Source organism: Symsagittifera roscoffensis, chromosome 8 (assembly GCF_963678635.1).
Source record: "Symsagittifera roscoffensis chromosome 8, txSymRosc1.1, whole genome shotgun sequence".
Classification (NCBI taxonomy): domain Eukaryota; kingdom Metazoa; phylum Xenacoelomorpha; order Acoela; family Convolutidae; genus Symsagittifera; species Symsagittifera roscoffensis.
Window position 1 is genome coordinate 5,024,152 of NC_087069.1, and position 144,179 is coordinate 5,168,330.

General features: G+C 33.6%; 2 protein-coding genes across 2 annotated transcripts; both read left to right on the forward strand.

Annotated features, from left to right (window-relative positions):
- The first annotated feature begins 33,358 nt into the window (after positions 1 to 33,358).
- Positions 33,359 to 100,637, forward strand: LOC134853432 (polycystin-1-like protein 2). Its single transcript, XM_063869430.1, has 34 exons — positions 33,359 to 33,565; positions 33,772 to 34,227; positions 34,276 to 34,511; positions 34,988 to 35,079; positions 57,437 to 57,609; positions 57,824 to 57,997; positions 60,684 to 60,801; positions 61,285 to 61,383; positions 61,711 to 61,957; positions 62,494 to 62,643; positions 63,703 to 63,808; positions 64,153 to 64,220; positions 64,694 to 64,936; positions 67,991 to 68,099; positions 68,970 to 69,208; positions 69,789 to 69,942; positions 70,446 to 70,546; positions 73,823 to 74,050; positions 74,533 to 74,709; positions 80,099 to 80,259; positions 81,344 to 81,464; positions 81,684 to 81,820; positions 82,366 to 82,571; positions 85,801 to 85,985; positions 86,438 to 86,576; positions 86,978 to 87,198; positions 87,783 to 87,933; positions 90,210 to 90,428; positions 90,750 to 90,961; positions 91,240 to 91,347; positions 91,736 to 91,889; positions 92,472 to 92,552; positions 100,152 to 100,364; positions 100,612 to 100,637. Exons 1-34 carry the CDS (start codon positions 33,520 to 33,522, stop codon positions 100,635 to 100,637), a joined length of 5,550 nt encoding a protein of 1,849 aa, XP_063725500.1. The 5' UTR covers positions 33,359 to 33,519.
- Positions 100,638 to 101,111: 474 nt separating this feature from the next.
- On the forward strand, positions 101,112 to 109,337 carry LOC134853163 (uncharacterized). Its single transcript, XM_063869121.1, has 4 exons — positions 101,112 to 101,257; positions 103,582 to 103,699; positions 108,720 to 108,786; positions 108,996 to 109,337. The coding sequence occupies exons 1-4, from the start codon at positions 101,126 to 101,128 to the stop codon at positions 109,198 to 109,200; spliced, it is 522 nt and encodes a 173-aa protein (XP_063725191.1). The 5' UTR covers positions 101,112 to 101,125; the 3' UTR covers positions 109,201 to 109,337.
- Positions 109,338 to 144,179: the final 34,842 nt, after the last annotated feature.

Below are 144,179 nucleotides of genomic sequence, written 5' to 3' on the forward strand. Positions count from 1 at the left end.
TGGGGTGTTGTTTTGATTGCGTCATAAGGGTGTTGAAATAAAAAAAGTAACATTAAACTATTTCTTGAACAATTTGGCGTATAGGCATTTTTTGAACAATGTAGCTTTCTTAAACAATAATGACCGCGACATCATGAAAAAATTTTATTGTTGAAAATTTTGTTTGAAATTATAAACCTCGAGGTATTGAGCTGAAATTTCATTTCATTTGTGTATGACATATCAAAAGAATTGCTTGCGGCTTACAGTTTTCAAATTGATATAAAAAGCCTTCCTACTTTTTACTGTTTTGAAGGACAGGATAGTCAAAACTTTCACCGAACACAAAAAATTGTTCAGGAAACCACCACTTACAAACATCAAATTGCACCCTAAAAACTCCACAAGTTTTTTTGAAGAAAGGCCTGTATTATAGCGAATTCGTTTAGTAACGAAGTGGTTGTCTGATTTGTTCAGACGGAGGATAAAAACATAGCCAACAGAAATTTTCAAAATGTAAATGCACTCAAGCAAACCAAAAAAATGACCAAGCTATTTTTTTATCAAATTTCGGAATTCAAATTTTGAGAAAAAAATCAAATTAAAGTTTTTTTTCGATTTCAAGAATATTGTATGATTGTCAATTTTTTTTATAAAACTGATCAAAAATAACAACAGTTAGCAAGTAGCACAGATTGTTTCGACCATATTCTTAAAAAACACCCTTTTTCAAATTCGTGTAGTTTTTGTGTGTGGTGAGTTTAAAAATTTCCTTAGCCTATCTTTTTATGAAAAGTCTGCTCGCTTGCTTTACTCGCTCTAAAATTAACTAAAACTCAAAACTTCCAACCAGTTTTTCTGGGACAACTTCTGAAAAATTTTAAAAATTGTTCGAATCATAGCTGAAAAGGCCTAATATTATATATCACTTTTTCCATTCCGATGATTGTTTGTGTTCAAGTTTCTTGGTTGAAAAGTCAAGTCAAATCACTCGCACACTTTATTCGCTCAAAATTAGACCAAAAAACAATAATTTTGAACTTTTTTTTCACTGAGAAAATAATTTTTTGAACATTTTTTTTTGTGCGAGTCATTTTAATAAATATACCTTTTGGTTCGAAAGCTGTCAGAATCATTAATTTTTTTAGATCTGAAATAACCAAGAAAAATCAAATTTCAGGTCTTAAATAAGGGCTTAAATAGATCATAAATCGATTTTTTTTCAGATCTGAAATTAGATCTGAAATAACCAATAAACAAAATATCCTAGTGTTATGTAAATATTTGAAAATTTAGAAATTTAGATCTGAAAAAGCTTATTTTAGATCTGTTTTTAGAAATTTACTAGATACGGGCATGCCAAAATGAAAAAAAATCAGTTTTCGGATTTTGAATTATTTTTTGAATCATGAACGCAAATTTGTGTGAATTCTTTTTCGTCTAGTTGCTTATCTGCTCTCGGAGACTATCCAGGGTGAAGTTGTCTTCATTTATCAATCATGTCCTTCAGAACAGTGCAACTTGTCAAAGGGTAGTTCAAATTTAAAAAAACCTGAAATATGTGAAAGCAGGTTCACATTACAAAATATACCTGAACAATCTGTAATCAGATGCAATTTTTGTAGCGTATGTCAATTTTTTGTTTAAAAAAATACGGAATTTGGATGCTCTGTGTGGTTTTTATTTTCCGACCAAATTTGGCAATCGAAATCATAAATTTCAACTAGAACTTTTGACACTGCGATGAAGATTTTGACTTCGAATTCAAATGAATAATGTACATGAGTTCTGTTTTGGTCAGATTCTGGGGTTTTGAAAGTTTGGGATCAGGGGGGATCCGTGGAACAAATTTTTCGAGTTTTACGTATACGTTTCAATACCGAAGCATGCGAGCTTCACCTTTTATGATTTGCGACACCTATTTCTGATCGATCAATTCAAAACGTATCCAAAAACGCAATCGGCGCCAGCACATTACATTTGAGTGGAAGGGGGGATGCCAATAAAATTGATTAGTTTGGTCGAAACTAGTCAAAAAGTCTCCCGGGTGGAGCTCACGGCCCTTTTTCCTTTTCCCCTAACCTGCAAATATTTAGAAGTAAATTCTTGTTCATATCATCCGAAGGTTACGAAAATTGGCATGCAAACTAATTAGGCCATGGTAAACATATTTGGTCTTGATCTTTAACCTATATTTTATACGGAACCCTTACTGGAATAGCTCTGAAATATCGCAGGTTTAGCAGAGTTATACATGAACCAGCGCTGGAAAATAGCGATCACTGAGATAATAGAGAAAAAGCAATAATCAACGGTGGGACTTCAACAAGTTTTGCCAAGATAGGGCTCAGTGAACAGATTTTGTCCGGAAAAAAACAATATTTCACTCTTGCAAATATCAAAAATTGCACCTGCATGTCAAAACTGTCAAATCTAATTCAGGATCGAAGAAAGAAGAAAAACACAACCCGCACTCAATAAAAAGAGAGAGTAATTGATTAAATTTGAATTATAATTGTACTTTTAACAAAAATGTAATTAATGATGAGCGCCAATTTTAGACGTTCAAACAATTTATAATCCAATTATAATGATGATTTCCTTTTGACACTTTAATAAATTAAATTCAATTATAATTGATTATAATGTTTCCGAAAATCTCTATAATCTCTTATAATTTCTTATAACTTAATATAACCGGTTATAATAGATTATAATTCTTTTTTCTATCAAAATATTATCTTACAAAAAAAAATCAATTTTAATGGATTATAATTTAGGTATTCTGCGTGAAACACAGTAAAAATCAGCCAGAAGTAAAATCAGTAATCCAGGGGCGGGTCTAAGATTTTCGCGAGGGAGGAGAAGGTCTTCTAGCCCTTTAAATGTTGACTAGGTTGATTCCAAGCTCTGCCAAGGCGTTAAAAAGACCCTGTTTTCGTCAAAATTTATGCGCCGCAGGAAATATCTTGAAAAGAAAGGGCCAAAAATTGCATTTTCAGGCACTTTTAGGAAAAACTTGACCAAAAAGTCGCTTTTTTCCGGTGCGCACTCCCCTCTAAATTAATATATATCAGCAGCAGTTAAAAACTAGAGTCAGTAAGCCAAAAATGGATATCTCACAACAAAGGGGGGCCTCAAAATAGTAGGGGTATCTCAAAATAGTGGGGGGAAAATGGGAAGAACTTTTGGGTCGGCAAGTTACCCCTTCCTAAATCCGCTAGTGACTATAAGTTCGTTAAGCAACTGAAAAGCACACAAAAAAAAATCAAAACGAAATGAACCGATTACGTTTGTTGGATAATAATGGATTATAATCCATTATAATAATGGATTAAAATTCAAAAAAAAAATGAGAAAAAAAACGTTCATTAAATAATCTATTACAATCGATTATAATCGAATATAATGATTTTTGTTGTTTCAAAAAATAGTAAAAAGATAATCCATTTTTAATCGTTGGTTATAATCAGTACTCTTTGAAATTTATGGAGACTAACAATAAAAATCCATTATAATCTATTATTTTCTCTTTTTACTGAGTGCGGGAAAAATATAGGTTTTCAATGAGTTCTGTGAAACATTAACAAGACTGTTTATATCCCTGAATGTTCCGACTGCAAAATTGAGTCGATGAAATTTTTTTTTGAGTCTGTTCACGATGCACGTTTTAGACCTTGGAGTTCAATTACCATCAAAATCTTTCAGATGGTAAAAAAAAACTGTCGAAATTCCATATAAAAGTTTTTTAAAAAAATTAAATTATTATTAAAAAAACCCCAAAGACAAAAATTCCGTTGATTATATTTTGATAATTAATAATGAGAATTTTCCATAAATGATTTTTCCTTCCTTTTATACTCCGTTTAAAAGCGTTTTTTGTAATAATTTCATTATGAACGAAGCTTTGATAGAATTTTATAGGGGTCGTATCCAAAAGCAATGTAGTCCAGTCTATACTTCCAGATGAATTTTTTGATCAGATCTCGGTCCAGTTGTCTGTATATGTCTAGCAACGGCTTGTTTTTTGTCTTTTTAAAACTTACAGTCGTATTTTTCTCGTCATTGAGGCTGAATGGAATCTGCAAATGCAGCTTTGTTTCCTTGTTTATTATTGCATCTAAGTCAGTTAACAAGGTTTCGGTTCTTCCGAGATATGTAATTTTGAGAAAACAAGGATCACAAACACCAATCTGAGGCTTAAAGTGTGGATTTTTGTAATCATTTTCAACTAAATTGTTGAAATATTCGCTAATAGTCCAATTTTTTCCGTTCAATAAATTTTCTTTGATGACTTTGTTGTAGTAGGCCGAAACTGCACGTTCAAATGGGTCCCTGACAAATATAAATCCAAACCAATTCCTAGCAATTTTTCGAATTCCTTTCTGAGTCGTCTTCGGGATTTTTTTGTCGAGTATGGGATGGATATTCTCTAATGGTTGGTTTTGGTGAAAATATGGCCAGAATATGGCACCGCGAGTTGATGACCCTAAAACACAAGTGTTAAGACCATTTATCCACGAGAAAATGGACCAACAGACGAGCTGTGAAGCTCATCGCGGCGAACCGCAGTTTTGCCCTTGCTTAAGAACTACATGCAAGTTTTTTTGGTTACTTTAGCAGCTGAGTGATTACTAAGTGGCTAAGTCTCTGTCTCTTAAGTAGAAGGCCCGAGGTATTAGGCCCCCTTACTGTTGTATTGAGCATAGTGTGCCGATGGAAAGGGGCGACCAAACTTCCCCCCCCCCCCCCCCTCAAATTTTGTTGCCAATTTTCTCCGAGAATCCCTCTTCGGCACTCTACTATAATATCTATTTTCGGCTAAGTTTTTCTTTGGCGCCAAAGTATACTTTGAGGGGGCGCCAAAAACGCGGATTTTTGGTATAATCAATCCAAAAACTGTTAATTACTACCTGAAGCGCAGAAAAAAGTTCAAAATATGATTTACTGGTTCCAGAAAGGTTGAAAAACAAAAACGGCTAACCTAAGAAAAATTGTGATGAAGTTTTCCAAAAAATTATTCTCTACACTTTCTTCTCACCCCCGTCAAAACTTTCAGCACGTTGTTGATCTTGGGTGTCTTATCATTCGCTAACAAAAACAATAAAAAAAATCAAATTGACACTGACCGGTTTTTGGCACTCTGCATTCAAAAGTTCTCTCTCTTCTAAATAAAGTTATCGATGGTATGTCGTCTGTTGTCCTACTGTACCTCCAGTTTTTACAGAAGTTTTCCAAGTTTTTCACGCGACTTGTACTGACTTGTCGTATATTTTTCAATAATGGCTCTTTTTCAAAATATGTCAGAGAATTGTTAACGAAAACCAATTCAAAATTTGAGAACTTCAATTTATTGTTTTCCACAGGTAGTTTTAAAATTGACTCATTAATCTGGTAATATTGAATTGAATTTGACATAAAATTATTTAAAATTAATTTTTGAAGTTGGCATGAATATGTAATTATTACAATTGTAATAAAAGTTAGAAATAGGAAAATATACGGAAAAGCTGATATTTTGAGCGCAAAAGGCATTGCTTATCGTTTAACGGGATTTCACTCTGTCTAATTAATTTTAACTAACTATTTTTAACAAGTTATTGGTTTTAACCTAAAACCAGACATAAAGTTTGCTAAGCGCACAATGCTGTTTGATTAATTTGAAATTTGACCTAAATTATATGTATTACCTGAGATTGTCAAGTTTATTAACTGAAGTTATTGTAGAAACAATGGTCAGAAAAGATTATGAATTGATTCGGATAGTTGAATATAAACATATAAAATTCAAAGAACAACTGTCTTTATTATCAATAGGTATGGAGTAAAAACCTAGTTTTTACATTTAAACTAACACTTCATTTACTTGCAATCCAAGTCGAGATTGCTGATTGTTTTGTCTACCTATTGTTTCTCAGAGTATTGGGCCATCAGTTCCTCTAGATCCGTGTCACTGCTTTTATTTTTCTAGAAATTTTCGAATTTCTAAGATCTTATCCTAACAAAATTATGAAATTGAAAAAAAAACAAAGAATAAAGAAAAAATAATATCTAGCAAAATGTCAATTCGACTGAGCGAGTGAAAATAATAGTGGAATAAAAAGTATGACGACTTTAAAACGTTCCCTTTTGAATACTTTAGAATACCTTTTTTCAACTCTAAACTTCGAAGGCTTTGTTTTATCGGATGCATGTTCCATCTACTTGTCCTTGGAAAGTTTTCAGTAGTCTCATTTTTGTTTTTCACTTAATGAAAAAATTTTAAATACAGGTGTTATAATTTTTGTGTCTTTGTTTGGCTGCAAAAGGATCTATTCAAATCCTTTATATATGAAATATATGAAAAAATGAGTATAAATTGGACTAGTTTTCAAAAGTTTGACAAACCTAAACTTTAAAAGAGTCCACTCAATTTTTAATTAAACTATTAAAACAATAGTCTTCTACGTCCGTGTAATTTTTGCATTTTTACAGAAGGGTGTTTAATTTCTTGCCGATGGCAAAAAAAATTGATCAATATAACAACCGTTTCCATTTGATTTCTTAGCTTCTCCTTTTGAGTTAAGCTTGTATGAGGCGGGAAAAACTTGTAATTTCATTGAATCACTTTTGTTCGATTACAAAATGGAATTGGTGTTAGTCCAAACTATTTCATTTTGAACATACAGCAAAAACCAAAATTTGAAATTAATATCAACACTTGCCATATGTTACCTTGATACAACAGAACTCAAACTACGAGAAATCTGAAGTGATCAATCTGCTTGATTTCCCTCCCTCACACATGTTGTAAGCATTTTTAACGAAACCAAGGAGGCCAACTTTTTGTTCAGTTAAAGGGGTCTGAAATAAGCAAAATTACTAAAAAGAAAAAATGCAAAATCTAGAAGAACTTCAAAAAAAGAACGGAGGAGATTTAAAGCTAAACGTTGAAATTTTAGCTTGAATCACTGCAAAAAAAACAGTTTACTTACTAAATTTCCCAAAAACTTTTTTCTGAGTAAATACCTGGAATGTACCTGCATGCAGAGATATTTAGCAATTTGCAATTAGAACAGCGTTGCATCCGAAGGATTGAAATTTAATCTAGAAAATTGTTTTTAAGTGAGTTTCCTTGATTGCGCTTTTTTCTGCCAGATCAACTCTGAATGACTTTTTGTACGAATAAAACTAAAAAAAATGCTCTGTTCATTTTAAATAATTTTCTAAGCGTAAATAATATCTAATATCTTCTCCAAGATTACGTTTCAATACTCTAAGTGACCCCTCAATTCTACTTATATCTTTCTGAAGAAATCTAGCAATTTGAATTCGTGAAAAATAGGATGCAAATTCGAGTAAAAATTTTTCGAAACCACAACAGGATCATTGCAATTTTAGGAAAACCTTGTCATTTAGAACCTTTCACGCTAAAATACTAGATTTGATTCGTACCAAGCAAAAGAGATATTTCCACTGCGATTTTAAAAACAATTGTAAAAATTGATGCCCTTATACGTTTGCGTTAAAAAAAGCGCTGCGTTAAAACATGTCTTATCTTTGTTAACAGGATCCAATTCTTGGTCTCAATTTAGAGAGAATTGCTTTAGTTTGCAGCTTAAACTCTGGTCACAAGATCGCATCGCATCGAGTCTTAATTGTTCAAATTTCCAAATCAGTTCAACTCCTGATTTCCTATAACTTAACAAAAAACCAAAGGTAATTTTTTTTTCATTTTTGAGATCAAAACAACAATGTCTGTCAGAATAAAATAAATTGTGTCAAAACATTCGACAAAAGCTAGAAAAGTTGACTATCATTCCGTCACTTTCTTCTCAAGGTGCAAAAATAATAAAACCAATTATCTTTCCCCAAATCAATTTGAAAACATTAAACCATCGCGTATGCTACCCGCTAAAAGCAAACAGAAAAAGTGCTTTTCCTAATCCAACCTGGTACAACGAGTACTTTTTTTTAAATGTCTTTTCAGTTTCTAGTTCAAAATACAATGACACTATCTTTTCAAAATCTTTGAATAGTCCTCAACATTACCTTAGCAACTTATTTTAGTTAAGCAAAGCGTAAATTGTACAAATTCTATTATATAAGTCATACTAGACTGCTTCCAACTGTTCATTAATTGGTCACGACTAACTTTTGATTAAAAAAAAATGATAAGGTTATAACTTGGACACAAAAAAAATCATTAACGTTTTGCTTGCAGATCATTCAAACAATCTACAAATCGATTCAAGTTTGTCCAGCTTTTTTCAAACGCTTTTTTCAAAAGCTTTTTTCAAACGATGGACTTTATTACAATCTGCAAGCAACCAATAGTGTTTTGCTCAACGTTCTCTTTTGCGTAAAGTTGTGCGGCTAACCATTTATCAAATTTGGCAATTCAGTGTAAAGAGAAGAGTGTTTTGTAGAACTTTTAACATTTTAGGAATTGCATCGGCTGGAAGAAGTGATAAAGTAATTGTTAGAGCATTATCAGATATAACAATTACACAACGACCCGGGTTGACATCCACAGAAGAAAAATGCTTATCATACAGTTTCATATATGAAGTCTGTAGAAAAAATGCTTATCCATCTGCATTTTTTTATCAATTGTGTAATAAAAAAATTCATACAAAATTCAAAAAATATTTAGAAAATTACAATGATACATTTTTGGTCTATATGCCTTTTTTGAAGCTTTCTGGTCAAAAAAATTTGATTTAGAAATTTCGATAGAAAATGATTATCATACAATTTTCATGTGGGAAAGTTGTAAGATAATCATTTTTTCATAATAATATTTTTTTCAAAAATCACCAAAAAACATGTCTGGGTAACTTTAAATATATTTAAATAACTTTATCTAAGACAGAAGGCATTTCTATTTTTGGTCGAAAAAATGCGCATCATATAGTTTTTATATATGAAAATTGTATGATCTGCAATTTTTGCAAAAAAAAACCCAAAATTGAGGTAAAAAGTTTTTAATCCCTTTTTTGGTTGCCAGCTTGCTTTTGTGCTCAAATATAAATCCGAAGAAAGAGCTCAAGTTTTAATTCCAGAGTATGGAAAAATACTTGTTATAAAATTTCACACTATGGAAAAATTGCTTGTTTTGCTATTTTCATACACTTATTTTTGCTCTATGAAATTAAATGAAAGAGTATGATAAACATTTTGTTCATATATGAAAATTGTATGGTAAGCATTTTTTGTCAACCTGTTTTTTGATAAGACGTTGAATTTGATGGCAATGACAGTAATGATATCGAGCTCTAACTACAGCTCAAGCTTCAGGTCTATCACAGCTTGACAATTTTCATATCAGATGTGGGTTCAAAAATGGCCTTTAGATGCAAAAAACAGCTTCACTCAACAAAAACAGCTGACTGAAAGATGTAGAAAATGTTGGAAATCAGTAAAACCGACAAAAAACTTTGATAAATAGTTGGTTTGTTTTAGAATTGTTCTAAATTTCAATGCTACAGCATAAAAACTTTTCTAATTTTAAAGACTTATAAATTAACTCTTTACAAAAAATGTCTAATTTTTTCTTTATTTCGACATAACAGTTTAATCCAAACTACTTCCTAAACCTACATTTTCAAAAGTTCGAGGCTATTAGCTTAAGGCAAAATATTTCAAATGCCAAATATTTCATGCAAAATGCAACGTTTGCCCAGTTATTTTTCAGTCGTTTAAAAATATTTTTTATTTCTTTTTTTTTCAGCTGTACATCAAAAGTTACCAATAAACAGTTGAATAAAAATTAATGAACACAATTAAACCAAAAAAAACGACCTGGTTTTTGAAAAATTCAACACCTAAATTAAAAAAAAAACAGATGACCTTAAGATGAATTTCTATACAATTTATGATTTGAACTTTATTGATAAAATTAAACCAATTTTAAGAAAACTGAATCAATAGTTAATTTATTAAATTTCGGTGGGAGAAAAGAAAATTTTAGAAGTCAATCATTTTGTTCTATAGTGGAATTTATCTTTTTTCTTACAAAAAAATGCTAACAAAAAACATTAAAAAAGAAATCAAAAGTCAAATCGCAAAAAAGTAAGTTAGAGCCTGATCAAATAGTAAGAATTTTCTTGTCCTGATACGTGAAGCTTATATAAGTTTGTGAAAGTTGTGAAAATTTAAATTAGCAAATTGTTATGTCGACTCTTCCTAATTTGTATACTTAGAACTCCTATCCCTGTCAGCAAATTGTTTCCTCCTCGCAAATTCAGATTTCGCTAGCAATTAGGCGTTAACGTTTCGTTATACGGCTGATTTTTTAAAACTAAATACAACAAGGTGAAAGCTGTTAAATAGATCACTCCCTGTAACGAATTTTTTTGACGTTTGAAGAAAGTGCGGAATGTTAATGCTTGGGTTGGTTTTTTATTCAGTCACTTCTCAATATTTTCAGTAAACCTTTTTGACAATTTTTTAGATCATTTAAATTATATTGTCATCTTGAGCTCATATATAAAAATTAATTTCAACTGTCACTATTTTTTGTAATTTTACGGGGCCTAAAAAAGCTAATTTGAACAATCTGGGATAATTAGCGCGCAATAAATTGCATTCTGATAACATTCGTAAGTGGCGGATGATGAAACAATCAAGTAAAGCAAGAAATCTAGTCGTAATTTAGGATACAAGACGTTACATACATCCGTTTGTAGTTCACTTTAGAGTGCGGCGGATTAATTAAAGAAAAAAATTTTGTTCCGACTTTCGATACGAAAGTAACGGAATATTTGTGCTCGGGGTGGTTTTTTTTTTCTTCAGACAAATTTCGACTTTTTAACTAGCCATTTTTGACGGAATTTTTAAATATCATTCGAAAAGTATTGTTGTCCTGAGCTCAATATTTCACCTGTGATCATTTTTTGAAAAGTTACGGGGGTTTAGAGATTGCCATTTTGGCTAATTTGGGACAATTAACGCACGATATAATTCGAGCTATTAACGCGTAAGTGGAGATTTAATCCGTCATAGAAATTGTTCCAAATTGGTTAAAAGAAGCTTATTTGCCATAATTGCTTTGTTACAAGGAGCGACGTCTATCCTTCTGTACTTTATATGGCGTGTGGGGTGATGATTTTTATTTAAAAAATTTCAAATTTTAGAAAAAAAATTGTTCATTTTGTTTTATTTCATTGAATTTTTTAATAATATTACTGCTCCATAAACCTCAAAAGGCAATCGGAACATTCAGGGCTTCGCCCTGATACGAGCAGTCTTGTTTTCTTTCTTTTCAATACTTTCGTCAATTACTGAACCGACAAAACTTTTAAATTGAATTTCAAAGTCATAGGAGCAGTCTTGTCGAGCGATGAAGCCTTTAGATTAAAAATCAAAAATAAAGTTTTCGTTCAGAAAATAAATGGATTGCGTTCATTTTAGTATTCGAAAATGGCTCAATTTGACAAGCTTTTGGCCCGACAATTATAAATTTAGAATTAAAAAAAGAAAAAAACAATCGAGTACGACCGATTTTTTGGCTTCATATTTGGATATCTCATGTAAATTTTAAAAAAGACTGCTCCTATCAGGTCAAAATTTGACTCATTTGATTGCCCTTAAAACAGTTTTGAGTCACGCGGTTATTATCACAAGTTAGCTAAATTGGCTATTTTTAACCATCAATTTTACCGAAAAGGATCACAGATAAAACATTTTTCTAAATTTGCTATTAGAAAAAAAAATTCCCCAAAAACGGCTAGTTAATAATATATAGTCAAATTTTTTTGAAGATAAAATACCACACCGAGCACAATTTTTCCATCCATTTCTTGAGGGTCCAATCACTTAATTCATATTAGTAATGAGAATCAATTGAATCAGAATGTACAATATTAACATCACACGAACGACAACAATTTTTATACCGAAAAAGCTTTTTAAATCGGAAGCAACCAATCACTGCAGGTTTAGTTATTCGATAACAGTTGATAATTGATTGAGAATCGATAAATTTGGAGTCTAGTTTCATTGTGTCTAAACTTTTGTTTGAATAGATTTTTCCAGTAGCACAAACCCACAATGATCTGCAACTGGAAATATTGCATGGGTAATGGGTACAGGGGCGGATTTGGGGGGGGGGACGCTTCTTCGGGGATTTCGCCCCCTGCCAACCCGAAGGGTCCCCACTTTGTACTATTTTGAGTTATTGTTCTATTTTTGATGACAGACTCTTAAAATTTTCTAAAAGCACCTGAAAAATTCACAAAAACAGGGTCTTTTTAGTGCTTTGGGAGAGCTCGGACAATCAATTTGGTCGACCTAAAAAAGACCCCTCGAGAAAACTTTAGATCTGCCCCTGAATACAAGGCTCTAATTGTTTTGGCTATTTAATTATTTTGTACACTTCAGTTGCGGGTAACTTCATTTTTGTTAATTTTTTTCTCGAAATTTGGGCTCAGAAACCTAAAGGCACAAAATTCATTCTAGTTACAAATAGTTCATATTGAAGAACTCCATCTGCCACGCGTTTTCATTGATCCAGTCGGTATAAACCAGAACATTGGCGAAGACAGCTGGTTTTGTTTTCCCCTTGCTAGTCCATGAAGATATTCCCACCAAGACAAACTCACACTCGACCAGTTCATTACAGTCCTGTAATATAAGAAGTTTGATTCTTTGGGATTTTTTCAATTTTATGGATGAACCGTAAAAGTTTTTGTTAGTAGGGGGGGGGGGGGGGAGTTGTAGGTGCTGAGCGGACTTACATCTTCTCATAGATTTTGGCCCTGATTTTTTTACGGCATAGCATAACCAATCATATGTTTCACTTCAAGCTCATCACAAAGTGACACAATTGAGGAATACCGCGCGCAAAAAAAAAGTTTTTTTTGTCAAACACTTTCTTGAGTTACGAAAAACGCTTTTTGGAAATTAGACTGCAAAATTTCATTGGAAATTTCATTCTCTAACTCTTAGCCGCTCATCATTGCATTTGAAAGAGTGCCGTCGACTGACCTTGAATCCCATTGGTCCACCACTGTCGAACTTCCAGATGTCTTTGGTGTCCCAACGATCGCTCACATACCCAGCACACACCATGTTGTCCGTGACTACGAATTCGGAAGTCGGTTTATATCTGATTTGTTTGCATTCGTCAGTCGAATACATCGGCAGTTTTACCTTTAGGCTCCGACAGATTAAAATTTAGAAGGTCACCAAAAAATCAATAAAACAAGGATAGCTGGTTGGTGTGCGAATAACACAGAATGTTCCGATCACACTAATAAACCAGAAAAAGAAATAAAACAATAGAAAGTGTTTAAGAAATCAAAAATAAATTGAAATTGTGTTCGAAATTCATTCCTATCATTTTTTCTCTGCTAGTGAAATCAAAGAACTGATACTGTATGGAGTGGTAAAAAATGCTGCATTTACTGAAAATTTTAAAGGAACTTAATTTGCCTCATTTCATAAATTGTCTATTTGAGTGTGAAAATTTTTCCCGACATTTAATTTTTCCCGAGTAATTTTTCCCGAGTAATTTTTCCCGAGTGATTTTTCCCGACATTTAATTTTTTAAATCTAATACAGGCCTAGAAAATATTTAATTTTTTTATCACACTTGCACCCATACGAGCTTTCAGGGATTTTTCCCGACATTTTTTCCCGACATTTAATTTTTTAAATCTAATACAGGCCTAGAAAATATTTAATTTTTTATCACACTTGCACCCATACGAGCTTTCAGGGATTTTTCCCGACATTTTTTCCCGACATTTAATTTTTTAAATCTAATACAGGCCTGGAAAATATTTAATTTTTTTATCACACTTGCACCCATACGAGCTTTCTTTGAGGCATTCAGCATCGGACAGGACATTTGCCAAAGTATTCTTGGCGATCTATGAAATCCCTAAAATCAAGATTAAGCTAAATAATTGCTCTCTTCGACAAAATCCGCCAATGTTCATCTGGTAAGATCCTTTCAAAAAACACTAATTCGCTTAAGTTTTGTTTAGTGCGTTTTCTTGGCAAATCTAACAAGACTGCTCGTATCAAGGCGAAGCCCTGAATGTTCCGACTGCCTTTTAGGGTCTATGGGGCAGTAGTAACATGAAAAAATAAAAATAAACTAAAATTTTTTTTTCTTAAATTTAGATTTTTTGTTAAAACATCCCCCACACGTCATATTAAGTACATGTGCTAGATTTTGCTCCTATTAACAAATCAATTATGGCATATAAGCTTCCCTGAACCAATTTGGAACGATTTCTAAGACTGATTATATCTCGCTTACACATTAATAGCGCGAAATATATCGCGCGTTATTTTCCCCAAAATGGCCAAAATGGTAATATTCAAACCCACATAACTTTACGAAGAAAGATTACAGGTAAAATAAGTTTTCAATTTTAAGCTAAAGACAACCATAGCTTTCGAATGGTATAAAAATTCCATCAAAAATGGCTAGTTAAAAAGTCGAAATTTGTCTGAAAAAAACCCGTCCCAAGCACAATTATTCCGTTACTTTCGTTAGGAAAGTCGGAACAACAATCAGATATATCTAATACAAGATCAAATTGATCCATCATGCCGAAAAAATTTCGGTCGCGATCTGCAGAATCCGTACAAAGCTTAAAATGATATAAAAATGATTTATGATTTTTTTGCACTTTGCTTTCAAACCTAGGCAATGAGTGGAGATTATATTAAAAAACAGCAAAAAAGGACCGTTGGATGTAGTTCTAGGAGACTTTTCTACGTCTGTTCACACTCTAACACGTATTTTCAACTACTGTTTTTTCTCCCTATCGCGATCACATCAACTCTTTCCATACAACCTTAAAACCTTTCCCAAGTGTTCCGCTAAGTTTTTCGATCTCGAGGTATTTCAAACCCAACCCTTTGTTTATTTTAATACTGAATTGATTTTTTAATCAATACCAAGCTACGCGCTACTCTATACCTTACTATACTCTATGCAATTTCTAAGCTTATATTCACTAATATTCGCGTTCTTACTTTGCCGTAAATCGTTTATATTCTCTAAATCGAGTTCTTAGTTTGCCGTAAATATTTTTTATTCTCTAAGCCCAGTTCTCATTTCGTCGTAAATAGTTTATAGTCTCTAAATCGAGTTCTTAGTTTGCCGTAAATAGTTTATATTCTCTAAATCGAGTTCTTAGTTTGCCGTAAATATTTTATATTCTCTAAGCCCAGTTCTCATTTCGTCGTAAATAGTTTATAGTCTCTAAATCGAGTTCTTAGTTTGCCGTAAATAGTTTATATTCTCTAAATCGAGTTCTTAGTTTGCCGTAAATCGTTTATATTCTCTAAATCGAGTTCTTAGTTTGCCGTAAATAGTTTATATTCTCTAAGCCGAGTTCTCATTTCGTCGTAAATAGCTTATAATCTCTAAATCGAATTCTGAATTTGCCGTAATTGTAATAGAACAGGAAGTCAACTCAACAGTATTTTTTTTTGAAAGATTTGAAAAAAGCAATCTGATCATTTAAATCGAAGTTTACAAGTAATGTTCAATTTCCTGGCAAAATTTGAAAAAAAAATTGTCTGAACAATCATTTCCTGCATGTCAAATTTCATAATTTAGGTCATTTTATCTTTTCAATTAGCTTTTTGATTCAAATATGTTCGTTGCCTACAATGCTTGAATCTGCCGCAATTATAGTTGACCTTCATGAGTTGATGAGGCCATGAGTGTGAGTTGAACTCGTCCATTAAGCCCCACCCAGCTGTTACGGAGATTCCATGGAAGTCCTTTTCAGGCAGTCGAATTGACCCCACATACTGGTCCACAAAATCCAGCTCTTCGTCCAAAATGAGTAGTGCTTTATAGTGATTGAGAGTATGGATTTTGGGCTGTTGTTTTATAATCATAAAAGTAAAATCAGAACGAAAACTTTTTTCGTTGTTAAGATGTGTCCAAACGAATTTTTTTTTGTCTCAGAACAATTCTCCGAACGATTTGGCTTAACTAATTTCTTTTTTGAGACTGAAGCGTAAGTTTCACATTAATCATTCATATGTTCAGAAACAATTGGTTTTTTACGTGATTTGAAAGCTTTGGTTGAAAAAGCCCAAAATTTCATTCCGATGTCATTATCCATGTAAGTTGGTTGTCTGAACTCGGGGTGAAGAATTTTCTGTGTGACATTTCGAACTTGGGCGTTCTCACCCATATCGTAAATATTTAGAGTACCAGCGACAACTCGTATCATGGACTCGTCATAGTATTCAATACAATGTGCAGCGGTTATGATTGTGCGAGGATTGAATATCGATCCTCCACAAAAGTGGGTTTCAATTTCCATGCTTTTGTTTTGCAAGCTGACAATGAAGGGAAATTCTCCAAAACTCGCTTTACTGCCATTGATTATCTCAATTATGAACGGGTTATGAGTCTTTTTAGATGCTTCTTTGCCAATGTTTAAGGCTAGCGAGCAAATAATTAGAGTTATCATGTTCATTATAAGCTAAATAGAATCACCTGGGCTGACTTCTATAGACCGAAAACGCTAATCAAACAATTCCATAAACTGAGTCACTGAAAAAATACGAATCATACAAATTTCATACTTTTAGCTAAAATGGTGCCATCAAAACTTCAAAAAACCTTTTTCTTGTTTTGGCTTAAAGTTCGGTGTATCGTACCAAATAAAAAAGAAGAACTTTTTGTCAAAAAAAAAAGATAATCATTCAGCTTCCATATATGGAAATTGTAAGACTAGCATATTTTGAATGTCGATAACAAAAAATTTTCCAAATAATTTTAAAATAAACCCAAACTTTTTAGCAACTAATTTTAAAATAAACCCAAAATTTTAGAAACAAAAAAATATCTATGGAAAATTTAACTTTTTGTGTGCGCAACGTAGACTTGAACACTTTTTGTTAATGTTTTTCTTTTACGCTTAATCGCTTAATAAATTATTTAAAACGTATTTTTGTATGGCAATCTTCTGTGTGCTTGATCAAAAAGTGCTAATTTACAAATTTAAGTTTTGAAAATAATCATCGTTGAAAATGTTTACCAAAATATTGAAGTTTGTTACTTTCGTTATATCATTTGTGAAAGACAGCTCTAAGACATTTTAGGTCATTTTCTATGCATTGTAAGTGCAAGACCGTCCAACCTTTAGTTGGTGACTCCAGCTTCGAGTAAACCAAGGTCTTTGTCACTTGCCTTCGCCTACAAACAAAACCCAAAATTTTTCAGAAATTAAAATAAAAAAAAAATTTAACTTTTTTTATTTATGGAAAATTAATTGTCGTACAATTTTCATATACGGAATAATGCTTATCATAGAGATTTCATCCAGTTTTCTGTACGTATGGAATTGTGTGGTCAGAGTTTACGTACCTAGTAAACGATCTTTTTCTGATCTAAAACTTGGGCGGTGCATTGACATAAAAAACTCTTGAATACTCTGAGAATGGGTTATTTTAAATCTGAATCCTGTTTGTTTATGGTTATTTCAGATCTGACAAAATCTATATAGGCTCTAAATTCAGATTTGAAAATTTGTTTTTCTTGATTGTTCCAGATGTGAAAAAGTATCCACAAATCTGACGCAGCGTTGGCTATTTAAGGCGTTTCAGTAGTATCATGTAAATTTTGCCCAAAATGCATGTACTACGCAGATACTTTGAAATGTAAGAATTACGTTCGGATTTTTAAGAGTTGGCTATTTTTGATCTTTTTTCAGAAGAAGTTTGGCTTTGTTTCTGGTTACTTCTGATTTTACCCTATCTATCTCAGATCTCAATTTCGGATAAAAATGGTAAAATCAGGCCTCAAAAACAACATATGTAAGAAAAAAAGAATTATGATCATTCATCCACGAGGGATGGGACCAACATACGAGCTGTACAGCTCATCACGGCGAACCGCTGTTGTGCCCCTGCTTAACATTACATTTTTTTGTTGAACAATTTACTGGGTGCGATATAGAAAATTTCAACGAGACAAAATATTAACTTTGCTCTACTCAAATCGAACTTTTACCAAGCACACTGGTGCTTAAAATTTACTTTAAACTCTAATAAAGCTCGGGATCATTTGTTTCTTCCAAAACCATTTCGGTGATTAAATTTGAAATGTTGCTAGTATATTTCAGTACCAGAATGAGTATTTTTGCGCTGTGATTTCAGGTATAATTAAAATTTTCTGCTTTGAATTTAGATTAAAAACACTTCTGCAGAATTGACGTAACAAAAAGCAACATTTGCGTAAAAACACGCAACACGACGAATGAGCAACTAATTCTGACCAGAAAAATGAAAACATTATTGACAAAAACATAGAAAAAGTCTGGCAAAATCACAATTTGAAAAATGTTGTTTTCAAGGTGGCGTTTGTTCACCCAATCGCTAGATGGCGTTCTTGCATTTGAAAAATTGCTTGAATAGGGCAAGAAATTTGATTTTACGGTATCAAAGTTCGTCTTTCTGAAGCTTTTCAAATCGAGATTACTCCTGGTAATGCGCAATTAGATTATACAAAAAAAGATTATACAAAATGTTGCTAGTATATTTCAGTACCAGAATGAGTATTTTTGCGCTGTGATTTCAGGTATAATAAAAATTTTCTGCTTTGAATTTAGATTAAAAACACTTCTGCAGAATTGACGTAACAAAAAGCAACATTTGCGTAAAAAAACGCAACACGACGAATGAGCAACTAATTCTGACCAGAAAAATGAAAACATTATTGACAAAAACATAGAAAAAGTCTGGCAAAATCACAACTTGAAAAGGTTGTTTTCAAGGTGGCGTTTGTTCACCCAATCGCTAGATGGCGTTCTTGCATTTGAAAAATTGCTTGAATAGGGCAAGAAATTTGATTTTACGGTATCAAAGTTCGTCTTTCTGAAGCTTTTCAAATCGAGATTACTCCTGGTAATGCGCAATTAGATTATACAAAAAAAGTCTTCAAAATTTTTCAGTTGATTTGACTATTCAACCTAATTCGATAGATTTACGATAAGCATTTGTAAGGGTTCAGGTTTACGATACAGGAAAACAAGTAGCTACGACTATTAAAAGCTTAATCGGGCATCTTTTTCTGAAGTCCGGCAGGTAATTTTGAATGCATCTGGTTGCTTTCTAACTGTATAAGTAGCTATAATAGGAGCTTTCCAATGAGAAACTTTGAACCACAGAGTCCAAATCTTTTGGTGTTTCACGGAATGTTCAACAAAAAAGCGTCGTTTTCTAACAAGGTTTGATATTGTCATACCCGTAGGTATGCGTAATGTTTAATATTGAATCCGAACGGATTGGCGAGCTAATTATGAATGAAACTAAGATGTAAATAAGACAACTGAATCATGGTTGCTTATTTTTATCTTCTGATGACAATTCCCCAACTCATTGTTTAGCTTTGTCTTTCAAGGTCACTTGACCAGCTTAACGCAGTAAGCCTAATAAATAACTATACATAATATGTATTGGCAATCCGGCCGGATGACCTTCCCCCTCTCATCAATAAATAAATATGTATATATATCAAATTTGAGTTTTACGTTCCCTTAGGACCTGAGTTTTATGTCCCCGTGGGACTGGAATGAGTTTGAGTTTTACGTCCCCGTGGGACTGGATTGAGTTTGTTATTGTTTCTCTGTTGCTATTTGCTCCTTTTTGTTCCCCTTCTCTTGGTGCTTTTCAAAGTCAATCAATTCCTCCACATTGTGTACATTCATCACCGATAGTACTTCCAGATCCGTAGTTGATTATTCAGGGCTATCCGCAGGGAATACCAGATCTACTATTTGAGTCGTGCTGGTTTGATCTTTCGGGCGGATCGCATCCTAAAATGTTAGGCACGCTTGGCATTCGGGTGACTTTTCATGGAAACCCATCTCTGTGATGAAGTTTTTTTTAGCTAGGTGGCGTCTGATATGGTGTCGTCGTTTCTTGGCTGCTTGTTCGTCTATCTGTAGGTGAATCATTGGAGAATTTCTTAGTAGGCGATTGTAGAGTGTCCTCTACTGCATTTATGGCAATTGGGTTTCCCAATGCGCCGGCAAGTGTTGACTGTCTGGCCCTAGTCTATTTTCTTGTCGGTTTTGATTGTAGTTGCTTAGACTGATATTGTTTTGACTCCGGTGTTGCCTTTTGGTTAACCCTCTTGGGTGGCAGAGCTAAACTTTCGGACGTGGATGATCCCGAGTCAGTTGTTGAGCCAGAAGTGGCCGCACGCTCTTTTTCTCGCCTTTGATCCGATTGGAACTCCATCCCTCGTGTCCGCGTTTTTGGAGTTGGTCGTCCCCCAGCTCTTTTCCCTTTCGCTTTGCGTTTTGATGGGCTGTTTTGTTCCTTTTGTGTTAGCTTCACGGTAGACCTGAAGCGTCTTCTTTAAACATCGGGTGTCGTGGTGCACTAGGGTTTTCTATATCTAAATAACACAAACAAGGTTTAGTTCTCCGAGCGGATTTATATGCCACGTAATCACTGAGCGTTGAGGGGTGACATGGACCATAATTTAGAGGGCTAGGTACGAATGCAAAATCATTGTTTCTTAGTAGTAGCCGTGGTTGTTTTTCTTTTGTTTGGACCCACGCCAGGGTGTGTAAGTTAGGATTTTTCCATCGATGGTTTTGTGTTTTTGTTCAAAAGTTCTTGCGTTTTCTACTTTCGTAGCCAGTCTAATTGTTTTTCTTGCTACTTTTTTTATTATTTGATCAGGTTGCTGTTGTATCCCTTTATATCTTAAGTTTAACTTTTCCTTTTCTAGTGCTACCGCTTTTCTAGTTTTTACACCTGCTGTGGTATGTGGTTGATTGTCTTAATTTCAGTGTTCTCAGCAACAATTGGCTCTGGTTTTCTGCGTTTGATGCACAGTTCGTTCTCTGACCACTTCTGCAGGTCGTGCATTATTTCTGCTGGGATTGGCGGGTGCGTCAGATGTTTCCGATCTAAACAAGCGTGTTTAGCGTTTTCCCAATTTAGATTATTAAGTAAACTATTAGTCGTTATATTCGAAATTGGTGTGTTACTTTTCCGTCCCATATGTGCTTCGAAAGGTGTGATTTTAGTCATTCCGTGCGGAGTTATTCTTAATGTTTTGATAATTTCTGCCACACTCGATAAAGTTTTGAACGGTTTACTACTTGGATCGATTCTCATGACACCATGTCGTCGTTTTAATGTTAGTATCAAACTTCCTACGACACCAAATGATCTATGGCCGTCTAACGGTGCAAACAATAGCTTTATGTTGTTTGATTTACAGAATAGTTGAAATTTTTTAGCGCGAAACGTTTGAGCCTGATCGCACCTTAACCGGCTAGGTACCCCATTATCTGAAATGTATCGTGGCCTAAATTTTAATGCAACGTCCGCTGTTGTGTGTGTTTGAAACTACCTTAACCGTTGGGAATTTTGACTAATTATCTATTGCCACTGAAATGTAAGCGTCTATATTCAACTCGTCGGGGAGCGGACCCGCAAAATCCAGTTGGACCTTTTCATTTGGTTTAACTACAAATTCTATTTGGGGAAGAATGTTGTTTACCGATAATTGGTTTTAATTTTTGACCTTGTTGTGTACATTCTCGACATCTTTGCGCCATTTGTTTTATTGTCCTGTGTAAATGCGGGAACCAGATATTTTGGCAGAGATCTAGCATGGCCACAGAACCGGGATGCGTGAGGTGTAGTCTGTCTAGTACTGTTTGCCTGAGTTGCGTTGGCAGGACTATGTCGTCTTCGATTAAGAGGCAGTCGTCTTTCACATGCAGTCTAATTCGTACGTTGTACCAGTATCCGCCAAATGACAATTTGAGTGCGTCCCAGTCTCGTTTTTGTACAAAAATGACAAGTGGTCTTAAGTTTTTGTCCTTTCGGGTGGCCGCTGCGAAGAAGTTAAGCCCAACACTTTTTGGAGTTTTCTTCTATAGAGTGGTGTATCCTCTTCCTCTCCCTGTCGTTGGTCTCCCTGTCGGTTGTCGCGACAATTTCGATCGCGGTGAGATTGTGGCTAGCTTCCAATTGAGTTGTTGTCATAGTGGGAGGTTCGGTGTTTGGTTGGAGTTCTTCTTGTATTCTAACGATAGGGTCCATTCGGCATACGCAGTATTCGTAAGTTTCCTTTGTTTCGATTGAAAGATCCGTTTGGATGATTGCATTGGCTGGCATACTTTCTGTTTGCGTGGCAGTTGTTGAAGTTACTTTCATTGTTGGCGACGTTTTCCTACTAAATCACTCTGTTGAGTCGGTGAACACTATTTTTGGGAAGGTTGCTGGTTTTCGTTTTAGGTTCTCTCTTGCGTCCTTGCCGGCGTCTGGTTTTAGTTTCACGTCTGATTGTTTTTTGTTTGATAGGCTCTCCTCTCTGTCTGACTCGCCTTGCCACTGGTTTTTGTTTGTGTGTTCACCTGTTAAACATCATTCTTCTTTCTGTTCTTTGGGTATGAATCCTCCCGTAAATTCTTTCATAATTTGTTTTCTCATTTTTTTCTGACCGTCTTTCGTTGAGTTGATTTTGGCAATTTAGATCGTGAGCGTTTTGATTTTTTCTCGTCGACTGAATTCGAAAGTGAGTTGTGAGCGAATGATTTGGCTTTGGCGTTGGATCATGTTTGAGTGTTTGACCGCTTATGTAATGAACGCTATGATCGGAATGCGATTGAAATAATGATTGGTGTATTTTTATCCCTTTGTTTTTCTCGCGTTTTTTGATCGGCCAATAGGGCGCTGGTTTCCTATTGGCTAATTGGTTTAAAATTAAGTTGTCCATCATTTCAAGATTGTTAACAAATGAGTTGATTGACGCCACAATAAATTCCTTATCGTACCTGCTGGGGTTATTCCAATTCCAACCGGATTTTGGGATATATAGTCAATTAATCCCATTTTGCTCCCTGCCAGATATTTGATATTGAAATTAAAAGGGATTCATCGGTCGATCCATCTTTTGAGCCTGCTTTGACTTGTCTTAAATTTTTCACCAGCGTTTAAAGCACTGATCAAAGCTTGATGGTCGTTAATTACCCTAAAAATTTTTCCGTAAAGATAATATTTGAAGTGCTCAATCGCCCACTCGACCCCCAGGAGTTCTAACTCATTTACTGAATATTTTTCTTCTAACGAAATTAGAAATCTTGATGCGTACGCGATAGCCACCCACCCCTCGTTTGTGTTTTGTTCCAGGGCCGCGCCGAGTCTATACGTAGATGCATCGCAAACTACTCGTGTGTGGAGATTTTGGTCAAAATGTTTGTTTTGTGTAATTTCTGTGACTCACATTTGAATATTATGGAATGCGGAATCTTGCTCCGTCGACCAATTAAGTGTTTTGCGTTTGTCTATATTCTTAAGAAAGAGACGGAGTGCTGCCGCAGCCTGTGCCAAATATGGGATGTACTTTGTAAGATGATGTATTGATCCCATGAAACTTTTCAGTTGTTTAAGCGTTTTAGGTGGTGGAAGTTTTTCTATTGCGTCTGTTTTTCTCAAAAGGGGGTAGTTCCTTCACTATCTATATGAAACCCAAGCCATTCAAATTGTTTGTACGCGAACTTAATTTTATCCAATGATATTGCGAGGTTTTGTTTATCCAGTCTGTGGAGAAGTTTTTCCAGTGATTCCTTATGTTTGTCTATCGATCCTTTTTTGATGATAAAAATGTCATCTAAATACGCGTAAGTATTTTTACAATTGATTTTTGTGAGATTGGTTGCCTTCTGAAATTCTGCCGGCATGTCTGTTAAGCCGTAGAACTCAGTTTGGAACTGATAAGTTCCCGCGGCATTTCCCCCTATGAGACTAAAATTACATTGTTCTGTAGTTTTCTTATCCAACGGGATTTGTGAATACGCATATCGTAAGTCAAGGGAAAAAAATTGCAAGGTTCTTTCGTATCAGATTTTTTCTGTTTGTGCGATGTTATCGAGTAGAAGATCGATATTCGACATCTGATACTTGTTTTTGTGAATGAACTTGTTAATTTTCTTAGATTCCAGCGCAAGCTTGACTGTTTGGTCCTTTTTTACTGTTATTACGATCGGACTGATGAAGTGTTTATCAGAACACTTTCGCAACTTGATAATACTTTTTTGGTCGATTAGTTTGTTTAGTTCATTTTCAACTCTTTATTGTAGATGAATCGGAATACGTCGACCCTTTTGTTGAATCGGTGAACGTCCGAAATGAATTGTGTTTTCAAAACAAGGTTTTTTGCTTTTCCAATTCTCGCACCTAGGTTTATGAAACTTTCTATTACCCATTGTTTTATACCGGGGTTTGATGTGTTTTCTTCTGTTATGTTCAACACTTGCTTATGCTGTGTTTGTTCTTGAATTAATTTTATACCGATGCTTAAGAGTAAATTACGGCCGAGAATGTTGGCCTTTTGATCGCCAACCACAATAAATGGAGCCAACTGGATAGTCCATCCAACAAATTCTATTGCTAGCATTTGTCGTCCCTTCGGAATAATAACTTTTCCATTATAGCAAGCTAGATTACGTGCGGCATCTTCCGCAGGGATTTTTTTTTTCAAAATAGTAGTTTTGTGGTTTTGATGTATTCGACGTGCCGTAGTTTCATTTGGGAATGACATTGGACTCCCTGAATCCGCAATGGTAAGCATTTCCTCGGATTTTGTTTTTAGTTTCACAATATGTCCATTTAAATCTTCCTCGCTGATTTTCATTGTTTGTTTAATTTCGAATGCATCTGAAATTTACAACATAGAATAATTATCTTTTTGTAATTACTCTCAACCGTTTTGTGACGTGAAATCTGCGAAAACCACTGGGTCACTGGGTTTAATGCTGGCTTTCAATTTCATCTCGTGATTCATTATCAGCGTTACTTCGATGAAAATTTACATGATTTCAACGACAGACCTTTGCAAAATGTCCACAGTTTGCACATTTCGTGCAAATTTTATCTCGGGCTGGACATGTTTGAAAATGGTTTGGGCTAAACGGATTTCCACATCTGTAGCATTGTTTTTGTGAAGAGTAATTTTGTGTACTTCTGTTTTGATTTCCCTTTGTGTTTTGATTTTGTCTTCCCCGCGAGTAATTTCCTCTATTGTTGTTCTGAAAAGGTGAGGAAAATCCGCCACGTCCTCTTTTGGGTAGAAAGTAACCCATTGGCTCTTGCTTGATCGCAACGGACGAATTTGTTCCGATTGGGTTTAACTTCATAGTTTTGCTTTGTTCAATGCCCTTCTCGCGTCCTATTGCATATTAATTTGCTTCTTGTGGTGTTCTTGTTTGAGCTAGTAATTCCTCGGCGATTTTTTCATTGTTCTTGTGGGTGGTGAACATATCACGAACCCATTCACTTTCCCTGTCTCCACAGTCTGCGCGGGATGCTAGCTCTACTAGATCTGCGTGGAATTGTTCTAATGTTTCATTTTTTCTTTGTTTACGGCAGATAAAGTTGTATCTTTTGAATGCTATGATTCTGTGGGTAATAAAAATGTCTTCTAATACTTGTATTAGCTGTCTTGTCGTTGTCGTCTGTATCATTAGCCCTGGTCGCTTCTGTTGAACTTGTCTCTGACCTTCCATGCCTAGATATAGAAATAGGTAGCCTCGCAATCTCGCATCCGCTTTGTCCCAGTTTACAGAGTTTTACATAACGCCTTTGTCTCTTGCTTTTTGGGAACTATTCTCCCAATTTACTTTCTTTTCTTGGTTTCTGACATCTCTATTCTTCCGTTTTGCGTCCGTTTCTCCCTGTATCTCGACTTCCAAAATTGGTTCAGATGGCAGAGTAACCTCAGGTTTCTACCGTAGTAGATTTCGGATCTCTATTCCGTCTTTTGCGAAAACCGCGAGCTCTACAAGTGCAACCCACTTACTCCATTCTAGCGGGGGCTCTGCTGTTGCTTTCTCCCAGAACGAGTTTATATTGAGAGGATTTTTCGTTGATCCTGCTGGCTGCGACATGTCATACCCGTAGGTATGCGTAATGTTTAATATTGAATCCGAACGGAATGGCGTGCTAATTATGAATGAGACTAAGACGTAAATAAGACAACTGAATCATAACTGTTTATTTTTTATCTTCTGATGACAATTCACTAAACTCGTTGTTTAGCCTTGTCTTTCAAGTCCTTTGACCAGCGCAACGCAGTGAGCCTAATAAATAACTATACATCATATATATTGCCAATCCGGCCGGATGACAGATATAATAACCAGACTGCACCTCCGAAAAAGTTTTTCAGTTACTTTTTGTCCCGGTCAGATCTGTTCAAAAATTTTTCTTAAAATTAAATCAATTCTTAAAATCAAAATTTTAGTCCTGGTTTTAGCTAATTGCCGAGGACAAAACATCAGAAACAAAACATCAGAAAAAAGAATGATTTACTTGCAATATTGGAAAAAAAAATTATGTTTTTCGTCTCGGGACAATATAAATATGAGAAGGAAGACTATGCCTGTATCCAATTAAATGCTCGATACCAATTGTTTCTCTGGGCCGCAGCTGTTCCAACTCTCGTCCAAAAGGGGGGCCAGTTCTGATCGTCTTCGAAAAAACCAAGGGAAATAAAGTTACAACAAAGAGGAAAGCTTGTTTCACCATTTTAATCGTGACTTTATCTCTCTTTCTCTCTTATGTTTTTTTCTGGAGTTTTCGATTCTTATTAATCAGATTGAGATTAGTTTTTAATTTCAACTTTAGTCGAGCTGACAATATTCAACTGACTCAAAATCTACTCGGAATTGGGTATTTGCTGGTAGCAACTTGCTTATCTAAAACTAAACACTTCAAAAAAGATTTAACTAAGCTTTCAATTGGCTTTATCAAATAAATAATCAGTGGTTGAGATTCGCAGACTTTGATTTTGAGCTTAGAAACTAAAACAAAAGCTTCATTCAAAAGCAGTCTAACTGATTTTTTTTTTATCTCTATGAATTTAGGTTAGAAGAGCAAAATGATAATTTAACGCTTTTACCTTTGTACTTCAAACAATAATATAAAATGCATTTGGTTGTCTGAACTCTCGATCAAAACCAAAAGAAAAATCCTCAAACTTGATTTTTATCATTCCCAGACTAAGTTTAGATTTCTTTGACTTTGTCTCTACAGATTATAGCTTCTTTAATCTCCACTTTATCGCAAAAATTTGAAGACGACACAAATTGGTGGTGAATAAAATCGGTCATAGAATTTCTATACCTTTTTAAGAACGGAGAGCACTAAGATCAACCAAGACAAGGTTTTGTCGGTAAATGGGAGAGCTTAAGAAAAAGATTTAGAAAAACGTCCGAACATATTAGGGACGAAAAAAATGACGGAGAACACAGTTTTAAATGAATACAAAGTCCTATTAAGAACAAAAAGTTTCAATTCGGAAAATTAGAAATTTAGGCAGAATTCTTTTTGTTCCGACTTTCGTAACGAAATTAACGGAATATTTGTGCTCGGGTGGTTTTTTTAACACAAATTTCGACTTTTATTCACAATCAATTTTTGAGGGACTCTGTTATTATTGTTCAAGAGGTATTGTTTTTATGAACTTAAAGTCAAAAAGGTATTTCACCTGCAATCATTTTTTGTAAAGTTATATGGCTTAAAGATTGCCATTTTGGATTGCCAAAAAGATTGCCAAAAACTAGAATTGATTATAAGAGATAATAAACCTTGGAGAATTGGGGTTGACAAAACTGTTAGTCGAATACACCACACATAAACTGCTGAGATTCGATGAACAAAATCATGAATTAATTACAAATTTGGAAAAAAGGTTGCTTATAAACTAGATTTTAGGCTTCATTCATTGTTGTTCCGACTTTCGATACGAAAGTAACGGAATATTTGTGCTCGGGGTGGGTTTTTTTTTCTTCAGACAAATTTCGACTTTTTAACTAGCCATTTTTGACGGAGTTTTTTATATCATTCAAAAGGTATTGTTGTACTGAGCTTAAATGCAAAAAGATTTTTCACCTGTGATCATTTTTTGTAAAGTTATGAGGGTTTAAAGCTTGCCATTTTGGCCAATTTGGGATAATTAACGCGCGATAAATTTCGCGCTATTAACGCGTAAGCGGAGATTTAATCCGTCTTAGAAATCGTTCCAAGTTGGCTGAACGAAGCTTATTTGCCATAATTGATTAGTTACAAGGAACGAAAACTATCCTTTTGTACTTTATATGGCGTGTGGGGGGGATGATTTTCATAAAAAACTTCAAATTTTAGAAAAAAAATTTCTTTTTATTTTATTTCATTTTATTTTTTTAAATGTTATTAGTGCTTCATAAACCTTAAAAGGCAGTCGGAACATTCAGGGCTTCGCCCTGATACGAGCAGTCTTGTTTAGATTTGCGACCACTTACTAGCCTCTAAATTAAACAATAGCATAGATTGCTTTTTTACGGTGTCTCAAAGAAGGTTTTCTGTTACCTCTTTTAATTCACTTAGATTGACGAAGTTGTATCAGCTTGTGACAATTGTTTATCCTAGCGTGAGTACCGAGTTGATTTTGCATCCATCAAAATAAATAATTTTTGTCGCTCACTTCAATAAAAAGTGCTTAATTTTAAATTTTTCGTAGTACGATATTGTATAACACCATTTTTCGTTCACAAAATAAGAACCGTTCATCCTCTTCTTTTTTGAAAAAAAAAAATGATTTTTTTGGCCAACAGAGTCAGAATTTTTTTTTTGGAAAAAGATCTGTTTGAACAAAAAAATCCTTCCACAACGATTGAGAAAAGCTAGTGATTTTGGCGCAAGCAAATTTCCGTGTTTCTTTTAATTTGCGGATTCCACTTACAATTTGCTGATTCAGCTTACTTCCGCTGAATCCACGACAGAGTATTTTTACTCCTTATGTATATTTTTAGTTGTTTGTGAAATTTAAAAACTGTTCGGGATTCCTAAATTTGTTTTGAGGATTTTGTAAATTCACATGTCTTTGAAGCAATTTTTGGATTTACTTATTTGTTCTAGGAATCTAAAACAATGAAAAAGATCAAACAAAATGCATTTTTCCGGCTACCGAGACAAAACTGTGTTCAACAAGTTGCGGCGTTTGCGGATTTGTCGCAGTTTGAACTCGTTGTAATGAGAATTGTATGACTAGAAAACTTTATTTAAAGATAGTTCTGAATTCTAAGACTAATAGTTATGTTCTATCTGGGTCAAATAGCCGGAAGATTAAAAGCACAATAGCCAATTTAATTTGTAGTTGTTTTGTTTTTGTTTGTCTTAATTTAGAACTCAAATTGAAATACCTTACGAGAATTTTGGAAAATTTTGAAAAATATCAAAATAAGGGAGATTCTTTTTGCTACAAACTATAAATCGCGTCAATTTTCGTCTTTTAATTTTCTACATGCTTTCACCACGCGAAAAATGTATATTGCCGCCAATGAAATTTACAAACTTCAGCATCAATCCTAGGTACCCGGGTTGACGTCCTTAGAAGAAAAATGCCTATCATGCAGTTTCATTATGAAGTATATGGAAAAAATGCAGATCATACAAAATTCATACAGAATTTAATAATTGTTTTAAAGATTTTTAGTGAACATTTGGGGTCTATTTTCTTCTTTTGAAGCTTTTTTGGTCATCAAAAACATTGACAATTTTCGATAGAAATGCTTATCGCACATTTTTGATGTATGTAATTTATAAGATAACCATTTTGTCATAGAAAAAACAATTTTTTTAAAAACCACCAAAAAATGTTTCAGGGTATTTTTATACAGATTTAAATAAGTTATTTATAAGATAGAGGGCTTTTGACACTCAAAAACTTAATTATAGTTTTTTTTGAGAAAAAGCTTATCAAATCTTTTTCATATATGAAAATCTATGATAAGCATTTAAGAAAACTTCAACTTATTTAGAAATCAATCAAAACTGCGTACGGGTGGTTTTGAATGAGCTTAAATTTCACAAAAAAGTGACAGCAGTCTTCTTGGTCGCAAAAAACTGTATTTCCTTTTGGTCGAATAAATTCTTATCATTTTCTTTTCATATATGAAAGATATAAACTATTCATAAATCAATTAAAGTGTGATGGGGTAGTTTTAAATGAAAGTAACTTAAATCAATTGTGTCACATTTTTTCAATTTTGAATCATTGTTATGTAAAATTTAGCTTTCCTATGTTTCAATTTGATTGAAAAACGGTAAATTTATTTGTCATTAGATGATATCATCGCAGAAAACTTTTATTCCGATCGGAGCAATAGAGTTCGGTATAGAGTGCTCACGTGTGGTTTCTATCCCACTGAGTCTTTCAGAATTTTTTTAAAAATTAAACTAAAAAACGAATAGACTGCGGTTTTTTTTTAAATTAAACGAGCTCTCAGCTTTTCTAAATCATTTCTGTGTTATGGTAAAGTGAAGTAGATATGAAATATGATACTTTTTTTACTTCTGCAAAAAACTCTTCATGTCTTTTTTACCGTTTTATTTTCATTTACGTTTAGCCTGAAGGTTTTTCTTGGGAACGTGGTTGAGTTTAGTTCAGGGGTGGCCTTCTCATACAGTAATTTTGGATAGGGTGCACCGTCTGTTCGTCACACTATCTTAATTTTGGCTGGTTAGAAATGTGCAACTTCTTAGTCTAGTATCAACCCGTATCTTACTCTTATATTCAATAGAAATAGATCTATAGAATCTCAATAGATCTAGTAGATACTGGTATTCTTGCGATGAGTTGATTTTATCAAAAAACTGTTGCAATTATATTCATTTTTTTAAAGAATTGAGTTAGCAAATTGATTTTTTGCGACATCATTATCAATTAATGGTCAAACTAATTTAAACTGGCTAAAATTGATTTTTGATTCGTCATAGGTGCCAAATGTGAGGCGAACATATCGAAAGCCAACCAACCAATGGCAGCTAGAAACACATTATTCCACAGTTTTTACCTTGTAAATCTGTGCATAATGATGTTTCTGTGCGCCATCGCTTAGTTGATTTTCGAAAGGATGGGCCCATATATGATTCCTTTGAAAGATGGTTCTTGTGACGAAGGAAGAAGTTACAATATATGAGTTGTTTTTCGAGATGTTCCATATCTGACATCCAAGATGTTCTGAGTTAGTTTTTTATAGAACTTCTGGATGCAGATACTAAATAAGACTTGGGTGTAGATACTGGCCTCGACAACTGATTGAACGTTGATATCGTCTGGCAGCGACTTTCATCTCAAATTTTGTTGTATTTTTTTTTCAACCTTTGGTATGGTCCAGGTAGAATTAGCAAGTTTGAGCTGTCTCAAACTAGTGGAGAATTAGCGAAAAACGCAGTCGAGGTTCCAACCTCTTTTGTTTTCTCGATATTCTCCATTTTCAGAGATGGCACGCTTCATATGATAGTCTTAAATCTACTTGCCATGTTTCATCAACACAACAAGCATTCTATTCAGTTTTATATAATGAAAAAACTGCCTATCATACAATTTAATAGTATGCAAAAAATGCTCGTCACAGAATTCCATAGTATGGAAAAAATGCTTGTCATACAATTTCATAGTATGGAAAAAATGCTTATCATAAAATTTCATGGTAGAGAAAAAATGCTTATCATGCTATTTTCATACAATTTTGGGGATAAGGAGACTAATGAAAAAGCTCAATTTTAAATTCCAGACTATGGAAAAAAAGCTTGTTATAAAATTTCATAGTATGGAAAAAAAGATTGTTTTGCTATTTTCATACACTTAATTTTTGTCTATGAAATTGAATGAAAAAGTATGATAAGCATTTTTTTTCATGCTTGAATACTGTATGATAAAAAATTTTTGTCAATTCGGGTATACATGTATATAGGCAGAAGTGAAATTTACTTGGGCGAAGTGGAAGTATGCAAAAAAGTAAAGAGAGCAATTTTGATTGAATGTATTTTTGTAGAAGACCTGTTTTGAATTTCTTTTAAATCAGTTAAGAACTAATCAAAACCATGACTTCAAAGCACTCGTGCCTAACCTCATTTCGCTCTAATTTTTGGGAATCATGATGCAAAGGTCTGCAATGGAGATTCTGCTAAAATCCGTTATGTTAAGCAGATACTATAAAACAGTGAAATAACCTGAAAAAAATACCTTGAGCAAATACCTGAAATACTTTGAGCAATAGTTGAAATATCTTGAGCAAAAAAAGCTTCAAATTCAAAAATGGTTTCAAATCTGAAATAATCAAGAAAAAAAGTTTTAGAATTCAAGTTTTTGTCTGAAATAGATTTTTCAATAACGAACTAATAACGAAAACCATTTTTTTCTAAATCTAAAATTAGATCTGAATTTAATCGTTTCTAAAGAACAGGCGTTAGTGTAACAGACACTAGCGATTTCAGTTGAAGCTTTTTTCTTAGGATTTAAAAAAGTCATCAATCTTTGACTGACCGACCCTCTAGCTTTTCCAAAAGCGCCGAGAATTGGGTCATAATAAGACATGAATATAATTTTTTTTCGAACGAAAAAAGGTCGGCAAAGTTTTGAAAAATAGTCAAAAGCATGTTACCCCACCCCTATCGACATAGTTTTAGATCCTCCACTGATTTTAATATGATTTTTAGAACTGATTTTTTTTTGAAATAGAAAATCAACTAGGTAGGGGCGTCTTGTGTCATATGTAATTAGAATCCAAACTTTCATTAATTTGAGGTCGCTGATGAGACGAAAATGTATATTGCACAACTCAGTGATTCGGAAGCTTAGCAGTGACCAGCAGATTGTGAAAAAAAAGATCACCGCCATTAGTGAACAATACAATTTTGAGAAGTTTTCTATGCCGTTTAAAGATGGCTTTTTATCCAGTTCGACTTTTGCGCACTCAACGTGATATAAAAACATTTTGCGAAAAAAAATGCTTTGAATGACACGGAAATTATTCAATATTAGATTGTTTAATTATCGCGCTCAGATTTTTAAAGAAGTTCGATAGATTTTATCCTATGTCTTTTATTCACGTAGAACCTTATCTCATATTCTCTATTAGTGTAATTGATAATTACGTTTATCTTTTTACACAAAATTCGCTAAAATTCATAAATCTTCTGAGATAGATTTTATCTTGTCGTTCATTGAAATATAGAATTTTTGAGTTTTTTATAAACAGACCACAAAAACTGCACAAAACCGATTATCAACTCGTTTTACTAAGTGCGGGTAGGATTATCAAGTCCAGTAAAAACAACCCCAGAATCACTTCTTTCTTTTTTGTTGGTCTTGTAAAATTTTTCTATTTTTTAAATATAGCATCAACAAATTACTATTTGAAATCCTCGTCAAAGACTTATTTACATTTATATATAATTTTTAAATATATAACAGATTTTTATTAAAATAAGTATATTGATATATAAAACTTGAATTAAAACTGTTTGCAACAATTATTATTGAAAGAAACTCAATATGATTCAAATAAAAAACGGTTTAAAAACATTTGTTTAAGCAGGTGTTTGATATGAACAAAAATTTTGACTATATTTGAAATATAAACATTTTTTTTGATCTTCAGGCAAATAACCCCAAAATTATTATCCATCTTACCACTCACAGTCTATCGAGCAGTTCATTTTTAAGCTTTTTTCCAATAAACTAGCTATAAAAAGTTTGATAAAAAAAATTGACTGACCATGAGCTGGGTTGCAGTGCTAGTCATCCTTTTATTATTTGACAAAGGTTAGTATATATAGAAAGAGAGATAACTTTTTAAAATGAAAATGGCACTTTTTTTAGCCCATTAACGCAAAAGTTTAAAAGACGATGTCTTATGAAAGGGGATAATTTTTGTTTTGGAAAATTGAAAATACTATAATTTCGATTGAAATTGTGGCAAAATCCAGATAGAACAAAATTACACAAAAAGTCCAAAGGTTATGTTTTAGGTTTCTCAACATGCGACCCTCCATTTGTCAACATGCAAAATAGCGGACCCAGCTGGGAATACCCAGTCGCGAAATCAATCGCCGAAAAAATCACCCTGGAAGCGAAAGTCACAATCGATTGCCCAAATAATGATGCTTCCTACTTATGGCAGAGTTGGATTGAAACTGAATCGGCTAAGCAAACTCTGGAATTGACTTCTGGGCCAGAAATTACGTTGGAACCCTTTTCGATGTCTCCAGGAAAAGCTGTTGTATGCCTTAATGTCAGTCTCAATAGTTCACCATTCCATTCAACCGAGTCTTGCGGATATTTCATATTCTGTGTTCCTGATCCAAAAGCTCAAATTCTGAAATCAATGCCAACATCTGCGGATCCCAACCAGGTTTTGTCCATTGACGCTTCCGACTCTTTGGACCCTTTGGACGTTGCCAATGTTCCTAATGATCACCAGCCGGGTGAGCCTAAGTTTGAGTGGTATTGTTCACAGGATTTGGATATTTCAGACGTAACAACTTCAACCACAGCCGTCCCAGTGACATTAAACTTTAACACAGGAAACTCAGAAGAAGAAGAAGAAGAAGATGATGATGACAAAAGAGCTCGTCTCAGATCCAGGCGATCAGTTGGAACTATGTGTGCAACCAGCATTCCAGAGAAAATCACCAGTTGTACTTCAAACGTCTGTCAGATCGTTCCAGCGGATATATACCTCGGTGTCAACAGATGGATCAAATTTGAGGTAAGTACAAAAATCAACTCTTTTTAGGCAAAAAATAAACAAATGAAGCTTTAAATTTAATACTGCCTGGAACATCTATAGATCCATTTTCAGGTCTCTCCAAAAACAATGGATGAAATACCAATGCCATTGTAGCGATGATATTGAATACTTTTTATATTTCGGCAAAGTCTATTCGTTTTTCAAAGATTCCCACGCGAAGGAAAATTCGTTGGCTTACCTTTTCAATTCTTCGTCTCACCCTATCATTTAGTTTTTTAAGGTCCGCCAACAAATACACGAAAAAATGGATATCAAAATCTTCAAAGAAGCTTGCCGCTTTTAGATTTTGCTTACATAATTAAATGCGTTAAACAAGAAATAAATGGAAATTTTTTAGTAATTTGTTTTCATTTTTCGTGCATTTTTGGGTTCGCTAGAAAAACTTGTTTTTCATTATTTTTTGATCTTTTTCAACTCCATTTTCTTCCTATTAGGTCCGAATGAGTGATACAATTCACTTCAGGGAGGGCAGGGATGCAAAAAACGTCTACTTCACTGGGGGATTGGCACCACAAATCTCCATCAGGTAAACGACCATCACGTTCACAACAGCCAAACCAAAGTCCTTTCAGTGAATACAATTTCTTTCAAATGAAACTCATGTTGAACAATTTCAGCAAAGCTACAGTTTTTCTAATAAACTAAAAAGTTAGAGATTTTTTGCAGTTTTGAAAAAAATAATCTTTTTTTAGTGTACTAAAAAATTGCAGTTTTTGAAACTACTCAAAAAAACAGTTTTGTTATGCAAAATAAAAAAAAACTATAGAGTTTGTTTGAGACCTAGAAGTTATGACGCATCTTGGTAATGCGATGCTTTCTAATCCCACTTTGGAAAGAGTATGAATGTTAAGAAAAGAAATTACGAGGCCAAACTATACATTTTGTGAATTGTGAGCGGATTCCGCAATAGACCCGCTCTCTTTATTCTTCTTTTGTTCATTCTTTTCCTTTGATCGTTCCAAAAAAATTTAAACAAATTTAAAGACTTGTCTATGAAATCCAGGAACACATAGAAACAAAATTGTACCCCTATCCAGTGCACAGTTTGGCCTCGTAATGACAAGATTGCTCGTATCAAGGCAAAACACTGAATGTTCCAATTACCCTTCATTTGGTCTAAATTGTTTTTTGGTATACTAAACTTTAGCAAAACCACGAGTTTTAAGCTGATAGCATCAAAAACTTAGTCTTGCAATTTGAGTCATGTATGGAGTTAAACAATCCCATTAGTTTAATTCTTTAATTCAGTTTGGAACAATTTTGTAGAGCGGAATAATTTGCCTCGCTAAAAAAAGAAAACGAGCCTTTAGCCAGATTTTTGGCACGATAAAGGTGTGAACTATAGATGATACTACACTATGGGGGATACTACACCCAGCTAGGCCCTTTCGAATAAAGGTAACAATCCTTTGAGAAAGCCAGGAGTTTTGATAAAAAAACGCTCTGAGCCTATATATTTCTCACTTTTTTGGAAAATCGGAAAAAGCTACTGAAGAGAAGCGGATATCAATTGAACAAAGCTAAGATTTCAAAACCCTTTTGGAAAAAATTCATACCCTTTTCTTAATATCATGAAAACAACTTTTCGAGGAAACAGAATTATAGTTCCGACTCTCTCACCAACCGTAGCGTCCCTCTTTGGGCTTTTATGACATCGGTTGTTGCCTGACCAACCTCACTTTTTCTAATAGCGCCTATGGCGCCAATATATATTAATTGTGAAGGAGAGCGCGTGCCGAAAAAGGTTCTTTTTTTGCCCAAAATTTTCCAAAAAATTGCCTGAGGCGCAAAATTTTTTGTCAAAATAGGGTTTTTATTGTCTTCTGCATGAAAATTATAAATTTCTGTGTTTGAAATAGCATGTGGGGGATAAATTTCAAAAAAAACTTTAAAAACCTCTGAAAATTTTTCTTTTTTCCTTTGGAAATTTTGTCAACTTTTATATTTTATAAGACTCCATAGATTTTAAAATTCAGTTGAATCAATCAGTTTTGCGCATATACGAGCAGTCCTATTCAATTCTATAATTTCAGACTATATTAAATAGGAGAACAGTTAAAATAAACTTATTATAAAAATAAATAAGGCAGCCACATAAAAATTAATGGACAGACTCGCATTAAGAACACGAGTCTCTGATCTCAAAAAATTAATCCAGGTATATGTGTTAAGACTTACACAAACGAAAATGGCTGAAACAATTTTTACTTGACAAAAAAACTCAAATTTTTCACCGAACCATTCATCCAACATTATTTGGAAAAAAATTGACTATCAAGGGCACTTTAAACACAACTTAAAAACCAACTTTTAAAATCTATTAAGATTTTCTTGTATAACCTATTTTTGGGATAAACAACCTCTCATAAATTCAATACAGCTTGAAAATTAACAATACAAGAGTTTCAAGGATTTTTTTCCATCTGCCTGATAACTCCAAGTAAAACTCAAAAACCCAACTTTTTTTTCAAAGAAAAAAAGATTTACAAAAATGTTTCACTGAAGCGCTAAAATTTCATAAATTGTCTCCTGGCTTGATAAGAAAATAAAAAACTGCTTTTTCTTCAATTAAAAATTAAGACAAACAACTTTCCATGCACAAAATATGTTTCCAAGTTTTAAGCCTATCTTTTTATTTTGTGTTCATAACAAAAAACAAAAGCCTAGTTATTCAAAATACTCGAGGCTTCAGGAATTAGGGATCTCAAAAACAGATATCGATGAGGCTTGACTAAAGCTTCACACAATGCATAAACGGTTTGTTCAATTTCATTTTCCGTTAGAGCAATTTCCGAAATCAAACATGGATTAGAAACGGTACTATAATCGTTTCCAACCCAATAAAAATGATTTTAGTTCAAAAACCGTGACAACTTGGTCGTTCAAATTTAGGTGACAGGACAAAGTATCCCATACGAAAGTATCCCATTACAAAATGCCCCATACCAATATATTCCATTGAACTGAAAACTGAAAGCTTTGTTTTTTTTTCAGTCATATACTTGTCTAATGTTATACTAATCAATATATTTTTTATTGCTTCACAGCTTTTCAGACAAAATCTGTCTCGAGTTCGAAAACCACATAAACTCCAAAAAATCAAAGAATCGGCTAATAGTTTGTCTCAGACAGTTTTGACAATTAGAATTTGAAATTGAAAGTGCGGCTCGTCTTTTGTTTTGTTTTGAAAGAAAGACTTTAAAACAGAGTAAATTTGTTTGTTTGGTCTGAATTGACTCGTAAAAAATTGAAGTTTTTCAGGAAAACAAAAAGATTTTGAAATCTGGCCGATTGATTTCAAAGGCTGTAACTGAAATATACTTTTTTTTTAGATTTTATCAAGTAATCAAATCAAGCAATTCAACTTTTCAAGCAAATCAAGCAATTCAACTACAAACCAAATTGATTCACAGTAAGTAACTGATTGATCTGATGAAGTTTTCAGAGTCAACGTATTATTGTTCCTCAAGCTGCAATTTGTTTGTTTAAAAGTTTCAATATTCTCTTGAAGACTTCCACAGATTCATGATTTCATTGCGTTGATTGCTAACTTTTATATAACCGAACTCAATTTTCAAAGTAAAAACGGATTAGTTTTAAGCTTTCATGCAGGTCAATGAAACGACTAATCCTTCAGTTTTGCATATGAATTCACCATTTCGAACTCAACTTCAACATACTCCAAACTTTGCATTGTTAAAAAAGTTCCCTAAAATCGCCAAGGACTTTTGAAGAACGAATAAAAGTTTGTGTCATAGTTTTTTGCTTGCAAACGAATTTTGTCTTTTAGTTAGCTTTTTTTCGGAACTTTTGTTTATCATAACATAATTATTGATATCCTTGAGCTCAAATCAGAAACAGTTTGCACTTACGATCTTTTTTGAAAAAATTATGAGAAATTTGAATTGAAAACTTGAGGTACTAAGTATTAAGAGAGTTATGAAGATTTTGAAATTTGTGATAAATAACGCGCGGTTTACTTCGTCATCTGAAGCATAAAAAATGTCAAAAATTAAATTGAAAAACTTTAATCTCGTATGTACGTAAGGTCAGACCTCAATTACGACTTTGTTTTTTACATAGCGGCTTGGTGGATGTTAAACAAAAAACATTTTTAAAATTCTTTTTTAAAAGAAAAATCAATTTTTTTTTCAAATCAAAAACGATAAAACGTGTATTCAAAAGGTTCAGTTTATTGTGATCAGTCACTGATGTGAACAGTCTTGTTGCATATGGCTGAGAAAAAATTGAGAGAAAGGCATGAAAATTTTTCAGTCTATTAATATTTCATAAGCATTACATAATCAGGGCAAAACTTCAAATATTTTTCTGCCGAAGGCATTCTTTAGCTTAGTTTTTTTGAAAAATTGTTTTCCATCTTGCCAAGATCCTGCATCGGCAATTTGAAGTGATATTAAATGATTGAGTCACATTACTTCAAGTCACAATTGACACAAGTGACAACACTTCAAATTGAATTTGACAGCAGGAACTATTTCGCTAAACCTCTCGTTTTTGATGCGAGCATTTTGAAAGTTAAATACTCAGGACAAAAACTCGAAAAATTAACAATCCTTTTAACGTCCTGAGGTAATCTGAGTAAGAGTTATTCAATAGAATTGAAATTTTTTCAAACAATTTCAAAACACGATATGATTTGATTTAATTTGACTTAATACATATTATATAAGATTATCTTTTTTTTGAAACAGTACACAACTTAGCTGAAACTATGCTGAAAGCTACTGAGACTTCGAAAAAAAGTTGAAATTTTTGGGAAAAAAAGCAAAAATTTCAAAGTTTTTGGAAAAAATTGCAAAAAATTCAACATTTTGGAAAGAAATGCAGAAATCTCAAGGTTTTGGCTAGTTTTTTGTTGCTTCTGATCTAATTGAAAAAATAGACACACGTGTAGAGTTTTGAAACTAAGCTCAAATTGTATTTTATGGATTTTAGCTGAATCAATAATGAAACTTCAGGTTTCTCGGATAATTATGCTTATTTTCGAGAAAGTAAAAATTACTCAAATACATCCAAAGTTTTCTTTTTTTAACCTTTCTTTTGTAAAGTTGACTGTTTGTTTTTGTCCAACTCAAGGAGAATTCACTTAAGAATCTCAATTCAATTGAACAATAAGCGCAATATTCATTGAAACTTTTAGATCAAACTCCATGCTCCAACTTCCAACTCCTTCTGAGTTTTTTTCTCAAAGATTAACCCAATTTTGTGCAAAAATTACAACATCTGAGAATCTTTTAACATTATTTATGGTATTAAATTTCAAATCATTGATAAAATTCCACAATTTACAACTGAATTTGACTAAAAATGGGTTAATTTTTTCCTAAAAATATATTAGATCGTATGATCTTCAACAAAATCTTCTTCAAAACTGATGATTATCTCTCTTTTGCTTCTACAACATAAGTTTTATGGTTTTTCCGTAGAAGTTTCGAATTTTTCAAGCCTATTCTTGCTGTCTGCTTATTACAAGGTTGCGCTATTGAACTCACTTAGCTGGAAAAGTTAGTCAGAACTAAGGATTTTGAGAGAAAATAGTATCAATTGAACGAACAATTTGCTGGCAGAGATGAAATTAGAACTGATAACGTCTAATCATTACCATGTAATTTGTACAGGTTCTTCTTTAGCTTGCCTTGTTAAGTTGCTACTGCAAACTATTTCTGCAAAAACACAACTTTTGGTATCATTAACTATCACTTTTCTTGCAAATAATTTATTAAATCGCCCTTGTTCTTGCTTTTTGTCGGAAGTTTTCTCAAAAATGTCTAAGTGAGAAAATATTGGTGCTATTTTAAACATTCGAAAATCCCTGAAAAAAATGTGAATTTAAAGTTGTAATTTTACGTTGATTTCTTAGAATAAATAAAGAGCAGCTCTATTGATATAGTCTGCAAAATCTTCGGAAGTAGAAATACACAGGGAACTTCGTTCCATTTTTCTGCAATATTTATGAACTTCTAAAAAATATGTTCTCAAAAAAATAGATTAAAGAAAGGAAATCAAGGTGCAAATTGTAACAATTGAATAATTTTGCGAAGTTTATTACGCAAAAAACTATAGTTCTACGAAATTTTTTAATTGAGAAAAAAAAATTGAAGCTGACCAGAACTCTTTATTGTGTGTCTAATTGAAATTTTTCTTGTTAAAATTCATATAATCAACATCTGAGTCTGCTGAAAAGTTACTTTTTATTGAGATCTTCAGCAAGCTTGATATTATTATCTCCAAAAATCTTCTACATCAAATTTTTTAAAATCCAAAATAATGAAATGTAGATCTCGAAAGCAATTTATGCTCCATGTATCATCTACAAAGATATGTTGGAGTTGGGCTCACTTCAGAAAAATTATTTACCAAAAAATTTGAATTTTCTTAGAAGTTTACCTAGTATATCAAATGATAGAAAGTTTTCCAAGCATTACGTTTTTATGTTGGATTTTGTCTCAAGATGTAATTTGTAAGCTAAATTTTAATAAAATTCTCTAAACTCCTGATGAACTTAAGTTGAGTTTTTATCTCAACTTGGTAATTTCTTAGTTTCTGCTTCTTCTACTATCCTCCAACTTAATCCAATTTGAACAAAACTTTACTTGAAAACTTGAGTTTTAAATGAAAAAATGTATCATTTCAACGAACGTTCATTAATCCGAAGCAGAATTAAAACCACAAATTTTTTTCCAAAAAACTTGAAATTATTTTCTCAACCGCATATCTGTATGTTGCTGTCTCAACTCTGAATTTCTATATTGAAGTAAGTTTTTGGTTGAGAATATATTTTATTAAGTTGAAGTTTTTGAAAGTTAGCAAGAACATATATTTTTTTACTCTTTTCGATGTCAGTTATGAAATTTGTTAGAAACCAGTAGTACACCATTATTCCGAGTAAATCAACCCTCCTTATCTGCTTAAAAGTTTACTTTTCTATGAACACTTTTACAAGCACTAAACAAGGAAAACTCTAAAATAGTAACTAGGCAAAACCTTTCAAATAGTCGATATTTTTATAAATATCCAATAGTGTTAACAAAATTTTCAGCAAATACTTAAGCAATCATCAGGTTATTCAGTTTTACTACAAAGTTATCGCAGCAAAATCTCCGCAAACTTGCAACCAATAGAGCTTTTTTGTAGATAAAAGATTTTAGGATCGATTTCCATTGAAATTTTCACCAAAAAATTGAACTCGATTGTTGCTGGATTTATCATCAAACAGAATCTTTGAATAAAAAACTGACAGATCAAGAATAGAACAACTTTTATTAGAGTTTTTTCAAATTTTTTATAGACATTTCAGATTCAGTAAAAATTATTATTCAAAGTATTTCCTCCTAGCTTTTTTTAATTAAAATTGTATTAATTTTACCTTCTCTTGGAGTGTTTTTCGAGACTGCTGAGCACAAAATATATAATTATGTTAACAAAAATAATGCTTCTTCTTAATGTGATTAGTGAGTTTCTCGCTGCTATATGTATAAAAGTTACAATTGGAACACTTTGAAACGCCACAGTGCTTACGATGTCTTGATGCGTCTGAGCAAGTGTAATCTTTGCCACATTCAAGACATGCAACTCTTTCGTTTCTATTCAGTGACGGCATCTCAATAAGTAACGAAGGATTAAATAGGAGTTTCAGAAAGTCCCAAATTTTTTTCAGCTATTTATCCTAGCTGAAATAAAAATCATCCAATCTAACCATGGATTTCTCAAAAGTTTTGCTTACAACCAATCAGAATCGAGCTTTAATGGTCATATGAAGTTTAACAAATTTATTGTCAACCAATCAGAACTGAGCTTTGTTTCTCAATGATTTTTCAATTAATTTGATATCAAACAATCGAGCTTTCCTTCACAGGTAATATTTGTGGTAATAATAAATTAGAATAAAATATTAACAGATTTTGAAGAAATTTGTAGATCAGAATCAAAAAATGTTTATGAAACTTCCAAATCAATCAGTTTTATTCAGTTTTTTAAGATACTAACATATACAATTGACACCAAAGTGAGATTTCTTGTCTGGTTTATAGTGTTTTTTCGATACTCAAATCAAGTGTTGAAATTTCGATCAAAACGTTTTCGATTTGTTTTATTCCTAACCCGTGAAAAAAGAAATTACCAAAATATACAATTTTATCACTTTCTTTTTGGTATATTTTAATACAAACAACTGGAAGCCTTCTAAATTTGGATAATCGGTTAAAAGATATTCTGAAAATTCTAAATTTTGTATTTGTATCAAATTGAAAGCAGTAATCGAAATGATGTGCATTATCTTCAATATTTGTTTCATAGATTCTTCCATTTTTTTTCTACTGATCGACCACTCAATCTGCAATAGTTCTTCTAAATAAAAATATTTTTGATAAATCTGGCAGTACTCTTCTTTTCTGAAATCTCCTCTCCATCTTTTTAACAAAATTTTTAAATTTTCTGTGTTTCTATACAAGTTGAAACTAAAACAATCTACATCAACGTCATGTCCACCATTTTTTTTGTTTTTTGCAGTAGTTTAACCTTAAAAACTGATAAATGTTCATTTCTGACATTGAAAACGCTTTTAATAGAAACATGTTTTTTACTGAAATAAACTAAGAAAATTGAATGCTTAGATCATTTTCAATTTATTTTGTAATACCAAACACCATAAGAGTTTTTCCCCTATTTAAAGTCTAATTAGTTCTTAGGAAACTTATGTAACCAATGAAAACCTAAAATTGGGGTAGTTGAAAATAACCAATGAAATTCAGAAGTTCGAAAACTAATGTTAATTTTTTCAAATAATAATACCTTCTTGTTCGTAATTTTGTTCAAATAAGACAAACTTCAGTAAATTTTGATAAAAGCAGCAATTAAATAAGTTTTGCTGTAATTTACTAAAAAATACTGGAAATTCAATTGATAATTTGATAGTGTTTCAAGTCAATTTTGATTAATTTTTTTGTTTTTTCTGACTTTTCCTCAGATACCCCAGCTCTACATGTAAACTTCAGTAACAAAAAATAGTTTTGAACCAATAACATTTGAATTACCAAACATACAAGACATCACAAAGCAATTACTGAGGTTTACAATTCTCATTAAATATAAAGCCTCCCAAAATTTAAGACAGTTCTTAGAATTCGTTCAAAGTATAGTTGACATAGGCAACTTGTTTCCTTGCTTCATTCTTTTTTGCATAGCAGAGTCGAATCTGAATGTTGCGTGGCTTGTTCACACTGTACTTCTTGATTGTGACACACACCCTTCTCATGTTGTATGTTGCTATTTCATATACTCTATTACAGATGTCCAGCTACTGATCCATAGTTGATTCTTTGCCTGATTTGGCTTTATATATATAGGTACGAGTCCAAGGTTTTCAGCATCGTGAATAACAGTTTTCCGGATTGCCGATAATGCTTCACCTACTTTTCAAATTGTCCCAAATTGTTAATTTTTAATAGTTGAAAGCAGGGTTCAAAATAAAGTTTCCTATTGTAGGATTTTTGGAACCAAACAAATCTCCCAATTCTTGTTTGATTTTTTGAGAGTTCAATATAATTGGCACTAGTGTCTTTTCTTGAGTACATTTTTGAAGAGCAAACTGATCAGATCAGGAAAATGAGAGAAATGATTTTGGTATTAAATGAAAATGGAAGTAAGCAATATGAGTCATCGCGATTTCCATATATGGAAGTAAAGTACCACATATGGAAGTTTTTATATGAGTTTTCCCTATATGGAAAGTGTGTAGGCGTTACTTCTCCTATATAAATCCACAATTTTCTGCAAAAATTATTAATCCCAACGGCAGCTGCTATGTGTCAAGCTCTTCCCAGCTTTTATTCAGATTACAGTAAAAAATCGCTATTTATTTCGGTTTCCAACGAGTCTTACGAAAAATACATAGTGACCCAAGATTATTGTATGTCTACCCACAATTCTTCATGTTCTTCGGAGAATTGTAAGTTCCATTTCATTTTAATGGGAACTTATTTTTACCAAATTTTTCATAGATTAGATAAATATATTTACGTATATCAGGAAATTGACTGTCTTTACACTACGTTAAACACAGATTTCATTCATGTATTGTTACATCAAGCGGAGAAGTATTCAATGAGCTTAATCGAGCAGTTCAAAATAACGATGGAAAGGAGCCGAAAAGATGCTACTATTGCAAGGAAACGACTAATTCGGAAAAAATACAAGAGACATTATCTAAGTTTTAATGAAAAACTTGCTTCCACGCAAACTCATGGTTCAGCGTTTCTGGACAGAATTCGAAAAGTTCAAAATTCAAAATATGAGTCTGATTTGTTGAAGAGTTTTGATTGTTTTATTGATTGCCATGGTTCTGTGAATAGTGATTTTGTAAGGTTTGTGATGAACTTATGAACTATCTTACAATGTTTTCTCAGTAGTTTGCCCTGATAAATCTTCAAAAACTAAGCTTTGGTTCAGAAACACTTAACTCAGATGAAAAGAAAAACCATCTTACAATCAAATGGAAACTTGAAAAATTGTATTAAAAGACAAAAACTGAGTTAGTTTTCGAGTTTGTTGTCACTTTCTTCTTCATGCGCAACACCATGTTTTTTCTAAACAGTGCTAAGTTATCCTGTTGAACCTTCAATTTTTCTTTCTTGTTCCTTATATAACGAATTGTTTCAATTTTTCGCCAATCATGTAGGTAAAGTATTAAGGGACTGAAACACTTCTTCCGATCCATGTAGAAGATGTCATAATCAACCATTCTTTCAAAAATAGTCATTTGTAGTAAATGTTCACTTGTAGGCAAACGAAAACTATTTCTGTACCCCTGATCCACAACTTCATCGTTTTTTTTTCATTTGAATCATATGAAAACCCGTACTTTTTTCTCGAAGGTGACTTAAACATTGCCAATTCTTTTCTAAATTATCTTTTTTTTTACTCTCGAGTTCTCACCATTCTCTCCGTTCTATTATGATTGGTTTCAAAGTTTGAGATAGATTCCCGTTTGTTTTAAAAATTTTTCTCACGTTGATAGATTGAATTGAACTGTAGGAGATTTTCAAATGGAATTTTTTTTTCAGCTGTAGATTTTGCTTAAATTCTCATGAAAAAAATTGAACTCATTCAGAAATTTTGCAACACTTGGTTGACTTTAATTGTTTCTAAAGGTTTTTGTAGAATAAAAATTTTTCGTTGTACTGAAACTAGTTTTGAAAAGATTTTTATAAAAAGGAAGAATTTCCTTAAAATTTATTCCTAATAATTACAACTTTGACTGAGTATTTTTATTTAGATTTAAATAAAACTAGCAAGTTAAGAAAAATCCACAATTTTTCATCAATCTCATCACCTTAGAGTTAGTTCTTGAATTTTGATTTTTCAATGGATAATTCTTGAATTAAGAAGATTCAGAAATGTCTAAAAAATAATGTGTAAAGACTTCATATAAAATTCGAGGATTTAATCAATAGATTTTAAAAAATAGAAGATTCTAGAAGTTTATGAATAATGACGTCAAATTCTCTGGTGGAAATATTCTACAACATTTACTGTTCCTTAAAAAATAAAGTGGGATGAGGTCAATTTTTCAGGCGGAATTACTTTTTCATCGCCTAAAGAATTCGAGAGACGCCTTCATATGTCAGTAGAGAATTATGTCAGATCCTGAGATTAGCTTTTTTCAATTAATTTTCAATGACAATTGATTATTCGTTACAAGAATTTTGTCACAATGAAATTTTTTCGAGCTTGAGCAGTTTTTAACATATAAATATAGATAGTTTTCATTACGTTTACCAAAAATTCTCTCAAGAGTTTTGGCAAGATGCTAAGAAATTGAAGAATTTCTTCGGCAAAATGCACGGTTTTTCTTGTTTTTCTGAAAAAATATGTTAAATTCTATTTTTATTTCTTAAATAATGAGGCGAAAAACGCAAAATTTTAATGTCAAAAGCATGTTGACCTATTGCTGAGAAAACTTCTATATTGATGACTTTCATCGCTATTCCATTCCCTATGTTAAAACATTGGTTTCAAATGTTTCTGATCAACAGACATGCAAAATTAGTTTTCTAAAGGATTAAACTTTGAACTAAAATTTCATACAGACTAATAATCAACTGTGCAAGAAAAATTGTTATGATTTGTTTCGGCAAGTTGCTAAAAGTTTATCAGTTTTGTCTACAAAATGCAAAAAGCGTTCCATTTTTTTTCGACAAATTGCAAAATCTGTTTGCTTTTTCAACAGTACACAAAGATTGTTTCAATTTTTTCAGCCAGATGTGAAAAGTTTTTCGTTTTTTTTTCGACAAAATGTTAAAAATGTTTCCCTTTTTTCCTACAAATGCGAAAAGTGTTTCACTTTTTTCGACAAAATGCAAAATGTGTTTCACTCTTTTCGACAAAATGCGAAATGTTACTAGTCTCGATAAAATGCGAAAAGTGTTTTAATTTTTGTTATAAAATGTTAAAAGTGTGTGAGTCTTTTTTACAAGATGCAAATTCATTAGAAAACTTTTCACTTGTTTACAATTTTTTTAGTGTTTTTCCGAATATGTGTGCAAAAAAATGTTCAAATTTCTTAACATATGTGCGAGTTCGGAGCACTAAATTAAATTCTAATTGTTTTTCAATGGTTTACTTTGAACCTCTCATCTATTCTGATAATTAAAACGAAATTGAAGGAACTAATTAATTGCAAAAAACGAAGTCAATACCAAACAACATTTATTTACAAAAATGTTTAATCAAAGAGCTGTCAAGCAGCAGAGGAGTTCTGGAGGCTCTATATAGAACGCAGAGCTGGACGAGGTTCCATCGCTGGTGGTTGTTGTGGAGTTGGAGGCGTCATTGTTTCTGAGAAACCCTCATCTTCATCTATTTTGATGGGTTTTTGGCTGATCCTGCTTCCTCCCAAGGAAAGAGGGAGTCGTCGACTGGTTGAGCCACAAATTTTGAGTCAGGAATCTCGGGGTAGTTCATTCCCAGATGCTCAGAAACTTCCTCCATCATTTGCATTTCTTCAAGTTGGTTCTCTGTCATGGGTACTTCTGTCATATGATGCTCGCAGAAATCCCTTTGCATCACTTCCACCATGTGCCAGATTTGGATTGGGACGTCCATTTGTGCCAGAAAAACTTCAGAGACTGTTTCTCGCACTTGGAGTTGTACTAGATCAGGCGAAAAATCTAGAGAGTACATCAGGTTGCTGTTTTGCACTGAGAAGATCATTATGAGCAATAAATTGAGTAAAAGAGTAAAAACAAGAAGATTTAGAGCTGCGATGGAGGTATTTGACGGAAGGTAAATTGAAATCAAAGTGTTTAGAGTTGAGAGAGGAGGTAGTTAACGGTAGTTAAGTTGAAAATTAATTGATTTTTGGTTAAGAGAGAGAGGGGTACCTTCAACTCGAAGGCGTGGGTTTAACCTATCAGAATGAATTTTGCTTATTTGGATTGTAGTCGTGTCCATTCAGATTTAACCTTTTTTAAAAGGAATTCTTAGATAAAAGTCGTGTCCAAATGGAAATAAAGCTCCATTTAAGGCATTGTCGTTTCCAATAAAAAAAATCGTTTTTATTTCTAGTTGTCGTATCCAATCAGACAAAAGTTTACGTTTTAAGGGACTAAATCTTCCAGATAAGTAAAAAAATACACAAAGGCAATCGAAAAATTGAATGTTCAAAAATTGTTTGATGTAAGAATAAGAAATATTGCCGATATAAGTAACAAAATAAAAGCGATCATGTAGCATTTCCAAAAACTTTTTCATCAAGTTAGTTAAATTTTTTGTTTGTAATCAATGAGAAATTGCTGATTTTTGAGTAGCTAGTCAAGGTCTTTGATTTTGATGTAAATTTGGGAGGATAACTCAAAGTTGATGAATTTCAAAGCAAACCTCTGGAAACGTGATTCCAAAACAAACCAAGTAGGATTTTTTGAACTTTGAAAATCCTTAAAGAAATGAAGAAAAGAAGAACTTTGCTGGGGAGTTTTTACAAATTTGGGTATTGGGTAGGGGATGAAAAGAGTCCTTGACAAATTATCGTATGATTTTTTGATTAATTTCAAATTCTCGAAACTAAACAACATTTCTTTCATTGGGAGGTGTAATTCAGCCGTAAGATTAAAGCTTAAATACGCAATATGTGGATCAAAACAAACTCTCTGATTGAGTAAGTTTCTCTGAAGAGACCTTTACTTAGTCAATTAACTCTATTTTGTACAATAAAAACGTCCAGAAAATTATGAAAAAAGTAAGAGTCATCATGTATTTCATCAATAAAAAAATCAATTGGAATTTTTTCTTTTTTCTTGTAAAGTAACTCGAGGAAACTCAAATGTTTTTTGATAAACATTTTTCAAATAACGATTGAAATTTTCAAAAACGATAAACAGTTCACTATTAGAAAATGCTGGATTCTGATTGGTTCATATCAGAAAAGATAAATAACATAGGAGAAAATACTTTGAAGAAAAGTTTTTACTGAATCTGAAAAGTGTATAAAAAAATTTGAAAAAACTGTAATAAAAAAATTTTCTATTCTTGATCTGTCATTTTTTTATTCAAAGGTTCTGTTTGATGATAAAACCAGCAACAATCGAGTTCAAATTTTTCGTGAAATTTTCAATGGTAATCGATCCGAAAATCTTTTATCTATATTAAAAAGTCCATTGGTTGCAAGCTTGCGGAGATTTTGTTGCGATAACTTTGTAATAAAAGTGGATAACATATGCTAATGATTGCTTAAGTATTTGTTGAAATTTTGTTTGAAAAAACTTTTTGCCTTGTTAGAATTGAAAAATTTTCCTTATTTAGTGCTTGTAAAAGAGTTCATAGAGTAGTACACTTTTAGGCAGATAATGAGGGCTGATTCATTTATATTTATGGTGTACTACAGGTTAGTTAAAAAATTCATAATTCACCTAGAAAAGATAAAAAAATATATATGTTCTTGCAAAGTTTTGAAATTTTCAACTTAATAATATTCCTTCTCAACAAAAATTTATTTCAATATAGAAATTCAGATCTGAGACAGCAACATACAGTTATCCGGTTGAGAAAATCATTTGAAGTTTTTTAGAAAAAGATTTATGGTATTAATTCTGCTTCGGATTAATGAACGTTCGTTGAAATGATGCATTTTTTTAATCTGAAACACAATTTTCAAGTAAAGTTCTGATGAAATTGGATTAAGATGGAAGATAGTAGAAGACGCAGAAAATAAGAAAAAATCAATTTGAGATAGAAACTCAATTTAGTTCATTGGAATTTTAGAGAATTATATTAAAATTTATGTTATAAATTACATCTTGAGACAAAATCGAACAAAAAAGTGTAATGTTTGGAAAACTTTCTATCATTTGATATACTAGGTAAACCTATATGAAAATTCAGATTTTTTGAGAAAAATTTTTGCAAATTAAGCCCAACTCCGACATCTCTTGGAAGATGACACATGGAGCATAGGTTGATACCGAGATCTACATTTCTATATTTTGAATATAAAAAAAATTGACGTAGAAAGGTTTTTAGAGATGATAAAATCAAGCTTGCTCAAATTTTCAATACAAAGTAAATTTTGAGCAGACTCAGATGTTGATTATATGAATTTTAAGAAGAAAAATTTCAATTAGACACACAAAAAAGAGTTCTGGTCAGCTTCAATTTTTTTTTCAACTAGAAAATTACGTAGAACTATAGTTTTTTGCGTAATAAACTTCGCAAAATCATTCAATTGTTACAGTTTGCACCTTGATCTCCTTTCCTTAATCAATTTTTTTGAGAACAAATCTTTTAGAAGTTCATAAATGTTGCGGAAAAACTTCAGAGACTGTTTCTCGCATTTGGAGTTGTACTAGATCAGGCGAAAATTCTAGAGAGTACATCAGGTTGCTGTTTTGCACTGAGAAGATCATTATGAGCATTAAATTGAGTAAAAGAGAAATAACAAGAAGATTTAGAGCTGCGATGGAGGTATTTGACGGAAGGTAAATTGAGTTCAAAGTGTTTACAGTTGAGAGAGGAGGTAGTTGACGGTAGTTAAGTTGAAAATAATTGATTTTTGGTTAAGAGAGAGAGGGGTACCTTCAAGTCGAAGGTGTGGGTTTAACCTATCAGAATGAATTTTGCTTATTTGGGTTGTAATCGTGTCCATTCAGATTTCACCTTTTTCTAATGGAATTCTTAGACAAAAGTCGTGTCCAATTCTTAGACAAAAGTTCGTTTTTTTTCTAGTTGTCGTATCCAATCAGACAAAAGTTTACGATTTAAGGGACTAAATCTTCCAGATAAGTAAAAAAATTCACGAGGGCAATCGAAAAATTGAATGTTCAAAAATTGTTTGATGTAAGAATAAGAAATATTGCCGATATAAGTAACAAAAGAATAGCGATCAAGTAGCATTTCCAAAAACTTTTTCATCAAGTTAGTTAAATTTTTTGTATGTAATCAATGAGAAATTGCTGATTTTTGAGTAGCTAGTCAAGGTCTTTGATTTTGATGTAAATTTGGGAGGATAACTCAAAGTTGATGAATTTCAAAGCAAACCTCTGGAAACCTGATTCCAAAACAAATCAAGTAGGATTTTGAACTTTGAAAATCCTTAAAGAAATGAAGAAAAAAGAACTTTGCTGGGGAGTTTTTACAAATTTGGGTATTGGGTAGGGGATGAAAAAAGTCCTTGACAAATTATCGTATGACTTTTTGATTAGTTTCAAATTCTCGAAAATAAACAACATTTCCTTGATTAAAGCTTAAATACGCAATATGTGGATCAAAACAAACTCTCTGATTGAGTAAGTTTCTCTAAAGAGACCTTTACTTAGTCAAAAAACTCTATTTTGTACAATAAAAACGTCCAGAAAATTATGAAAAAAGTAAGAGTCAACATCTATTTCATCAATAAAAAAATCAATTGGAATTTTTTCTTTTTTCTTGTAAGGTAACTCGAGGAAACTCAAATGTTTTCTGATAAACCTTTTTCAAATAATGATTGAAATTTTCAAAAACGATAAACAGTTCATTATTAGAAAATGCTGGATTATGATTGGTTCATATCAAAAAAGATAAAAACTTCCTTATAAGTAATGCTCGATTCCGATTGGTTGATAGCAAAACTTTTGAAAACTCCATGATTACATTGGATAATTTTTATTTCAGCTAGGCTAGATAGCATATCTATTCTGATTTTCTTTCACGTTAAAAACAATTGGTTAGGAACTTTGCTGTTTTTATTCCTTTTTATGCATTTTTCTAGGCTATTCAACGCCTCTTATCTAAGAATTTGGGACTTTCTGAATCTCCTATTCATTATTATTTTTACTTATTGAGATGCCGTCACTGAATAGAAACAAAAGATTTGCATGTCTTGAATGTGGCAGAGATTACATTCGCTCAGAGGCATCAAGACATCGTAAGCACGGTGGCTTTTTGAAGTGTTCCAATTGCAACTTTTATACATATAGCAGCGAGGAACTCACTTATCATATGAAGAAGAAGCATTAATGTTGTCAACATAATCATAAATTATGTACTCAGCAGTCTCAAAAAATACTCCAAGAGAAAGCAAAGTTAATACAATTTAAATAAAAAACATAGGAGAAAACACTTTGAAGAAAATTTTTTACTGAATCTGAAAAGTGTATAAAAAAATTTGAAAAAACTCTAATAAAAAATTTTCTATTCTTGATCTGTCATTTTTTTATTCAAAGGTTCTGTTTGATGATAAAACCAGCAACAATCGAGTTAAATTTTTCGTGAAATTTTCAATGGTAATCGATCCGAAAATCTTTTATCTATATTAAAAAGTCCATTGGTTGCAAGCTTGCGGAGATTTTGTTGCGATAACTTTGTAATAAAAGTGGATAACATATGCTAATGATTGCTTAAGTATTTGTTGAAATTTTGTTTGAAAAAACTTTTTGCCTTGTTAAAATTGAAAAATTTTCCTTATTTAGTGCTTGTAAAAGAGTTCATAGAGTAGTACACTTTTAGGCAGATAAGGAGGGCTGATTCATTTATATTTATGGTGTACTACTGGTTAGTTAAAAAATTCATAATTGACCTAGAAAAGATAAAAAAATATATATATGTTCTTGCTAAGTTTTGAAATTTTCAACTTAATAATATACCTTCTCAACAAAATTTTATTTCAATATAGAAATTCAGATCTGAGACAGCAACATACAGTTATCCGGTTGAGAAAATCATTTGAAGTTTTTTAGAAAAAGATTTATGGTATTAATGCTGCTTCGGATTAATGAACGCTCGTTGAAATGATACATTTTTTTTATCTGAAACACAATTTTCAAGTAAAGTTTTGATGAAATTGGATTAAAATGGAAGATAGTCGATGACGCAGAAAATAAGAAACAATCAATTTGAGATAGAAACTCAATTTAAATCATTAGAACTTAAGAGAATTATTTTAAAATTTATGTTATAAATTACATCTTGAGACAAAATCGAACAAAAAAGTGTAATGTTTGGAAAACTTTCTATCATTTGATATACTAGGTAAACCTATATGAAAATTCAGATTTTTTGAGAAAAATTTTTGCAAATTAAGCCCAACTCCGACATCTCTTGGAAGATGACACATGGAGCATAAATTGATACCGAGATCTACATTTCTATATTTTGGATTTAAAAAAATTTGACGTAGAAAGATTTTTAGAGATGATAAAATCAAGCTTGCTGAAATTTCTTATATAAATTGAATTTTTAGCAGACTCAAATGTTGATTATAAGAACTTTAACCAGAAGAATTTCAATTAGACACACAGTAAAGAGTTCTGGTCAGCTTCAACATTTTTTCAATTAGAAAATTACGTAAAACTATAGATTTTGGAGTAAAAAATTTCACAAAATATTCAATTGTTACAGTTTGCACCTTAATTTCCTTTCATTGATCGATGTTTTTGAGAAGAAGTCTTCTAGAAGTTCATAAATGTTGCAGAAACATGGAACGAAGTTTCCTTGCGTATTTCTACTTCCAAAGGTTTTGCAGATTATATCAATGGAGCTGCTCTTTATTTATTGCAAGAAATCAACGTAAAATTACAGCTTTTTATTCTCATTTTTTTCATGGACTTTCGAATGCTTAAAATAGCACCGATTCTTTCTCACTTAGACATTTTTGAGAAAACTTCCGACAAAAATTAAGAACAAAAAGCGATTTAATAAATTATTTGCAAGAAAAGTGATAGTTAATGATACCAAAAGTTGTTGTTTTGCTGAAATAATTGCTGTAGTAACTGAACAAAGGAGCCTGAGTGAGAACCTGTATAAAATACATGATAATAATTAGACGTTATCAGTTCTAATTTCTTCTCTGCCAGCAAATTGTTCGTTCAGTTGATACTATTTTCTCCTAAATTCTTCAGTTCTGACTAACTTTTCCCGCAAAGTGAATTCAATAGCGCAAACATGTATTAAGCAGAAAGCGAGAATATGCTTGAGACATTAAAAATTGCTACGGAAAAACCATAAAAATTATGTTGTAGAAGCAACAGAAAGATAATCATCAGTTTTGAAGAAGATTTTATTGAATATTATACAATCTAATATAATTTCAATAAAAAATAACCCATTTTCAGTCAATTTTAGCAGTAAAATAATGAAATTTTTTTAATGATCCAATATTTAATATCATGAATATGTTAAAAACTTCTCAGAAGTTGTAATTTTTGTACAAGATTGGGTTAATCTTTGAGAAAAAACTGAGAAGTAGTTGGATCATGGAGTTTGATCTAGAAGTTTCAATGAATATTGCGCTCATTGTTCTATTGAATTGAGATTCCTAAGTAAATTCTTCTTGAGTTGGTCAACAAAAACCAGTTATTTACACAAAAGTAAGGTTAAAAAGGAAAACTTTGGACAGATTTGATTAATTTTTACTTTCTCGAAAATTACCATAATTTACCCGAGAAATCTGAAGTTTCACATTGATTCAGCTAATATGAGCTTTTTTTGTTCAGAGTATTATAAAAATCGCTTTTTAGCTCAAATAACTCTAAATTTTACCGTATTTCATTTTTTTGAGAGAAAATTGTAGAAAATTCCATAAAATACAATTTGAGCTTAGTTTTAAACTCTACGCATATGCATTTTTTTTTCAATTAGATCAGAAGCAACAAAATATTAGTCAAAACTTTGAGATTTCTGCAGTTCTTTCCAAAGCTTGATTTTTCTTGCATTTTTTCCAAGAACTGAAATTTTTGCACTTTTTCCCAAAAACCTGAAATTTTAGCAATTTTTTCCAAAAATTTGACTTTTTTTCGAAGTTTCAGTAGGTCTAAGCATAGTTTCAGCTAAGTTGTGTACTGTTTCAAAAAACCAATTATCCAATAGAATATGTATTAAGTCAAATTAAAACAAATCATATCGTGTTTTGAAATTGTTTGAAAAATTTTCAATTTTATTGATAAAAATTTCCAATTTTTTGCACATCTGACCATTGACTTACCATCATCCAAAAAACATAATACCTTCATTACACAATCTACGCGTAATACTCCAAAGGTTACATAACGCGTGCCCGGTTTTTTGCGAAAAACTAGACATTTCTACACAAAATCCAAGAAACACTGTTTTTCTTACCATTCTCTTACTACTTGAATGTATAAATCTGAATTTGATTGATTATTTTCACCTTCAAAAACTGTTTTCAAGTTTACTTTTTACGCAAAAATTCCAGCTATTAAACGAAATTTAAAATGTTATCACCTGTGTTAATACAATGATTCTCCAAAAACACTCGAAAAATTATTACCACGTAATACTCAAAAAATTACATAACGCGTGCCGGGTTTTTTTTGCGAAAAAACAAGACATTTCTATACAAAATCCAAAAAAAATATCACCGTTTTTCTTACCATTCTCATACCATTACACTGAAACCTTACCTTTCCATATCCTAATACATTGGGAACCTATTCCCTATGTTAATACAATGATTCTCTAACCCTTATACATAGGGATATCTATACACTATCCTAATACATGGGAAATCTAAATACTTTCTTAAAACATGGTAAGATCGGGCGCTAAAAACTTTTCTGAAACTTACCATCTCAAACATTACCATCTTAATTAGGAAACCTATTCCCTATCTTAATACATAGGAATTTTATTCCCTATCTTAATACATGGCGGTCACCACCACCCCCCTCCCCCCACTTCAGCCCCAACATATACTACTTAAATGTTTAAATCTGAATTTGATTGATTATTTTCACCTTCAAAAATTGTTTTCAACTTTACTTTTTACGCAAAAGCTCCTGCTATTAAACTTAATTTAAAATGTTATCACCTGTGATACTTTTGACTTGAAGTTTTGTGACAAATTGATATGGGGTGATATGTTGCCACTTCAAACAGTTGAAAGAGGATTTTGCAATCATTCAATTTATACATTCATAAAAAAATCTTAGCATTCAAAATAATAGCGAAATAATGCGGCTTTAAGAGCAATAAAACATCCAGTCAAACATATTCATCAGTTTAACAAAAATCGAAATTCGGAATTGATATTTCATTTTAATCCTATAGAAAAAAATTTTCCGAATTTTTGGTTATTGATTCTGGTATCTTGAAATCACTTCTGGGCTCTTTTCCAGTTGCCCCTTTGAAAATACCGAGTTTTATGTTTGTTTTACGTGTTATTACGGCTAAATTCGTGATGTTACGCTGTAAAATATGAAGAACAAATCTGTTCAAAATTGCCGATTTGTTCACCACGCTAAATTTCATTGCATTATGACAACGTTAAATAGACTTTTCAAAATTGAATTTGAAGGGGGGAACTGGAAAAAAGCCCACTTCTGAAATCAATTGTTTCGAGGATGAAGTTTCGATAAAGCTCATGTTTTTTTGATGAGTGATTTTTTGTGTAAAAAGTTAATTTTTTTTTCAACAAGTTTTGTGGCAAAAGCACATGGCGTTTTTCCTTGTTCCCCACATGCCACTTTATATAAGTAAAAATTTTCTTCACATTGTTCGATTGATTGTTATAAAATTGCATGCGGCATCATTACACCAAGACAATCTTAATTGGTTTTCATGCACAACCTATTAAAACCTTTAGTTACTCAAAAAATTTGATGTTTTTATCAGGTTGGCAGGGGGAAAAGGAAAAAGAGCCAATCGAGCTTTTTTAAATATCAAAAAACGCAGTGAAAAAAGTTTCGAAGTGCAAAACCTGTCTTCGAAGCTTTACTAACAAGAAAATGTTGTTCTTGTTGTTCGTGTAAGAAAGGATAGCAAATGCGAAGTATTTCAGTTTGAAAACTGGAAAATACTTTTTAAACCTGAACTGAATTAGTATTGATTGAGGAAGTCACGTTTTTTTTTAAAACATGAAAGATAAAACCCCTGCTTACTCTGAAACGTCGATCTTTTGAAAATTCTAAACATTACTTCAACTCAAGAATTGTCCCATGGCACATTCTTTTTTTCATAAAAACATTTGATCACAATTATTTGGTTATATTGTTTTTGGTTAACGAATCTGAACATGATTAGGACGATTTTTTATACGATGAGTTTTTTGTGCAATTGGTCAAGAAATACTTTTTTGGTTGCTCCTTTTGAGCTAATAATGATTATCCCCACCTTCGAGTTTAAAATCACGGCAAATGCTGGGACTCGACAACAGGACCTATCGATTGAGAGACAGAGACATAACCGCCCCTTTACCGCTCCCCCAGAACGACTGTTAGGAGCCTAATACTGGTCATTTAAGAAACCATTTTTTAAAATTTTTGTCAGCGTGTTGGAATCTAACTAGCCTGAAAAACACAGGTTTTGTACAATTGCAATGTTCAATGTCATAAACTTTCGGTGTCGACCAAAAGTCTAATTGTTTTGCGTGTGTTTGGCAGCTGCATGAACAACTGCAGATTCAAGGCCACTTCATCTGAACTGCTCATTCTCAAGGGTCACTCAGATGACGCACTTGATGTCACAGGGGTGCAATACGTGTGGTCTATTTACCGAAGAAGGCTGGGCCAGACACCTGAAGATGTCACACCTGCTACCATCAATGAACTTGAGGGTCAGTTATTGGGGGGGGGGGGGGGGGCTCTTATAGCTACTATGGGCTCCTAACTACTATATCGCAACCATTTTAGCTAAATAATGACCACGTGGTTGGTTAGGGAATCGAACTCCTGAGGTGGGGGAGAAAGTCTGCTATATTCTCTGTGATGGAAATTTTGTGCCTGAAATCCAGCTCTGACATAGCATTTTAAGGTTTTCTTTTATTTCAGGCAATGGGTTTTCGTCCCTCGTGCTGCCCTCGGACGTGTTCGACTCCAGTGGAGAGTATGACGTCATGTTCGAAGTGTCGGTGCCTGGATTTCCTGCTCCCGCCTTCGAAGTGTACACTTTCATCTACAACCACCCACCTTACAATGGCACCTGTTTCAGCGAGCCCAAAGAAGGTAAGAGCAATTCTGAAGATACTCTAGAAATTTTGAAAAACTAAAAAAACCGGAGTTTTCTTCAATCAAACAAAAAATTTTATCAAGTTTTTGCTTTGGGGCGTTGGTTCAATTAATTCAAGTAACTCTTCAAAAAATACTTGCTAATGGTCCAAAAGGAAAGTAAAGTACTATAAGGACATATAGTACTTTACTTTTTAAACCTGAACTGAATTAGTATTGATTGAGGAAGTCACGGTTTTTTCTTAAAAACATGAAAGATAAAACCCCTGCTTACTCCGAGCTTTTGAAAATTTTAAACATTACTTTAAGTTAGAGCCTGGTTAGGTTTCAAACAAAAAGCTAAACTTCGCGTGAATCAGAGCATGGGTTACCCGCTTGCCTCGGGGCAATTTTTTATTTTGGCGAAGTTTAGCGATAAAAAATTAGTCATGGCACAAGCTCTATCTTTTGAATAAAGATAGACTCTTTTACTTGAAATGTTAAAATACAGATAAACCAACTGTGATTATTTTTCGTGAGTTCGTACAGTTGTGGAGTTCAAAATTTGACAATTCTGGATTCACCTCTGTACGGTTACGTATCAAAAACCAAGACGCGTCATAAAGAAGGCATGTCATAAGCCAATAAGAATAGAGACAAGAAAGTATTTCGTACATTTGTTTACTTATCTCGATTGTGATTGGCTTCCGACTTGTATATTTTGTGGCACGTCCACTTCTTGATTGCATGTTTTCCTGCACTACGTGAGCCCCTTTTAGATCAATTTAATTGAACTACCTAATGAGTCATCGCCAACTATGTGAGCCTGGCAAAAAATCTACCTTGGCTCACCAAAAAATCTAATCACACATTTTCCGGAATTGAAAAATGTTTTATACTACTAGTTCATACGAACAACATTTTGTAGAAATTCTCTATGAAAAACTTTTATCCCTTAATTAAAATTGTAATTTAGGCTATGTTTCAAACAAAAAGTTTGAATGACTAGCTTTTTCCATAAAAAAACTCGAAATTTGCTTAGTCGGATTTTAAGTTTCAAATTTCGTCTGAAATTACTGTGATCCAAAGTTTTCTCGCACAAGAATACCCAGAGATTAAGTGACAACAATCACACAGATAAACTGGATTTGGTGATTTGCCATGTAGAGCGATAATATCCCTTTCACGCAGAGTTACGCACAAAAAATAATATAATTTGAAAAATGGTGGAAAGATTCTGCCTTGGGAAAAACAAAAGCAAAACCACTAACGTTGGCTGTAAAAATCCACATCATGTGGTTTTTGAATAGTTTTTGCAGGAAACAGCCCGCAATTTGTTGAAGACAAAAAAGAAATGTTTCCCTGACAACGTTTGTTCGAGTCAAAAGTGAGTTTCTGATCATAATGAAGAGAAAATTTTCTCTATTTTTTTTGGTTTTTTCGGAGTGAAAAATTTAATCATACAAGCTTCAATAAACATGTCTTTGAAGCATTTTCGAAACATAGTTGTAAAAAAGCATTGCTTCCTATTTAAGTTTAAATTTGCTTTTAACCACAACAAATTTTTTAATGGCCTCAGATAGTCAAAACTGATATTAAACAACAAGCAAGACTGCTCGTATATCAGGAAGAACCCTTGAATATTCGAACTGCCTTTTAAGACCATTTCAAAATTGTTTGAGTGAGCGATGATAAAGTATTCGCCAAAAAATTGTATTTGCAAATTTTTCCTTCATTTTATCACCGCACATGCTATGTAAAGTACAAAACTATGTTTTTAGCGTCTTGTATCTTGTTAAAAAGGTTTATTGTCGCTTAAGTAGTCTCGTTTTCCTAAAATAAAGAAAAAAAGTTATGAAAAAGGTCTTAATCTTTGCAATGTGAAGAAAAAATTGACCGCTTTTGTAAATTTGAAAAATTTTAGAGCGCTATGAAAAAATGACCGCTTTTGTAAGTTTGAAAAATTTTAGAGCTGCTATGAAAAAATGACCGCTTTTGTAAGTTTGAAAAATTTTAGAGCTGCTATGAAAAAATGACCGCTTTTGTAAGTTTGAAAAATTTTAGAGCGCTATGAAAAAATGACCGCTTTTGTAAGTTTGAAAAATTTTAGAGCTGCTATGAAAAAATGACCGCTTTTGTAAGTTTGAAAAATTTTAGAGCGCTATGAAAAAATGACCGCTTTTGTAAGTTTGAAAAATTTTAGAGCTGCTATGAAAAAATGACCGCTTTTCTAAGTTTGAAAAATTTTAGAGCGCTATGAAAAAATGACCGCTTTTGTTGGACAATGAGCGATTTTGATATTGGTTGTGAAGTAAGGCGAAGCATTCGTAACAGGCGACACTTCGTAACTAGAAACAATTTGTAACAAGGCATTGGCAACTAGCATACGCTTGCTTCGCCGCTACGCTTTTATCCGGCAAGAGAGGAATACTGCGCGTGAATCAATGTTTCCCGCTTGCTCTACTGTTACGATTTGTCGTTTGTCGCTTGTTAAGAAATGTCGCCTCTCCAGGTGGAATAACATGCTTACTCCCCCCCCCCTTCCCCCTTCCCCCTACTTCAATCTCGCCACTAGTCACGCATGCAAGCATTCATACTGATAAATGGAAAGTTCGGCTCATTCTGGTTGAAATTATCGCTATACTTGAGGAACAGAACTTGGGCTCTTCCAGTTTTTTTGGATAACTATCAAAGCATGTTTCAGGTTCTGTTATGGAAGACAAATTCACGATTTACTGCCACGGTTGGCTGGACGAAACGCTACACATAGACCGCAACATTTCTATCGACTTCCCGCCGTCAGAAGGGATGTATGAACACCGGTTCGTCTAACCTCAAACTCCCCCCCTCCCTCCCTCGTCCCAACTCTCCCCTCCCCCTTCCCCCTCCCCAGTTTAGTCATCAAGTTAGGACTCACCGCTGGAGTTTTTCCAATCCATTAAACAGTGCTCTGAAATAAATTTTTGTTTTAAATCTTGTTTAAACAAAACCTCCTCTAGAACGCCGTTCCAACGGAATAATTCAAGGCAGAAACAAAACTTGCGCAACAAATCTTACGGTCTTTCGTATGTGAATGGATCAAAAAGATCTATTTTTGTATACCGTTCTCTCGGCTCGGATAATGTTGTAGCTCAAAATTTTTAGCAGATTTTTTCGAATTATTCAGTGAAAAAAAAAAAAAAAATTTTGAGTTTGCTTCATCTTCGTTCAACAACAAATGCAAACATTTACCCGAGCAATGATGCTCAATTCTGCTAAATGACCATTTTGAGATTCTTATGTTCACGCTTTTATTTGTTTTACAGGTACTTCGTGGCCGAACAGAACTTAGCCGAAGTGCCCGACAATTGTGACGATTTCTCCCTCATCGCCTACAATGCAGCTCCCACTTCGCAGCCTTTCCTGTCAGTCAATTTTTCCAAAAATAAACTCCGTCAAATTAGGGTTTTCTTTTATTTTTTTCCCAAATCTTCTGAGCCCGAAGCAGTTTTTAATTTAAAAGTTTTGAAAAATTAGGATTTTCAAATTAGGGTTTTCTTTTATTTTTATTAATCCAAATAATTCCTTTATTTGATCATTTCGAAAGTTTTGTAAAATTTTCTGAGCTCGAGGCAGTTTTTAATTTAAGTTACTCTATGAAGTTTTGAAAAATTGGTCGTTTTTTTCACTGTTTGGTAGTTACCATTTGATTTTTTGAAAATATTCAGTTTTGTTGTTTTTATTTGTTTCAGTTTGCCAGTCGGTTCCGAAAGTACAGATCACGTGGTCTCGCTGTGTACAAAAGTGCGCGACCAGTACGGCGCATCAGCTTCCGTTTTCTACGATGTGATCGTTCGTCCGGATGGAATTTCAGCAAATGATGTATTGATGAATTTGACTTCTACGAGTGGACTTTTAGCCGAAAAAGTGTCGGCTGGAAACTTCCAAGAAGTTTTTCAACTGAGTCTGGCTGCCTTGTCTGTATTGGGTGATTTGCAGGTAAAAAAATCAGTTTTTCCTTCTCACGTGAAACTTATTCACGCTTTCCAACTGTAATGAAACCTTGAAAAAATTCTGGTTGCGCGATAAAAGTGATGTTTGTATTTTCGTTGGGGCTGAAAAATTTTGAACTACTTTTCTGCACATATTAAAGATAATATTTCAAGTTCGCAGAAATTTGTTTGAAGGTGTTTTTCGACGAAATAAGTAGTTCTTTATGCGAAAGGTTTCGTTTTCTGAAGGCCAGTGAAAGTTTTTTGTCTTCAAAAATAAGATATTATGTCCACACATGTCAGAAAAGCTCAGTGAAGGTTAAGCGGAAGTATTAAAAAAGCTTTAGAAAAAACAACTGAAAAAGTTATAGAAATTACATTTGGTTTCTCTGAAGTCCAGTGAAAGTTTGGTGTTTTCATGAAAAAGATAGCGTCAAACAAGGACTGCAGGGGTCAGTGAAAAATGAGTGTTGAAAAATAAACAACACATTATCCAACAGTTTTTCGAACAAGTATCTGGAATTTCATGATTTTATTTTTCAGCCTTCTCAAAGAATGGAGGCGACTACTGCGACTATCGCTGCCTATCAGCAGATTTCTAGTTCTCTTGCTGCAACTCAAAGTGTCGAGATGATGACTCATTCTTTGAGAAAAGTCACAGACAACCCTGAGGACATATCTACAGATGCAAGGGTAATAAATAAAGGGGTTATAAATTAAAATTTATGTTCTTGCTAACATCTGCGTTTTTTAATGTTAGCGTTTTTATTGTTTTTTTTGAAAAGTCTTCAAATTGAAACACTTTTTTAAATTATTTTTTTCTCAACTTTTCTCAAAATGAGAAATTTTGAAATTCGATATTGTTGTGATTTTACATCAGGTTTTGCAATTATTGCTAAACATACTTATTTAATTAACCGGTCACTTAGTTATGACCTTCACTAGCCATTCTCTCCGGCGGAGAGAATGATCTCTTATTGTTTTAATGTTTTAACTTAACGACTAATTCATATTATTTCTTATTCTTTTTAATAGTTTTAATTTAGAATTAGCTACAACTAAGTAATATTTTATCATGGCGCAGTCATCTAACGAATCTAACGTTAGAGGAATACCTCCCTTTTGGCAAAACCATACGGTAGACCCACCCATCCCTTGGGAAGATTGGAGTGATCTGTTTCAATTAGCAATTATAGCTAAAGAAAACATAGATATAGAAAATCTACTCAATCCGTCGGAGAGACAACATCCATTACCACCAAATTTGAAAACCCACCGGACGGTGAAACAGACGCCCAAAGACGCTTGAGATTGGAGAGAAATATCCAAGAACAAAGAAGATATGACGAAGAAGAAACAGCTTCGATAAAAACCGAAACTAAGAAATTTAACGGAATGCGTATAGAAGAAGCAGACAAGAAATTACGATCAGTCTTATATCTGGCATTGGGAAATGCAATTATTGCTAAACATACTTATTTAATTAACCGGTCACTTAGTTATGACCTTCACTAGCCATTCTCTCCGGCGGAGAGAATGATCTCTTATTGTTTTAATGTTTTAACTTAACGACTAATTCATATTATTTCTTATTCTTTTTAATAGTTTTAATTTAGAATTAGCTACAACTAAGTAATATTTTATCAGATATTAATTTACAAAATGTTCATTTTTTTGTATTTAATCCACATTCCAAGCTATCTGCATTTTCTGTTAACGTTCGAAAAAAACATAATGGTTACTTTGTTTCAGAGACAGGGATCTCAAATTCTTTGCCTGACAATTGACTTCTTGGAAGAGAACTCAACACATCTTGGCTTGAACGAGCTACAACTATCTGCCAGACCAGCAATGAAAAGTATATAAGCTTCATCGGAACAAGCGCGCATTCAGGGGGTTTATTATTGCTCATTCTAGCAGTGTTTTGGTTTGGTTCAGTCGCTTTGTTTAAAAGAATAGTTTCAGAAATAAAGCAAAAAATAATGTTTTGAAAAAATAAAATGAGACTTTGTGATGATCGGAACTTCTGTGCTATTTGCAGAGCAACCAGCAATCTGTGTAATACAGATGTATTTACACTTGTATAAGGGACTAATCAGCTAACCAGTTAGTTTCAGAAATTTAAAAAATCCAAGTGTCAGATATTTGTATAAAATTAGAGCGTTAAACGCAGATAATAAACTGTGCCATTTTTGTTTTCAGCGGTGGATAGTTTGTTCCAGTCTTTCATTCTGGACGAGGACTCGGGCCAATCTTTTCAAGATCTTTACGTTAGTTCGAAATATCAGATTTTATTTATAGAAGTCATGGGTATCATTTATCAACCCACAGTTTGACTGGTTTTATTTTTCATAATCATATCAACCCAGTTGCCAAAACGAAAATTTTTGTCGGGTTGATTGAAAAATTAGAAGAATCGTTTGAAGACCTTTCGTCGACCTTTTTAATTTTCGTCGACCTTTTTCTTTAGGTCGATCAAATTGATTTGCGATATCTCCTCCCAAAGCACTAAAAGACATTATTTTTGCCAAAACTTTGCGAGTTTCCTCCTCAAAATTATCTAAAGTTGGATTTTTTGCGTTTTCTGGGAAATTTTTTTTTCAAAAATAGTAATAATTTGTTTCAAAGAGAAAATATTAGGATAATTTACAAAAGTAAACACCCAGTCCATATCATGAAAATACGCCAAAAACATATTCATTTGGCTTAAATTTTTTTTTTATTGAGATGCTTTTTTTTTCAGGATCCAGATCTGATCGAAGCTTTCGACTCACTTTTTGACTCCCTCTCAACTCTAAACGGAGACAAACTTCCCATCCAATTACCCCCTGTGACTTACAACTTCTCCCTCGTGGCAATAGCTGTGAAGCGGGTGACCAAGGGGGACTTCAGTGAGTCATCGGGGGAGGTGTTGTCGTCTATCGGAGTGCAGTCGCCGCCCGAGTTGGATTTGAGTTCGGGCGAGGGAGAAACTGTCATCGTTTCGGTTATAATAATCTCTAATTTCGAATGCAAATATCATGAAGGATGGACAATAGTTTTGCAAAGTTTCATTTTCTCGCAAGATTCATAACCTGTGTCTGGACTCAAAACTTGCAAGACATATTGGAAGAATATTTTTGGGTCTTTTTGGTTATATATCTCTCCTCAGTTAAATGAAAGAAAAAAACCGAAAATTTTATTGCAAAAGACAGAAAATTTAATTACAAATGTAGGGAGTAAGTCAAAGGCCTTTAAATTCTCACTTCAACGTAGGTCAATTTTAGCTTGCAATTTTGGTTTTCAAAGCAACGTGCTCCCTCAAAGTTTTTTGTTTGATAAGCAAGAGTTGAAACTTTTCATAGATGCTTTTTTGAAAAAATCTTTTTGATAAAAAATATTTAAACAAACTAGTGATCTTCAACTGATGCCGACTCTGCGTCTCAAGAATTCTGCTCTTCAAGTTTTCGGGGTGACCCACTCGTCGAGATGAAATTCTCTTTGGGTTACCCTTTAGACATTGATAATAGTGATAATTTGCTGTTGTAATTTAGCTGGTAAAATAAAACTCAAAGTCAAAGTTTATAACGAAACACTAGGCAATTCAAACTTTACAACAAACTCAAATTCAAGGCTAAAAATTTCAAAGCAAATACAAGCAAATAAGGCACAAACATTTTTTTAGAAAACTGACTAGAAAACCAAAATAAAGAAAACTTTTTTCAAACTTTTTTGCAGAAATCGTTCCATTTTTTTAAAAAGTTTTTGTTCTCAGAATGGAGCTACAAAACTCCAACAAATAATTTTACTTGCTTAAAATTAAGTTTTTAGTGCTTAAACTTTAAATTTCTTCTGATTAAGGATTTTTAAGTCTGCTCGCTTGCAGGGGCGGATCTAGGATTTTCTCGAGGGGGGGGGGCGGATTTTCAAAAAATTTTCCAAAATTTTGACGACCTTTTTTTTTTTTTTAGGTCGACCAAATTGATATTTCGAGCTCTCCCAAAGCATTGTTTTGCCCCTATTTTGGCGAAATTTTCTGCGCCGCAGGCAAGTTTTTGAAAAAACAGTCAAAAAAGCCGTTTTTGGGCACTTTTTGAAAAATTTTGACAAAAAATCGCGTTTTTTTTGGCGCGCGCTCCCCCTCAAAAATAGTATATATTGGCGCCAATGCGCCTTTAGAAAAATTTTAGGGTCGGTCGGCCAAAAATGGATTTCTGAAAAAGTATCAAAGGGGGGACCCTTTGGGTCGGCAGGGGGTCGAATCCCTGAGGGAGGGGGCGTCCGCCCCCCCCGCCCCCCTAAATCCACCCCTGCTCGCTTGCTTTATTTGCTCGAATTAGGCGAAAAATCAAAATTTTCAAACTTGTTTTTCTCAACACTTGGAAAATTTTTGGATGCTTTTTGAATCAAGTAAGGGCTTTAATATGGTACATGGTAAAAAGTGAAACACACCCGAATACAAGGTTCCTACCCATTTTCCATGGTTGGACCAAAAACGTATAGTTGAACGTCAATCGCTGCTACTTGGTTTGCTGGTTTGCGAACTGAATGAAACTCTGCAATGATTTACATGATGAATGCAAATCATACAAGTATTGTGCAAGAAGGAACCAAGACAAAAAATTTTCCCATTGTTTGTGAAATTCAAGTCTTCATTACTCCCAAACGAAACCTAAAAAGTTCAAAAAACCTAAACACCATAAAAAAGTGAAAAAAAGACATTGCTTTCTACTTTTTCCTCTAGCCTGTTGCTCTTGATCTTTTGAACAGACAATTCAACGCTTCACTTAAAACTATCTATCCATTTTACTAAAGAATAGACTACGGGTAGACAAATTTGAAGCATTTTAATTAACTTTTTACCCGCGGGTATGAAGCATTTTTATTAACTTTTTTTGTGATATTTTGGAGTGCAAAATTTTTTTTACAAAATGAAGTTTTCTTCTAAATCAAACGTTCTATATATACAGACTGACTACAGATTATATATGATGTTATACTTATCACATAGAAATTTTTGTGGTTATCTCTACTACTAAGTTTTGATAAAATAAAAATAAAATTTTTAATGTATCTTTCAGCTGATTTTTTTTGGCGCTGATATTTGCATTTAAACAAACATGTTTGCCTCTGAAATATTTGACTTTGATTTTAAAAAAAATTTATGTTAAAAACATTTTAAAGACAATGCTGAATAAAAAACTGTTAATGAAGGTGGCTTTTAAAGCAAATTCGTTTGAGTGCACTTCTTTTACGGTCCACGACAGCCTGTCGATTGCAAAAATTGACAGGGTTCTGAATGAAATCATGTTTTGATCTAACAAATCTTTTCAACTAAACAGTTAGGGAGTAGGAAAGTTTGCTTATAACAGAGAAAATTAGCAAAAAAAAATAATTTGAAAACTTTTTAAGAGAAAAAGTTTTCAAGATCGCAAAAAATCGCCTCAAAATAAAACATCTTAAAAAATAAAACCAGTTTTAATTCATGATCTTTACAAAACCGCAAAAATTGATATCGTTCGGTTTAACTAAACAAATGTTTTTGGCCCAATGTCTCAGTTTTGTCAGCCCAGATAATTGGTGGAAGTTGGGCATCCGATATTAAATAGCGTTCTTTTTAGTGTAGAAAAAATAAATATCAGGTTTTGTTGAATTTTTAACAATTTCCGAAAAAAACTATATAACAAAGTTATGTGAATTTTTATGTAACGCTAAGCATAAAAAGTTTTCTCTCAATGTCCTGCAATCAATGTTTTGGATCTCGAAATGTATTCGACGAACAATTTTGTTCCCAAAATATTTTCGACGAATAATCAGCTCTGCGAACAAGGTGGCAGCATATCAGTTCTTCATAGATTACTGCTGTTATAACCTATAAGACATACAAGCATACAATCTTGTATCTTTTTTCTATTTTTTGTGAATATTGGCTCACTTTCAAACAATAAACAAGGATTACAGTGGGTATCGAACCACTGACCTATAGAACAAGAGGATAAAACGATACCTTAACGATACCTTTTCACTGTCGCTTCTCACCATTGCTCTTTTTGTGTTTTAGGTGGGGAACTACCATGCTAACATATACCTTCCAGATGCGTTTTCTGCATCTCTAAATCCGCATGTGAAACGAATTGAACTCAGAGACGAAATAAATGACATCATTCCAGGTTCAGTATCAGAAGTATGCATAACTATCTGAACTATCTCATGATAGTCCCAACCTGCCAACAGGCCCTCGAAAATATAGGTTCTCCACGACACCTGCTACCCCCAAACCCCCCCCCCCCCCCTCCCGCATCCATACACACACACATATACATACACCCAGTAGCGGATTAGGGGGAAGGGGGCGGGCGATAGGCGGGGGGGATAGGGGCTGGAGGTTCACACTTGTTTTTTAGGGATTCAACCCCCTGTTGACCCAAAGGGTCCACCCTTTGTACTATTTTGAGATATCCATTTTTGGCTGACTGACCTTAAAACTTTTCTAAAGACGCCTTTGGGGGGCTTTGAGAGGGGATCGCGCGCCGAAAAAACGCATTTTTTCTGTCGAAATTTTCAAAAAAGTGCCTAAAAACGCTATTTTTGGCCTGTTTTTCAAAAATTTGCCTGCCGCGCAGAAATTTTAGTTAAAACAGGGTCTTTATAGTGGTTTAGGAGAGCTCAGAAAAATAATTTGGTCGACCTACAAAAAAAGGTCGACAAAATTTTCAAAATTTTTTTGAAAATCCGCCCCCCCCCCTCGAGAAATTCCTAGATCAGCGCCTTTTTTTGGTGATATAGAAGATTTAGTGGGGGTTGGCTAAAATGAGAAAACTTGAAAAAACTTGCAAAATATAGACGCCTGAAAACAGACAATTTGGGTCTTACGGCGCATCTAAACAATATACTTTTTTTGTGAGAGCACATATTATATTTGTAATGAAATGTTCAATATGTTTTGGAAAATTTTTCTGACGAATACTTTTACGGTTATGATTATGGTTACGATTACAAATAAACCTAGCCTAGAAAATATATGTTTTTTAAACTTTCAGTGAAAGATCTGGACAAACCATTCGCGGTTCAATTCGATACCCAATACAGTCGAAACGTTTCAAATTTGAACCCGAGTACAGATCAACCCGGCCTAGAAGGACAACAAAACTTGCCTAATTTTAATCCTGATGACAATGGATTTGACAGGAGAATAGTATCTGTGATTGACGGAGGTTCAAGTGTGTTGATATGTCTGCAAATTGACGGAGGATCGACTGACTATGAATATTTCATAAGGGTATTGCAGATTATTTATATGCGTTTGAGTTTTTTTTAATTTTTGTGAAGTGGTTTGAATAATCAAGACTGTGTTGAAAAAAAAACAGCCCTATTCGAGGAAATGTGTGATCTTGTTTTTGAAGCTTTTCTGAAGTTTTTTGAGGTCGTTCACAAAAAATCACGACTGAAAGGGCTTTAATTGAATATATCACTCGACCAAATCCGATGATTATTTGTGGTACCTGATTTTGCGTGGAATACAAAAAGAAAAAAAAATTAAAACGGCTGAATACAAATTTCAAACGGTCGGAACAAAAAAATCGAATTGCATTGCAGATTGTTTTTGCGTCTCATACTCATAAAAATTCGAAGTTAAATTCCACCACAGAGCCTCTTTTGGATCTCTTGAACTATTTCCCCCACTTTTGCAAAAGGGAAGATTCATTACTAGGTACAAAACTCACTTATGTGTAACCGTTAAATTATAGGGTGTTAAGGTTATTGGGGGTGGCAGTTCGTTACTAACTACCATAGGGGGGGGGGGGGGTTGATATATGAAGAGGATCCCATTTCCATTAATCTTTTTGAGTCTATTTCAGATGAATGAGAGAGCAAATACTACCAACTATCAACTGACAGGACTACTCTCACAGCAGATAATAGGGTCGGATGACACGCAGCCACATTGCGTCGAAGTCCCCTCGGGAATGGTTAATAGTGGGGACGAAATCCACTTTGCATATCGTCCACAAGGTTGGGCTGTTCCAGTATTCCAGTGCACCTTTTACCCAAAATCCCCCCCCCCCCCCCAGCCTTCTCACAAAATACCCCACCCACCTCTTCCCACCCTCCCATCTCGGTGACCGAACACTATTCAATTAAACTTAGTGATAAGTCATTTATAAAACTGGCAGACGAACCTAAAAGTGAATCTGAATGGTGAAAAATGGCGAGACTGCTGTAAAAACATCTGTACAAATACCGCCATGTCAATAGCAATCTCAAAGAACAGACATTATATTTTTTCTGACATACATGCTGGTTGTAACAAACTTTTTTCGTCTTAGGTTTGATTTTGATCTCAATGTTCCAATTGACTAATCAATGACCTAATATTCATTTTTTATGAATCAAGTTTTAAGTAGTTTTACTTTAAATGTACAACAACTGAAACTAGGGGGTTTTAAACATGTGGAGGCCAACTCAGTGTTCATAGAATTTAAACAGATTATTATTTGTTCTAATTTCTACTTCAGATCCTGACGCAGCAGCTCTTACAATATCTGTGGGTAGCTTTTCCCGCTCCTGTAGATGGTGGAACGAAAATTCTACCAAATGGGTCACGGACGGGTGCAAGGTAAAAAGTTAGACCAGATAAGGATCTAGCATTTTCTCAAGGGGGGGGGGCGGATTGTCAAAATTGTCTTGACTTTTTTTAAGGGTCGACCATAGCGATTTTCCGATCTCCTAGATCACTGCAATGACCCTATTTTGACCACAATTTTATCCGCCTTCCTAAATCGGCCCCTGAATTTAACAGTCGATGCAGTTAGACACCTGCGTAGCAGACAGTCTAAAAATAGGATAGTAACAGCGACCTACAGAAAAATGCAGGCAAAAAGTATTAAAATGTCATATACTTAGGTTAGGACGGTTTATCTATAAAGGAAAGGACCAACATACGAGCTGTTTCTATACAAAATTTGAACTTATTTTTTTTGGACATCAGTTGATTCTCAGATCTGAAATTCGTTAGATATGAAATTTGGATCTAAAACAGAAACTCTCAGACATAAAATAAGATCTGAAAAACCATTTGTTAAAATATAATATATGCATGTGGAAAAAATTATTGAGTTTTCACTTTCTGCTGTTTCCGCCACGCCATATGCAGTTATATTCAGGTTAATTAGCGGGAAAAAAGTTCATAACACAAAAACATTTTTAAACTAATTTTCTTGTTCAACTGTTTTAAAAAATTTCAAAATCTAATCGAAAACCGATCAAGTTTTAATTTTCATACGCGACTTATGCGTTTCCAATGATTATCTCTCCGCACCGAAGTTTTTCCGATTATTATCTATAATCTGGCGATTTTGTGGTCGAACCAAAAATTATTCTTTTAATAATCAACTATCTGGTGATTTTGTGGTCGCAGAGTAAAAAATAATCGATTATATGGAGAAAACAATCCAAAAAAAAGCTTAATTTTTATGTCGATTATATTGGAAATATAATAGATTATAATAGATTATAATTTAAACAAAGTTGATATAAAAATTCGATCAAAAAACACAAAAATGTGCGACGTCAACTTTTTCAAATTCTTAGTTGCCTGAGCATGAAAATATAAGATTTTTAGCAACAAAAAAAAAGCTTTTAAGTAATTTTCGAACTGAATTTCAAGTTTTGTTACGTGTCTTGTTCTTACATCATTCTGTGCATTTCGAGACCTCACTCTATCCCATCAGAACTCGAAATAATGAATTTGATTTGAATGGGCGGGATGAGCGGCAGGCATGAAAAATGACTTAACTCAACAAAAAAGACTTCGTAAACTTGTTTAATTTGCATTGTATTGCAAATTTCTGGAATCGTTACAATTGTTTTTGCCCAAGATCTGATTTACAATAATGATTTACTATGATTTCATTGCATATTTTCGAGCTCAAATCTGGTTTATATTGACAATATTCTTGAATTTTTACATATGTTTTTGCACCAAATCTGATTTACAATGATGGTATTTTTGTTGCATATTTTTTTGTGCCGAAAATCTTGTTTATATTAATGATTTTCATGATTTGTGTCGTTTGGTTTGAATTCAATTTTTGCTTTGAGTTTTCAATTAGCATGCTTTTAAGAAGAGAAAAATCAATTTTTCTGACAATATAATCAAATTTTTTGACAAAATAATCGGTTTTATTGCAATTCTATGGCGATAGCAATAGTTTTTGTTGCGGTTTTATGGCAAAAACAATAGATTTTATTGCTGTTTTTTAAAAACAAAAGATTTGATTGCAATTTTATGGCATAAGCAATCGATTTTATTGCGATTTCATGGCGATTTCAGGGCAAAAAAATAAGTTTTATTGAGATTATGTGGAGATAAAAATACATTTTAGTGGAATTACAAGGCAATATATTCTTGATGAAAATAATCTATTTTCTTTCAATTTTAATAGAAAATGTTGCTTAAATTGGTTACACATAATCGATTATAATGGCAATAATTTCGGCAACATTTTCTCAATATAATCTATTTTTATCCGAGAAACTTCGGTGCGGGTCATGCTTTGAAATTTGAGTTCGAGCAGTCTCCAAACTGAATTCTGAGCATCTAGCGGAACAAAAATTAGCAAAAATTGTCTCTGCTCATTGATTTTTTCAGGTCTGAAAAAAAACAAAAAAAAACACAAAATTTCAGATCTGAAATGACCATTTTGAAATTTTTTGAGCGTTACTTGAACATTTTACAACCTTTTTTAGATCTGAAAAAAATTAATTCAGATCCTAATTTACTGGGTACGGGGAAGAGCCACTGTTCTGACCCCTGGTTAAGATTTACATACATTTTTTGGCTATTTTTCTGGGCTGAATATTGTTGTCTCGCCCTCGAACAACAAGCAAAGATCCAAGTGGGCCTCAAACATCCGATCTTTCGATTGTGTTGCGGAGATTGTGTAACCACTTTATCATCGCTCACATAAGTTGTTATAATATTTTTTTCCCGAAAATATTTTGAAGTAACATTCACACTTAGACAGTTCTGTCATTGTGAATTATTTTCAAGCATCAGTATAAATTCTCTCAAGTTGTTAAGGATGATGATTGGCTGCCGTACCAAAACTTCGAACGTAAGAGATTTACCTACCTAAAAAAAGAAAATCTACTAAATCATTTTTTGCATGTACCAGTTTGACCTCCATACACCGACAATGCTATAGTCATACAGTTCAATACAATTTGTCTATGAAAAAACGTCTCTCATACTTTGCCATGCCATACTGAACTTAAAAAAAAACAATTTCTTTCAAGAAACTCAATTTCTTTTTTTTTCCAAATTTTTGGTCGAAAAGAGTAAAAAATTCAAAAAAAACTTTTATCGTCTTTGCTTTCTTGCATTCAGCAGAAATTTATTTAAAAAACGACAAGGAAATTAAGATCAGCGAAAAAACTCTACAACAGAACTATGCTTATTGCCAATTTCAAAAAATTGAATGACTACGTGAAATTACTGCTTCAGTGCTGGTTTTACTCCATGACTTGATATCTTGCTGTATTTCTTGTAGTTTTCTAATGTCGTTGTAACTGATGATTGTTAACCATTTAGAGATACTGTGGATTGAAACAAACAAAAACGTTATTAGGGTTTAAAGCAAGCAAAAAAGAAACAGCTGAATATACAATTCTGAAAAACAGCCACGTGAACCCAGAGAAGACCACACTTAATATAAAGTCACTCTTGTTTCCCAGCCATTTTTTTGAGTGAACAACTTCGAGAGTGGAAAAAAAAACAAGACTAATCGAGTGTTCCTTAATTTCACTTCGTGAAGTGGTTGAAACAAAATTAAGAAAAAAAATGTCCAAAATGATGTTTTTCCAAGAATCCAAAATGATGTTTTTTTTTCAGGTGTCCCAAAGTAGCACCCTTGTGAACACAATCTGTGAATGTACCCACTTGACCTCGTTCACGACTGAGTTCGTGGTGGCCCCCAATGTGCCCGACTTCACAGTCTGGAGTGACCCGGCTGATATGTTGAGCAACCCAGCTGTCGTCTCCTTCTGTCTGGGAGTAATGGGACTGTATGTGTTGCTGGCTCTCTGGGCCAGACGCATGGATAACAACGACTTATACAAGGTAGCGAAAATTGAGGCAAAAGCAAAACAAATTAATTTTTGAATCTCAAACTTATTTCGACAACAATTTTTTTAGCAATGAAAACTTTTAAATCGCCTATTTCATAAAATTGCAGAACTTTTTACATCACAAAGCTGAAGAGTGTTTTACTTGTCATATATAGATTTCTGTATCATGAAGAAATGCGAAATTTTCAAAATGAAAAGCATTACATTACGAAGAAAGATGTAGAGCTAAGATAATTATAATATATGAAACAAAACGACTATAAATGGACGCCAGTTAATGTGCAGTTTCCGAATATTACAATTAATAACGATTTTAAACCAAAAGTAAACTTATGACTTTCTTTTGCAAAATTCTGAAAACCGGTGTTTTAATAACAGTTTTATACCAGATTTGTACCAGATTTAACTTAATCTGAATTTATTTAACTTTTTAAATTGAATTTCCATGACTTTTTTCTCCTTCTTTCGATTTAGTGGGACATGCTGCCGCTAGTCGGGAATGAAGAGGTCCCCCATCCAGGGTACAAGTACGAGATCACAGTCTACACGGGACTGAGGAGGGCTGCCGGCACCTACTCCAGGGCATTCTTCATACTCGGAGGCGAGAAAAACACCAGTGCCGTTCGGGAGTTGGACGACGGAGAGCGAAACGTATGTCGAGAGAGAAAATAAACAGGCCAAAGTATAAACCAATCAAAAATAAGCGGCGTATATATGGTAGCCGGAACGTTACGTCATATGAATACATTTGCATGACTTTCGTAACTATTACATAATTGCCGTTACATAACCATTACATACATTTTACCAGTTTTCGGCTGGTTGATACTTCGTCTGCTTTATACTTCAGCTGGTTTATATACCACCGTATGTCGATGAAGTATTTTTTTGGGTCATCGAAACTCAGATTATAGATTTATCTCGGATACCAAATCGGATTTTGATAAAATGTTACTTTGTTGTAGCTAATTCTAAGTTAAAACTATTAAAAAGAATAAGAATTAAGATGAATTAGTCGGTAAGTTAAAACATTAAAACAGTGAGAGATCATTCTCTCCGCCGGAGAGAATGGCTAATGAAGGTCATAACTAAGTGACCAGTTAATTAAATAAGTATGTTTAGCAATAATTGCAAAACCTGATGTAAAATCACAACATTCCCTTAAGCAGGAAAAAATTTAAATTGCAATATAGTAATGCACAATAACTAACTATGACTGACTCCTTTCTCCCCCTTTAAGGACGAGGAAAGAAAATTAAAGCGCCTTAAGATGAGGTACTAACACTAAGTAAGCTCCACTAGTGTTAAATGACAGCAACAAAGGTTATCCAGATTCCGATGGATAAGGGTTATGTTAAGATGAGATAAAGGCATCACGTTTTGGCACAACGCTGAATTTAGGACCACGTTTTATGAGTGAGGTCATGGTTTATAATGCGCGAGTGAAGAGGATATGATTTAAAGAAATTATGGGAGCAACAGATGATAATTTCTTTTGTAGGGTGAAATTTATCCGAAGGATAAAGTTGTCGAATTTAGCAAACACATTTTGGTAACTGGAAAATTAGCACCGGTTTACAAGGTAAAATGCGTAGATAGCACATAATTTTAATGGAGTTGGTCTTGGTTTGTAAAACACAAACTGGAGTGAAGGCGAATTAAAGAATTTAGGAAAACACGTGAAGATGTCTTCTTTTTACTACATGAAATTTTATCCGCAGGGTTAAGTTCTTAAGTTTAGTGAACGGCCGTTAATATCTGAATGTTAGCACCGGTTTACTCAGTAATGTGTGTTATTTGGTAAGCCAGAATATCAGATTAAAGTATATCTAAGTGGTTATAAAGTTTTATAGTCTTTTAAAAAGTTTTCGAGTTCAGTGTTGAAAAGTTCACTATCAAGATCGGAGTGGTCGCCGAAATTTGCTATTTCCATTCTCAGTGATTCATCGGTTGATGAGTTTGACATTTGATCTGATGAAGATGATGAATCTGAATCTAGAACAATTAACTCCGCCGGATTCGTCTTGTTGATTGTCTCATGTGGTTCCTCAATCTCTAACACAATAGGCTCGGCCGCCGAACCAGAGGCTTCTTGGACACTCTCTACGGCATCAATAAAGTAACGTTGACCATAAAATTTTGGTGGGCCGACATTTCTACTAGAGCGACGGATAGTAGCAGGAATTTTACCGGGTATTATGGCAGGACTGTTGGATATAGTGCACTCATCCGTTGAGTCACTTATCTCATACACCGGAAAGTCTGTGTTTGAGTCGGTCTCCGTTGGATTATGCTCAACTTGTAAGTCATTTTGTCCAATGGTGTCGTTTTCCCCTCCCTGATTTGCGGTTCTCTGATCCGCCGAGTTAGATGTTCGGCTGGCTGGCACTATACTTATTGGGCACTCATATGATTGATCCATGGGTTGTTCACTGATTGGGAAACTGTCGTTTTCTAAAATCTCAAATTTTATTTCAGGATTGGTTATAGTAGAATTAAAATTATTTCCGATTGAGATGTGAGGTGTAAGTGAATCCGAAATAAAGCGCTCTCTGGCTACGTCTCTACAAGGAAAACCGCCCGCTATCCATTCCCATTCACTAGTATCCGAAATATCCGAAGGAATTAGCATAGATTCATCCGAAGCGAGGTAACCTGGATGAGTTGGTGACTTCTTTGAGCGTCGTGTCTGTCTTCTTGTCGGGATGGATGATGATCCAGAAATGCGTGTCCTAGTTAGGTTATCGGATGATGTCGGGTCTAATTGTCTGGTCCTTCTTTTTGTTGACTTCTTGGGTTTTGGTTTTCTTTTTGAGCCTTCCAGTTTCTGACCTACTTCAACATTAGGGTTAGAAAAGTACGGGAATGAAATGTTTCCTCTAAAAGGTCTGATTTTATTTGAGGTAGAGATAGGAATCGCAATGTCGGATTTTCGTATTATTTTTCCGTCGGATAACTTAACTGTCGAAGTCGAAGAATTTATAATTCTTTTGTTTAGTTCTTTATAAAAACAGTCTCGGTTGATATTACCATTAGTTTTCCGAAGGATTTTACCTTTAAAAGGGCTTTCGATTGGTATTCTGTTTTGAGTCATTTTCGAGGATGAAGCATAGTCTGTATCGTAGCCTTTTTCAGTCGGATTTTGGTTCTTCTTCGCAATCAAATCGTCCTTGTATCCGTCCTCTATTCTATCATCCGCGTTCCAATCCTTAGCTCGATCCTTAGACAATATTGATTTCCCTTTGTCTAAAATTCCAAAGGAAGGTTTACCCGAAGCTAATTGTTTCCAAATAGTATTTGGTTTTCTGTTATAGTGGATCTCGAAAGGTGAGCATTTAATTTTTGATTGGAAAGTAGAACGTAGGTTCCAAATGATTTTTGAAACGGCATTTTGCAGTGTGGTTTTATGATGTTCTTTTGAGATAGCCAGTAGTTTGACTTTTACAGTGTGTACAAGTTTTTCGACTAATCCGTTGGAACGGTGATCGCCTACTGTACAAAAGATTATTTTGATGTTGTTAGAATCGCAGAATGATTTGAAGTCTTGACTTGTAAAGCAAGTAGCATGATCCACCCTTATAGAATAAGGTATCCCGTGTAAGAATATGTAGTCTTGTAAAAATTCTATAACTGTCTTTGAAGAGGTAGATGATGTAATTTTTGCCGACGGAAATTTAGAAAATCTGTCAATACAAAGTAAAATGTATTTATTTGACCCCCAATAAGAATCCAAAGGACCCGCGAAATCTAAATTAAGTTCTTCATTTGGTTCTGATAATGGAGGAAGTTCACTAATTTGTGAATTAGGAATAACAGATTTTATATTCTTACCCGCCGATGTACACTCTGAGCAATTAATTCCATGAAAGTAGATTTGTCTGTTAATGTGGGGCCACCAAATGTATTGGGCCAAATATTTCATTCCGAATTGACCTGGATGTGTTTTGTGAAAATGGTTCGTGAAAATGGGTAATTTTCATTTGATTTTTGATTTTTCCAATCCGAAGGAATAAATTTTTAAATGACTTTGATATATTAAGGATTTCCCTATCTTGGTTTGTTTGGGAAATGGAATTTATTGACTTACACTGCTTGTTGGTCTGGAAATGTGGAAAATGTTTCTGAGAGACTTCTATTCCCACTTTTGGAAGGTTGTCGTTTCCTAAGATATTCCTTTCATGTCCTTCGGTTAGGAAGAATTGACAGTCGTTGTCTGACCAACCATTTGAGAATATCGGAATCTTCACCTTTCCAGTGATGTTTATGGCATTATCCGTGAATCCACAGTAAAGGTCTCTAGTTGTCTTATCCACCGGATAAATTTTCAAGTAGGGATCGCGTAATTTCAATTCGTGAAGTACGTTTTTCTTAAGAAAGCTCACCGGGCTAGCTGAATCCACTTGAATGTTTAAAATTACTTGGTTTTCTTTTCCGAGTCCGATGTTTAATAATTTCTTCAGTTCCTTTCCGTCGTTATCAAAAATTGTAGTTACATTTAGTACAGAGTAATCGTCGTTTTCACTTTGTCCAGATTCCGACCATGCGTTTATGACGCCGCAACATTCTCTATCCGTGTGGTCGTTATTTACATCCGGAAAATCCGACGGATTAAAATCTGTATTATCTACAATTTGAGTATTTACAATGTTTACATTTTTACGTCGAGATCTACAAAGTCTGGTGAAATGACCTTTGAATTTACAAGAAGTACAAGTCGTGTCCTTTGCTGGGCAAACTGCTAAGTGTCCTTTTGAGAATGAACCGCCACACTTCATACAGCTGTTACTTCTTTCGATGTTGAGAGTTGGTTCTCTTTTGACGTTAAAATGGTTGTTTGGTTTATATACAGATGATCCGTTGGATTTAAAATTATTAGTTAACTTCAAGTGATTCAGAATTCCTTTTTCATCGATGAGTGCTACGTTTAGTGCTTCGCGTGGAGGGAGGGTTTCTGTTAATAATTTCCTTTGGATGTCGTAGTTTTTCATATTATTTATGAAAATATCTCTTATCCACTCTTCTTCTCCTGCGGATATGTCGCACTTTTTCGCCATTTCAGCTAAGGCACCCCAAAATTGTTCGAGGGATTCTCTGTCGCGTTGTTTTCTATTTAACAGTTTATGTCGTTCAAATGTGACATTTGATTTTCTTACGAAAGCAATCGCTAAGAACTCCCAGAATTCTTTAAAGGAAATTTGTAAGACTTTCACCTTGGTAAATTTCTGTCCGAAGATCCTTTGTCCTTCATTTCCCAATGCCAGATATAAGACCGAACGTAATTTCTTGTCTGCTTCTTCTATTCGCATTCCGTTAAATTTCTTAGTTTCGGTTTTTATCGAAGCTGTTTCTTCTTCGTCATATCGTCTTTGTTCTTGGGTATTTCTCTCCAATCTCAAGCGTCTTTGGGCGTCTGTTTCACCGTCCGGTGGGTTTTCCAAATTTGGTGGTAGTGGATGTTGTCTCTCCGACGGATTGAGTAGATTTTCTATATCTATGTTTTCTTTAGCAATTATAGCTAATTGAAACAGATCACTCCAATCTTCCCAAGGAATGGGTGGGTCTACCGTATGGTTTTGCCAAAAGGGAGGTATTCCTCTCACGTTGGATTCGTTAGATGACTGCGCCATGATAAAATGTTACTTTGTTGTAGCTAATTCTAAGTTAAAACTATTAAAAAGAATTAGTCGGTAAGTTAAAACATTAAAACAGTGAGAGATCATTCTCTCCGCCGGAGAGAATGGCTAATGAAGGTCATAACTAAGTGACCAGTTAATTAAATAAGTATGTTTAGCAATAATTGCAAAACCTGATGTAAAATCACAACAGATTTTAAAAAAAAATTGTTATCAAAATTATGACTAGATCTGCTTTGATTCTGTTGATCAGTAGAAGAGCTGATAAAAGTTACGAGAAAACTTCTGTTTTGGAGTATCAAGCAAAAGCCAAAGTCATGAACATAACATCGATGATATCTCTCTATTATATCTGAATAAATAGATAAATAGTAAAAAGCATCAAACTAACTTTTTTCCCATCTCAGATTCTGCAGCGAGCGAGTATGGATCGGTTCCTGATGAAGACGGATTCCCATTTGGGGCCTCTGACCTACTTGCGTCTCTGGCACGACAACTCGGGGGAGGGGGCAGGGGCTTCGTGGTTCCTGGACAAGGTCACTGTCAAGGACATGAAAACAGACAGAGTGTAAGAAGCAAGAACATTGGTACTAGTTCAGAAGTATTGTCTTCTATGACTGATTTTAGTATGGGTACTTTTAGTATGGATCGTTTTCGTATGGGTAATTTTAGTATGGATCAATTTAGTTTGGATCAATTTAGTATGGATCATTTTAGTAATGGTAGTTCGACGGGACCATAATTCTAAACGTGGTTTTTAACGGGACCATACTTCTCAACGAGTAGCTGAATCTTTTTAAAGATTATGACGAAAAAACTTGCAAACATTTTCTGCAAAAAGTACCTGCAAAAAGTATCTAGTTAAATCAAATCATTCCCTTTCAATATTTTATATTCGCAACAGTTATAAAAGCTTTTGTCAAACGGAGTTTCTTGATTAGATCATGTTCATTACTTTAAACAAAAATAATAGGGGGAATTTTAAACTTGAAAATAGGCAAACTTTCAAAGATTTTCGAAACTACTGCGGTTTTGAGTTAGGTCAAACAGAATTTTCTTCAAAAATTTTGAAAAATGTCGGTTTCAACCTAAACCTTTTGCACGAAACTTGGTATAATTTTGTTTTTGCGCTTCTAAAATCTTACCAGAGGAGAATTAAGGGAGAGAGAGGAATGCCCCTTATCTCAAAGATTAGACCCCGTAGCCACCAACAGGGTCCCCCTTTTGGTACTAGTTTATGAAAGCCATTTTCCCGCCGTCGGACTCTTGATTGAAATTTTTCTTGTGGTATACTAACTGCTTTTTTTTTTGGGGGGGGGGGGGGCAAAAAAACGCACTTTTTTGTCAAAAACTTCCAAAAATTGCCCAAACACGATTTGTTTGCCTGTTTTTATTTCAAAAATTTGCTGGTGGTGCAGAAACTTAAGTCAAAATAACGTCTCTATTGTGTTTTGATAGAGCTTAGAAAGTCAGTTAGGTCGATCTATGAAAAAATTCAAAAAGTTTTTCGAAAGTTTTCTGAAAATCCCCCTTTCTCCCTGTAGAAAATCATCCTTCATCCGCGCCTGATTTCTACCACGCTTAATAGGAAACAAACTTCTAACTGATATTAAAATATCAATTATTTCTGATCGTTTTTTCGTTTGTTTCAGATACACTTTCCTGTGTAATAACTGGCTGGCGATTGACGAGGCAGATGGCAAACTGGAACGACTCATGTGTCCTGCCACTGCCGAAGATCTGATCAGTCCTAGGAATGTATTCGAAGAAAAGGCAATTAATTGTTCAAAAATTTGATTTCTTTCAGTTAGAGAATGGATTTAATGAAGATTATTCTAATGAAAAATAACATTTCATACAAAATAATAAAAGCAGAAAAAAGCTAGTTTTTGGGATTTGTGTTTTTAGTATATAAATTTCTTGTTTTCGAAAAGTGTTCGAAAATGTATTCGATAATATAATAACATCTGCGGTGTTGAAATATTTATCCAGGCCAGCACTGGTATAACGGACGGACACATGTGGCTGTCAGTGGCAGTGAGACCCCAGCAGAGCTCCTTCTCCAGGGTCCAGAGACTCACCTGTTGTCTCAGCTGGCTCGCACTCACCATGGTCGCATCTGCCATGTGGTCTGCATCTCTAGTCAAATTCATACGCCAAAACCAACGTTTTTTTTCCAAAAGCAGATTTTGTTTTCCGAAACCAGATCATTTTTTAAACATAACCAGATTTTTTATTTACAAAATCAGAGTTTTCATTCAAAAATCAATTTTTTGAAGTGTAATAATAGATTCGAGCTTTTTTAAAGGTTTTTGGAAACGCTTAAGGGTTCATCTTTTTATTCACCCAGTATGAATCTACAGTTCTCGAATAGCTTTCCCAGCCTATTTTGAAACTTTGATTTTCAGAAATAGTCACAAACATAAAAATCAGTTTATATATTTAAAAAAAAAACGGTTTCAAAATCAGAACTCAAGTTTAAAGAAAGTTGTTTTTAAATTTAGTTTTGATTACAGAGCTAGAAAAATTTTAATCGATTTTTTTTTGGTTGTGCACTTTTTTAAACAAAATTATTTTGCGCTATACTTTTGATACAAAACTATTTTTTTTGAACTATGCTTGTGAGACGCTTTTTCCTTGCCCAGTTGATATAATAATTGTCTATACACCACAGGTACGAGCGTGAACAGTCTGGCATCTCCCTGGAAGTATCTCTGGGTCCGATCTCTGCCTCCCTCAGTGAGATCATAGTGTCGATCCAGGCCAGTCTGGTCACATTCCCAATCAACTTCCTGGTCGTGTTTATGTTCAAACGCACAGCCACCAGAGAACAGTGGAGGGAGAGGAAGCTAGCTAGAGGGCAGAAGGGAAAGTCCAAAGGTGAGGGCGCTAAGTAGGGTTCCGTAGCAAAAAGCAGACATATCATTAACCAATCATAATCGAGATCAGAAAGCATACGCATGCAAGAAAGTAATCATCTAATTCGTACGTTTGTAGTCTTATCTCAATTCTGATTGGTTTTTTACGAGTCAATTTTTGATCTGTCTAATTTGTGATCATTTCTCCTGAAAAGAATTCACTGCTCAGCAGGCTACCCGGGTTGACGTCCATACAAGAAAAATGCCTATCATACAATTTCATATACAGAATTTATGGAAAAGATGCTTTTCATGAAAGTTTTTTGGAACAAAATTGTATGTTAAGCATTTTTTTGCTCGAAACTTTTTTTTTCGAAAAAGAATATAATTGAGTTCAACCTAAACAATACAAAAAAGTAGCAGTTTTAGTTACATAGGAGCAATTTGGACATCAAAAAGACTTTTGGTAAAAAAAAACGTGCACTATCATACAATTTCAAATATGAAGTTTGTATGATATGCATTTTTTCCATAAAATTTTTTTTCGAGATAGCAACAAATCTCTCCTTTTTTGATTGCAAGCTCGTTTCTGTGCTCAAATAAACATTTCACGAAAAAAAATTTCACGCAAAATTGATACTTTGTATCTATAACGTAGTCCAAGTTGAGTTTTTAATTCGAAAAATCACGAATGAGTGTTGATTTTAAAAACCATACCAATTATTTTTTCTTCAAACGCCAAGATAAACTTGAAAACAGGCCTCTTTTCTCAACCATCAAAATCTTAAGAGTGAAACTTTTTAGCCGTTTTAAATAAAATACACTTAAGTATATGACTCTGAGGGAAAAAATAAGATGGCTGAAATAACCAAATGCAGGTTATATGCATGATCACTGCCACGAACAATGAATTTTTTTTTTTGATAGAAATCCTTGGATATTGTGCTTTTGGATAAAACACAAAAATTTGAGGCAATTTTTCCCGCATTTTCATTATGGAAAAAATGCTTATCATACAATTTCATAGCATAAAAAATCGCTTTTGCTATTTTCACAAAGTTGTTGTGATAAGAAGCAGGACAAAAAACTTGTAATTTAAACCCAGATTAGGGCCAAAAATTCATTTAAGAGAGATTTTATATTTTAGAAAATATGCTGACTGTGCTATTTTCATACGATTTCTGTTGGTCTATGAAATTGTATAAAATTGTATGACAAGCTTTTTTTGTCAACCCGGGTATTTCATGTATGACTCAAAAAATTTAAAGTTATGAATCAAAATTAATCAGCAACACAAACTTTTGGTATATGCATCGACAAAATTGAGATAAAGTGAAGTCAGTTTTTTTTAAAAACAGGTTATTTAAAAACTACGAATTGAGTAATTTTGAGCTTTTTTTGACAAGTAATTTGGCTTAAAAATGCCTTAAATAAATTTTTTCAATCTCTGTTAGGCTAATTCTTGAATTATTCAGTAAATGATTGAAAGGGACCGAGTAGTTAATGGAGCTTTTTTAAGATTGAGTACGCCGTGTGTTTGTGATGCTATTTTTTTCGGCCGGATAGTTTTGTGCAAATCCTTATTTAATTGCTGGTCTTATTCTGAGAAGAGTTCTGCAGTGAACAGTGGCAAAAGCATTTTTAAGTTTGAAATTTTTTTTAAAGCTTTACTGTAAGCATTCTGATTGGTCAAACTGATCAAAAAACAAAATTTAAATAAAACTTTGTAGTGGCTCAAGTTTGGTAAAAGATAAATATTTTAAAATTGAAACTTAAAATGTTGAAGTTTTAACAAACATGACCCATTACTAAACCTTCATAAAATCTTATTTTTTGATTAGTTTGACCCATCATAATTTTTTCAGAATATCTGAAAGAAATTTGGTTAAAAAATTGCCATCGTGATCTACAGATCTTCTATCTGATTGAGGGTTAGACTAAGACCAGTAACAGAATAAGGATTTGCACAAAACTATCCAGCCAAAAAAGATAGCGTCACAAAAAGACGTTGTACTGAACTCTCAATTTACTGATTTTTAAATTTTGTAGAAAAATTTGAAGCTTAGATATTAAAGTTTACTATCTAAGAAAGAGTCGTTCAGTTTAAAAAATGTCGTTCAGTAGGATGAAAATACAAAAACAAAATAAGAGCTTAAATAAAAAAAGAGTCTAACAAAACACTTTTTTTACCTTTAGTTCTAAACCAAACTCAAAATTTTTCTGAGTGGCCTAGTACACTAATAGCGAGGGATGAACACACGCTGAAAAAAAAAATTTTCTGTCGGTTCGTTTCAAAAACAATTTGGTTAGATCTAAGAAAAACGTTCAAAAAATATTTTAAAAAATCAAAAATAGAACCAAAACTTTTGCGCACGCTAGAAAAAAATTGTACTGTACATGAAATGTATCAATCAAAATAAAACGTTTTGATAAAAGTCTATTCATAGCAATTGAAATGACGCACAGACAATTTTGCCGAGGACAATTCAGCCAATTTGAAATTCAACCAATTCAGCCGGAAATATACAGACAATTCAGCCAGTTTTACAAAAGGCTAGATTCGAAAGAAAAAAATGGAATTGGAGTTATTTCTCGGTCTAAGGTCGCCGGTGGGCTGTTCCTACCCTCTGTTGGCAAGCTCGCCGGTCCCTCCCTCTGTTGGCAAGCTCGCAACACGTTGGCGCGACCGCGGCGGTCACTATTATTGGCTGAATTGTCTTTGGCTGAATTGTCTGCATACTTTTGGCTGAATTGTCTGAATTTCAAATCGGCTGAATTGTCTTTGGCCGAATTGTCTGGACGCGATTGAAATATGAATGAAACGTATCAAAAATTGTATGACACGATTTAAAAAAGTTTTAAATTTCAAGCTGTAAAAATGTTTCTAAAAAGTAGAATCAACTTGATTTAGAACAGATTGCAATTGATAGTTTTAGCTGCGGTTGAAATATTTTAAATGAGATCTTTGCATTCTCGGTATAATACTTATCTGGATCTTAATTTCAGAAAAACTGTGATGATATTTTGATTTTGTTTATCGTTATGATCAAAACTAATCTTAAGGCTTTGATTATAATTACAAAAGCTTTCTTTTGCTAGCAATTGGTGTCCAATAATTAAATTGGATTATAGGAACAGCAAAAATTGGAAAGTTATTTCAAAACATATCATCGCGATGATTTATCTTTTCATTATGAATGTTTCTGAACAAAAATGATTATTAGGTTTCTAGAAAAATCCCTGTTTTTCAGCCCGTTGTGTGTTCCACCCCTGGACAAAGTACCTGGCCTTCCTCTTGTCCTATTCTGCCACCCTTCTGGCTCTGTTTGTGTGTGTGACTTACAGCCTCACTTGGGGAGAGAAGAAGAGCAATTCATGGCTCATTGGCATGGTTCTGTCCACATTCCAGAACATATTCCTTGTCCAACCGCTCCAGGTAAAATGAATTGAGTGTTTTTTAGAATTGAGATAAAAAACAGATCTAAGAATTTAAATAGGGAGAATTTTTGGTTCAAAAAAGAAACAATTCGTTTATATTCATAAAGTGTATCCCAGAGTTTTTTCATCCTGGTAAAACACCAAAAACGCCAGTGAGCTGTCGATCGAGTAAGGTCTTATCTCAAAGGAGGTCATATGGATCTCCTAACCTTTAACGTTTTTTTTTCGAACCTTGTCTCGTTTTTTTTCAATTTTAAGATTTATTTTATTTGGCGCAAAAGGCGCCTTTTTCTGGCAATTCCTTAATCATTATTATTTTTTGCAATTTCAGCAAATGGTTTTCATGCTTCCATCCGTATAAGTTTTATCTGTAGATTGACGATATCTAGTTCGAACTTAATATTAATTGGTAGGTTTTAATGTGCAATAATTGACTGCGTGTTGTTCTAGGCTGTTCTGGTGGCGATATTCTTCGTGATTCTCTTCAAGACTTCATCTGCTCGGAAGTCAATGCTGGAAAAGGAAGAAGAAGAGGAAACTGTGGACGAGAAATCGGATTCCAAGACAGCCAAGAAACAGACTTATAAAGGTAGCAAAAAACACTGAATCCTTAAAACCACAAAGATTACTTCAAATTTTATCAGTTTTGCTATGAATTTTTAACCGCAATTTATTGCTTATCGTGACTGCTGCAGTTGGTTTGTGGGCCTATGGGTAAAGTTTTTGTTAAAAAGTTCGTTATTTTCTTCAAGTAGAAAAAAAATCAAAAAAAGTTTAATAGGGAAAATTTCAAAAAAATATACGACATGAATTAAGTAAAACTACCAAGAAATATGCACGAAAAAGTATTTTCAAAAACAAAAACTGCTGAGGTTTTTTGAAAGCTTTCAAAAGATGTTAAAGAAAAAAGTTGAAAAAACGACAGAAATAATCAAAAAAAAATAATTGAAAGGACAGTAAGAGCAAGACCCAGAGTCTGCTTGTTTTCAGGCCTCGACGCTGACAACATCAGCATCCTATCTCGCAAAGAAATGCTGCGAGCGAAGCGAAACAGAAAACGGGAAAGGAACTACGAAAACGCACTCGCATTCATTCTCAAGTACACTGTGTTCTTGACTCTGCTGTTCATTGTTGCTTATGGAAACAGGAATGCTTACTCTTATGTTTATTACAACAACATTCAGAAGGAGCTCAACTCTTCGTTCTTATACGTTAGTTGATCATTTAAAAAGAAACATAGACTAGTAAAAACAGCTGATTTCAAATACACAAAGCTTTTTGTTTTGTTTTGTGTTTTATTTTAAGTTTCTTTTTGTATTTTTTCCATTTTGTTCTGAAAAGGCCGTGTGACTTCTGCCCATTACCTCTTTTTATTTGGGTTACTGCCAGACCCAGCAAACAGTTTGGCTCCACATGAGCGAAAGTGGTTTTCGATGGGAGTTTCTAACTGAATGAATTATTCACCCAGGGCAGTTTAGGAGCGGTCGAAATCCCGAGTTCGAACCCCTCACATAAACTTTTTGTGTTTTCTGTTTGTTGATTTTTGCTGTTTTTTGAAATGTGGCCAAGAATTTCTCAAAAATTTTGGATTTTTGTCACCAAATTCGCTCAATTATTTTATTCGATGGCACTGATCTATGCTAATTTTCCAAACAGGTTGTAGACCAAAATAACAGGAAAGGAAAGTGTCTATTAAGTTTTTTGAGCAAACTTTTTAAATCGAATTGACCTAGCTACCTGCCACAACCCAATCTAAGTGAGCCACCTTTATTTCCTTTCATGTATGTTTTTTCAGAAATCAGGAACCCGGGGGGACTTTTGGGCGTATATGGAGAACGTGAGTTCACATGCTCAGTTCAGTGATGAGTGTGGGGGGTACTGTTTCGGAGACGGAGTCTCAGTTAAGATTGGGGCAGCACAACTCAGACAAGTCAGAGTCAGACCAGGTAAGTGTGGGGTTGTGATGCCAGAAAAACACTGAACACCTGTTATAGTTTTCACTGGATCAACTGAGAGATCTCCAACAAACAAAAATGGCAAATGTAAAAATAAAACAATTTCAAATGCGAGCAGGTGGTTAAAATGTATATAGGTCGCAATCAATTGACCGTCTGAAAATTTTTATATAGAAGTGTCGAGAAAAAAAATTGAAAAAAAAAGTCAAAAATTTTTCAATTTTTCCGATTTTGTTTCGTTTGGGCGATCAATGCTTCGACGTAAACAAGTAACCGTTGTCAGTTTTCTGAACTCTACTTAGCCAAAAAATCTAAAGCATTCTTTTGATGGGTGTATTTAGGTAATGTTCAACAGATCAACAGAAAAAAATCGGTTAAAAATCCAACAAATTTGGCCATGATTGGTTCTCTGGGTTTAATGGCAATCTGGCAAACAGCTTTATCATACATTATTCTTCTTTTGGTCTTTCGTTTTTTTTCGTTCTGACAAATCTTTAACATATATAAATACTTGTCTCTGGACTCCAGAGACCTACACACAGCAAACTGAGCGCTCTTACAGTGCACACTTTGGCCTCGTAAAGGTATGATCAAAAACACTTGAGTGGTTATAAAAAGTTCTCCCGTATCTATTGAGTTCTCCCCCTCCCCCGTAAAGCCGTAATAAGTTGTGGAATTTTCCTCAGTTTTTTTTCTAAAATTTTTTATGGTACAAATGACACCCCTATTTATTCAAATGGACAGGTATAGTAACGCGGGTTGACAAAAATGCTTGTCCAAAAATTTAATCTTCTGAATAAAACGCTTATCAAACACTTTGATACAATTTCATAAAAAAAAAATTGTAACAAAGTCGTGAAATATGCATACTTTTCATTTTGCAAACGTTTTCATACTTACTTTGTTTGTCATAGTAAGTATGGAACTCTTTGATCGTTCTGACAACAGGTTTAAAGACTTGTCTCTGGATTCCAGAGACCTTCACTCACCAAAACTTGCGCCTTTCCACAGCTTGACCTTCTGAAGATATCATTAAATATTATTGGTTATAAACAGGTCTCAAGTATATTGAGCTATACCACCCCCCCCCCCAAAAATCTGAATTGGGGCTGGTAATTGCTCTGTTGGTCTCTGTTTCATATGACAAGACTACTTATTCAAATAGACAGATATAGTAGCGCAGGTTGACAAAAATAACCATTATTTTTAATTCCATTTTTCATTATGATCAGCTCATCACACAATTCCATACTATGAGCAAAATAATTATCATTTATTTTCATCCAAATTTTAAGATAAAAAAGATAAAAATTCAAAAAATGCATTTTTCTCCATAGTATGAGTTTTTATAACAAACCATTTGTTTCCCCGCCGCACCCTGGAACTAAAAAACTTGTTCTTTTGCCAATTTTTTTAAAGAAAAATTGAGTGGAAAAAGGCAAAAACTTATTTGAAACTGTATGATAGGCCTTTTTTTCGTGAATTAAAACGCAGAAAAAAAATGTTTTGAATCTTTATGTTTTGTCCAAAATCACAATAACCAAAGATATCTATAAAACCCAGAGAGGAAGTGGCAGTGCAGTTATCAGGCAGATAAACTTATATAGTTAATATTAGCTACGTATTTTTATCATTTTCATTCAGAGATTTATACTAAAATGTAACTTGAAAAACTTAGTGGTTGAGAAAAGAGGTCTGCGTTCTATAACAAAATTTGGTATATCTTAGCATATGAAAAAAGGGTGATTGTGATTTTCAAAAAAAAAACAGTCGCTTATGATTTTTTTTGTGAAAAAATCAGTATGGCCTACGCTATATACACAAAATATCAAATTTTGGGTCAAAAATTTTTTTGATACCAAAATTGCTCGCAATTATTCAAAACAGCCTTTAATTTGTATTGTTTGAATTTTGAACTAACTTAATATAATTTTCGAAAAAAAAGTTTCGATTGAAAAAATGTTTATCGCACAGTTTTCTTATGACAAGCATTTTATACATAGACTCCTTGTATCAAATTGTGTGATTAGTATTTTTCTCGTTTGGACGTGAACTCGGGAATACATAGAAAGATGGAAAAAATAACTTAAAAAATTGCTTTTTTTTACAAAACTGTTCAGAGAAAAATTGAAAAAACTTGGTTTACTTGGGGTAGCGTCCAAGTTTTTGTGAGTTATCCAATTAAAACTTTAATTTTTGTTGTTTATAAAACTTTCGTTAAACTCATTTTAGTATTTGGTGTTATGTTAGTTTTTGTGTTTTTTCAGATTGTGTAGTAATCGACCTTATGCAAAACAACATAGACGTAGATTGTTTCTCCTCCTTCTCTCTCTCCGACTCCGAAGACAGAGACTTCAGGAATGGATCGTGGGACGAAATTGTCGACGAAGAGAGAGGTGTTTCGGAGTCTATCGATCCCTGGAGGTACCACTCGATGGTAGAAACGAGGGCTCTTCCCTTTTTGGGAAAATACAAAACGTATCCAGGTTTGTATACTATGTATCCTAATGCACTTATTTTAACTAATTCATCTTATTCACCTAATTTGCCTAATTCATCTTATTCTTCTTAGTCACATAACTCGAGAAGTCAGACGTGATAAAAAAAATTTTAGCAAATGAATTCAATTGAGCTTAATCGCAGGAAAATTTATATATAGCATTGAAATTATTCACATTTTTGACGTTTTCTTGCGGTAATAATTTAACTTTTATATAATTTTTTTTTCGACTTTTCAACAAATTTTTGTACAGAAAGTTTTTCATTTACATGATTCAGAAATTAACAAAAAAATTTAAAAATTACAGGAGTGGGCTACGTTCAGAAACTTCCAGGAACCCTGGAGGCCACCCTGGACGTACTGGACACTCTGCGTCGTTCCTCGTGGGTGGACAGACAGACCAGACTGGTGCTGTATCAGTTCAACCTCTACAACTTCAACTCCAACCTCTTCGCAGTTGTGAGTGTCGCGTGGGAGTTCCTCGCGGAGAGTGGGGGAATCGCGACTGTCAACATCGATGTAAGTGGTGTTTCTGTGATTGAAATTGATAAATTAGGTTGGACATTCTATGCTACTTGCAGAGCATTAACTAACCATCATTAGGTTTTGAAGTTATTTTTATCAAACGCGATTCGAAAACAAGAAGAAATTTCAGTTGAATGGATAGTTTTGAAAAAATTTAATTGTTAATTATGTTTGGATTTTTGTGGTCAACACTCTTTTTGTATATTGTGCCCGACCGGATTTCTTATTTATTGATATATTACGTGTATAATGAACCCAGGTTTGTGGTTTAGATGCCGAACATCCGTCTGTTGACCTCTTCGTATGGGTATGTGCTCACAGTTCTGGAGGTCATCCTGTTCATCATATACTGCATTCAACTCATCAACATACTCATATCCGTAAGTCATCCATCTTTAGTACCAGTCTTCAAATAACTCACCTGAAAACGTCATCAAGTTAAGTTTCGGTAGTTTTTTTAAATAAATTTTCCAAACTGAATATATCAGAAGTCAGACCACCTATCCACGAGGGATAGGAACAAAATACGAGCTGTACAGCTCATCGCGGCGAACCGTGCCGCTGTTCAAGAACTACATGTATATTTTTTGGTTATGTTTCTGGGCTGCTTCACCCTCAAGCATTGTTACTACTCTCAGGTATTGTTGCTTCACCCTCAAGCAACGAGCACGGATCATGGTGGGCCTCGAACATCCGACCTTTCGATTGAGAGGCGGAGACGTAACCACTTCACCACTGCTCCACTAATATATAACTTTTATGATTCAGATGGTGAAAATGGGTCCTCTGCAGTACATGAAGAGTGTGTGGAATGTGTTGCAGATGTGCATCACTGCACTGGGTTTGGGATCCATCTTCGTGTATGTGAACAGAGAGATAGAGACCAGAACCATCCTGGGGGACATCACGCCACAGTCTCAAGGTCAGGCGGGGTTAAGGTCAGGCAGAGGTCAAGGTTGTCAGTGTTGGGTTCTGAAAACTGGCAAAAAAGCCAATACTTTATTCTTAACTTAAGTTTTCCCCTGCAGTCATTGTTCCAATTTTTTTCAGTTAGTTTCTCAAAACAGCAGGAAAACCATAACTGGTGCAAAACATATTGCTTAAAACAAACAAAATTTTCAGTTGCATAACTAATTTCTTAACACTAACAAAATTTTCAGTTGCAAAACTAATTTCTTAAAATAACAAATTTTTCAGTTGCAAAACTAATTTTTTAACAGTAATAAAATTTTCAGTTGCAGAACTAGTTTCTTAAAACTAACAAAATTTTCAGTTGCAAAACTAATTTCTTATAACTAACAAAATTATCAGTTGGAAAACTAATTTCTTAAAACTAACAAAATTATCAGTTGCAAGACTAATTTCTTGAAACTAACAAATTTTGCAAAACACTTTCTGCCAATATCTATTCTTGTATACGCACAGTCAGTCGCCATTTTTTGTGAAGCATTTTCCAAGATCTACTTTGGAGTATTTGCAAAAACAAATCAATGTTGTGTTTCAGAGTTCTACGAAATGTCGACTGTGGTGATGTGGAACGAACTGTACATTCTGCTCACTGGCTTAATCGTCTTCTTCGTCTGTGGTAACACTTTATGTTCTTGTTCCGCATTTGATAAGAAGCCACTTCAATTTCCGAGTAACTGCTCTGTAAGTCCTTTACTCGGAAATTGAAGTCTTTTTTTTTACAATTATGTTTTCCCAACCTCAGTTTTTTGATCGGAGACTTTCGTCCGAAAAATCTATTAGTCTGAAATCTATTTTATTTTGTCCCGCATGTATACAATTTCTTTAAAAAATATTTTACTAATGTTGTGATCTTACATCAGGTTTTGCAATTATTGCAAAACATACTTAGTTAATTAACCGGTCACTCATATATGACCTTCATGAGCCATTCTCTCCGGCGGAGAGAATGATCTCTCATTGTTTTAATGTTTTAACTTATCGACTAATTCATCTTAATTCTTATTCTTTTTATTAGTTTTAACCTAGAATTAGCTACAACAAAGTAACATTTTATCATGGCGCAGTCATCTTACGAATCTAACGTGAGAGGAATACCTCCCTTTTGGCAAAACCATACGGTAGACCCACCCATCCCTTGGGAAGACTGGAGTGATCTGTTTCAATTAGCTATAATTGCTAAGGAAAACATAGATATAGAAAATTTACTCAATCCGTCGGAGAGACATCACTCACTACCTCCAAATTTGGAAAACTCAACGGACGGTGAAACAGATACTCAGAGACGCTCGAGATTGGAGAGAAAATCCCAAGAACAAAGACGATATGACGAAGAAGAAACAGCATCGATAAAAACCGAAACCAAGAAATTCAACGGAATGCGAATAGAAGAAGCAGACAAGAAATTACGTTCGGTTTTATATCTGGCACTGGGAAATGAAGGAAAAAGGATCTTCGGACAAAAATTTACCAAGGTGAAAGTCTTACAAATTTCTTTTAAGGAATTCTGGGAGTTCTTAGCGATCGCTTTCGTAAGAAAAACAAATGTCACATTTGAACGACATAAACTGTTAAATAGAAAACAACGCGATAGAGAATCCCTCGAACAATTCTGGGATGCCTTAGCTGAAATGGCGAAAAAGTGCGACATAATCGCAGGAGAAGAAGAGTGGATAAGGGATATTTTCATAAATAATATGAAAAACTACGACATCCAAAGGAAATTGTTAACAGAAACCCTCCCTCCACGCGAAGCACTAAATGTAGCACTCATAGACGAAAAAGGAATTTTAAATCACTTGAAGTTAACCAATAATTTTAAATCCAACGGACCATCCGTACACAAACCAAGCAACCACTTTAACGTTAAAAGAGAACCAACCCTTAACATCGAAAGGAGTAACAATTGTATGAAGTGTGGCGGATTATTCTCAAAAGGTCACTTAGCAGTTTGCCCAGCAAAGGACACGACTTGTACTTCATGTAAATTCAAAGGACATTTCACCAGACTTTGTAGATCTCGTCGCAAAAATGTAAACATTGTAAATACCCAAATTGTAGATAATACAGATTTTAATCCGTCGGATATTCAGGATGTAAATACTGACCTCATGGATAGAGAATGTTGTGGCGTCATAAACGCATGGTCAGAATCTGGACAAAGCGAAAACGACGATTATTCTGTACTAAATGTAACTACGATTTTTGATAACGATGGAAAAGAACTGAAGAAACTATTGAACATTGGACTCGGAAAAGAAAACCAAGTAATTTTAAACATTCAAGTGGATTCAGCTAGCCCGGTGAGCTTCCTTAAGAAAAACGTACTTCACGAATTAAAGTTACGAGACCCCTACTTGAAAATTTATCCTGTGGATAAGTCAACTAGAGACCTATACTGTGGATTCACAGATAATGCCATAAACATCACTGGAAAGGTGAAACTTCCGATATTTTCAAATGGTTGGTCAGACAACGGCTGTCAATTCTTTCTAACCGAGGGACACGAGAGAAATATCTTAGGAAACGACAACCTTCCAAAAGTGGGGATAGAAGTCTCTCAGAAACACTTCCCACACTTTCAGACTAACAAGCAGTGTAAGTCAATAAATTCCATCTCTCAAACAAACCAAGATAGGGAAATTTTGAATATAACAAAATCATTCAAAAATTTATTCCTTCGGATTGGAAAAATTAAAAATCAGATGAAAATCACTCATTTCCATGAACCCTTAAAACCAATCCAACTAAAGGGAAGACGAGTCCCCCTTCACTTACTGGACGCGGTAAAGACAGAACTCAATAGACTAAAAGCGGAAGGACATATTAAAAAATTAGAAAACTGCGATGAAGACAGATTCATTAGCCCAATAGTCATCATTTGTAAAAAAGATAAATCCATCAAATTAGCCTTAGATTCCAAGTTCATAAACAAACAGATTTACAAGAACAAATATCAAATGCCAAACATCCACGAACTGGTAGACAATGTCGCGGCACAAATTACTAATGATTCCGTTGGAGAAGTGTGGTTTACTAACTTAGACTTAAAAAACGCGTACAGCCAATTAGCACTAGATAAATTCACTAGTAACCAATGTAACTTCAGTATCGTGGGTGGTGATATTACGGGTACTTACCAATTTTTAACTGGTTTTTACGGCTTAGGGGATATGCCTAACGAATTTCAAAGAGTAATGGACTCTACGTTAGGTTCAATCCCATTTACTAACTGTTACTTGGACGATATTTTAATCTCTTCCAAAGGATCATTCTTAGACCACAAGAATATTGTATTAAAAATTTTATCGACCCTCGACGAATACAATTTCGCGGTGAAATGGTCAAAATGTAAATTCTTTCAAAAAGAAAAAGAATGGTTGGGATTCAAAATCTCTAAATCAGGTATTACCCCATTATTCGACAAATCGAAAGCCATAAAAGATCTACCTATTCCGAAGAATTTAAAAGAACTACGATCATTTTTTGGTTCTATAAACCAATACATTAAATTCGTCCCAAACTTAGCATCCTTAGGAAGCCCACTCCGACCGCTTCTAAATAAGAAATCAATATTCCAATGGAACGATGACCATACAAAAGCGTTTGAAATCGTAAACCTAGCAGAGAATACCCATTTTGACGTGAAACGTAAAACTAGAGTAAAAACAGACGCGTCACATAATGGACTCGGAGCTTCGCTTGAACAACTCCATGGGAACGATTGGAAAACAATCTCATTTGCTTCACGCTTTTTAAACCCTCACGAGTCTAAATATTCTACGAACGAGCTCGAACTACTAGGGGTTGTATGGGCCGTCGAACATTATAAGAATTACCTTTACGGATCAGATTTCGAAGTAATTACTGATCACAAAGCTTTATTATCCGCTTTATCACCAAACCACGGGAATAAAACTTACCACAGTAGACTAACAAGATGGGTAGACAGATTATTACCTTTTAATTTCTCTATCAAACATATCGCAGGAAAAGACATGGGTTTCACTGACCTTATTTCTAGAATTCCATCAGGAAAAGCTCTTCCAATATCACATTACGATGAAGACATCGTAGTAGCAAACATTAATAAGATTAATAAATCATTAAATCCGTCGGAGAAAATAAGAACTACATGCTCAGCCATTGGTTTTAATCTGGAAAATTCCGATTACGCTTTATTACGTAATTACCTAATAGCAGCAGTGTTAAAAATCATTAACTCGTCTTTTCCAATTTGCTCATTTAATCACAAAAGAACAGAATTTTGCACTTCAAATTGCATTCCAACGGATTATTCTAATACAAATACATTAAATATTTCCATTTCTAATTCCGCATTTCTTTATTTTTTAATCTCTAATTGTAGTTTAATTATTTCACCTGTAGATAAAAAAATTGTAGATACTGTTAATATGAATAATAAGAATATTGTAATTAATCCCACCACTTCCGGTATTTCCGTAGATTTAGACTTTCAACTTTTATCAGACCACGCTAATCTAGTTAAAAAATACCGCGAAAACTTGAAGTTGCCGGATCGACCCTTGGATTTAAATATTTTATTTAACGCCAAGTTAGTAGCTCTCTTGACAGAAGACGATCCCATGTTAAGCCCAATTGTTAAAGCACTTCAAAATAAGGTGGAGAAGATTAATGCAGATTCTCCGTATTTCAAACATTTTACCCGAGACCTGCACGAATCCGACGGATTGCTCTATATGGACGGTAAACTCGTTATTCCATTTACTTTACGAAGCGCGATGATGAAGAACCTCCACGAAACACATCCAGGTCAATTTGGAATGAATTACTTGGCTCAATACATCTGGTGGCCTCATATTAACAGGCAAATCTACTTTCACGGGATAAATTGCTCAGAATGTACATCGGCGGGTAAGAATTTGAAAACTGTCATTCCTAAGTCACAAATTAGTGAACTTCCTCCACTATTGGAACCGAACGAAGAACTTAATTTAGATTTCGCGAGTCCTTTGGATTCTTACTGGGGGCCAAAGAAATACATTTTACTTTGTATCGACAGATTTTCTAAATTCCCGTCGGCAAAAATTACATCGTCTACTTCTTCAAAAACAGTTGTAGAATTTTTACAAGACTACATATTCTTACACGGGATACCTTATTCTATAAGGGTAGATCACGCTACTTGCTTTACAAGTCAAGACTTCAAATCTTTCTGCGATTCCAACAACATCAAAATAATCTTTTGTACAGTAGGCGACCACCGTTCCAACGGATTAGTTGAAAAATTAGTTCACACTGTGAAAATCAAACTACTGGCTATTTCAAAAGAACATCATAAAAGCACACTACAGAGTGCCGTTTCAAAAATCATCTGGAATCTACGTTCTACCTATCAATCAAAAATTAAATGTTCACCCTTCGAAATCCACTATAACAGAAAACCAAATACTATTTGGAAACAACTAGCCTCTGTTAAACCCTCCTTTGGAATTTTAGACAAAGGGAAATCAATTCTGTCTAAGGAACGAGCTAAGGATTGGAATGCGGACGACAGACTAGAGGATGGCTACAAGGACGACTTGATAGCGAAGAAGAATCAAAACCCGAAAGAAAAAGGATACGACACGGACTATGCTTCATCCTCGAAAATCATCCCAAATAGACTACCAATCAAAAGTCCATTCAAAGGTAAAATCCTTCGGAAAACTAACGGTAACATCAACCGAGACTGTTTCTATAAGGAACTAAATAAAAGAATTATAGATTCTTCTACTTCAACAGTAAAATTATCCGACGGAAAAATAATTCGAAAATCCGACATTGCGATTCCTATTTCTACTTCAAATAAAATCAGACCTTTTAAAGGAAACATTTCATTCCCGTATTTTCCTAATCCTAATGTTGAAGTAGGTCAGAAACAGGAAGGCGTAAGACGTAAATCAGGAACGAAAAAGCCAACGAAAAAAAGGACCAGACAAGTGGATCCGACCCCGTCTGACAACTTAACTAGGACACGCATATCAGGGTCATCACGCAATACTACAAGAAGCCAAACACGCTACTCAAAGAAGTCATCAACTCCTCCAGGTTACCTTGCTTCGGATGAATCTATGCTAATTCCTTCGGATATTTCGGATACAAGTGAATGGGAATGGATAGCGGGCGGCTTCCCTTGTAGGGATGTAGCCAGAGAACGTTTTATTTCAGACTCACTTACACCTCACCTCTCAATCGCAAATAATTCTAATCACACCATAACCAATCCTGAAATAAAATCTGAGATTTTAGAAAACGACATTGAACCAAGCAGAGAACAACCTTTTGACCAATCTTACGAGTGCCCAATAAGTATGATACCCGCCAACCGAACACATAGTACTGAGGAGCAGAGAACCATAAACCAGGGAAGGGACAATGACACCATTGAACAACAGGACCTGCAAGACGTGCCTAATCCAATGGATAACGATTCAAATACGGACTTCCCGGTGTACGAGATTAATGACTCAACCGACGAGTGTACTTTACCTGACGAGTGTACTATACCTGCTAACCCTACCAGCATTTCCGGTAAAATTCCTCCTACCATCCGCCGCTCCAGTAGAAATGTTGGTCCACCAAAACTTTATGGTAAACGTTATTTTATTGATGCAGTAGAGAACGTTCAAGAAGCCTCGGGTTCGGCGGCCGATCCTATCGTGATAGAAATTGAAGGACCACACGACACCATCAACAAGACAAATCCGGCGGAGATAATTGTCTTAGATTCAAATTCAACATCACCTGATCAAACGTCAACTTCGTCAACCGACGAATCACTGAGAATGGAAATAGAAAATTTTGGAGATCACTCTGATCTCGATAGCGAACTTTTCAACACAGAACTTGAAAACTTTCTAAAAGAATATAAATCTTTGTAATCACTCAGCTATACTCTAATCTGTTATTTTGGCTTACCAAGAAGCACATACTAACTTATAAACTGGTGCTAATCTTCAAATATTAATTTGTCGATCGGTAAACGTAAGAACTTTATCCTTCGGATAAACTTAATCCAGAAAAAGAAAACATCATCGCGTGCTCTCATAAATCATCCAAATCGACTTCCCTTCAGTTAGTCTATTACAAAGCAAGACCCCACCCATAAAACGTTGGGTAAACTTCAACGCATTTTATTTTGCTTTAACATAACCCCTATCCGTTGGATTCCGGATAATTTTTCTTGCAGTTATAATAGCTATATTTAATGCTATAGGGAGCTTTAGTTAGTGTCAGTTCCTCATTTTTAAGGCGCTTTAATTTTCTTTCCCTCGTCCTTAAAGGGGGAGAAAGGAGTCAGTCATAGTTAGTTCTAGTGCATTACCTTATTCGCAATTTAAATTTTTTCCTGCTTAGGGGAATGTTGTGATCTTACATCAGGTTTTGCAATTATTGCAAAACATACTTAGTTAATTAACCGGTCACTCATATATGACCTTCATGAGCCATTCTCTCCGGCGGAGAGAATGATCTCTCATTGTTTTAATGTTTTAACTTATCGACTAATTTATCTTAATTTTTATTCTTTTTATTAGTTTTAACCTAGAATTAGCTACAACAAAGTAACATTTTATCAACTAAACAAAGAATAACCCCTAAAATTTACTCAACTCTCTTGTTGCAGCCAAACTTCTGCAGCTGATGTAGCCCATTGGAATTACCTGAACCATTTTTTCAATCGAGTAAAAATATATAATTTATTGTTTCGGTTGCTGATAAAAGTCAACTGTGTGAACTTAACCATATTTTCACCAAACAAAACGGTTGAATGGAGCAACAAAACTCAGTTTATTTTTATTATTGCAGCCAAACTTCTGCAGCTGATGTAGCCCATTGGAATTACCTGAACCATTTTTTCAATCGAGTAAAAATATATAATTTATTGTTTCGGTTGCTGATAAAAGTCAACTGTGTGAACTTAACCATATTTTCACCAAACAAAACGGTTGAATGGAGCAACAAAACTCCGTTTATTTTTATTATTGCAGCCAAACTTCTGCAGCTGATGTAGTCCATTGGGTTGACTTGAACCATATTTTCGATCGGGCAAAACAAATATAATTTTTTATTGTGTCGGTTGCTGATGAAATTCTTTATTTTCAATGTCGACCAACAAATAACTTTTTTCTTTATAACTTTATTTTCACTTCTTTATAACTTTATTTTCAATGCGTAGTTTATTTTTTTGTTGCAGCCAAACTTCTGCAACTGATGGAGTTCAACCGGGTGACTCGTCTGTTCGTGTCCATCCTCAAGCAGTGCTCCCCCTCCCTCGCCGCCTTCTCCCTCATGTTCGTCGTCATATTCCTCGCATTCTCCGTTTGTGGCAATCTCTTGTTCGGCAGAGTGTTGAGGAACTATTCCAGTTTCGTCAGTTCGCTGCAAGAGTGTGGATCTATGGTATTAGGTATGCTTATCAAATTAGATTTCCTCTTTTTTCAAGTATATATATTTTTACCCTACCGTTTTTACCATAAGTAATATTACCATATTTTACCCTCTGAAATTAGAACATTTATACTCCATGTAACTTCAACATTTTTCAGCATATCATCTTACATACAGCAAGCATTTTAACCCCTTACTTGTAAGTACAATTATTTTACAAACAAAGTTTGACAGGTAGAGCTTTTGAAGCCGTGCACCATCTTCAGTTGAAACTCATTTCATGAAAGTGTAGAAAAATTGAAAAACAATGAAGTACTATATAGTCGAGCGGATCTACGGTACTACATGTGCATTTTTTTGCACCGAATAATCATGGTGTTCTTTTGATTGTGTTCTCGAAAAACGTGCGCTTTCTGAATTGGTTTATAAAATGTTTTTTTTTTAGTCGCTGAGTTATTATATGAGGCATTTTTTTTTTGAATTTTAGACAATCTCTTTTTTCTGCGACAATTGTTTTTTGCAAAATTGGGTCCTTAATTTTTCTTTCTTTTATTTTTTTCTCAAATTATGTGTTTTTTGTACTCTCGTTTACTTTCGCATTCTCTAACGTGTTTTCACAATGTGGTTCATTTTTTTTCCCAAAACGGTTTATTTGCAACACATCACTTCAGACATAAAATCTATTTTGAAGAGAACCCCTTTAAACTTTAAAGAGACCCCCCTCTAGATCCGCCCCTTATTTACACCCTAAGTTGTTTAGGCAACTTCTCCTTCTGGAAGATGGTGTCTGTTCAGCCTGTTCTGGGTGGGATTTTCTTCCTGTTGTTCATGTGCAGCTGTTACATGATACTGCTCAATGTGTTCATGACCATACTCAACGACACCATAGCCGCCAGTCACCCCACCCAACACGCAAGTGAAATTATCAATTTTAAAACTTATCTCTGTTTTACTATCTATTTTACTTACTAATATATGTTAAACATATTGATTAATCAAATTAATTTTTGTTTAATAGGTCAATTAATTGAAAATATTAATTGCTCAGAAGTTGAAAACTATTGTATAAATTGCTTAGAAACTCAGGCTTAATGTAAAAATTACGTGGAGGGTCAACCTTAAGCTATAAAATTCGGAGCCATTTCATTTTTTTGTCAGATGCATTTTTGCATTGGAGTTCAATAACGGAGGTTTTTCTGCTATCTCAATTTGACCCGCGAATTGAAGTTGCGATGCAATTCAAAATTTTTCAATTTTTGGAATTATAATGAATCTTTTATACTACAGAATCATTTGAGCAATGTTTATTCACGATTCATCTACGAAACATGAATCCAAATGACATTGATGATTCATTGATAAACTATGACTAATTTATAGCTGTCAACAGAATCAAAGTACGTAGATGAGTCATTGATGAGTCATTGAGTCATAACATTCAAACTACATCATTGGATGTATTTCGGGCGCAGACTTAGTTTGAGCAAAAAATTCATGCAGAAAATTTACCGTCAGATATTTCAAAGAACAACAGTGACTCCACGTCAGTTGTTTACAGCAAACCGAAAAATGCTAAATATACTTCATTAAAATGGGGAAAAAAACTTTCTTCTCAACGGTTTTATGTGAAAAAGCACCTTAGTGCAGTTAAACAGATATATGATAAAATTAAGGATTTAGAAAAAATCTTTCTAGGTACTCTTATTTTTTTGTGCAAACATTATAACAACATATGATGTGCGAAACAAAAACCTACAGCAGCAAACCTTCAATTAGGGTTCAAAAATTGATAGAAAGTCGATAGCATATGGCTGATTCAGCGCTAAGTCAACGCTGACAAACATTATCGAAACGAACGAAAGTCATCAATGCACCATCAATGTGTTTGTCACCATCAAAGTGTTATCAATTAGAGAGGCACGTACATGTAATTTAAAAAATGTTTTGTTTAAAAAGTTAAGTTCAACCTGATTAGTAGTGACCCACAAACATTAAAAAAAGATTTTTCACGGATGCCTTTTGTGGCGCTGGAAGTAAACGCTAGCTTTGCAAAATTGTTTTTTTTTTTCAAAATGAAATCGGTAACCCATTAAAGCATGGCACTGCAAAAGGTGGTTGTCAAAATTGTGCTCTGAAATTAGCATATGCGCTTGAGTTTTATGGATAAAGATAAATTACGATAGATTTCTTTTTCAAAAATTGGAAGATATACTCAAGTATAGATTCAAAGTGAAAAGAAAATCCATTTTGCAAGGATTATTAAGAGCCATGAACGTAGTGAATACTCTTATGTAGGTCGTGTTAATTTGAATTTTTGCGAGTTTACTTTGGATTTCGTTTTAAAGTCAGTTCATTTTTTTTAGTTTAAAGGAAGGTAAACTCCACTATTGAACAGCAAATTGTGTAGTTAACAAAAAACGTGAACGATTTCTAATTTCAAAAGTAAAATTTAATTTACAAATTTCCCAGCGGAATAAAAAAAACTGCCTAATTTTTCAAAGTAACCAAATACATAAAAAGTTGTAATAAATGAAATCAGGCTTGGATTTAGGGTTTTATCGTGGTGGGTTAGAAAATCTGAAAAACATCTGTATAAAAAGTTTATTGATTGAACAATCAAAAAAGAGACAAAACCAATTTGAAATAATTTCAACCAACTTTGATTCTTGCTCGATTCGGCATGAAAATGAAATCAATACAAAAATGACAACAATTGATTAAAAATTGGGTTTTTGAGCTACATTTAAGCATTAAAACTAAACCAGTTGTGTATCAATATCGTTTTCTTGTCAGCAGGGGAGTAATGATGAATAGAAAGGATCAATAATTGACAGTAAAAATAGTAAACTAAAAACACTAAAGGAAGTAAACGCAAACCAGAAGGAAGAAAAGCTTGACAAAAGTTTGCTAAGCTAAGGCAGATCTCATTTTGTTTAATTCAACGTGTAGGAACATATGCCACGGTCAAGTTTTGACTTAAACTAGAAAAAAAATATTTGAATCATTTATAATCGATTAAAGTCGATTAAATTTAGTTTTTTCAAACTTGAGAATTAGTAACCGATTTTTAATCTAATACAATCGATCTTTTTTGAGATTTATAGACTTACAATGAAATTTTCTACTAACATTGAATACTATTTATAAAACTCCAGTGGGATATATAATAAGTGTGACATGTCTATTGGACCACCCTGTGGCTTATTCAATTCAAAGTAAAGTGTGTGAATTTGCAGGACGATGACTTCAGCAGTCTCTACTACACACTGATTCTTCTCAAGGACCTGTTGGGAATAGGGGGCAGACAGTCCCGCAGGGGTGCCAGATACAGAAAGAGATCACAAGCTAAAAAAGGTATATGAAATAGTACAGAAAACGATTATTATAATATGAATCATGCTGCTAGTATTAGCGCGAAGCACTTAACGTTCTGGTTGCCATTTAAAATCAAGCTTGTTTTTTCCAAAAAAAAAACACTTTTTTTTCAAAACCAAAAAAGTTTTTTCTTGTCAAAACGTAAACGGAAAAAATTCAAATTTTCATCCCCCTCACTCACGCTCTGTAAAGAAAAAAAGAACATGTTTTGGTCCGATAAAAAAAATTCGAGAAAAAAAATCCACTTTTGATTTATTCAATTTGCCACTTGCGCTTCAATAGCAGGAAATATATTGCGCGCTAATTTTCCAAAGTTGGCCAAACTAGAAATTTTCAAATCCCCATATCTTTATAAAAAAACTATCACATGTGAAAATATCTTTTGAATTTGAATTGCAGAAACCAGTACCTCTAAGATGATAATAAAGGAGGTTCCTCAAAGAAGGCTAGTTAAGAAATCAGGTTTTTGCCCATTGTTTTCAAATTAGTCTAGTCTTTTTCTGCGTGCCCGGGTTGACGTCCATAAAAGAAAAATGCTTATCATACAATTTCATATATGGCGACTATGGAAAAAAAAGCGTATCATACAATTTTTATACGAAAACTAAAAACTGTTTTAAACGTTTTTGGAGAAACACTGAGAGAAATACTTCATGATTTCAATTCCGGTCAAAAAAATGCTTCTCATATAACTTTCATATATGAAAATTATATTATATGCATTTTTTCTTAAGCAAAAACAAATTTGAAGAAAAAAATTATTAATACCTTTTTCGGTTGCAAATTTGCTTTTGTGCTCATATATGAATTTTCGCAAACAAAAAATTTTGCATGCAAAAATTGACTTTTTCTGTTTATAACGTAGTACAGGATGAGTTTTTCACCCAAAAAATCCAAAAATCACAAAAATGTGTTTTTTTTAAACATGATTATTAATTTTTTATTTCATTTGCTAAGATAAAAATAAATATGTAAAAAAGTAAGCCCTTTTTCTCGAATACCAAAATTTTCAAACCAAAAATTATCCAGTTATATACACAAATTTACGTTTTTGGTATATAATTCCATGTGAAAATGTAAAAAATAACGTAGGTGGCAAAATCACCAAATGCAGTTTATCTGCGTGGTAACTGCCAGTTACACTCTTGATTTTCTTATGACCAAAAGTCCAGGGTTAGTGTTTTGGATGAAACAAAAATTTTCAAAACTAATATTTTTTGGTATTTTCATTGATGGAAAAAATGCTTATCATACAATTTCATATTATAGAAAATTGCCTATCTTAATATTTCATAGTATGGAAAAAATGCTTGTCATGCTATTTTCATAGTATTTATTTTGGTCCATGAAATAGTATGATAGGTATTTGTTTCATAATTTGAAATATTATGATAAGAATTTTTTGTCAACCCGGGCGGTGTGATAAAAAAAATTTGCAAAAAAAAAAACAGAACCTAGGCAAGTTCGACAATGGTGTTAAAATCGGCCAATTTGAAACCGCTTTGTCTAAACAAAGACACAAGTTATTACGGCTGAAAAGTTTTAAAAAAAGTAATTTTCTCAGTTCGTTAGAGTCGTTGGAAATAAACAATTGAGAAAAGCAAAAATCCCATACATATTCAGTTAAGCTCAAGTTTAACGTTCTGACTGCCATTTAAAATCATGCTTGTTTTTTCCAAAAAAAACATTTTTTTTTCAAAACCAAAAAAGTTTTTTCTTGTCAAAACGTAAACGGAAAAAATTCAAATTTTCATCCCCCTCACTCACGCTCTGTAAAGAAAAAAAGAACATGTTTTGGTCCGATAAAAAAAATTCGAGAAAAAAAATCCACTTTTGATTTATTGAATTTGCCACTTGCGTTTCAATAGCAGGAAATATATTGCGCGCTAATTTTCCAAAGTTGGCCAAACTAGAAATTTTCAAATCCCCATATCTTTATAAAAAAACTATCACATGTGAAAATATCTTTTGAATTTGAATTGCAGAAACCAGTACCTCTAAGATGATAATAAAGGAGGTTCCTCAAAGAAGGCTAGTTAAGAAATCAGGTTTTTGCCCATTGTTTTCAAATTAGTCTAGTTTTTTTCTGCGTGCCAGGGTTGACGTCCATAAAAGAAAAATGCTTATCATACAATTTCATATATGGCGACTATGGAAAAAAAGCGTATCATACAATTTTTATACGAAAACTAAAAACTGTTTAAAACGTTTTTGGAGAAACACTGAGAGAAATACTTCATGATTTCAATTCCGGTCAAAAAAATGCTTCTCATATAACTTTCATATATGAAAATTATATTATATGCATTTTTTCTTAAGCAAAAACAAATTTGAAGAAAAAAATTATTAATACCTTTTTCGGTTGCAAATTTGCTTTTGTGCTCATATATGAATTTTCGTAAACAAAAAATTTTGCATGCAAAAATTGACTTTTTCTGTTTATAACGTAGTACAGGATGAGTTTTTCACCCAAAAAATCCAAAAATCACAAAAATGTGTTTTTTTTTAAACACGATTATTAATTTTTTATTTCATTTGCTAAGATAAAAATAAATATGTAAAAAAGTAAGCCCTTTTTCTCGAATACCAAAATTTTCAAACCAAAATATATCCAGTTATATACACAAATTTACGTTTTTGGTATATAATTCCATGTGAAAATGTAAAAAATAACGTAGGTGGCAAAATCAATAAATGCAGTTTATCTGCGTGGTAACTGCCAGTTACACTCTTGATTTTCTTATGACCAAAAGTCCAGGGTTAGTGTTTTGGATGAAACAAAAATTTTCAAAACTAATATTTTTTGGTATTTTCTTTGATGGAAAAAATGCTTATCATACAATTTCATATTATAGAAAATTGCCTATCTTAATATTTCATAGTATGGAAAAAATGCTTGTCATGCTATTTTCATAGTATTTATTTTGGTCCATGAAATAGTATGATAGGCATTTGTTTCATAATTTGAAATATTATGATAAGAATTTTTTGTCAACCCGGGCGGTGTGATAAAAAAAATTTGCACAAAAAAAACAGAACCTAGGCAAGTTCGACAATGGTGTTAAAATCGGCCAATTTGAAACCGCTTTTTCTAAACAAAGACACAAGTTATTACGGCTGAAAAGTTTCAAAAAAAGTAATTTTCTCAATTCGTTAGAGTCGTTAGAAATAAACAATTGAGAAAAGCAAAAATCCCATACATATTCAGTTAAGCTCAAGTTTAACGTTCTGACTGCCATTTAAAATCATGCTTGTTTTTTCCAAAAAAAAAACTTTTTTTTTTTCAAAACCAAAAAAGTTTTTTCTTGTCAAAACGTAAACGGAAAAAATTCAAATTTTCATCCCCCTCACTCACGCTCTGTAAAGAAAAAAAGAACATGTTTTGGTCCGATAAAAAAAATTCGAGAAAAAAAATCCACTTTTGATTTATTCAATTTGCCACTTGCGCTTCAATAGCAGGAAATATATTGCGCGCTAATTTTCCAAAGTTGGCCAAACTAGAAATTTTCAAATCCCCATATCTTTATAAAAAAACTATCACATGTGAAAATATCTTTTAAATTTGAATTGCAGAAACCAGTACCTCTAAGATGATAATAAAGGAGGTTCCTCAAAGAAGGCTAGTTAAGAAATCAGGTTTTTGCCCATTGTTTTCAAATTAGTCTAGTTTTTTTCTGCGTGCCCGGGTTGACGTCCATAAAGGAAAAATGCTTATCATACAATTTCATATATGGCGACTATGGAAAAAAAAGCGTATCATACAATTTTTATACGAAAACTAAAAACTGTTTTAAACGTTTTTGGAGAAACACTGAGAGAAATACTTCATGATTTCAATTCCGGTCAAAAAAATGCTTCTCATATAACTTTCATATATGAAAATTATATTATATACATTTTTTCTTAAGCAAAAACAAATTTGAAGAAAAAAATTATTAATACCTTTTTCGGTTGCAAATTTGCTTTTGTGCTCATATATGAATTTTCGCAAACAAAAAATTTTGCATGCAAAAATTGACTTTTTCTGTTTATAACGTAGTACAGGATGAGTTTTTCACCCAAAAAATCCAAAAATCACAAAAATGTGTTTTTTTTTAAACACGATTATTAATTTTTTATTTCATTTGCTAAGATAAAAATAAATATGTAAAAAAGTAAGCCCTTTTTCTCGAATACCAAAATTTTCAAACCAAAAATTATCCAGTTATATACACAAATTTACGTTTTTGGTATATAATTCCATGTGAAAATGTAAAAAATAACGTAGGTAGCAAAATCACCAAATGCAGTTTATCTGCGTGGTAACTGCCAGTTACACTCTTGATTTTCTTATGACCAAAAGTCCAGGGTTAGTGTTTTGGATGAAACAAAAATTTTCAAAACTAATATTTTTTGGTATTTTCTTTGATGGAAAAAATGCTTATCATACAATTTCATATTATAGAAAATTGCCTATCTTAATAATTCATAGTATGGAAAAAATGCTTGTCATGCTATTTTCATAGTATTTATTTTGGTCCATGAAATAGTATGATAGGCATTTGTTTCATAATTTGAAATATTATGTTAAGAATTTTTTGTCAACCCGGGCGGTGTGATAAAAAAAATTTGCACAAAAAAAACAGAACCTAGGCAAGTTCGACAATGGTGTTAAAATCGGCCAATTTGAAACCGCTTTGTCTAAACAAAGACACAAGTTATTACGGCTGAAAAGTTTTTAAAAAAGTAATTTTCTCAGTTCGTTAGGGTCGTTAGAAATAAACAATTGAGAAAAGCAAAAAACCCATACATATTCAGTTAAGCTCAAGTTTAAACCGAAATTAACTTAAGCCAGTTGCCAAAAAGTTTGTTAAAAAATTTATTGCAAACTGCAGTAATTTTCTAGAGATTTAGCTACCTTCTGCATAAAATACTGCAATTTGCAATACTTAGAAAAAAACTTTTGGCCATTCGTTTCAGTTATTGTCTCTTTGAAATTAAACTTATCTATGAGTTTTAGGTCGAGTCGACGTTTTGATGGGATTCAAATCATCCGTGCAGCGGCTCGTCAAATTTGTCGAGTGTCGGTAAGTGATAAACAACTTTCCAAATTGTTAAATAAAGTCATCGGATTTTTAATAAAATTTTGATAACTTCTTTTTCACATTCTCAGCTTATTTTAACATTAAATTTGTCATATAACTTAATATATCTATTTTTCTATCTTTTCAAACTTTGATTTTTTTGTTTCGATGTAGATTTTTTCAATCATTTCTTTCAAAAGATTCGTTTTTAGTTACGGACCCCTGGACTACAAGAAGACCTATTCCCGCAACAAAAATGAATGCTCTCCCAGTGAGCAAAGCAAACCTCTTGTTGACAAGAACAAAGAAGATGAAGACACTCCCAACACCCCTCGATTCAAATCTGTGGCCTTCAGAGCGGTCAGCCCGTCAGACTTTGATGACCTCGACTTCGATGAGTTTGAGTGGGGTCACTGAACGAAAGAAAAGTGTGAACAAAAATCGGGAAATTGAGTTCAAATTTAAAAAAATCTGACAAGAAAAGCGGGAGTGTTTTTTGTTCTGCATGAAACTGTCTAGTTTCTTCTCATTGACTTGAAATTGATTAGACTTTAAATGACGATAATAAATGAAAAGATTTTGACGAATTAGTATAGATTTTAATTTTGAATTGAACATGGGAAAGAGTGATGCAGCAAAACTGAACTTATTATTCTGGTGTTAGTTTATAAAGTTCTTAGTTTAATTTCATTCGATTTGATCGCTAATTTGGACTGAAAAGTATTTTTGTTTGAGTCTGACAACTGCGAGTTAGCGAAATCATGGATTTGCTGGCGTTTCTTAGGTACCGCCACCTGGATATTTGATTGAAGTGAGCAGTATGGTTTTCTTTTCAATTTTACGCTTTTTAGCAATTTGGAACCTGATCTAAACTACATTTTATGATTGGATAAATTAAATGTTTTACCAATGTAAAGTATTTAATATTAACCAATCACGATCCATCTAACTAACAACCCACTTATTTGTAAGTGCTGAAGTTACTTGTAATTTCAGCACCAGAGAGGTTTGAATTTAACTTAGAAATTAGTTGCACTCTCCCGAGTACTTCAGCAGCCGCAATAAACCAGTATATCCTAGATCTATTGAGCCTAGCAGAGACTAGTTAAACAACCTGAGACTAGATAGTATAAGAGTAAGATTAGGATCGGTATTAGACTAAGAAGTTGCACGAATCTATCCGGCCGAAAATAAGATAGCGTGACGAGCAGACGGTGTACCCTATCCGAAATTACTCTATGAGTTATACCTCCAGCTCTAACTCATCTGGTGCGACCATAAGTCTCGAACAAGACCTTACTAGATTAGAATTAACCAAAATAGATTAGAAATTAGACAAAAACATTTACAAAATGTTATACGACAATAATTTAATTGAAATGTCTCTCCGACTCAATAGATCAGAGCCAATATTCCGAACCATAACAGAACTACCCGGAATTGGAAGAAGACCTCGAACCAAAGACGACATACGACAAAGTAGAAACTTGCCGTATAGTTATATGATAGTTCGGCAAAAGCCAGAACAAACTTTTATATTTCGAATACTACTTGCAATGAATTTAGATTTCCATTTGCAAACATAAAACCTTGAAGTTACTCTTCAAAACCATTTCAGGCGCTAAACAAATTTAATATTATACAATAACGATTGATAAAAAGATCTCAGATCGTTCTCCTAAAACTCTGCAGTATTATACAAAACATGTTTGAAAAATATTTATTAGAAATAAAAATAAAAATTAGTAGCATGACAATAAATGGTTAGTAATCATAAATCATCCTGTTGTTCCAGCTTCATCACCTAAAACATAACAGCAATCATCAACTCACTAACATCATAAAACACTAAATCTTTCCTTTACACAAATTCAAAATTTTATTAAAACTTAAATTCACTTAATTTTAAAATCAGATCATCAAGGCTTATCCTTGGATCTTAAATCATTTCCTACTTAATTAAATTTCAAACTTGATCATCAAGGCTTATCCTTGGATCAAACAGAACAACTTTGTTCTCCCCCGCCCACTTAACTAGTGTCTAACGACCTCAAACGTCGATTCACTATCCAACCCTTTATAAAAACCCAGGACTAATAGAAATTTTTAAACAAAACTAATCATTCAAATTAGGATAAACAGTGAAGAACTTCGGTTATTCATCCTTCACTTGACCCCCCCTCTTACCAGACCCAGGATAAATTTTAGACTTAGTAAGTTTAAAATAGTATCTAACGAACTACTCGCGTTCTAATTATACCTGAACCTTGTGGATCGATTTACTATTCTCCAACCCTTGAACACAATCACTACCCCTAAGTAAGATTAAGTAAGTTAACACCTTAGCTTATACTAGTCACGAGAAAGTAAAAATCATTCTTCGGAATCGATATACTTTTCTCTCCAACCCTGAACAAATAGACCCAGGTTAAGCTAACCAAAAAATCGTAAGGACTAACAGTTTAAGCAATTAGAATTCACTTAACACCTTTTTGCATCCGTCATCCTAAACCTTATGTCATTTAAAAACCTAGGAAATAAACAAACAATCGTTTTACACAATTGTGAAATAGATAACAAAAAATACGACCTTGTAATCACACCTCATACACAAACAGTTGGATACATTCGCACAAAACGACAAACACTAAAGAGAAAAATAATAACAAAACAAAGACAAATAACAAGAAAAAGATTTTCAAAAAATCGAAACGCATTTTCAGAATCAGAAACCAACAGTTTAGACGAACTTTACAAACTAAAAGAATCAATAGATAAAAATTGCCCACTTCACGATCAATTATATTTCTCTGACTCAGAAACAACTTCAAATTCATCACAAAGAGGAAAAAGAAGAATAAAAAAGCAGTATAAACACAAACCAGTACATTTATACAATCGGAATCAACCAATTCGACACATTAATAATTACATATTAACAGTCATCGAACGGAAAAATGAGTTCAACGCACACCCCAGGTGACGAAACTCCAGATGATGATGAAATCTTTCCTTTTATAGTAGATGCAGATACTGATAGAGGACAACACATATTTTGTCAAAATTTACTCGTAAATTTATTTGAACCCGGAATCAGTCCATGTAAAACAGAGTTCCCCGATGTAAGAATCAAAAGACAAATCATAGATCACTATCTAAAAGATATATGCAACATAACACAACAGTATGGAATCTACTCTATAGAATTCACTTCCCCAAACCATAATAATAGAACATATACTATTCAAACAGACGATCTTGATTTACAATTTTCAAAAGTTTTTTCAGAATATATAAAAAGCATCCAATACCATAACTCACAAAGAGCAAACTCCATTTTCACCAATGAAGTTTTCGCAATAATATATAGTTATATTTCGATATTAGAAAACGAAATCCAATTAACAAATGTCTCACCGACAGAAACATCTAAACATTTAAGAGTACGACATGAAATCACACTACTCTCTAGTTATTTAAACATTATTAAAGAAAATTTCACGAAAGACGATGTTTCACAACATACCAAACACGATTTACAAAAAATTTTGGCATGGTTCATAATAGATTATTTCACACACAATATTGATTTAATTGCACAAGCAAGAAAAAATTTTAGACCCCAAAATTCGAACGATGATACCGCCATCACCGAACAATCAGATTATGTTTGGGACCCCGAATGGTCTCATCCCGCATTTATAAGCTTTCCACAGTCAATCTCAAGTCAAGCAATAGGTACAATATCTTACATAAGAGATTATGTAAGAGTAATACCCTTAACTATTGACGCAACACCATTAAACTATAATACATTTTTACCCGATACACAAAATAATAGTTTAAACTCTACAGTCATACACAATGAAAACCTCAATGGAACTAGGAATCTTACTCAACAAGATATACAGACACCATCACACTTCATAAATGAAGAAATTGTACACACAACAACTACACAACAAAGTATTTCACCAATACGCCCGAATTTAACAACACCAAGAAATACAAATCTTTCACAAACACAAGTAACCTTACAATCAACCGTTAAACCTTCGGTTGCTCCAAAATATTCACATATGGATTACCAAACATATAGACCCACGACAATACCATCAAAATCACGCAAAACATTCAATAAAAATAACTTTGCAGACCACAATTATAATTACACACATCCATCAAAAACAAATTATCAACCACGAAAAAATTTTAGCCATAATACAAAATCTCGAAACTGGGATAACCCAATGGCACCACCTAATTCAGTAAATTTTCAAACAAATTTACATCCTCCACAGGATCGTAGTGAAAATTATCCATTTTTTCAACAAAATAAAAATAAAAAACAAACATCTTATCAAATGGATTATTTATCCTCAGATGATGATTTCTTACAACCAGACATATTTGCACCATATACTCAAGAATATCGTAGACAAGGAATACAGAAAACACGTACAAATCATAGAAATTTTTCTCCACAACCGATAGATGCACAACATCAACAACCAATTCAACAACAAAATCTAATTAATACACAATCTTTTCAACCAATTCAACAACAAAATCCAATGACTGCACACTCGTATCAACCATCACAAATGCAAAATGAAATACCACTCCCATATTATCTTCAACAACATGAAATAACAAGAAACCAACTTTCAAATTTTTCTCAAATGCCAAATGCAGCAGAATCATTACAAATGACAATGAATCCATACCTAATGGGTGGATCATCAATAACATCAAACAAACCTTTAATGGTTTTCACAGGAACAGACCCTGAATACTCTGTAGAAGATTATTTAAATGCAGTAACAGCAAACTTGATTTTAAACATTGGACCTGAACCAATTAATACGCCATTACATCAAAACTGGATACATCGACGCACAGCGTTGATACAAACAACCTTAGATGGCGCAGCCCAAAAATGGTTTTCAGTACTACCTCTAGAAATAAAATCAAACTGGAAAAGATTTACACAAGAATTTTCAAAAATGTTTGACTCCGAAAGAAACAAACAACAACAAAGAGTTTTATGCAATGAAATTCGCAGATTACCAAACGAAACCATCAAGCAATTAGCAGTAAGAATCGAAACACTAGTTCGAAAAGCATATTCACTAAATACACACGACTATAAAAACACAAAGATGACAGAAATCTTAATGATGACCTTAACACCACAATTAAGGAAAATAGCAATAAAAAAGAGAGCATCCCATCCTTCTTCAATTCGAGAACCCGATTTAGATTTTAGAAAACTAGTAGACAAACTAGAACAAGCAGAAATCACGATGAAACTAGAAGAAACGGAAAATCTGAAATTACAATACGTAAACAGAATTGAAACAACTTCCACTAATATTAATAATATACAAGAATCAGACACAGATCTCGTTGAAAAAATCACTGAAATACTCAATATTTACGAAAAGAACCCAAACTTTAAAGGCAAACCATCTTTCAAAAAATGGTGTAATTATTGCCGACGATACGGACATAGTATTTCCGAATGTAGACAAAAACAGCAAGATAGCCAGAATAAACCTCAAAAATATAAAGAACCAAATAAGTCATTTTATCAATACATGAAAAAAGATCAAAATCTACCAAACAAAAATGTATACAGCAACAACAGTTCAGGAAAACCACTTCCGAACAATACAAGCTATACAAGAAATCAATCCCCATATAACTCAAGTTATAGAGGAAGATCACCAGAACGAAGAAACACGCAAAATTCATCACAAAATCACTACAATAGACCAAATAGTAGAAATAACGACTCCAGATCAAATTCAAATACACAACGATTTGTTTCTAGATCTAATTCCCAATCAAGAAATAATTACTATCCAAACAACCAATCACGAAATTCATCATACAATAGGAATAGAAACTACTCCTATAATCGAAATAGAAGTTATTCAAACAACCGAAACCAGAATTACCCGAACAATCGATCAAGGAATAACTCATATAATAGATCGAACTATAACAGACCATACAGCAATTATCAAAATAGATCGCGAAATAATTCACAAAACCGACATTCAAGTTATAATAATCGTTATAGAAATTATTCCCAATCACCACACCGGAATAATAATCACTATAATAACTCTAATAATCGTCATAGAAGCAGTACACCTAAACATCAAAGACAAATCAATCAAGTACAAGCTAACCCAGAAACAACATCAGACCCTCCAGGTATTGATGACACAGTAACTGATACGTTACAACTCAATCAAATAAACTGTACATCATGAGATTCAGAAAGTGACACAGAAAACACTCTTTCTATCAATATGATAAAAGTCGAGAATGACTATGAATCTGTCATATATGAACAACCCTTATCATCACACATATATGAAAATCAATCAGAATTTCTTCAAAATTATTACACTACACCCATAAATTCCACACCAACAACGCAAGAAACAAATGCAAAAAATACTACAAAACAACCCAATCAAAATGTCAAAACAAAATGCTTAAATACAAACCACATCTATCAAAATATACAAAAAGAACAACCCAAAGAAAAAATCTGGACAATACCATTTCTCTTAGAAAGCCCAAGAAACAAAGAATTTCAACCACCAGACCTTGAAATCGATTTTTTAATTGATTCAGGAGCAGAATCAAACATAATAAACATTCCCACATGGAATGAAATAAAAACTTTACACCCAAAGCTAACGCCTCTTGAAACCTCTAGTAAACTAGCAACAGCACAAGGATCAACATTGATAAACTACGGAAAAATCCAATTATTTCTCCTCCCCACCAGAACAATGGAGCAAAGTAAAATTCTAAATAAGCCATTTAAACAAATATTCCATATCACTGATATTAAATATAATATCATTGGAATACCATTTATTTCAAAGTATATACCAACAATTAACATCCTAAATAGTAAAATATTAATCAAAGATAAGTATACAAAAACAAAAGAAACATCCTTAACATTTTTTCAAAGATTAAATAAACAACCACCATTCTTTTCAAAATTCTATCCGATATTTAACCAACAAAGAAAACACCTGAAACCACTATCAGGAAACATCTATAATTTTTCAATTAAACAAGTTCACCAATATGATAAAGAACAAAACAAACAAAAATTTTATATGTCAGATTTTGAATTCAAACCCATAAATTTTTCAAAATCACAATCTCTTCAATAAAATATTTGAAAAATTCGAATTCAGATATTATTTCCTTACATGTTTATAACAACACACCTTACCAAGTAACATTACCTTTAGGACTTTTAGGATATTGTGAAACCAACGCCACAATATCACCAATACACGAAAAAGCCTATCGCGTAAATAATATACTTCAATTATTAGATATTTGTCAATCCACAATTCTTAATGAAGAATTATCAATAAATAACATGATAAGTAATGAAAACAAAAATACGGATTATTTCACAAAAACTCCATATTTCAAACCTACATTCAACATCAGTAACTACACAGAAGACCAACAGAAATTTTTAACAATGTTTAATTTCCAACATTCACAAATAACACAAGACGAATTCGAAAAGTTAGCCAAACAGCTAATTAAATATTCATCAGTCTATGCAACATCAAAATTCGATGTTGGCAAAATCAGTTCATCACTACATCTCCCATTAAAACCAGACGCAGTTTTCAAAAAACAGAGAGCAAGTAAAGTACCAATTCACTTACATGATAAAGTAAACAGATTACTCGATATTTTAGAACAATACAACATTATATCACCAGTTAATAAAGAAGAACAACCAAAAGGCAACACATTTATCAACCCCGTTATCATTCTAGCTAAAGGAGAATCATTAAAAATCGTTCTCGACGCTAGATACCTCAATTCACTCATAGATGAATCAAAATGTAATTGGCCCATCGAACCAATACAAGTTATTTTAACAAAAATAAACGGCAAATACTTTACAACCGCCGATATGAATAGTGCATACAATCAAATGCCACTAGATGAACAATCACGACGTTTAACACAATTTGTTATCGGAAACCAACAATATGAATTCAACCGCTTATTCTATGGAATATCCATAGGACCAGCAGCATTTTCAGCTTTTATGAGCAAAATTTTTAGACCACTAATACTCAAGAAAAACGCAATCACCTATCTAGACGATGTTTTTATGCAATCACAAACAAAAGACGAAATGTTCGATGTTTTAGAAAAATATCACCAAATACTTCAGAACGAAAATCTGAAGGCAGCACCCGATAAATCACACTTCTTTTTGACAAGAGTTAAATTCTTAGGACATAACATAGAAAGAAAAACAATCACTCCACTGAAATCACGCATTGACGCTATTTAAAAACTTCAACCACCAACAAATAAAAAGAAAATCCAAGAATTCCTTGGAATGTTAAACTTTTTAAGTAAATATGTTTATAAAATGCAATTATATTTACGACCATTTTACAACATCCTTAGACAACAAAATAATTTTGAATGGAATACAGAACATCAAGCACGATTCGAAGAAATAAAGAAACTTTTAACTGAACAAATTTCAAACACAATTCCAGACCCTGATCAACCATTTTATGCAATGTGCGATGCTTCGAACTTTGGCATCGGCGCAGCACTATTACAATCACATAATGGTACAAATAAAATGAATCTGATATCAGCAAATTCCCGATTATTCACTCAAGCAGAGCTACGACTCTCAACTCTAATGAGAGAATGTACAGCCATAATATATACACTGACAGAATATGAATTTCTGATACTTGGATCAAAACATCCCACAGTTTTATTCACAGACCATAAACCAATCATTTTTCTTTTCACACAGAAATCTAATCCAAACCACCGTGTTTACAGATTTCAACTAATTCTAATGAAATTTCCAAACTTATATATAGTTTGGACTGCAGGAAAAAATCTTGCATTACCAGATACCTTAAGTCGAAATACACCACCTGAATTACTTACACGAAAAACAACAGTTGAAATACCCAAAAACATAAAATTCTACCTTGCAGAAAACGAAACATCACCCCGATTAGAATGCAAATATGCAGTGAAAACTGATATTGAACAATCACAAATAAATAATTTACAACATTTCCCACTTTATTTAGATTGTCAAAATAATCATTATGAAGTTGACCTACTTGGAACATCAACTTTTAAACCAATTCCATATTCTCAATGGATAAAAAATAACACCCAACAAAAACGAACAAAACAACACCAAACTAAAAAAGACCATTTTCCACTAATAGAAAAAGAAAATTTAACTGATAAAATAAATTTATCAGGACCACCAACAACCGATTCCAAATACACAATAAATCAAGTTTTCGACCTCCATGACCCATTAGATACAACACCCTTATCTAAATTCGAAATTGAAAACATTTTTCTCCCTCCAACAGAAACAATTACAATTTCAACACTAAAACAATACCAAAATCTTGACCCAATAATTCGACAACTAAAATCATGGCACAAATATAAAACTAAACCTACCAAAGCAGATTCAACCATACTAGGCAACAAGACACTCCTCCGATATTTTCGCAAATTTAATTACACAACAATTAATGAAACTACAGACCTTTTAGAGTACAACTTAAACGAATCCACAGTCCCCTGTCTTCCTTTAAGTATGATTCTCATCGCTTTTAATATTTCACATACACAAAATATTAAAGGACATTCTGGATCAGAAAAAACATATTCAAATTTTATACAAAATTTTTACTTCCCAAATGCACCAATCTGGATAAAAGTACTATGCAATGATTGTATAGTATGTCAACTAAATAAACCTTACCCAAATCAAAAACAAATAGCACAAAAACAAGATTTTAAAGGACAAAGTTTGTACTTTAACCACCGTATCTCATTTGATACTAAAGGCCCAATTTCACCCTCATCAGAAGGAAATTCCTACATTATGGTAATTGTTGACGCATTCACACACTATGTAGCACTTAACCCAGTACCACATTGTAACGCTTATTACGCATATACGACACTTTATGAACACTGGATAGCAAAATTTGGACTACCAGAAATTTTAGTCACAGACAACGGTACAGAATTCACAAATAATGAAATAATAACACTATGTCATTTATACAACATTAAACACAAACCACGTACATCTCATGCACCTTGGACAAACGGCTTAGTCGAAGGTATGAACCGTTCACTACAAGAATATCTTAGATGTATCATCAACGGAAATGATACAAAATATACCGAATGGTCAGCAGATGTAAAATTATTTCCCTTAGCATATAACTCACAAATTACGACAACACTAGGAATGTCACCATACGAAATGGTTTTTAACCAAAAGCCACGCAAACCAATAATGTTTACAGCAAATTCCCATAAAAACGCACAAGGTTATTGTAAACCAAATAAAGATTCAATTTGTTATAACCTACCTTTACATACACACGATGAAGATCATTTTCATCACCCACAAATTCTTAAATTAGCCTCCGGTACACACACCGAATGGATTTTAAATAGAGATAAGAAACACAATGAAATTTACCAAAACATAACAAAAAAGTTATTGCAAAGACAAAACATAAATGAACAAATCAATTCACGTTTTACACCAGCTTCCGATTTAAAAATTGGAACATTTGTTCTGATACCTAATTTTAATACTCAAAAAGGAATTTCTAAAAAATTACAACCCCTCCGAAAAGGACCATACCAAATAATTGCAAGACCCACTGATGTCACATATAAAATTACCGACTCAAATAAAAAAGAAATCGTTCAGCATCGAAACAACCTATTACCTTACTACCCAAAAGAATACGCACTCCGCGAATTAACCCAATTATATTCTTTTACAGGATTAAAAATAGTTCAAAACGAACCACATCTGAAAAATACAGAACAAAATAATAACCCCACCGAAAATCAAAGCACAAAACCAACCGCTACCAAAAACACTACAAAAAATCTAGACCATAAAGAATCCCAAAAGCAAAGAAAAAATAGGAAAATGACAGAACAAGTAATACCCCAAGAAGAAATAGACAAATCAGAACATAGAAAAACAACAAGACTCCGAAATCAACCACGTAAAAACTACAAAATGTTCATCCCCCAATCTAAAATATTAAAGAAAGTAGAATTTAAAAAGTAATTTTAAACTTTATACTTCACAATCTTGAAACCTCCGTAACATTTTTCATTTCCATTTTTCAAAATAACATGCTCACAAGTACGCAATAATTCTAGTTCAAAATAGACCAATAGGATTCATCCAATCCGCCACTTTCTCTAACTCAAACTAAGATCAATTAGACGAATAATCTAGAACTCCAGGCACATCTCTAACTATAACTTTACAACCTCCAGGTCAAAAATAAGCAAACCACTCCAACTTGACAACTAAAATAAATATCACCATAATACCATACCCCTCCCTTATCTAATAACCCAAAGATCAACAATATTTCCCCAACTCAGACCACGAATACCCCCAAAACAAATTTGATAACTTAGCCTAAAGTAACAAAATGAACATTTTAATTAGCCTAAAGTATAAAAATCTCACCATACCCCGGATCATTTGACAAACAAAAATAAAGAAAAAGACGACCTCCCGATCACCATAAAAATTGCCCCCAACAATTTTTTCCAAAACTCAACCCACTTGTCAAAAAACTAATAAATAATTCGACCACACTTGAAAATCGCCCCAAACAGCAAAAAATATTCGACCAAAAGATCATTTCTTAAATGCTCTTCTCTCAAACAGTTGCTCAAATACTTATAAATTCTAAACATTTTTTTTTCAATACTTGAAGCCTTTATAATATTTCTTTTTGATATACTTGAATCTTTTCTAATAATCCTAATCATTTTTTGTAACATTTTTTTAATTTTCTACACTACTCTTGAACTATTCCTTCAACTTTCCAAAACCCTTGAATATATTCACAGGTACGATTCATACAACTTGTCTAAATGATACGAACAATTTTCAGTAGAACTGATATTTTTTTATTATTTGTAATTTTCATAGCATTCTTATCATCCCTCATTTTGACCATATGTAAATGTATAAAGAAAGCAATCCTCACATTTGCCCTAGCAACAATCCTTCTAATTCTTTTTTTGGAAGAATATTATAATAAACACAAATTTTCTCACTAAAGTATTAATTCAAAAAACTATCAAAAATTGCTACCCAACAGTCACAGAGTCAGTCTTCACCGACATCATCCCAAGATAACCCAACACCACCTTCAACTACTCAAAATTCTCAAACATCTACACGAATTTCTTTTCAAGATAATCCATACACTTTTGAAGAACGGCACGCTCGTTTATCTGAACCACTAGAACCAGTTCAACGACAAGCATCTCTAAGTGAACCAACATATAATCTTTACCCAACACTACCACAAGAACTAAGTAGAATACGAAACCTTAGTCAAAACCAAAACCCAACAGAAATAAATAGACAAATTATACATCCTCGACGAAATAGAAATTTTCAAACTCCCCGAGTTCATTTCGAAATACCTCAATCACCATCACAAACCACTCCAGAAAACACCACTGGTATCACACCAGAAACTCCTACACTTTTTTCACAACGAAGCACTTCAAGCCTACCCTCAGATTACTTAGGTTCAACACCAACATCTGAACAAGCACGAGAAAATCCTTTTAACCCCCCAAACCTAACATCACGACTGCCATATTGGACTACACATTCATTCACACAAGGTGAACCAAATTTAGTCAATGACCCCATAGACATTTCTACAGATACAACATCTTCATCACTACCCGAAACATTATCACTCCCATCAACACCATCAATTAGTCAAATCTCACCGACACCTTTTAACTTAACTTTTCCAAACAACCTCGACGCAAGATACCAAGAACAATCATTAACAAATATTCCTGTAAGATTAGATTGGAATACATTCACAGCACCTCCACCATTATTTGGACAACATCAAGAAAGTAACCGCCTTCATAACTGGGCACTTAATAGATTACAATATCGCCAAGATATTCACAACGATATCCGTGATCACAATATTCAAATACTCCAACAAAACAGTTTACAATTAAAGTTTGAAATCACAGTTAAGTTAAACAATATTACACAACATCCCTACCCATTAAACCCACCTAACATAACAGCTCAATCACTACCACCACCGTTTATAACTACTGAAGTAATATATAAATACGACAGATATACCAAAAACACAATTGGTTACATTACATTTTATAACCCATACTCAGGATTATCATACACATGTATATTCTAAAATTATTAATTTTTTTCCAACTCCTTTTTCTAGTAACCTCAAATCAAAACATAAACCCTTCCCCCCGTACAGGACCACAAGATTTATTAGTAACACATTACGATTGTGAAGAAAATGAACAAAAAACACTACACAAATATGCAATAAATCAAGTGTCACAATGTGAAACAGAACCACAAGCTATAGAAACCACAAATGTAATAGCAACACTCTATTCAAAAGCCCGAGCAACAACAGTTACAGGTTATAAATTCACAGCGACATTTTCCGAAAAGAAAGTACATTGTTCACAAGTCTCCAACGGAAACAAAAACCGACTTGACCATGAATCATTCTATCAGAGTAATATAGAACGTCTTTTACATCTCAATCCCGACGATTGTAAGAATGAATTACTTAGACTAAACATCACACAAAATAAAAACTCCGAAAGAAAGTTAGTTAACTTTCAAGTTTTTTCAGACTCCGTACATCAATCACAACTTGAAAGACACCAAGGACATATAAAATTAGACGACAAATACCCGTATAACGGCGCACACGGACGATTAACCTATGACCTACATGATAAACATTGGATACCACACATTGGTATAAATAACCCATCAAACTGCAAAGCAGACACGAAAAATAAAGGATACCAAGAAATAATGTTTTTCGATTGGAAAATACAACTCGAAAAAATACAACTCACACGAGATTTATCTGATAATACAATGATCTATCAAGGAATCCGACTACCTTGTAAAAATGATCAAGGATATTGCGACCCTACAACAAGAACACAAGCAACAATTGTTTGGTTCCCCGAAGATACATGTACAACATTTCAAGTAGCAAGAGTACACGCTCGTATGATCAAATTTCACGACAAATATTTCATACAATCAATACCATATGAAAAAGTAAATCCATCACGAAAAATAAGCACTGATTTTCGAAACATTCACAAAATAGAAAATAAATTAACACGTTTTCAAATATATCAAGAAACAGAACTTGCATGTAAATATAGAAATCCACTTCATAAAACACAATACTCTGAAATACTAGTTGAATACGAAAATGGATTCGACATGACCACTGGAAAAATAAAAATCAACCCATACGCCACAAGTAAACGCAAAAATGAAGGAACATCATATATACCAGTTAAATTTCAAAAAAGCATAGGTCAACCTGGTGGACATCTAAAACCTCAAGACGCTCATAGCACACGTCTACAAGAGTTATCACTCATGAATACTACATATTTCGGTAATATCCACTATGATATTCATTTGGATATGAAACTAGACTATACAATTAGCCGCATTTTTCAAGAAATGTCACTCTCCGAATTAGAAACACTACACCAACTATGTGAATTAGAACGAACACAAATATTACAATCACTTGCACTAGCAGTATTAAAAATACCCTATGCAGGATACTTATTATCAGGAAATAGATCAAATTTTTTAGACTATGAAGGAAACATCTTATGGTTTTATACTTGCACCAAAAAAGTATCACCACTATACGTTTTTGCAGATGAACGTTGTTATAAAAGAATCCCTATCTTTTATAAGAATAAAGTACATTTCGTGGATACACTTTCACGAAGAACCTATTTTTGGGATACCGCAGTCCCATGTGGATCAGAAAATAGCCACAATGTAGTACAACTAAATCCTGATGAAAATAAATATTATCTTCTCACTCCATACCCCACATTAATGCAACCACTCAAAAAATTTTCACCAGAAAGCATTCGCGCTATTGCCCGAAACCCAAATATAGACTTACAATCAATAGGAATTTACTCAAAATCAGATATTCAACATCACATTAGAACACAACAATTCCAAGAATTGTTAACACAGATGGACACTATACAAAGGCAATCAATTGACCAAAATCTACGCAAACTTGCAGAAACCGCAGGATTTGCCGATATCTACACACAAGACTATAGCGGATATTTTAAAGACATTAAAGATTATATATATCTAAACGGCGAAAAATACCGTCCCCAAGATATATCACCAATCAACATTTTTAGTTTTGTTACACTCAAGAATGAAATCCTTGATTTTCTAGGATGGCCCTACTACATCTTAGAAAAATTGACTATTTTATACGCAATGTTTAACTTTATTGGATTTCTTTTCTCACTTTTAAAAGGAATCTACAACACATGTGCTATACACACACAAGTAAACAGACAAGCAAGCGTAGCACGCATACTCTTTGCAGGATTTTTCGGAATTTTTTCCACATCTATAAACAAAATTCTTTTAGACGCACAAATAAAAGAATATAACACAAAAATAGCAACACGACAAAATACATACGACGAAGAACATAACAATGTAGACACACAGCCAACGGCACCACAATTACCACCCCTACCACATAACCATCCACTATCCCTAGTCCCACGAAATTTTCGAAATTTAGCAATCACACATAATCCAAATTTTCGACTCAATACATCGCAAAGTCCCATCCAACATATAATGACACATCAATCACAAGATGATAATACTTATGAACAAATTATTGAACAGCCCCATACCACCGCTTTTCAGTCTCAAAATAATAATTTTTTTAGCCCACGATGAGCCGACAACTTGGATCACTACACCGATCAAATTCCCATCCAACCAATCTTACCTCTCCAATCCCAATCATACCACTTTTTGCTTTTCCGCCACCCGATTTTCCATCTAGCAATGCAACATCAGGCATGAATTCCGACACTAACTCACATATTTCAGTTTTATACTCCATCTCACAGCTAAATAACCCGAATATTGAAACCCCCGATGAATTTGCCGACTCAGAACCATCCCCATCCAATAATTTTAATAACCCTTCTAATTTTTCTCAACCTCCTTTTCAACCCATATTGCCCAATAACCCTGACCCAATCACTTCCACACCCTCTTATGCTTCCCAAGTTACCCCAACCTACTCCTCATACCATTCTGACCAATCATCTCATTCTCCAGACACACCCCGAATCTCCCCAGAGCTAGATAATTTTATTACCCTCCAACAACAACCCTACCACCTTAACACCCCGACCATAAACCAAATCTCCTCCACTACACATTCATCCAACCCCCCTACCCCTACACCCTCTTCAAATTATACTGAATCATTAACACCATCATCCACATCCACTATATCTTCACTAAACACTAATAGAGCTTACCGCACTTTTAAAAGAAAATTCCCCAACCATCCTTTCCCAGCAAAACCAGGAACAGCCCGTGAATACATCAACCACCCCCAGCATACTAACACTAAAGAATTTTTAGCTATCACTTTACCCTCATTTCCACAATACACCTTAAACACCCCTCACGACGCTAACGAAACACGCAACTTTGTAGATGAATACGTTTTAATGCCACTCTCTCTTGGACCTCATACTATCATTTCACTAACCCTCTTTGCTTACCTTTATCCAGCACTTCCATCGACATAGAACGAAATAAAGACATGCTATATCGACTAACTACACCACTAACCGCTAGACAGTTTACTTACGTTGGATATAAAAAATCACTAAAAATACACACTGCACCAAGAGCTAATGAATATACACTAGAATACTACGATCACAACATCATCAGAGCTAACCAAGATCAATTCTTAGACGACGATCGCTTCGCTAATCCACAAATCACCGAGAAATTTTTCATCAAGACACCATATGTATTTACACTAAACATCTTCGACCGTAAATATGATCACATTTTTTCAGAAGCACTAACAGACACACAAGCATACGAGAGTTTTAAAGAACGCTTCCAAATATTTTCACTAACCTTTCATTTCCTTGCACCACACGAAAGAGATTTGCACTGCTCACACGATATTATGTTGCGCACTAAACAAACCCACACATACAGTTATTATCGTTTCATCCAAAATCACTTTGACCTACACACACCCTCTAGACAACCACACCATCGTTTTCAATTCATCAATTCAAAATACACTTCACCATATTTCCTAAATTTCACATATTGTATTAAAGACACTAACCTTCATGGTATTCTTCGTAATTACGACCCCATAACCCAAATGTACATCTTCTGTCCCATCATCAAGACCTTCAACTCCGACGAAAACCGACCCTTCCTTATCCCGCACGAGTTTGTACAACCTATAGAAATCCCAATATTAGAATTCATCCACAACACTAAATTTAATCACAAATTATATAACTTAATCCAAAACACACCTTATGAGTTTGCAGTAGGCACTGAAGAACTAACCACCATTAAGGCACTTCAATTGCTTTGGCCACTACTTCAGACTAAAAATATCATCCGCATTCTAGCTAAACTACTAACAACTTCAGAACTAATTCACGACATCTTCCCCCACGGTTTTTTCCCCGACGACTAACAGGTAAGTATGAATTAAGTAAATATTACTAACTAATTACAGTATTAAAAACTCACCATTCTTTATTCATGTTTTCCTTAGATTTTTAGCTTTCATCCGACAATCACCTACAAAAACCACAAAAGAAACAATAAAAATCACAATTTTCATCAAACAATTTTAAAATCTCTTACACTTATAAATTTCTAAATTTAATATCAATGCAGTAAATTCATCTATAATATTTTCCCCCAAAGCAGTAAATCTAATTATGATGAAATTTGTATATTAATATTCCCCCATGACTAGCAGTAAATTTCCAAATTCTATGTAGTAAATTAAATAAATGCAAATGCAGTACTAACCTTTTGATATTTTCATTCATTCGCACAGAAATTCTATCCACACTCGCACAGCTCGCCCACGAAGAATTGTTTAAAATAATGAATTTCAGTTTCAAGTTTTCACACTCAACAACTCTAACATAAAATAACATGTTTCAAACTTTCCTTTAACCCGGTTGGAAAGGAATCATATACTAAACAAAACTAACCAACGCAGCTTACTAAATACCACAAATCATAGAATAACAGCATGACTAAGAAAAGGAAACCAACGGTACCCAAACCGGATTAACCCAGTTTAAAACTGGATAATTTATTCTTTTGAAGACTATTATAAAGTCTTAGAAAGAAATAATAAAACACAAAAAAGTCGAAAGACAAACCCATACCACAAACAATTTGATTTTTGGAAAAAGTACATAACCAACAAGACATAAGTAAGACCACAACAAACCCAACATAAAACGTTGTCACATAACAGGACCCCTCACAAAAACCGCATGAAATCATACTCCCACCCCTGGCCTAACCCACCAGGAAGGACGTCCTGAGCATGCTCTATAGCCGGCCTAACCCACCGCGCTACATCCACGCTTTGTGACCACACCTCTATTTTTAATAAGAGCTACTCAAGGGTGAGTAACTCTTCAAAATAACCGAACTAAAACAAAAAGCTTTTGTGAAAACAACTAACTAAAATCATTATTAAAAAATATTAAACTAATAAAAGTTTTATAAAATGTAAAATCACATGATGAAATACATAGATCAGAATACAACACCAAGGACGAACATCAAAAGACAAGACGATCCCACCACACTCGAGAGAGAATGACCAACTACAATCGATATGCCGCTCACAATCACAACTCAAAGGATTTAGAGTACGACTTGACCTCGCAGAAAAGGACTTCATTGAACTAGACCAATGACCACCTCGATGATCCAAGTGTACGTACAGATCCGAGTAACCAGGCATCCCCTCCACGCACAATCTCCACGCCATTCCCAAACTAGATCAGACACAAAAGAAGTTCTCCACGAAGAACAGAAAAAACCTGACATAGCCAACCATTCTGAAATCAGATTTGAGTTTGTTGCAAAGACTTAGTCGTTGTCACAAGAAGACACAACGTCTTATGTCTCTAACTCCAGCTTCCTGGAACTTCCCTAACAAAAGAGGAAACGGAAGAAAATTATGATGTTCGCCAAAAACAAACGTCCATCATCCATCCTTGAGTTACAGAAGAACTGTTCTAAAAAACTCTGTAAAACCCGGATGGGTGGAACCTGATCTAAACTACATTTTATGATTGGATAAATTAAATGTTTTACCAATGTAAAGTATTTAATATTAACCAATCACGATCCATCTAACTAACAACCCACTTATTTGTAAGTGCTGAAGTTACTTGTAATTTCAGCACCAGAGAGATTTGAATTTAACTTAGAAATTAGTTGCACTCTCCCGAGTACTTCAGCAGCCGCAATAAACCAGTATACCCTAGATCTATTGAGCCTAGCAGAGACTAGTTAAACAACCTGAGACTAGATAGTATAAGAGTAAGATTAGGATCGGTATTAGACTAAGAAGTTGCACGAATCTATCCGGCCGAAAATAAGATAGCGTGACGAGCAGACGGTGTACCCTATCCGAAATTACTCTATGAGTTATACCTCCAGCTCTAACTCAAATTACTGTTTTTCGGTAATTTGACCCAAAAAAATGCGATCCTTTTTTTAAAAAACATTTCCCCTCTAATTCAGTGGCCGATTAAAACGTGGTTGAAAAACTCAAAAGTTATAATCATTAAAGATTACAAGGGGGCTAAAGGTGAATGCCACACGAGAAAAGTGGTATTTTCAAAACCATCATTTTATTTTTTGGTTTTGGTCAGTTTCGAAGCCAGTCCTTGAATCGAAATATTTGAGTGATAAAAAAGTTCAATGCAAAAATGAATGCAGAGTGTTATCCTTGTTTTTTTTGTCTGTGAGAAATGAAAATGTAAATTAGAAATGATTATTTACTTAAATATAGAAAAATAAGTGGTCAATAAATGCATGAAAAACCTTTTCGTTCAAAGCTGTTAACCAGGAAAATTAATGAATATAAGGTTTCAATTACCCTGCTTTTTTGTAGCGTTACAGAGACTTTTGACTAAGTTAGAAAACTTAAATCTCTTACAACTGCGTGGTAGCGGAAATACTTGATCGAGAATGAGTTTGAAATAGTTCTTAAAGGATCCTTTGTTTTTAATTCAAATTACTTACAATGAAATAACTTCTCACTCAGAAACCATTATCTTCATCAAATCTTAGCCAAACATAGCCGTGGGTGTGCCAAATGTAGCCGCTACGGTAAAATGTATACGAGTTTTTAGGGGGGAGCGCGCGCCAAAAAACGCGATTTTTTGGTGAAAAACTCTTCACGCGGCGCTGGAACTTTGGACCAGTACAGGTTCTTTTCAATTGAGCTCGGAAAATTATTTTGGTCAATCTAAGAAAAAGGCCGACAAAACCTCCGAAAAGTTTTTGAAACCACCCCCTCTCCGGAAAATCCTAGATCCGCCCTTGCCTATAAGCAATGATTGGATCGTTTTTTTTTTGTAAAAGAATTTTAACCTCGGCAGGCAAGCTTGCAAAATGTTGGCATGACTTCGCTGATTTTTTTTTGAAAAAGGGGATATATTTTCAATCATTTGATGCCACGTGATAACACTTGGATGTTAAATTATACAATTGTGGTTAAACTGTCTCAAACCGGTTTTTCTCAAAACTGACATAAGTTTCTGGAATTTTTTGAACATGGTTCGAATCACGACTAAAACGGCTTTTATTTGATATATTACTCAACCCAGTCCAATTACTTTTTGTGGCACCTGATTTTGCGTAAAAAGCAAAAAAAAACTAAAACACACCCCAATACAAAGTTCCTCCCCATTTTCAAGGGTCGGAACAATAATTGAATTTTTTTTTACTGCAGCAACCCAGGCTTTGAGCATCAGGGCGACGCCTTGACATTTTGGCTGCCCTTTGATGAGGTTCATGTTTATTTTTTGATATATCAAAAAACTATTTTATTATCTTATGAAATGATTTATTTGGATATAAATGAAAAAACTGCTTCCTATCATCATGGTTAAGCATGATTGCCAGTTTTTTTTTGTGTTTACGCAATAAATGCTATGAATAGATCATTTTAAAGTGCAACTTTAATCAATTTTTATTCGAAAATTAAATGAACAGCAAAAAGTCTGGTGAAAAAAGCAAATCATTAGAATTAATAGTGTCATCAACGCTAGGCAAACTTTTGCTAACTTTTTAATACGAATGGTTAAATATCTGTGAGAGGAGAGAAAAAAAGACAAACCATGTGTTTTGAAGCAACATTTAAAGTGAATACGACGTTCATTTTTCACTGAAAGGAAAACTGTCTGCAAAGTTTTAGTTTTTTCTGTTTATGGGCTAGTGTAACTTTTCTTGGGAAATTCAGCGTCACTTCGAGTTTCTTAAAGCTCTTTGAACATTAGTTGAACTGTTGAAATGATTCCAAATTGCTGCATTAAGTAAGGACTAGTAGAATCAAAATGTACAAGCCATCTGACCTAGCCTGGACTGACGACCTTCCATTATTATTTGTCAAAACACAAACCATGTGTTTTGAAGCAACATTTAAAGTGAATACGACGTTCATTTTTCACTGAAAGGAAAACTGTCTGCAAAGTTTTAGTTTTTTCTGTTTATGGGCTAGTGTAACTTTTCTTGGGAAATTCAGCGTCACTTCGAGTTTCTTAAAGCTCTTTGAACATTAGTTGAACTGCTGAAATGATTCCAAATTGCTGCATTAAGTAAGGACTAGTAGAATCAAAATAAACAAGCCATCTGACCTAGCCTGGATTGACGACCTTCCATTATTATTTGTCAAGTAACATCATCAAAAAGCCCAGACAAACAGATACTAGCGTTAATTTATTTCATTAACAAAAGTAGAGTTTTCTTTGCACAGAGTAAAATTTAGCTACCAACAATGGAGAGCTATCTTTTTTAATCTAGAAACACCAAGAATTTATGATATCTACCCACAATTAGTAGAAATCACTAACAAAAGTTATAACTTCTGCTTTGAAAGGAGTTAAATTGCTCTGAAGACCATTATTTCACATTGAAATTCAATAATGTTAACTTAATTTTGTAAGTAGGTTATAATTGGACCTAAATCATTATAAAAAAATATTTTCAGCATAGCTGTCTAGTATTTTTTTTGCCAATTAGCTAGGTTCAAAATACTAGAGAGAAAATTTATTGAACTTTATAAAAAATATATAATTTAACAAAATTTTTAACAAAACGTTCAATGCAATTACACTCATAACTACACAAAGATTTCAGTGCAATTACTCATCTTACTGTATTTAATGAGATTTCATTGCTGCTTGATTTGGAAAATTGCCTTTTGATTTTACCGTATTATTGGTGTTAATAAGTGAAAATTTAAAGTTTAGTAGAACCCTTTGGGAGTTAATTATAATCAAAATTTAGGTATTTAAAATTCTAAACCAATCTCAAGGAGCCGTTTTAGTTTTTGTCTCGATCAAATAATGTTGTGAAGACGTTTTGATAGGTATAGCTGTGGTTTATTGTTGTTTAAAGGAAATAATCTCAAAAAATATTTACGATTTTTTTTGTGTTTTTTTTGAGTTTTTTTGTTGATTGAAATGCTCAATGAAACTATATTAGGCTCTCGAAGTTAACCAGGGGAAGTGGTACAAAAACGTGAATAATTTCTCTTTTTATTGGTAATTTTTCAGCTGAAAATTCTCTTATTGATTGAGTTTTCTCAAATCGTGTTTAGAAATGTCCATCATAAATTTTTCTTGAATTCCAAAGTTTTTTCGAGCCATATAAAACTTTACATTAGGTCTCAAATGGCATAATTCCCAATTGGCATAAAAAAGAAAAATTTCCCAGATGGCATAAACTTCATGCAACAGTTGCTTTAAAAAAATCGAGAACAATTTTTTCGTGAACAATGTGAGAAAATTAGACAACTTGTCAATTCAAATGTTGATTGACAGTTTATTGTGAAAACCTTGTAGAGCTTTTTATCAAAAGCAAGAAGCATAAGCTTGCGATTATTAATAAGCTTCTTGTGGTCAATTTTTTTTCGACAAATCTGTTGCTTAAATTTGTTTGGAAGCAATTAATTCCAAATCTTGTTCACATGCTTTCGTTCCTGACAAAATGATAGAAATAGAAATTGATAGAAAACGTTTAAATTACAATGAAAACTTGAAAATTATGCCATATGTGAAAAGTTTCCGTTTTTTATGCCATTTGGGAATTATGCCATTTGGGAAGTTACCATTTAGATGAAACTTCAATGTTGAGTTTTTTTTCAAATATCAATTCCTCTGTTTATTGATACCGTTTCAACTGTAAGATGACAAGTTTCACTGTGGAAGAATGATAAAATTGTGATAAAATTTCTTTGAGCAAAACTAGTTTTTTAGAGGACACTTTACAATTTTCAAAAAAAAAACAATTCCATTTTTTTGACAGTGATGAAAGATCTTTTACTTTAGAATTTCAGACTGCATTAACAGTTGATGCATTTTAGATTCTATCTAGAAAAATGGGAAGGACTGTTCAAGCGTTAATAATCAGCTTCAAAATACTTCTTTCGGCAATCTAGTCTCCCCTTGACAAACTTGATTGCCTTTACCTCAGCAAAATTTTACAAAACACAATATACTTTTAGTTATGATTTTCCCAGGAGGACTGGAGAGGAAGAAATTTTTGCGATAAGGTCGGTCGAATACAGCAAAAAGGCAAAAAAATTGATCGAAGTATAATTAGTAGTATGCATAGAGTGCGTTAGGATGGGGGGGGGTTGTCATACATGGATGACCATTAGGTATAAATCATAATGGTCACTATGTATTAAATGATAAGCAATGGTCACCATGTAATAATCCTAATTGTCACCATGTATAATTTTATATCTAATAGTCCTCATGTAAAACTTCGGTATATTGTTGAGTATTCCCACTGAACGTTGTGGTTACATGTTTGGTGCGGGAAAGGATTTGCCAAATCTTCGTTCTGAAACCAGCTGGAGTGTTTAACTGCGCTATAGACTGTTTGCTCAATTCTTCTTAAAACTTTGATACAAACTCAAATTACATACAAATACATACAAAAGTATGCAAAATACACTATCGCTTAAATGAAATTGTTTATATCCCAGATTAATTGAGTTCCAAAGCTGAACAAAATCTCGCACTTAAATACACACTAAACACGGAATAGAGGTAGGTCAAATTTTATGTACAGACAATTCTCATATTAAAAAACTGAATTTTATTTACTATACAAAAGTTAATGTGGTGTTTTTTTGTGTTTTAATCTATTCGTCGATTTTTGACCGTGGTTCTACTACTTCAACTGCTTCATAATCGAAAAAAGAATCGTTGAAGAATTACGACTCGTCCTCATCGGAAGTATTGGCCTCCAGATCCGCGATATCCCCGCTATCAATATCACTGTCGTTGGTTTCTGCTTCCCGAATCAGACCGGGGTCTGGAGTTTGCCAACTGCTATTGACCTGGTTCATCAGTTGTCGAAGCGAGCGATGTGGTTGTGTGTTCTCAACAGCAAAACTATCCTCAGAGTATTCATCATCAATATCCGGATGTTCCCAATCAACGTTTTGAGTGTTAGCGAATTCTTCAGACACCCCATCTAGGAAATCGTCACAATCCTACGACACTGGCTGTTGACGATCTTCAAAAAATGGCATCCATTTTTCCAAATCGTCATCATCGGTTGGGTCAGAATTAACAGCGGCTGTGTTGTCATCACTATCATCAATGCCAATCACAGTTTGACCCACGATGTTTTTGTGACCGTAGGGAAGAGTCTGCTGACCATCATCGAGGATGTAGCGTTTGTCATCAAAAGCTGATAACGATGTTTTCGTCGAAGTCACTGTTTGCAGATTGTGTGACTCGGATGCGATTGGACTGTTTTCAGTTTTGAATAACGAGCCAGAGGTCAAGGTGTCTCGATATCGCTGATGACTCAACATCTTCTGAGCAGCTTTGGATACACCTTTCGCCGATAATTTTCTGCAGTCTAAAAATTTATATATGATTGCTAATCAATTTTTTGATGATCACTAATGTGTGGTGGTAAAAAAACCAAATGCGATGTTTTTTTTAAGAGCTACATCATGTTAACTTGAAGGCCAGGTGCAACAAAAAAAATACATGAAGGCAAGGTGTGACCTTAAAAAATTAGTCATCATTAAAAAAAAACAACAATCGACCAACACAAAAAAAAATCCCCGACAAAAAAATTTAAAAAAAAAAATTTTTTGCCGACAAAAAATTTTTTTTCAAAAAAACTTTCGCCCACAAAAAAAAATCGCCCACAAAAAAAAAACCAAAAATTTTCAAAAAAATTATTTTTTTTCGCCTAAAAAGTTTTTTCCAGTTTTTTTTTCAAAACAAAAAACACTTTTTCGCCCGAAAAAAAAAAAAATTTCGCCTACAAAAAAAACCGCCCACAAAAAAAAATTTCAAAAAAAAATTATACTTTTTCGCCCAAAAAGTTTTTTCCAAATTTCTTTTTTTTTTGACAAAATTTCATTTTTTCGCCCACAAATAAAAATTGCCTTTCGAAAAAAAAAATCACAAAAAAATCAAAATTTTTTTCGGAAATTCGTGCTCACAAATAAGGCAGATAGAAATTAATTACCTCTGGACAAAATGGAATAAAGCTTGGGTTTGAGGGATATAAACTCGGTTATAATGTCTCCTGGAAACTCATCTTTGAATTTTAAAACAACCATTTTATTTTTCGGGTCGTAGAGAGGGTGGTAATTTGACAAGTGAAGTTCATTCAAAATTTTCCTTTTTTCGGAAATTTCTCGGTATAAATCTTCACTTTTGACTTGGTACAAGAGACTGTCTGTATCAGAATACAGTAGTTGACATTCAAAATTTGGTTTCATTATATCGTAATGAAATTTATACACGTGAAACTTTGCTAACTCAAGAACACTAGCTCCCACAATTGTTGGGACATCCCAATAAATTTTTGTTGATTCGAAGTGAACGCTGTCAAGTTTTCTCCAAAAATTTTGTAGGATTTAAATTCGAATGCACTAATTTCTCGCAAAGCGGCATGATAATCTCTAACTATTCGAACAAGCATCCGTTTGCGCTTCGACTCGCATGTTTTCCCATAAGCACAATTGTTCAGTAGTTTGTACAAATCCTCCTCAAATTTATTTCTAGCTTGTTGTCGTTTAGTCGTGTTCAATCTGATGTATGGTTCTAACCATGCTTCTTGTTCAAACTTCAGCACACGGTGCACTTTTTTAACTTTAAGTCCCAACCTAACAAACAATTGCAATAGTTTGTAATGAATTGTATAGTTTGACTTGTCATGCAGCGTCTGCAGTAACTTTTTGGTCTTTCCAATTGAACGTCTTGCAATGTCTTGATTTTTCATCTGCTCGAGTAAATTTGTTTGGTAGGGACTCAACCAATCCTGGGGTACACTTTCTTTAGTAGGAGCTAAAGGGTAATCTTGATGATCCTCATGCAGTTCTTCTGGGTACTCGAGATCAACTTCCAATCTAAATCCAATCAAAGAGTCTTCAGTCATGTTGAGTATATGGTTCACAATCACCTCGTCTTCTATATGCTCTATTAACTCAAAGTTACGCACCGGTAATTTCTCCGTTTGCATGACGCCGCCATAGAGGTTATTTGCATCGATCATAAACCCGTAGGTGCTAGGTTGATCTGGGTTGAAGTCGGGGCATTCTTTGTTGTTGGCTTTGAAAAAGCGACTATGGAACACGGATGCAATACCACCTCGCATCATATTCTCGACCATTTCGAGATGCCTGCGGTCTGATAAAAGCTGAACATTCGAGTCTTTGCAGATACGTTGGAAGGCGTCTCCAGCTAAGTTTGAAGCACTAAAATGGTGCGCGCAGTCCAGACCATAAGTTTGGTGACTAATTTGTCGAAATTCTTCAAAGACGCAAGCAAGAAGGAGTGTACCACACTTGAGATACAATTTGTGATAATCCTCCAAGGGTTGACATTTGGACACTCTAAAAACTTTCCTTGCATGTTCCAGATCCGCTTGTGAAACTGCAACTTTTCCTCCATTCAAAACATCGGACCAATTTTGCAAAGGAGGCAATTCTTTTTCTGCAAATTTTTCTCTTTTGGTCATGTACTAATAAGGGTAGAAACCTTTTTGTCGTATCAGACACCGTTGCTCCTCCGTCTCGTTTGCAAAATACTTGTTCAAAATTGACATTTTTTCCGCTGGTAGATTATCAACCAATTTTTGCAAGGAAGAATTCAAAAACTTGCATGAGTCAATAAATCTGAGGTATTCAAAAAATTTTTGCTCAGATCCGTTTTTCCTTTTTAAAGTTTTGATTAGGACTGCAGTGCTTAACGATATATATTTTTCGTCGGTGCTAGGTATAACACTCATTGTACTTGTTGGCTCGCATTCATGCAATGCGAGACAAATGTGGTGAAGGTCATAGTTCTGGATGTTATGTCCAATGACTGGGGTAAAATTTACAGTTCGTCTTGCGAGGTTGCATTTTTCATGTGCCCATCCCAAAAATTTTCCAGAAAAATGGCAATGGTCAAGACATTTTTCGTGCTCATTGGTAAAATTAGTATTCGTGCTCATTGGTATACAGCAAATCCAACATGTTGATGTGTTTTCTTTGTTCAACGATTCTTGGATTTCTAGAAATTGAGAAAACCGTCGCTTTTGATCATATATCTCTCTCGCTAATTGATGCAACTGATTGAGAAATTTTTTCATGCATTGATCAGAGCTGTCATAGTCAAAGAAGTAGGGCTGTGAATTTCCGTATTCAATCAATAAAAATCAAATAAATCACAAGTGGTACAAACCACAAGGCCTGGAGGTTTTTGAACTCGTATCTGTTGGTACCTTTTTCTGCTGAAGGCATGACTACTAGAGCAGGTTCATGATCCTTACAACACTGGATGTGTTGCTCGTGAGTTTCACCACTCCAACTAATGTGAAAGCAGTTTCTACATAAACTTGCAATTGGGCGATACTTACACCCTTTGATTTCGCAGATGAACTTTAACAAATCGATTATAAGTACATAGTGATGCTTTGCAGGCTCATACAAGAGAAGCAGGTCCATGTCAAATATTTCAGTTTGGGTGCTGTTATCTTGGTTTGGTCGTTTTGATATATACCTTGGCAACAAATCTCCCTTGGTACTGGAACACATTTACCCGCACGTCGTTAAGTTGTTCAAATTTTCCAATTGAAGCAAAACTCATGGGTGAATCAAAATTACCTTAAGCTTTGTGTGCACTTTCAGCAGTGTATGTATCAGGTTGTGTCCGCGCAGCTGCTGGGTTCGCTTTTTGTTGATCAGTTAGAAGTAGGTCAACACCATGCTTCAGACTATAAGCAGCGGTAAAGCAAAGTTCGAAACAATTATTATCTTTATGATTTCTAATGTTTATCAAATTCTGGGACATTCGAATTCGAAAAGGCAAGTCAATATAAGATGACCCACGGATTGGTGAAAACTTGGCAAGTTTAACAAAAACTTGAATTACGTGTTGCAAAACCCAACCGCTTCCATAAGATGCAAAAGTCTCCAAAACTGCTTGCATTTTTTCGACCATTTCAAAAAACTCATCATCTTCTAATCCTAAGCTCATCACAGGTTTCATATCAGAGTTTGCATAAATGTCAATCCGCTCGTCGTGCTCAGTTTTACTAGAATCATTTATTACTTTAGGTTTTACCAAACCTAAATTAGCGCTGAACTGAACTTTTCTAGGTCCTTCTGCAACTCGATCGATTATGAGACTTTGATTTCATCTTTTTTCTCTTGCATAAACTGCAAAAGGTCAACCGGCTGCTTTTCATCCATGGGTTGGTTTCCGCCGATCACATACGCTTCAAGAACACCGAAAAAAGCAGACTCACTTTTTTGAAGATTTCGTCTTCATCGACAGCATGCACATCACCGAGGGCAGCATTAGCAGCGGCACTTGTAGTGGCTAAACCAGCAGAGGCAGCTCTCATAACAGGAAGACCATGGGTTGCTAGTAAATGAGCTGATAAGTTTTTGGGCGAATGAAATCCCAAATGACAATAATCACAAACACCTCCAAGTTGACCATGAGTGTGAAGAATATATTTTTGTAAATTTGAAAGCATTTGAGCCGTGAATGAACACTCATTGCATCGATAAACAATAAGTTTTTTTTTCAACAAAATGTTTGTCACGCTCATGGTGACTTCTATTGCTCTTATTTGCATATTTCAGTGGACAAAAATTGCATTTGAACATTTTTTGAAATAAGTTAAGCTATTGATTTTAAGAAAGAAAAAGAATCAAGTGATCTCAAATTACACTCAGAAACAACAGTAAATGGGAAGCATAACTGTTCGTCTACCATTTGCAGAGAAATCGGTTTGTGTTTTGCGCGCGTAATTTTGAATTTGAATTAAAGTTCCCGCCAAAATTTGAATTAGATTTGAATTTCCCGCCATAACTGGCAAACTCAAATTCGATTGGACGAAACAGATAAATTGTTGTTTTAAACGTTAATAATTATTACAAACGATAAAAATTAATCTAAGCCAACCAAATTTGGGCTAAATTTTAATCCAAAATGATTTTAGAGCCAAGAGAGGAAAGTTTTAATTTTTTATTTTATCAATTCAAATTATAAATTGATGAAATTTTCGAAATTGCGAATAAAAGTTGAGCATGTCACAACACATGATAGATCCTAAATATCCCAGTTGTCATGGGGACAGAATATCCTATAAAAATGTCAAAATTAGTATCAAAAACAGTTGAAATGATGAATAAGTAAAGCAAAAACTGAAAAATGACAGTTTTTTAACTTTCCAGGCGCATTGTTATCAATGATGTCAATCACGGAGCGGTCGCACGGTCCATGTCATCATGACTGTGTCTCAATTGTCTTTCGATTTGAAAAAAAAGTCCGAAAAAATACTTTTCTGTAAAGAGAAATGAGTTTGTTGTTTTAGGGGGGATTAAGGGGAGTAGCGTTTTTCTCGAAGACTATTGAAAAAACATCTACTCCCACAATCTCATTAGTCGTGCCCCTCAATGCACTTTCATAATAACACCACTTGCTCATAATAAAAAATTGCGTCTTCTGGTTGAAAATTGCATTTTTTCGGAAAAATGAAAAAACTATGAGTCATCAATTAAAAAGTTTGATTTTTATTATTTTTCTCAAATATTTAGCATGATGATGATTACTTGTATTTTTTTCAATATGATCATTTTTGGAGACAACAGTATCAATGATCAAATGGTAACTCCAATTTGTAGAAAAAGAAAAAAATTAATGCTTTTTTTTCCTTTTTGTAATTAAAAAATCAAATTTTTAACTAAAAACATTTAAAAAATAATTATTTTTATCAAAAAGATGGTTTTAAACATCTTTTATACTATTTTTCATTATGTTTAATTTGTATGGTAACTATTTGAATAAACATATGATAACATAAGTTTTCATCCAAAATTATTTTTTTACAGTTTTTTTTGACGTTAATTATCTTTTTTCAAAAAACGAAATTGATTTTTTTAATCTTGTTTTCTAAAAATTAGCATATATGGATGCTTTTCAGTTTTTTCTCAAGATCACTTATGTAAATAAGAATTTCAATGTTAATATGTTAAATCCTATTTGTGGAAAAAATGAAAATTTTACGGATTTTTTTTTGTTTTTAATTGAAAAAAAAATAGTCAATTTATTAAAAATAAATGATTTTTTTAACTTCAAATTTTAAAGGCTTTTGAAATAAATTTTTAATCAGAACCCAATCGTGTGATAATTAATGAACAAATACAAGATACAAACTCAAACTCAATTTTAAAGTTAAATTATTTTACACAAAAAATACAAACAAAAATCAATAAAACTCAACCTCAGTTTCAAAGTTATATAAGGTCCAAATACTCCTGCGCTTTCTCTAGTGTTGTTAACTTCCTTTTTTTCTTTGGCGCTAGACAGAGAGAAGGGGTTAAGTTTTCCATGTGGTTGCTCACAGTAGCCACAGGGGTACGCTTTGGAGTTGAGCAACCCGGTTCGTCAAGCCATGGTGACACTACAGGGGAAGAATCAGCTTTCGGGGTAACTACTGATGGTGACTCAATCTGTTCCATTCCCCATAAACGATCAAAAAATTCAATTTCTTCAAAGTATTCTAACTGGTTTTCACACATCGGAGTAACATCACAGTCGTATTTATACAAAATTTTTTTTACTGGTTTTGATAAAGTTGAAATATCAACCTGAAGAGCAAGAGGCTCGTCAGGATCCGTATATTTACCAGAATTTGTAAGGTAACTCAAATACTTTATATTCAGTTCTTCGTCTTTCTTTGAATTTTTTAAGGAAAATTTACTGAATAAATGTACAAGTCCACTCATCAGAATTGAAACTTTTTTCTTCGTTAATTATTGCTACAAAATTACCGTGAACGGTTTCATAAAAATTGGTTCTTTCGTGATTGGAATATCCGGCAATAATATAACAAGGCATTTTTGAAGAAAAGTTGGAAGAAAATGACAAACGTAACGCGGAGAGAAATGAAACTGAAATGAATTGTGAAAACGCCTCAAGAGATTAAAATAGGGATTGGTTCTTCTAAAATTAGAAATTTAAAGACCTCCTATGTAGTTTTTAATCAGTTTAATAAGGGAGGGCGTGTAAAATATTTATGTTACCTTGCGTGGTATTCTATGTTTATCTAAATTGCATTCAAACAAATAGCTTGTATCAAAAATAACGTTTAAACATTGTGACCTTTAACACCCAATAAAATTTTTGTCAGTTGTACATGCACAAAAAACTTATCCATTTGAACTAAATTGCAATCCAATATCTTTGCGATATAAAGTACATGTGTATATAACTTAAAATAGATACAACGCCGCTTTCTTTTGCAGACATATACAATCAATCGGAACCATTCATTTCTTTCTATTCAGTTTTGAATCAAGTTACTTTGAAACTTTACTCGTTACAATGAATAAAACCAAAACAAGCACCACAGCAAATGCAGATAAAGATTTTGGCGATTGCTATTTCGATATTTCGGAAAACAGTTAAAGACTAGTGCGTGCTACATTGAAAACATATGACCAAACTGGAACTTATGTATTCCTGAAATTTTTCAAAAAAGCAACTGAAGGCGCTGAATTTGAATGTGTACAAAGACTTTCCTTAAGCAGCGAAGAATTTTCAAAATTACTAAAGTCGGGAAAGTGAATCCGAGCGCAAACAAGTGAAATTTCTGATACTGTTGAAAACAAAGACAAACCACAATCTAATTGTAAACAAGCCAGGAAATCTCAACTTTCCTCAAACACAAACGATTTCAGGCACGACTCGAATTAATTTTCCTTTACAAAATGGCAGAAGCTATGTTCGAAGTTGTGTTACCTGATTATTTCCAAAAATTTCAACCAAATTTCAAATTTGTTATCACTGAAAAAATTCCTATTTTATCTACGTTTAAAAATTATGCTTTTGGAAGCCACTTCAAATCTGAATATTGCCCTTTTTCAGTCGAGAATGAAAAAAAAATTCATTACCATATATTGATTCAAACAGATTCAGAGGAACAATTAAACCAATTTTTTCCTTCCCAAAAATGTTTCAGTGTTCCCTGTATTTTCACTTGCTTCAAATACTTAGTTTCTCCTGCTAAAGATGTCAAAGGAAACGGTGAGTTATTTGACAAGCTTAAACTAGCTCTCACTTATTCAGCACAACCTGTTGCAGCCAATCTCGATTTGTTAGATTTCACTGCAATCAAAAAACGTTTACCCAATTTATTGCTTTCTGCAACATCATCTAACAAACAATCTTCACCAAATCAAAACGTTTGCAAGAAATCTCCGGCCGTTGGGGGACAGAAACGAATTGATAAAACAGTTACGCCTGCTGCATCGTCGACGTCAAACAAATCCCTAAGAATTTCGACTTCAGTTTCAAAGAAACCTACGGAAAGCAGACATGTTCAAACAGATGAGATGAATACAGAAACTTTGAAAAGATTTGAAAGTTTAATTAATGGACCCCATTCTGCCGCTTTTTGCAAAATAATGGATATTTTGACAAGTGGATATGGAAAACTTGATGTAGATACTGATGTGCTATTTGTGAAATTTATTGTTGAAGAGAAAGTTAGGTTTTAATTGATACATACTTTTCATTATTCCCTTTTTATTATACTGAGTTCAGTAAACATATTTTTAACATTCAATTTAAAACTCATTCATGAAATTTTTATAGACTTAAAAACACAATATCCAGACAAATTAGTCAGATTTCAGTATTTTTAGCCACTTGTTTGTAATTGGATGCTGATATTGATTTGGATTTTGTTTTGAAAAACAGACCATATGGTGGTTTAATTGGAATAGACAATTCGTCGCTCGACAAACACTTGAAACAAATCAAATTTCTTAGAATACATGCTATATTGCATGACGCAGCGGGATATTTGCAAGAAAAACATCATACCGGTCCTGGGTACACATATGTTTTGCCTTGTCCAATAAAAAACTGTTACCTGGGTCACGTGACAGATATTGCGTTTTGCTTATTTCTGAAAGCATTCAAACCAAAGTTATTTCGTTTTTTGGAATGTTGAGTGAAAGTCATGTTAACCCAAAGAAAGAAAACTAAAAAATTGTTTTTCAACCATCTCTTTATTTTAGATATTGAAGGATTTAAATGTGGCAAGAAACCTTTGATCATAAAGGAACTTTCCGTTTGCTCTGCTAATACAATTGATACAATTCATTTTCTGCCACCAGTCCAATTCAACAATTTCCAAAAGAAGAGAAAAAAGCGTACAATTGGGTATCTAAATTTCTACACGGGCTTCGTTGGGACGAAGGTGAATACACTTACTCATACTTGGATCAAATTTTTGTCAGCATTCGTTTGAGGAACCCAAATTCCCATTTTTTTGCTAAAGGTACACAAAAATCTGTTTTATTAGCTGAATACTTGAAATTACCCGTGACAAATTCGGAAGATTTTGGCTGCCCAAAGATTGAACAGTTATTGGGTCAAGAAAAACATATTTGCAAACGACATTCTCATTTACTTCCCTCACATCAATTATTAAAGCATTGTACCCGTAGAAAATCCAAAGTTTTTTCGATTGTTTACAAAATGAACTGTCCAATGATGCAAACAACCTTATCTCCAAATTTGGTGATTTACGCTTCAATGACTAATCAGAGTCCTGAAAACAATTTAACACCAAGAATTAAAGTTACTCTTACGCGGACAGGCATATTAGATTGTCGAGGAAAACCTCTCCTGCAAAAACTCGAACAAATTACACTGAATGATATCGAAATCGACAATTTACGGAAATTTTTAACAGTTCTTGACTACTTTCACCTGTACAATGTCCAGACTCAATTCGCCAGTCAATTCCGTTGTTCAATCTCAACCTGGAAAGGCTGCAACCTCAGCTGGGAGAGAGACGACAAATCCATTTGCATGACCATCAGCTTCCAGCTGAACTGAAAGAATTAGTCAAAACTGATAACGTTGAGGAAATACATCTAGTTCAAGCCACTATCAGAGTTGCTGCTCATTTTGTTGTAAAGTTCAAATCTAATTGTAACCATGACAAATTCACAAAATATGAGTTTTTCTTCATTGAACGAGGAGTTGATTTGCCTGTTGAACCGAAATGACGAATCACATATATATATATATATATATATATATATATATATATATATATATATACAAAGTTTTGTGAATCATAATAAATATATTTATTGATTGTCTTCATTTTCTTTTGATCTTGTGTGATTACTAGTTGCTATCATGTCGTGTTTGAAAATTCAAAATTTCAAAAAAAATGTTTTTGCCAAAAGAAAACAGTTTAACAGGTGAGAATTTACCAAAAGAGTTATTAGACGAAATCAGTACCGGAAACGTAGAAAAAATTGTTCGTATACTTCTGGCAGACAAAAATATAGCAAGATATATAATAAAATACAAACCAAAGGGCAATAGATCAGAGAGAAAAAAAGGCGATTGGTATGCAGTTGTAACTATCAACCTTGATACAAATGAGCAAAAAAAAACTTCCAAAAAACATGGAAATTGAAGAAACCACCACTGTTGAGAACAATGATTGCGACTTTGTAGACATTGGTGGTGCCAAACAGTCTTTATCTCACGAAAACAGATCT

Excerpts from the sequence above, each read along its gene's own strand:
- LOC134853432 (XM_063869430.1), top strand. The coding sequence starts at position 33,520 with ATGAGCTGGGTTGCAGTGCTAGTCATCCTTTTATTATTTGACAAAG. Across the intron at positions 61,958-62,493 it reads CTGTATTGGGTGATTTGCAG|CCTTCTCAAAGAATGGAGGC; the intron begins GTAAAAAAATCA and ends TTTATTTTTCAG. Across the intron at positions 91,348-91,735 it reads TCATCAACATACTCATATCC|ATGGTGAAAATGGGTCCTCT; the intron begins GTAAGTCATCCA and ends TTTATGATTCAG.
- LOC134853163 (XM_063869121.1), top strand. The coding sequence starts at position 101,126 with ATGGTGTCTGTTCAGCCTGTTCTGGGTGGGATTTTCTTCCTGTTGTTC. Across the intron at positions 101,258-103,581 it reads CCAGTCACCCCACCCAACAC|GACGATGACTTCAGCAGTCT; the intron begins GCAAGTGAAATT and ends GTGAATTTGCAG. Across the intron at positions 108,787-108,995 it reads GTCAAATTTGTCGAGTGTCG|TTACGGACCCCTGGACTACA; the intron begins GTAAGTGATAAA and ends ATTCGTTTTTAG.